Here is a 143257-nt window from a genome sequence, read left to right as displayed (position 1 = left end):
CTCCTCTACTGAAAAAGAGACAAAGCAAACTCAGGAGCGGTGTTCTTAAGTAGATTTAGTTATGACTCAATATCTTCAGTGCAGACTCTTTTGCATGTCTGATTTTTTTTTTTTTTTTGTTTAGTGTGATGGAGAAAAGACACACAGATCCGTTCTGTGATCAGAGCTGATGTATTTGATGTACTGTCCACTGCAGAACTGAGGTTCATCAGATGAGCAGATGAAATGAGAGCCGTTTTACTGCGATATGGGCCAGTCAAAAGAACAAGCGCCAGGACAAAATGAAGGAGTAGACATGTGCAGCTCCAGTACTAACCTGAGTTATACAGGCTGCTGCTGTAGTGTTTGAACAACAGAACTTGTCAGCGGCTAAAACTCATGCCGATACCTATCTGGAGACATGCAAAATCATCTTCCCCTGCTGACAGCAGCTTCCAGTCCAGCTCTTTGCTCTTGTTTAATAAAAGAAATGTGGTCAAGGTTTGATAATCTACTACAGCTGCATCCAAGCTATTCACTCCACCAGCAGCCAGCGTATTCACCAGCTCACAGTTCAACTCCAACCCACCTGTTACCATTGTAAAATCATACCTAGCTGTTTTCTGCCCTTTTTTGCCACTTCTATCCCATTTTGCTGTTTTTTTCCTTTTTATGCCACTGTTTTACTAATAAACACATTTTTTGCCACTTCTTGCTCATCTTTGCCCATGTTTTGTCACTTCTCACTCGTAACTTTTGTGCCACTGTTTTTCCATTTTACCCCAATTTTTGCCATTTTCTCCCATTTTTGTTTCTTGTTTTTTGGCAATCCTTGTTCCTTTGAATCTATTTATGATGGTTTTAACCCATTTTTGCCACTTTTTACTCATCTTTGCCATTTCTTTAATTCCTGTTTCAACCTATTATTGCAGCTTTTAGGCCATTTTGCCCCATTTATATCCAGTTTAACCTGTTCTTTGCCACTTTTCACAAATATGTAATTATTTTTGATTAAAGTTGTCTCAGTTTTTTCTGCTTTATTATCTGGCACCCTGATGTTTGTGTAGATCATGGCTTAACTTTAAGTCTGACATTATTTTCAAAATGGTTTAGTTCAATGTGCCCCTCCACAATATTAACAATTCCAATAAAAAGGCAATTCTGTTTGATGAAAAGGAGTTTACACTTTGAAAAGGCTCTACTGTACTTCAGAATTTCTAAATACAATTCTTTTTTTGTTTATTTTAATAACAGTAGTTATTATTAAGCTTAAAAATAAAATAGATATCAAAGCTTAACTTTACAATGGACCATAATTTCCCTGACCTTCATGGGCCCCCAGCTTGGCCAACATTCCTCCTGGATATGTTGATATTATTAAAAATCATTTTCTCTCTGAATCTATTAAAGTTTCTTTTTATAACATCCTCTAAATTTGTTCTTGAAAGTTCTTTATTATGACAGTTTTAAAACTTGAACACTTATTAAAAATGACTAAAAATAATGATTACTAATGTAATTATTAGATTATTCTGTCCCAGTGTGTAACATTTACCTGACAAACATTTTTTCTCCTTTTCTGCTCTTCACCACATTTTCCACTTCATATTGATGCTTTCCTTCATGGATATCATGGACGATGAGCACGCCTCCTCTAACCAGAGAGTCCTTATATTTAAAAAGAAATAAATCATATTTATTAATTCAAAATCAAGTTAAAACCACCCTCTTATCATTTAAAATCAGTGTATTTCATTGCCCACCTTGCTTTCCATGCTGCCAGCCGTGTCTGCTGCTGTAGAAGACGACGCAGGTGGAAGTGGTACTCTTTTAAAGCTTTCAGCTTCTGCTTTGCACCGGCAAAAGAGGAAGCAGGGATGAGGGGTCACTTAGCACAGTGAAGAGGAACTGATGTCAGGAGAGGAAGTGAACGGTGATTTGTAAGCGTACGACAGAAAAGGACACAGAGGATGATTTTATTTGAAAACAGAACAACTGTAAGAGGACAAGAGGTGTCCTTTACTTCTGATCATGTACTGTTTTTTATTCTACATTTATTTTTCATTGACAAGATCTGGAAAAGAACAGATTCTGGCTTTCCAAGCATCTCTGCAGAATAAAATACAATTCAAAACTCATTATCTTCACCTAACAAGCTTTTAATACCTCTTTATGTTCAAACAGCACTTCTGAATTATGTTGTTCTAGTGTTGCTTCTTTATTTCACTGTTCAGCCCTGTGGTAAGCTTCATACTTTATTGTGACTTATTAAACAGCCACTAGAAGACCATTTGACCTGTGAACGTCCTATACTACAGCTCAAACGCTGACCCTGTCAGAGGATAAACCTTTTTTTATGCCTGGATGCTGACTTCCTCTATCTTTGCCAGTTTACGGTCAAAATATTTTCATAAAGACTCAAATTCCAAAGCAGACAGAACAGGGAAATGAGAACCATTTGTTTTATGTCACGCTAAACACAGGAACTAACTCTGACTTCCTCTGCGACACTGAATTACTCTATAGTGAATAGTAAACATTACAAACTTATACCATCAATGGTTCTACAAATAAGAGGAACAAACAGCTCTTCACGCATGCATCATTTGCTTTGTTTTTAAATTTAGATCATTATTTTTAGGTTGGCTGGCCTGCCTTCAGGCGGCACCTGTCCATGGTTTAAAAATGTTGAACACTGTTAAACTTTTTAATTCAGGCAGCGGGACAGCAAAGTGATGAGAACTGTCACTTTATTAGTCATGTGTGCTCTTCCATGTGTATATCTCCCCATTGGTTCTTTAAATATGAGTATCTATCAAAACTTGATCACACACAGATCCAGGAAAGGCTGCAAAAAAATTATCCTGCACTGCAGGTTCCTCAGAGAACAGTGGCCTCCATAATTCTCAAATAGAAGTAGTTTGGAACAACTAGGACTCTTTCAAGAACAATCAAGGGAGGAGGGCCGTAGTAAATGAGATGACCAAGAATCTGATAGACTGAGCTCCAGAGATCCTGCGTGGAGACGGGCCAAAATTCCAGCAGGACAACCATCAGTGCAGCCCATCACCAGTCTGGGCTTTATGGCAGAGTGGATCGATGAAAGCCTCTCCTCACTGCAAAACACATGAAAGCCTGCTCGGAGTTTGCAAAAAAGCACCTGCAAGACTCCCAGACAGTGAGAAACAAGATTCTCTGTCTGCTGCTTTCTTGATCACAGAGAGAGCTACTGCATGACAACAGGCAACACAGACAGCTGATGGGGGCCAAAGGCCAGTCAGGCCAGAATGTGCAACCTTTGCAATGACAGTAGAAAAACCCCTGAGGGGGTCCCCATGTGATAGCGCTCTCTTTGCATGGTGAGGCATCGTGTGCATAAGTCCTGTGAAAGTTTATGAATGAAAGAAATCAAAGGGACAGGAAGAGGACTGGCCCGTCTAGGAGTGAAAAAAGGAAAAAAGCTGAAAGGAGGAGCAATATACAAATCAAGACAGTGGTAAATGGAACAGATAATGAAAATGAAATAAAACAGAACATGACTTAAAGCCCAGCCTTGCTATAGATGCTTCTATGAATGTGAATTTTTTTTAACTTACTGGTTCCAGGTTCAGCACTGCTCACTGGTGGAAAAGAAGGAGGTGTCCAAAGAGAGCTTCTTGGGTAGAAAATATGGACGAAATTGTTTATTTTGAGGCTTTTGTGCCTTTGTTAAAGAGGAGGACGGTGGACAGAGTTGGAAACAGGGATTAGAGAGTAGGGAATGACATGTAGGAAAGGAACCACAGGACAGACCTGAACCTGGGCTGCCCTCTAACAGAGCAGAACCTCGCCATGAGACCCTCTGTGCCCCGTCTGCCCTGAAAGTTACATAGCAAATCTTTATAAAAGGCAAAAAACTTCATTGTAAAAATTAAATTTGTGCTAGTATTTTTAACAATAATGAATTTCACAAAGCCTTGTTCTTAGAGACTGGAGAGTCCAGTCTTTACACTAACCTGACTGTCTACTGGCTTTCCATAGCTTTATACGAACAAGACAGAAGCATGAATTAGCTTTTTATCCTTATTAGGGCTTAAATCCCAAGATTTTTTCAAATGCTTTGAAAAATAGCACAAAAAAGATGCTCAAAATAAAATAAAGTTGGCATGAATGTGGATAAGAGCATACCTGATGTTGAAACAGTTTAACCGTTTACATGCTGGGATGAGTTGTGCTGCTAAAATGACACACTCACATGCACTGTTGCTATTTCCAGCTTTCCCTGTTGAGCCGGTGAGGTCCTGCTAAATTTGTTGAGCCTGGGTGGATTGGGTTACATGAGAGGCTTGCGTACGCCACTGTCCCAGGTCTAACAACACACTACAGAGCTGAGACAGCGACCACGTTAAACTGTCTCTGAAGTAGACACAGATGGCCTGATCCTGACTGAAGGTACTGTGGCGTACTGCATGATGTTTTTCTGAAGATAGTTTCCTTTATCAGCTGGATTTAAAAACTAATGTAGCAGTGTGTTGTATTTCACTGCATTTAAAGTTTGTCTCAGCATTGGAACAGTTTTCACAAGGACTGAAGTTGTTAAAATGCATGAAAACAAACTCAGGACTCAAACAGTGTAACTAAATGTTTAAACTAAAATGACAAGAATGGTTGTATTTGTATATCATGGCGTATTTTATTGTATCTTCAGTTCTAGTTGTATTTTTTACAGTATGGCTATTAAAAAAGACTACTGTAATACAGTTTTATTGAACATAAACATTTTTCGATGTCTTTCTCCTTTATTCCTCTTCTGCATCAACACCTTTGCACTGCAGTAGGTCTTCTTTGGGAATAGTGCTTTCAGACAGACACGATTCTGGTTTTGGTCCTCTTCTGGAGTCTCAGAAGCTTTGTCATGCTTTCTTCATCCTTGGTGATGATGATGTTTTTCAATCACTGACTGAGGTTTAATCTCAGGATCTTATTGGAAGATCCAAGTTTCATCGCATGTTAATCGCTCCTTCTAAAAAAATGTCGGCTTCCTTTAATTTGTCCCAAAATGTCTCCACATATCTGCTTGTGTTTTTCCTTTTGATCAGGAGTCAGAAATTTTGGAACAACTTTGGCACACTTTTGTCATTTTCAAACTTTCATGCAAAATTTGTTTTTATCCTCATAAGCACAGTCTCATTATTTAACAGCCATACCTTTCATGTCTGTTTGCTGTTATTGTGTGTGTTTCAGATGGTGATACTCGATGTGTTAATCATAGGAGCCGGCCCTCATGCTTTGACCCTGGCTACTTTACTATCAAACCCCAACCATGGTCTAAACTCAGACCCTGGTCCTGATCTCTGGCCCTGCTGCTCAGACTCTCTGAGGCCTCAGATAAACCCAGAAACATCCAACAACAAACGCAGCAGCACCAGGAAGAAGAGGAGACACCCTACTGGTACACTACACTCGGCTTTATTTAACAAATGATACAATCATCATAATTCAAACCTGATAATGAAAAACAAATGCTGTAACATTACAGGCTGTACTGCTGATTACTAACCTCTGTTGCCTTTGTAAAATGTTGAGTTATAAAAGACAGAACTTCTGAAATGAATGGTACACCTCAAAAAAATGAGGGTTAATCGAAAGGGCCAAGATGGCCTTTATGTGGCTCAACAGTGTTTAGAAGGGCAGCAAAACCGTGGTCAGTTGTTCAGCTGTATTTTTAACCTGTATAATAACCACTCTTATCAAAGCAACAAAACATGAGTATCATTTATTTATGCTGTAGTACAATATAACCTTTGTCAAAATCTAAACCCCTTTTATTCAAACAGAATTACTTTTTAATTATGTTAACAATGTGGATGGACGCACTGAACTATTAGGAAAGTATTGTCAGCTAGGCCATAATGTGCACAAATGTCAGGATGCCAGGAAAAAAAAAAACAGAAGAAACTCGTACATATTTTTTGACATAAGATAATAAATGAATTTAGGGTGAAAAGTGACAAGAAAGGCTTGAAATTGTTAACAAAAGGCATAAAAGTTTGAAAAATAATTTTAAAAAGTAGCAAAAAAGACATAAATGGGCAAAATGGATGAGAAGCGACAAAGATTTTTACAAAAAGTAGCAAAAATGTGCAAAAAAACCCAGCAAAAAGGGGTTAAATGCAGCAAAAAGTGCCAAAAAGCTCCAGTTGGCAACAAGGTAAAAAAAAATGTGTTGCAGAAACGGGCAAATAGTGGCTAAGAAAGAGACCCAAATGGGTGAAAAAGGGCAAAAATTGGATAAATGTGACAAAAACTGGCAAAAAGCAGCAAAAACTGGCAAAAATAGACAAAAGTGGCAAAACTAGGCAAACATTGGCAAAGTGTGGCTAAAGACATCGAAAAATGGCCAAAAAAAAAAGGAAAAAATGTTAATGTGGGCAAAAAGTGGTTGGAAATAATGGCAGAAATGAGTGAAATAGGGCAGAAATGGGAGGAAATGGCAAAAATTGGAAATAAACATAAAAAATTATTTAAAAGTGGCAAGAAGATTTGGAAATCATGGACAGAAGTGGAGATTTATGGCCCTCATAGAAGACAAAAATGAATAGCTGGGTGTCTGTAATTCTGATCTTGATTACAGACAAACATTTGGGCTTTCTGGCCTCATATGGTGACTTGGCTTTTTAAAATTTTAGCTAACCTTTGCAAGCCTTGTCTTTTCACCCAAAATTTCCCCTATGAGGGGTTTTACAGAAGTCTTCTGATCAGAGTGAATAAGAGGTTTCACTTCTTTTGTTCTTGGATTTGAAAAGCTGAGTCTTTAGATGTGTGATGTGAATGTGACATTTTAAAATGAGACATTTACTTCCTGTGCAGCCTCATGATTCAGTTTATACCCTGCTTATGATCGGTGTCAACAGGCCCTACGCTGGAGGAGCGACTAGCAAAGACAAACATATCAGAGAGGGTTGCGTCCCCCCCGCTGAATCTCCTTGTGGTGGATTCCTACGGCGAGTGGACGACTCTGTGGCAGAGCCAGTTCACAGCTCTGAACATCCCTCACCTGCGCTCACATACGCTGGTGCACACGGACCCTCACAGTAAGGTACAAACACTAACTGGTTTCCCTTAAGTCAAACAAGGAAGTGACTTCAATAAACACCATAGTGTCTGTTTTCCTGCAGAAGGCGCTGCAGGAGTTTGCTCTAAAATCTGACCGATCGTCTGAGCTTCACAGTCTGCCGGATCAACTTTACATTCTGGATGAAAATGCTTTTTTCAACGACATGAGGCTCGGGAAGAAGGAGAAGAGACGTCTGAACATCACCTCAACATTGAAGAAAAGTTTATCCTTCAGTCTGCCAGGAACCAGACTGAGTGTGGATTTCTTTAAGGATCAGGTCGGATGCACAGCATGTGTTTGTAAGTGCTTGGCATGGTTTGTTTAATGTAACACTAATCCTCACAAGCACTAGCTGACATTTCTGTAAAAATAAAACTGAAAGCTGTGCAAAAGAGTGGCGCACTTCATCTCAGTGCTGATTTTATTTTACCCATGTAAAGGCCAGACCAGACCACTTTAATCCACCCAGATTGAATGTGAGGTAAATAAGAGGGAAAGTGTGATCTGCAGTGCACTCTGAGTAGTCAGGGTTTGGCCCCATGCAATCTGACAGGGCGTCCGCCCACCTCCATTACCTTTTACATTTTTTTAAATTTAGGAGTCTTTTCATTAAGAATTTAACCCCATAAGGTGTGTGTACAATACAGCAAACCAAGTTTTCATTTTTGTGGATAATTTTTACATATTCTGAGAAAATATTCTTTAAAGTGGCAAAGCCTTCCAACCTTCTGCATCAGGTTCCCAAAATGTAGCTTGCGTCCGTCAGAAGCAAAGGGCAGCAATTTTAAAACAGCTCTTCTCTTTCAATAAGCGGTATTCATGCATGAAAATAAGCACAACACTCCGTAGGATTTCTGCTCAGATAGATTCAGTACATCCAAGAGCAAGAACAACACAAGCAAAGATCTAGACAAGTGGAAATGACATCAGGAAAGTGCCACAAAGTGCTTCAAGTCCAGTTGGACGGAGGTGCTGCCATGCAGCGTTAAAGGCAAAGCACGTGATGTATGCAAGTTTTTTTTTTTAATAAATTGTGTGCACAAACATCAAGATGACAGAAAATTGAGCTGAAGAAACTAAGACAACTTTTATAGAACTGAATAACTGTGAAAAGTGACAAAAAATTGTTGAAAAGTGGCAAAAAGCTGTGGCAAAATTGGGCAAAAAGTGGACTAACAATGGTAAGTTAAAGGTGGTTAAAATGGTCAAAAAGCAGCATAAATGGGTAAAGATGGGCACGATAGGGAAAAAGAAAAACAAGAAAAATTGGTTAAAAGTGGCGAAGAGACGTGGCAAAAATTGGGCCACAGTTGGCAAAAAGTGGCCAACAAGGCAGATTTGGCCTAAAGCAGCAATCAGAATAATCCCCCATGCTGTCTTTTTACCGTCATACATAGCACTTACAGATATTCTTCTTAATGTAATACCTCTGGGTTTTCCTGTAACAGAATCAGTCTAACACTGACTCCTGGTTGAGATACGGGTATCAAGAAAAAGATAAGTTTAAAAGGGGGTGTTGGGTGACTGGTGGTCCAGCTGCCACACAGAAAAACGTTCGAGATTGGCTAACACTTTATTTGTTGTGATTTGTTTGGAATTATTTAACATTTATGATAAAATATGGACTAATGCAAGCATTAATCTTGCATGAATGCCTTAACTAGAGCTGAGAAGCTGAGTTGGTGAATCTACAGGTGGAGAGATACAACTTAGACCAAGTGTTGGTGAAGGGAACAGTGGAGCGAATCACTCCTGTGACTGAAGACAAGGCAGAGGCTGAAGAGGAGAATAAATGGATAAAAGTGCAGGAGACAGAGGCTGAGGCTGAGACAGTAACTCAAAGGACGAGAGACGGGACAAAGAAGAGGGTGAAATATTTCCAAGTCCAACTTCAGGAAGGAACTGTCTTAAAAGCTCGTAGAGTTGTCTTGGCCACAGGTCCTACCCGAGCCCAGATGGCAAACATCCCCTCATGGGTGTCAAACATCGGAGAGAGCTACCCAGAGGAAAGATTACAACACACAGTCAACCTCATGCACCACCTTGCTACCTCTCAGCAGAAATGTGAAGATTCAGACTGCCAGACACAGAAAGACGCTTTTCCCACTCCAGGTGAGTCAGATTTATTCTGTTTCATCATTATGATAGGAAATCTCTGCAGGGATGTGATGGCATAAACTGTAGACATACGTAGCTACCTTTGCACCAGTGTTTTGGGTGGCAATTTTCCAGAACTCGTTCATCCGCTTTGGAATATAGAACACTACTATTGTTACAATCAAATGTGTCTACTTTTGTTTTTTAACAGATTTTGAAAATATCTGATAAAGATTTCACCTCTTTGAGATTCTTCAGCAACTTTTTGACACCCTATTCCCACTGTCGCTATTGTCTTGCCACTGTATGTCGCTGTTTCTAGAGCTGTGCGTCGTGTGTGAGGCGGGGCAGAGAGTAATGGTAGTTGGAGGAGGTCTGACCAGCGCTCATGTCGTCTCGCTTGCTCTGCAGCAGGGTGCCAGCCATGTGACATGGGTCATGAGGAAACACCTGCAGGTTGAGTGACAGCATGATGCAGACTAAAGATTTATCATGTCATACTAGCAACGAAAACACCAACTGACAATGTTTCCATCACAGCTGAAGCAGTTTGATGTGGGTGATGTGGAGAATCTGGTGGGTCGTTACTCTCATGTGGAGCATGGCATCAAGATGGACGGTCAGGCCTACCTGCGACAGTTCTACAATGAACGGAGTCTACACAAACGGCTGGCTATGATCCGCCAGGCAAGAAAAGGAGGAGCCGTCACCCCAGAGGCCTACATTCAACTACAGCCGTTCATCCTGAGCGGACAGGTGGATGTGAAGACATACTGTCAGGTAAAAGTACATCATCACAGGCAGGGACGGTTTGAGTAAGACCAAGACCAACATGAGACCCCTCCCTTCATACGTCGGTCCAGGTAGATGAAGCCAGCTGGTGCTACAGGAGTCAGGCCTGGAGTCTCTCCCTCAGCAACGGGGGACACTGGACTGGAGACATGATCTGGCTCGCCACCGGCTGCAAACTTGATGTCAAACAGGACCCTCTGCTTTCAAAAGTGATGTGGGATTTCCCTATTCAGGTGGGTAGAAAAACAAAGCATTTTGGGCTGTTTAACAGAATGGAACTGCGAAGAGGAACATATTTAGAAACAGTTCTTCTTTACTTGAAGGATGTGAGATAAGAGCCTACATTAATTTGTCCATACTATCCAAATGTTCTCTTTTTTAATGCTATAACCTCAACAAGGCAGTAGATGACAATAGATTAATGGAACACCTCTTTATTGTTTATCGATAAAGGTGATTGATGGTTGGCCGTGCATATCAGAGAGCCTGCAGTGGGCAGAGGATTGTCCACTTTACCTAATGGGGCAATACACCGCTCTGCAGGTAAAAGAAAAAGTCTGAATGTAAATTTTACAATTATTTAATAAACTATGCATCCCTTACCCATTTCCTCTCATACAGGTTGGACCTCATGCTGTAAACCTGGCAGGAGGACAGGCTGCCAGCATGAGGATAGCAAAGGACATCATGCATTATCATCAGCAGCAAAAGGATTCAGATGTTTCTGCGTTGGACAGGGAGAAATCAAAAACTGAGGAATATATTCAACAAATGCAAGGCCTACTGTGGCTTTAAGTTCAACGTGGAGTCTAAAAATAAAATGCATGTAAGCAGTCATTTTTTTTGTTTTGTTTATGGGAGCATTAAAAAATGATGACTAGAGATCTGTTTTTAAAGCTTTCCTTCTTTGTGATACTATCAATAGGCCTATTTAAATAATGTTTTTAAAACAGCTAGTAGGTCTAAAAAAAATGGATAAAGGATTAAAAATTTGACATTATAAAAGGCACATGAAAAAAATAAAAGCCTTGGCATAGATAAAAAATCTCCCCCCATCATCAACTTTGGTTTATAACATCATAAAAATGTTTATCAAGAAGTTTTCCTTTACTTATCTTATCTTATCTTATCCAGGATTTAAAAAAGGATTTATTAGTGATTCATAATGACAGGCCAAAGTGCTTTAGAAAACCATGCTCACTGTGATACTGGCTTCACTAAAGGACTGAAGAGGTAGTCTATGAAAAAGTAAGAAGGTAAAAGATAGTCTTTTCATACAGCGTCCTATCTTTAGCCACGCCCCCCTCTGCCCACTTCCGCATTAGTAACCACAGGCTACCTGATGAAGAGCAGACGTCAACAATATTAACAATAAAGTGGCGGTTACCCTGATTTAAGACTGAAAACGGTCAGACCCGAATCGGGATCTGCTGTGTTTTATTACCAGGTAGGTGGGGCGATTTGTCATGTAATGTGACGGTGGCGGTATCGTTTAAACTGGTGGCAGCGCTGTTGGTGTCAGGTGTAACAGGTTATTCCAGGTGAATAACTCACTACCTTCACATTTAGTCGTACACAACGAAGATATTTTAAGATTTCCTTCATATGTAGACACCGTGAACTGAAGACAGCAGTATCTCGGTGACAAGTAGAGTTAGTACACCATGAGATACGCTACCGCTCCACTTAAATTCAACGGTGTTACCGTTCAAAGAGTGACCGTGTTATCTGGCGACAGTCAGCCGCCGCACGCCCCAAGCCATACAACAGATGATGTAAACGGACAAAACAAGACTACTTACGAGGGCCTCTTTTTGTATTCATCATTTTGTTGTCATTATTTAGATTAAAATAATCTCATTTAAAATTTTTTGGTGAAAAAGTCTCACGAAGACTTCAAATAAGCGACAACAGAGTCCCCCAGCTCAAAGTCGCCAGGGTAACGAGTTAAACCGCTACACGGGGATAAGCGAAGAGGCTGCTTCAGTATGGTGCTCAAGGTCTATTTTTTCACGGTTAAACGTCTGTTTAAGGACATAAATGTTATTTCAACACCTTCAGAAGAGTCTCTGGAATAAAGCCAATTTACAGCATGTGAGGATCCAAACCGTCAGCAGCACAGAGATCAGCTGATCCGCGCAGCTGACCGGTTCCCTCTTATTTCACTTCCTTGGCATCTAACCTGCAGCCAGCCCGCAGTTCGGGTTAGTAGTTTGAAAAACTGGTGAAAACTGGTGGCTGTGGTGCGTCATTTCCTGTTATTTTGTACGTTACATTTTTTTAAATGCTGGAATATCCCTCGTGTCCAAAGAAATGTGAGTCATTTTACTGATTTCACAGCCAACATGAAAGCATCAACCATAATAGTGCTTCAAAACATCATTTAGCCCTGATAGCTACATTATTTATATAGCTAAAAAATAGAGGGTCATGATACAGTGTCAGTATTTGAAGATTTGCTTTTGCAGCATACAGGGGTGCATCTCAGACATCTGTTCTGATGTTAATGATTACAGCTTACACCTCACAAAAGTACACTATCTCATAATATTAGAATATCACAAAGCATCAGTCTAGAAAAGGGATTTATAATACAGAAATGATGACCTGGAACATTCTGCTCATTTATGCACTCAGTAATTGGCTGGAGCTCCTTTCGCAAAACTCCCAATCAGGGCCAATCAGTCTGTGGCACTGCTGGGGTGTTATGAAGCCCAGGTTGCTCTGATAGCAGCCTTCAGCTCATCTGTATTGTTGAGTCTGGTGTCTCTCATCTTCCTCTATACATTTCCTCAGAGATTTTCTACAGGGTTCATGTCAGAAAAGTTGGCTGGCCAATCAAACACAGTGATACCAGGGCCAGTAAACCAGTTTCTGGTAGTTTTGGCTTCATTGTGGGCAGGTGCCAAGTCCTGCTGGAAAAGGAAATCAGTATCTCCATGAAAACATCTTGAAATATTTCACTTTGAATAAGATGTAGCCTATCTAGAATATGTGGAAATTTCACTTTCTGATGTAGGGAAAATGAACTTTTACTTGATATTCTATTTTTTCTAGATGCACCTGTATATAATAAATTGAAAACAATAGGTAAACAAAGGGGTTCAACCTGTGGTCTACATAGAGCAATGGTAGGCTGCCTAGAGACCACTGTCATCCCCATTATATTATTTTTTGTGTATCATGCACTTAAAGAGAAAATAAAGTAAAAAGTTGCATCTATTTCCTGTTTTAAGGCATTTCTATGCAGTCTATGAATTTTGCTTGATTTCCTTAAGTCTATAAAGAAACACGTGCATACTAAAAATGGTTTTGTTTCCTCAGTGTAGACTGTTTTACTGTGCACAGTTTTTTATTTTCACTTAATCAGTGGTTAAAGGCATTTACATTTTTATGTTGCTATAGTAACAGGTGAAAACTTCAGCATGACAAACGTGAGGAGAGTAGAAAAAACAGTTTTGAGTGTGGAGCAGTCAGAGGGAGTCGGCGCTCGCGTTCGCAGGAGTATTGGGAGAAAGGAAGTAAGTTCCCCAAAATGTTACTATGGTTCAACTGTTTTAATTTTAAAAAACTGTGACATGCACGTTTCATTTGCAGCTCAGAAACCTGGATCCTTTCCTGATGTTGGATGAGTTCAGGGTGAGCAAGCCAGCAGGTTTCCCAGACCACCCTCACAGAGGATTTGAGACGGTCAGTGTTTTAAGAATTATTATGAAGTAGGGATGCACGATATTGGATTTTTGCTGACACCTGATATGCTGATACCTTCTTATCCGCAGGAATTTTATTATCTGCCGATACTGATATTGTGCTGATAATTTCATGCATCCCTATTATTAATGTCAGGAGGAGAAAATCTCACATTTTTAAAGTCTGTGGCCTCTTTAGAAGTATTTTAAATTACCAGAATAATTACTCTAACCCACCAAACAATGTGGACACTCTTGCATTGTTGTTTTTTATCCCTTCCCTTGATCTAAACAGATACACCCCCTTTTGCAAAATAACCCCACATAATCTATCTCAAGTAACCTACATTTTACCAAAGGTACATAACGTTCACTCTGCTTTAAAATGATCAGTAACAAGTTACAGGAAACGTCTCATTCACATTAGACTATAAAAAATATACAAATCAATTAAATGGCCATAATTACAAATTCTATTAATGTCAGCTGAAACAATGATAAAAAACACCTTTCTTTTCAGGATTCTTTTGAAAATAGTCTTTTACAGCCAATAGTTTAACATCAAAATGGTCCAAACCAGCTGCAGGCTTTTCAGAGGTCATCTCAGGGTCAAAAGGTAGAGTTTAGCTGTAACGGCAAAAGCTTTGCATAACAATGAAAGGATAGAAAACTTCTGTAAAGCTGCTTTCCCACCTTAGCTGATAAAGCTATTTGCACATGGACTCCTTAAATACACACAGAGACTCACTGCACTTGCTGATGAAAGGCCAAATATCCAAATACGTTTTGAACTTGTCAGACTTCATAAATGAAGCAAAACAGATGCACAAGGCTGACTGGAGGAGTGAAATCCCCTCTATGATCACTAGAGGGCGATGATAGGACAGAATGCTGACAGCAGGAGTCACACATGTTAATAAAGGTTCATGTGTTCTTCAAAAACCTGCCAAAAACCAGAGATATCAGAGACATGGTGTCTGATGTCCTTGCATAAGCTCAGGGTCAGCACTAAGAACTTTGTTTTTAGAGTCTAAATGCTGACAACTCACAGAAAGTCCCTGTTTTGAAAGAGAGGAACTGGCTGATCCTCTGCTGTGTTTTTGTAAGACAATCTTTGGTTTGTGGTTTTTATTCTTCTAGGAAGTTGAAATGAATAAATAATGTCTCAACCACAGAAAAACTTCTTTCTCGGCTGTTGTTGCTGATGATTTTACATGTTGGCTGCTTCAGTTTGGTGTTTACAGATGGTTTTAAACAAACAACAAACCTCCTCTAGTACATGTGCAGATGTCCTTTTCTTATTCAACTCCCATAACCCCCCCCCCATGCAATTTACATATCAGAACCCATGCCTCACCCTGCATTTTCATGTTTGCTTTTTGTTATTTTTTTGTCATCTGTTTTATGTTGTAAAAGTGTTGAAAATGAGTTACTGCCTACTTAACATGAATGATATATTTGTCGAATGATCTGTTTCCCAACTAAATATTAAACATTTGCACTGTTCTTTCCCCATATTCGTTAGCCTGTCGAAAAACCCTCTGGTCTTTTATTTACCATAAATCAGTGTTACTTAGCCCTACTCAACTGAGGAGCCAAATAGTGGAAAAAGTATCTTTCTAAAAGCCATAATTCAACCAGGGTGGTGGAGGTTGTCCAATAAGTACTGAGTAAAATAAATTAATCAGAGCATGTGGGGAGCTTGGTATTACCTTTTCCTTTTGTCATTTTTATTTTATCCAAAGTGAATTACGGTAATTATTTGAGTTTTCTCCCTATTTCAATTCTGTCAGATGTTTGTTTTGTTCATTTTACCTAAAATGCATTATTCTTAGTTAGTTTCATTCTGCTTATGTGTTAAAATACCAGCTAATCTATATGCAATACTGAGTTATTTAAAAAGAATGTTTAATATTTTGGTTAATATTAAAGATAAAGTTGAAAAATCTTGAAATTCAGAGATAAGATACTTCAGATGGGTACAAAATAGAATAAGTGAAAATAAAACACAGATTCTGACAGCCCATGCTAAATATTCAGAATAACAGCAGTGTGTTTAATTAAGGGCAAAATTGATATGTTCACTTCAGCGCCACGTGATCAAGTTTCCTCTCTGAATGAAGGAAACCGTACGAAAACAACCACATCCTTTTCATGTGTACTGGTGCCAAACATGGTTGAAAAGAGCAGCTGGATGTCTCAGACTGATTTAAGTCCTGGTTATGGCTTAGCAATAGCAATGTCAAAGTAATATTTACCAACTTTATTCATCTCTGGAAAGTTCATGCGCCATAAAAACTGCAGCACACCTTCATCAAAATTCACACACTTTTTTGTGGCGCTGTAACAAAGCATCACACAGCCCACCTGCACACTGCACCGCCAACTACAGCTGAAAAAACAGCAATTAAACTGTGATTTCTTAGAGAATGATTCTAACAGCAGGGTGTGATTAAATCTTTACAAAGGTAGATTGAAGGCATTGGAGGATGATGTATCAGGTTGTAGATGTTTTGACTGATGACTTTCTGATCTGTGACTCACATTTGGTATGTCTGTGATTTTTATTGCTTTGTTTTTTTGTGTCTGTGCCTTTGTTAAATGTGCTGCTTCCTGTCTTGGCCAGGACACTCTGTAAATGAGATTTTTAATCTCAGTGAGGTTTTCCTGGTTAAGTAAAGTCAAATAAATAAATCATCACATCCAAATACATTTCCTTTCAGGCATGTTTCAACAAAGTCAGGTTGTTTTCCAGCTCTGTCACTTACTTTTAACAAATCGTAGTACATGGAACACTTTCAACTCGTTTGTGTTGTCAATCCCAGCTCTGACATCAGCAGAAATTCCCAGATGATGACCCTGCATAACATTTTGTGATTTGATAGAAAATCTATACATATTAATGAACTTTTCATGGCACCAGTTTCAAACCAGTACACCCAAGATGTTTACTGAGGGATAGCAAGGACAACTGGAGCATTGGTGTGGCGTGCAAATTGAGACCGACAACCAGGCAGACAGACATGCTGCCAATTATAGTAGAAAGATAAAGATTAGATACCTTTCAGTGTGCCTGACAGTGCCTGACAAATCACAACAATTAAATAAAAATCTGTTCCTCCACATAACTGCTAGTTGAGACTTCAGCTTTCAAAAATCTTGACTTTAAACTATTGCAGAAAACAAAAGTGCAATGTCAAGTTTGAAACCTGTTTTGTCCCTTTTCTCCAGCATCAGCAATATTTATCTTGCATGTTCTCTCTTGCACACATCTACGGGAACTATGCAGACAAAAAATAAAGGTTGACCATTAAATTTGAATTTTAAAGCCTATTTTATAAGTGTGGGAAACAAACTGATTGATGTGGCTTGAAATGGATCATTTCTGAGATCAAAATGTCCATTTTTTAGAGTTTTCTTGGGGAATTATTTCTCTGAGTAAGACTTAAAAGAGCCACAAGTCGTCACAAAAGAGCCACATGTGGCTTAAGAGCTACCCATTGAGTGTTACTGTCTGGAATACAAGTCGTAACAAATACCTCACACTTTTAGATTAATGCTGCATTTTTAATTCACTGGAGGCTGTATGTTGTATGTGCTTGTGCATCAATGTTTTTGCATACGCAGTAACACACTGACACCACAGTGGTGAATGAAGGTTATGAATGATTTGGCAGTTTGGAGCCGAACTTAAAAAACACGGATATTGTCCTTAGATTGCTAGACATTCTTCTGAGTGTATTTTATTTGGCAGATGCAGCTTAAATATCCTGGTGTGGGTGGACGGTACTAGGTTGCACTCCCAGCATGCCTTTCAGCAGGTGTGTTTGCTCACACTCACATGACTTTAGAAATCCCACAGCTGCGGAGACAGATCACAGGCAGCTCACTGCAGGGCCTCCAGCCTTCCTCCCTCAGACAGATGTTCACCTCTGAACAATTGACCCCACGCTCAGCCTCGTCTTCCTGTCCAGTCTGACCACTGGGGCAGTGAAAACCAGCGCACACGTGCTTGTAGTTTAGAGTGTCCGAGTAGCACTTGTTCCAAAGCTGGTTGCCTGATTTAACAGGAAATTTGACTTAATTAAAACACGACATCGTCATTCATTTAATGGAAAACTGTTAAAACAAAGCCAAGAATTTAAAATTTGATGTTTTGACTGCTAACTTTCTTTGAATTATTACAAGTCACAGATAAAAGTGAAGTTTTGTCATGTATAGTTGTTAATGATGTCTCTCCTCAATCAGGTCACTTACGTCTTGGAGGGAATCACAGCTCATGAAGACTTCTGTGGCCATTCAGGTCGCCTAAAACCCGGAGATCTGCAAGTATGCTTTGTTTCTTACAGTGCACAGTTTACTTTTTTAATGTTCAGACCTTTGGGAATTTCCCTAAAGCTACATGCAGCAATTTAGCACAAAATGCCAACAGAGATTAACAAGTAGTCTAAGTAAAAGCTACTTTTAAAAAACCAAATTGACCATTTAGCAAGGGTTATGTGCTGAGGTACTTACCTTTGGACAGAGTTAGGCTAGACCTTGAATCTGTGTGTCATTCGTTCAGTTCATATTTGATTGATGATTAAATAAATAAACAAAAATGAGCTGTTTTTCAAGTAAGCTGCTGTCTGGAGTTAGGCACATAAACTATATGGACAAAAGTATTTGGCTTCCTGACCATTAAACCAACAGGGACTGTGATGACACTGTATTCAAAGACATCTACTTTAATATGGAGTTAGCCTCTGTTTTGCAGCTCTTCTTGGAAGGCTTTCCACACATTTTGGTGTGTTTCTGTGGAAATTTGTGCCCATTCATTCTGTAGAGCATTTATGAGGTCAGGCACTGATGTTGGATGAGAAGGCCTAGCTCGCAGTCTCTGTTCCAGTTCATCCCAAAAGTGCTCAATAGGGTTGAGGTCAGGGCCAGACAAGTTCTTCCATATCAAACTCATCATCACCATGTCTTCATAGTCCTTGCTTTGTGCACTGGGCCTCAGTCAGGTTGGCACAGAAAAGAGCCTTCCCCAAACTGTTGCCACAAAGTTGGAAGCATAGCATTGTCCGAAATGTCTAGAAGCACTGGCCTTCACTGGAGAAAATGGGCGTTACCCAAACCCTGAAAAGCAGCCCCACACCATTATCCTCCACCAAACTTCACTGTTGGCACACTGCAGTCAGGCAGATAATGCTCTCCCAGCATCTGCCATCAACTGGACTTTTTTAACCATCCCGGACTTCAGACTGATGAGATATTGGTATAAAACTCTTTCAGCATATAGAGTTTTAAGATACTGTTTTGCTGGGTTCAAGTGACACCGAGACAAACCACTCCAGGACATAGTCTAGACCCTGACGTGCCAGAGCATTGTGGTCAGTGAGTGTGGTTGCCCATCTCGGTGTCAGAACTGGAAAGACAGATGTCAGGGTTTGAGTTTGTTTTTGTCACAAATACTTTTATTAACCTGCCTGTCACTGTGGCTAGTTTGTTGGTCAAATTCATCCCACACTGAACAAAAAAGTATTTGGCTAGTTGCTAATTTCTACCCCTGATATTGTCAGTGAGCTAAACAGCAGGCCTTATGGTGGTAGAGAGCTCAGTCCTTTGATAATGTTGCAGTCTTACGTGTTTGAGAGCCACATATGTCACTGAGCCCCACCTTTAGCTCTGTTTAAAAGCAGCCGTAGACCTGAAAGTAATGAAGACTTTCTAATGGCATGAATCCATAATTCAGTCCAACATAGTTCTCAGTCTTTTAACAAGTTTACAGCAATTTTATTCCAACATATTTGGTATATCTCCAGCCTTCATAGACATAGCACAATATTCTGTTATTGGATTATTAGCAATGAAACTAGTATAAACTGAAAGTGTCAACCAGATTCTTTCATTGTAATTTTTTCAGATATTAGACATTCTTTTCTTAACAGCACAGTTTCTATCTTTCAGCCTAATCCTCTAATAAACCAAACAGTAGGCTATAAACACGCCATTATCTAGAATGAGAAACATTCAGACCTTTTGTTATTAACACAAAACAAATTACCGAGCAGAAATACTGGAGCCTATTGGCCTACAAATCCCCACAAACTCATTACGTATGCATTATAATGCTGTGCACGCACACTAATTGGGTGTAACGCCCTGTGGTTTTTTCCTCTCTTTTTTTAAAGTAGTAAACTTACACTCACACTCACAAACACAGTGTGCTGACTCAGCCTCCACCAGCAGCTGAGGTTCAGTCAGTTTAGCTGAATCTGCTCTTAACCACCATGTGCACTCTCCGCAGGCTCCGATGTCATGTTGGTCCGGTGGGAAAAGCTCAAGCACGGTCTCAGATTAAAGCGAGGTTTCATTATTAAAGGAAGCAGGGAAGATGCTAGCACATTGTTGAAAGAAAGTATTTATGCACAATTTATAACTTTAATGGTTACCTAAAAAGACCCTTCTAGAGGCATGAATATTTGAGGTGCACAATGTTATCAGCGTTGTATTTGCATTGGCACATAGGAACATTTCTGACATTATTTACAGCCGATTAATCAGACACATTGGCGTAATGAATGTTTTAGGGGTGCGCCGATCGATCGGCCAAGATCGGTATCGGCCTTGATTTCCTTAATTTTGGGAGATCGGTGATCGGCTGATCCTTGTAAAATAAGATCAGTTTCATATGCCTCTACCTACTAAAATGTGAAAAATGAAAGACTAACGGAACTGATATTATTTAGTAGTTTGGACAGCAATGCTTTAAACTTTTCATTTATATTTGAGAGAACTACCTCATGTGCAGTTAAAAAAACAAGTTTGTATTGTTTCACAGGTATTGTTCAATGTTATTCAATAAAATAAGATTGGAACATTGAAGGTGTATGCTGTCAGTTAGAAAAAAATCGGTATCGGCCAAAATCGGAATCGGCAGGTCAGGCTTTTTAAAGATCAGTGATCGGTGATCGGCCAGAAACCCCTAGAATGTATAAATTAGTGCAATTCAAAGTAGAATCAACAGACGCACCTCAGCTGAAGTTTTTTCTGTATTATCATAAATTATTATCTTTCTATCCTTTTATCATTCTTATTATTTCGGTAAAAATTTCCTCTTTTGTGCACTGTGGAGCTCACTGTCTATGCCAGGCCTATTTAATTAGAGGCCCGGGGGCCACATGTGGCCCAGAACCAACACCCATGTGGCCCAGCCCATGGTCATGCCAGAGATGCACAGGGGAACCTGTTTCACAAGTTTTAATAAATTCCCACAGTTTTTCAGACCCTACATGCAACACTCTGCGTAGCCTAGCAACAGTCTACCTACAATGCACTCTGCTGCTTTGGAGTGTGGCTAGCGACGCTGACAGAAGTAGCCCCAAGATACAGAGTATAAAACATGTCCTTTTCAACTGTAGCTACAACTGTGCAAATTTAGATTTATGCACTTTAAGAAATACTTAGTTAAGATGTGACCAAAATTATTATTGCAAAATTTCATTTTATTTTTTCATTCTATTTATTTTATCTTTCTTAAAGTGAAAAAAAAACATTTCTACTACCTCACGTTATGCTCAAATACAGCTCTGTTGTTGTGTTTAATGCACTTTTTGATGTGCTTTTTTCATGCTGCCAAATTTAGAGGGGAAACTATGAATAAAAAGTGCCCATTTTTCATCAAATTGACATTACCAACTGCTTACTGGGCGCTGAGCATGTCGGGCCCAGCTGCATTTCTTGATTTTAAAATTTCGCCCAGTTGAATTTGTAATTGAATAGCTCTGGTCTATGCAATGCTGTTTGAAGCTCTCAAAGCAGTAGATAAAGCTTCATTTTACTCTGTTAAAAAACAAACATGTAATACAGAAACATTATTTATTTTTCATTAACAAATGTGTATAGTTGAAAATGATGCTGTTCATTTTTTATGGTAGAGTCAGATATTATTTGTCTTTTTTTATGCCTGTTTCAAAGTATCAAAAACTGCCACAATAGGACTAAACGGTAAATTTGAGAACTGGTAAGGTTTGGTGTTCTTAACAGTAAAAGGGTAATGTATGTACAGTGCATTCATAAAGTATTCAGACCACCTTCACTTTTCCCATTATTGTTATCTTGCAGCCTGATGCTATATCCACTTAAATTCATTTCTATTCTCATTAATCTACACTCAGTACTAACAAAGTGGAAACAGAATTTACAGTTATTTTTGCTAATATATAAAAAATGTAAACAGAAATATCACGGTTACATATACTCTTGATTGGAGTCCACCTGATTAATCTGATTGGACATTATTTGGGAAGGCCCACATCTCTAAAGTAGAAAAACTGGAAGGAACTTATGAGAGAATGAATTAAAAAATTGTTTAAAGAGGAAGAAATGGGTGAAAAGTGGCAATGATAGGTCAAAGTTGGCAAAATGGGTTAAAAATGGCAGAAAAGTGGTATGAAGAGTTTTGAGAGTTGCAAAATGGGATAAAAGTGGCAAAAATTGGATGAAAAGAGGTAAAAGGGGCAAAAAGTCACAAAAAATGACAGAAGAAGTGGTGAAAAGAGGTGAGAGAATGGTAAAATGGGTTTAAAGTGTCAGGAATGGATGAAAAGGGAAAAACATTGGTAAAATGTGGGAAAACAATAGGTGGAAAAAGGAAACATGAGTGTGAAGTGGCAAAACTTAGTTAAAAGTTGGCATGAAAAATGGGGAAAAGTGGTAAAGACCTGCAAGTTGGGTTAAAAATGGCAAAAAATGAGTGAAAATAGGAAAAGGAATGGGCAAAAGTGTTAAAGAATGGAAGAAGACAATGTTTGAAGAGGAAAAAGTGGCAGAAAAGTGGTGAAATGAGATCAAAGAGTGGCCATATTGGTTTAAAGTGGCAAAAATGGGAGAAAAGAGGACAAATTTGGCAAAAAGGGGCAAAAAATGGTTTAAAGTAGCAAAACATGGCAGAAAAATGGTAAAAACAATTCAAGAGTTGTAAAATGGGTTAAAAGTGACAAAAATTGTGAAAATATTATTAAAGGGTGAAACGTAGCAGCAATTGATTAAATGTGGGAGAAATGGCAGAAAATAAAAAGTGTTGAAAAGAGGTCAAAGACTGGCAAAATAGGACTAGAATGGTCAAAACATGGTAAAACTGGACAAAAAGAAGCCTAAATTGGCAGAAAAAAATGTGAAAATGGGTACGAAGTAGGAAACATGAGTTTGAGTGAAAAAAGGGATTAAAACTGCATTAATGGGCAGAAATGTGCAAAAATGCAGAAACTGTGGTGAAAAGCAGTGAAAAAGTGTTAGGTCTACACAATTTCAACATCAGAAATCAATAATAGCATGACACTCTTTGCTGCTAGCACCAATGCTACTGATCCGACACACACACATGCATTGATATCATCAACAAGGGAGGGCCCATTCACTGAGTTTTTCAGGGGCCCAGACAATTCTGGGGGCAGGCCAGCATGGCTGGTAAAAACAAAAGCCCTCACACCATAGTCATATCATCAAATACAAAACCAGTAAAACGACGTTATCATCCGAAGAGTTGATGATTAAAATACTAAGACTGAACACTGAAGCGTGTGATTTGTGATATAAATCTTCTTGTCTACCAGTGGATGACTGCAGGACGGGGGGTGGTCCATGCTGAGATGCCCGTGTCAGAGGAGCCAGTGGTGGGCTTACAGCTGTGGGTGAACCTGTCAAAGTGTGATAAGATGGTGGAACCAGCATACCAGGAGCTGAAGGGCTCTGAGATCCCCAAACCAAGCCAGGGAGGAATTACAGTCGCTGTGATCTCTGGAGAGGCTTTAGGAGTGAAGGTGTGTGACAGTTTGTGTCTGTCTGTGTAAAGGTGTATGCCTTTGAATTTCACATTTATGGTGTTTATATCACAACATCAGAGGATCCAGAAGCACAGTCAGAAGATGCATATAGTGTTACAATACAGTACATATGCATTATATATAATGACATATAATGGGCTAGGATCAGATATGGAATGACACAACAGGTATGATGAATGTAGTATGGTGCTGTACAATAGAATGTGGAAAGATTCGATTGGATAAGATCCTGTGTAATGTGATATAATAAGATACAGAGATGATGCAATACACTGATTGTCCCTGTTAGGAAATTTGTCAAGTGCTGAATCAGAGTCCCTTTAGATCCTTAAAAAGTCTCAAAAAGTCTGAAATTGTACTTTTGAAATGAATTGCAAACCTGCTAAAATAAGCATAAGTATAGTAATACTGTAATGTTACTGGCAGAATAGAGGCACTCAATGAGCCAGAAATCATTGAATTAGGGTGTTTATGGCCAAAATTTTTTCTGTCCTCTATGGTCCCAGTGGTTCTTAAACTTTTCACAGAGCAAATCTAAGCTAAGATTAAGCCAAAATCTTGAGGCACACCATATTCATATCCACGCAAAATCACCTCTTTAAACCATGGGACAGTATCTTTAGTTGTTGTATAGTTGTAGTGATAATGTATGGTTTAACTAAGTCTAGGATGCACCTACACTTTTGCCAAGGCACATCTTACGATGCCGTAGTTATGCTATAGCGTGAATCGGTATAAATAGTGACTGCTAGTGGAACAGTTAGCTTGGATGTAGCCATATCAACACTTTTATCAAACCTGGACCACATTTATTCATGTAAACATGAGCAAAGAGCCACACTAAATCCTTTTCGTGACGAAAAAGATGTTTTGGCTTTCGACCTGCGTTGGCATGAGTTTGCCACAGTTCCTTCAGATCCTTGAAAAGTCTTAAATTGGATTTTTGAAATCGAAGTCCTCTGAAAGTCTTGAAAAGTTTTATTTTTTGCCAGTGAGAGGTCTTACATTTTAAAGGGCACTTTTACTAAGACATGCCTTTATCCAGTCTTTGTTTTCTGGCAAAAAAACTGGGTGTTTTAAGGACTGATGTTTGAGGTCTGAACTACATTTAAAAATTGATTTCAGTATCAGCTAAAATTATTTTGTAAATATCTGCAAAAATCCACTATCATGCATCCCTATTAAATTTTGATGAAGGTCCTAGTGAGACCTTTTTTAAGTGAGAAACTGATGCTTACTTTCTACTGGCTGCTGATATCATGGTGATGGTGCATTTACCGTCTTCTTGAGAAAGCATGAAAAATAAGAGCAGTGACTAAACGTCCATGCATGATTGTGTGTTCATGCTTGTGTGTATGAGGAAGAGAGAGAGGGGGATGCCTGTTTAACCACAGCATTTTATTAGTGTGAGTGAGAAGAGCCTGTGTGAGAAAAAGGAAGCTATAAATGAGGAGCAGATTGTCCTACGTAGGGTGACTTGGCATGTGCGTGTTTCACTTTTATTTCGTTACTCTTTTGAACATGAGTAGAAGCTGACGTGCAGAATGAAGTGCAGGCTGATGGCAGCAAACAGAAACACCAAAAGTGAGGTTGAGAGTGAAGGGACATTCTTCCAAATGTGGTTTTTATTGTATGTGTGTTTTTACATTATAGAGGGTTACTGCAAGGCAGGAGACTCATTGAGCTGTGGTTTGGCATTTAGACTTCAGTTAACCAAGTTCTTAAGATTTTTTATTGGTAATACTGGCAAACATTTTAAAGAAGTCTCTATTTGCCACAGATTTGGTGCCCAGGATCTGCATCCAAAATGTAACGGATTCTCCCTTTGTCTGAGCACCACCCTTCCTCCAAGTTTCATCAAAATTAGGCCTGTATTTTTCCATAATCCTGCTGCCCAAAGGATGTAGAATAGCCCCACAACAACCTTAAAGTAATAATACAAAGCACTGTTTCTGCATGTTTTTTTATTTATCACTCTATTTGAAGAGGGACAGAGGATGAATATCAAAATTATTTCTGAAAATGTGATACACTCAGCCAGACATTACAGCATTTCATCTGCAGCCAAAAGTTTAAGCCATGAAACTACAAATGATATTTTTTAACTTTGTTCCCTGAAAAATGCAGAGATAAATAGTACTGTCAACCACATAACAGGATTATGTGAAAAGCTTTGACTGGTTTTAAACAATTTATCACAAGGAAACGTTGATGCTGATGTTCTGATGCCATAAAAGTGCAATGACGACAGACTCTGGTGCCACTCTTCTAAAATTTGCATGTATGATGTTCTGTTCTTTTTTATACATTTCTTAAAGTTTGTGCTGGTCTCCTGAGTCTGAAAATGTTTGCATATTTTACAACAGATTTTTTCTTTCCTAAAGTCCAAGGTTTACACGAGGACACCAACCTTGTACCTGGATTTCAGACTGCAGCCTGGGGCCCTGCATGTTCAGCCAGTTCCCTCAGGTAGGAGACATTTCTAAGTACACTATTGTATGTTTAATTGGATTGTATTGTTGATTGAAATTTTTTTTGAGAGGACTGTAAGGACTCAAACAGAAAAACCTCTCCTGGTTACCTTGGGCACTGATGGCTAATCAGCCTTATTCACCATTTTGTTTCGTACTTAGCCCAGAGCAAAGTGGGACCCTTTTTAATATTGTCCTCATGTGTCTGCACAAAGGATGAGCATTACTCTGTAACATAATATAAAAAGGATTAGCAATTCAACCTGAACTGCTTATTTTATTGAATGTGTATGTTTTTTTATTTATGAAAGCCAACAAAAATAACCACATATACTGAAGGATTTTTTTAGAAATATCAAAGAAAAAGCTCTCTCTTCACCTCTGAGTCCACCAGTTGTTGGCAAAAAGTAGAGCTGTGGAAATGTTTTCCTCTTTTTCAGGTCTTTAAATAATTTAAATGAGTGCTAAAAAATGTTTATCAGTTTAAAAATGCCAATAAAGCATCAAGGATCAAGTACATTTTTATTATCCCAGAGGGGCAGTTTGCCATATAAACCATTTCACAAAGCATAAGAATAAAAAAAGTTCAGGAACATCAGACAGTCTTTACAGTCGTTGCTTTGTGCGCTGTGGCACAATCATGTTGCCACAAAACTGGAAGCGTAGCATGGCCCAAAATGTTTTGGTATGCCAAAGCATTACGGAGCATATAAAGTTTTCACCACCTTCAATGTCTTGAACTCTCACTGATTTTATAAATCAATCATGGCCAATATAATTTTGCTTTTTTGACAGTAAATAAATTGCAAAAAGACCTCTTTAATGTCAAAGTGAAAACAGACAATGTAATGTCAGTTTAATTCAAGTCAGTATTTTCACACTCAAATGTTCGGCGCCTTTTAAATGTGATACAGTATGCACGCTCTACTCAAGAAAGAATCCTATGTGTAGCTCTGGACGCAGCTAAAGCGTTTGACAGGGTGGAGTTTGACTATCTTTTTGATGTGCTTGAAAGATTCGGACTTGGACCTGATTTTATTAAATGGGTGAGACTGCTTTATAGTGCCCCAGTGGCAAGAGTGTTGGTTAACGGCTGTACCTCTGACGTCTTTAAACTGGGACGAGGAACGCGGCAGGGATGACCCTGTCCCCGCTCCTATTCGCATTGGCTATCGAACCGCTTGCAGAGGCTGTAAGGTGCTCTAAAGATATCTCTGGTGTATGCCTTGCTGGAACTGTTCATAAGCTAGCCCTATATGCGGATGATGTCATCCTCTTTATGACTCAGCCTGAAATGTCTATTCCTGCCCTTGTTAAAATTATAGATGCATTTGGCAGCTTCTCTGGTTATAGAATTAATTATGACAAATCCGAGGCTTTGCCTTTTGGGGACTTCGGGGACAAAAGTACCTTGTTGAACTTTCCATTTAAGTGGTCTGACTCTGGCTTTACATACTTAGGTGTCAGGGTCTCAGCCAATTTAGGCAATCTGTTCAAAATGAATTTTCTTCCCATTATTTCTGCCATTAAAAGTGATCTTCTTAGGTGGTTTGACCTCCCTCTCTCTTGGTTTGGTAGAATCAGTTTAATTAAAATGAACATTCTCCCAAGAATCCTGTACCCAATGCAAATGCTCCCACTGAGGATCAATAAATCAGTTTTCACTGACATTGATAAAGCTATTTTGAAATTTATCTGGCATGGGAAAAAATCACGTCTCAGTCTTAAAACACTACAATTGCCAAGAGAGAGAGATGGTTTGCCAGTTCCGGACTTAACTTTTTATAATTGGTCATGCCACATGCGCATAGTGTCAGATTGGCTGAGACATTTTCTTGATTCCAAGCAGCAGTTTTTGTTACAGTTTTGCCTCAATAAAAAATTCATATCCCATGCCTATAGGAAGTTACAGTCTCTCAAGACATTAAACATCAACAAAACTAAAAGTTTATGGGAGAGGGACCATGGGATTGAGTTTGGGGAGCAGGCTTGGTCTGATGCTGTAGAGTCCGTAGGGAAAACTTTTTTGTGCAACAGGATAACAGAAAGTCAGTACAGAATCCTTCACAGATTGCAACGTACACCCCAATCCCTTAATACCTTTTACCCTGAGTTGTCTCCCCTTTGCATAAAGTGTAAGAAGGAGGTTGGTTCTTACATTCATTGTATCTGGAGCTGTCCTGAGGTATATGATTTTTGGGTAAAAGTTTCACAGGAATTAAATCTTATTTTTGGTAAGACAATACAGGTAAATTCCAGTTTGTTTCTTCTAAACATAGCAAGTGAGGAACTCTGTTTGACAAATGTCCAACATAAACTTTTGAGCAAGCTTACTGTCTTGGCAAGAAGATGTGTTTTATTTCAGTGGATTAAACCCAGACCTCCAACTATCAGTCAGTTGCATGGAGAAATTCTTAAAGTTTTGCCGATGGACCGTTTAAGTTCAAGGTTAAAGGGAAATTTGAAGTCTTTTGACAAGCTTTTGGGGCCCTTTCTTGACTATCTTCCAGACTGCATAACAGACCTAATAAAGAAGGGATGTTGTGATGTAAACCGGCACCCCTCATGTGCTCCTCAGAATCCTTGAGATTCTCTAATGTGTATCTTATTTTAATGTTAGGTTATTCTATTGTACTTTATTACCTTTCCTGCATTGTGGATTCACTGAACCACATTTGATATCCAATTACAGTGATATAGAAATGTCTGTGTGCAACCTCCTGTACTAGTACATCATGCTTGTTATAGGGATATTTTGACCATCTCGTTTTATTTTGTCTGTATTGTCTGATCCCGCTTGGTTTATACCCTGCTTATTCCAGTACTTGCTGTCATGTGTTTTTCTTTTTTCTTTTTGGTTTTCCTTTTTTCCTCTTAAATGTTCAAAAATTCAAAAAAACATGTTTAAAAAAAAAAAATTCAAGTCAGTATCTGGAAATTGCAATTTAACTCCATTCTTCTTTAAATAACTGTGTCTTGGTAGCCTCTCTAGTCTCCATCTTGCATGGTCACTCAGTTTGTGAGGACGGCTTGATCGAGGCAGATTTACACATGTGCCATATTTCTTCCAGTTCGTGATGATGGATTAACTGAACTCCAGGGCAATTCAGTGCCTTGGATTTTTTTATCAATTCCCCTGACTTACACTTTTCAATAACCTCTCCTGTTCTTGCTCTTTTTGTGCATACAAGGTAAGCCTGAGGCATGTAGAGAAGCAGCTAAAAACATCCAGAGTACAGCAGGTATCAAAGACAACAGAATAGCATTGATTAAGTCAGATGCAGAAAAAAGGAGGAGCTGGGGTGGAGGAGGGTTTCAAAAAGTTTCTTGCAGAGGGAGCAGCCAAGAATAGCAGGCTAGAGCAGCTTAAAAGGGCAGCATGAGTGTAATTAGCCAATCAAGTGCTTGAAAGAGAATCAGCTGGCTGTCAGCTGATCTCAACTATATGGCAGCGCCAGACTCCGAGGCCTGCCTGAACTAACACTGTATGCTCAATAAATGGCAGTGGGGTTCTTCCTAAAATCTACTCTTACTTCTTTCCTTTTGGACACACTGATTTTTATAAAAGCATGTCTTACATTATTCATTAAAATCTGTTAAAACTAGCCCAAGATCAGGGTCATCATTTGAAAGGAGAGACACAATCACTGAGTCATCAGCAATTTTTACACTCTGATACAGACTCTGGTATTGATTTGTCAAGAAAATGGGAAATGGGATGCACTTGTGGACCTGGGTGTCTGAAAGTACGCCAAAAGGGATAACCACTAGAATTACAAGGAATTTGTAGGTAGAGGGAATGTGTAAAATTATTATGCAAAAATGAGGCTGAATAAAATAAAATCGGAAGAATCAGTTAAGAGTCACAGTACAAAGGTTTTTGCTCCCTTGAGGTCTGTTAAAATCATGTTTAGAAATATTACAAGAACATTGACTGGGTGTGTACATTTACCTAAGTCCTGCTGCTCACAGGTTGACAGGATTTTTATTGCAGGTTTATGAGTTGGAAACTCTTTCAAAACGGTCCTCCAACTTCTTAATAACTGTTATATTTCTGTGTTTGTCAGGATGGACTGCATTCATCTATACACTGTCAGGATCCATTCATCTGGGTGAGTTTTGGTCTTCTTTATAATCTTTTGAAAGCAAGAAATGGTTTATTTCTCTGATTAATATATAAAATACTTTAACAAGGCCTGGGTCATATTTTCTGTCCCTTCAGATAAGAACTAAAAAATCCCTCAAAGACAGGGTAATACTTAATTTGACTTATATATGTGCACTCTTCTCAACCTGTGTGATCGTTTCCAGCTTCCCTCCCTTCTCTCCCTGCTGCCGTATCTACGTTACAAAAATGTGTGTGATCTCAATCCAATGCTAACTTCCCTTCTGTATTCAGCCAAGACGTCCATGTGTTTCACTTTAAAACTTGATGGATTCATATACTGTCCATAAAATAAAATCTCCTGACTGCCCCAGTTCATGTGAAATTTACCCATTATCATGGGAAAAATGACAGTGCTACTGTTCTAAAATATGACCATGTCTAAGTTTGCTTCATATCAGTAATTGTGCTGACATGTTGTAGTGACGCCCTACTGGAAAAAGTAATACTGCATTATAATAATGATGCATTTCCTGCTTATTGGGTGGCATTTTGTGATCAGGGTGTTCCCCTCGCATGGGAACAAACACTCTCAGACGGTTAACTAATTTTCAGAGGCTTTGGTGGTTGTCTTAAAACCTGTTGCTTTCAATCAGAATTCCCCTTTCATGTTCTTTTTACAAAACTTCATTATAATTTGATCACTCTCCATTGTTACATGGCAGGATCTCTCAATTCCTAGCAGATGTTTTGATGGCATGAGAAAAGGAGAGTGGCTGCTTGGATTAAAGTACTTATATTTTAAGTGCCGACTCTACATGTCGTCTGGACCAATAACAACCAGCTGGCTTTGTTCATGGGTTTCTCACTTTTACGACTGTACTTCTTCAGTACTGTAAGTGTTATTCCAGGTCAAAATGTCTCAAACATGCAGGCACCTGTTTTTTATTCAACTTACAATAGACTGATGAAAGTCTTGTGGGATCCAGAAGTGATCCATCATACAAATGTAATAATTGCGAATGATTAATTTGTCAACTTATTTGCAGAAATGAGATTAAACTACAACACTGTGTCAGAACAGTATTTGCATCATAATAATGCACGTTGTGGTTATGTAACTAATTGCAATGAGCATGAACTGGTTTATGCTGGAAAGCCTCCCAGACTCTGACTGAGTCCCAAGGTCTGATAAGTTAAGGCTCTAACTTTAGAGACTGTTTGTTCCACAACTTAACTACACTGTGGGAGCAAAATTTTGCAGAGAGGACTATGAAGACAAAATGAGGTAGACATGTGCAGCTCCAGTTATAGGTTGTCTGCAATCATGTGATCCCTAATGCCAGTTTGGGGCCAGGAAGTGGGGGACAGCTGTTAAGAATGAATTGGAACATAGGAAGAATATGATTCCTACACTTTACAAAAAAGTGATTTTTTTTTACAGTTTAACCGATTTACCTGGAGTGGAGGCGATCAGTATCACAAATACTCAGTCCTGCAGACCTCCTTGTGTCTAGCATCATCGAGCCAGATGAAGAGTCTTGTGCTGAACTAAGAGGCTAACTGAGTGCCTTTAAAATATAAAACAATCCTCTTTTTGTCACAAGCATATTTTTAATTAAAACAGTGATAGACTATCAACTGAATAAACCTTGTGGGTTGAGTAACCGAGAGATGATGAGCCGTTCATGAACAAGCCTGTGCGTCTCTTTTATGTTAGCTGCCGCAGCTAGCTCCTGTTTGAAAACCAGTGTCCAGTTCTCCAACCTTTTGTTGTTATTGAATCCACATTATAAAGCCAAACTGTTACCAAGAGCAGCGTCTTGTCCAAGTACACATCAACATGTGGCTGTAGGAACTGGGGACTTAACCTCTGACCTTCAATGTGATCTGGAACCCACAGGAGCCTCCCTAAACATGATATTTATCTCTTGCATAGCTGGACTTTAAATTATGATCAGAACAGGAAGCCTGGTCTACTGTCTGTGGTAACTACACTGGAAGATGTTAAAGCTTTCACCCCCAGAGGGGAACATGCCAGAAATTAGTTGGAGCTGAATTTATTTAAGTGTAAGATAAGCATATAAAACATATGATATAGTAACTTTCAAATTCTTTGTTTTAAGGTCCAGATGAGGAGCAGCAGAAGGTGGAGCCCCATCACACTGTGGTGTTTGGAGATGGAGACTGTGTGAAATTTGAGAATAAGGTGAGGCTGTAAGCCTTCAGAGTCTCATTATCCATGATTTTCAGGATTTTTGATGCTTTATGACTTCAGTTTTGTTTGATACACACTATTTTTGCTTTTTCTCATGTCCAATTATTCCATCTTGTGACAATATTGTTTCAGTGATTAAGTCACTTTCCTAGACTGTAGTACTTGATTTAAGGCCTTTAACATTTTTCAAACCATCTTAAATGTGAGGACCTGGATCATCTTAAGTCCTAACCCCCACTCTTGTGTCACTGAATAAATAAACACTTTGCAACCTCTCTGTGAGATGTTGCACAACATGGTCACAACCTTGAATGTTTCATTCACACACCTGTAACCTGAGTCACCTGGAGCCTTGGCGTCATGCCCACCATAAACCAAGACTCCACCCGGTGTTTGGTGTTGGAATTACACTCATAATACATAATTACAGTGTGGATAAAAAGGTCTCATGCAGAGATGAAATATAACAGTCCACTTCATGCTCACGGACAAAGATGATAATGTTGCTTTTATGCTTTTTCAGGGCACTGAAGTTTCCCATTTTGTTCTGATCGCTGGCAAACCAATCAAAGAGCCTGTTGCTCAACGTGGTAGGTGATTTTTTTGTTTCTCTAAATCTTTTACAGAATTAAGAAGTCCAAAACAAACTTAACAAGTAAAATATCTATGCAACAGCCTAGTTGGTAGGTGTAAAACATAGAAAGTAAAGGAAACAAGGTGTTTCCTTCCTGGTCCTCAGACTAACACACTGGGTTAGAGGCAAAATCAACAATTATTTACATATACTCAATAAAAGGCTTCTTACAACAATCTAAACAAGAGACCGTGGGTGCAATAGAAAAAGGCACTACTGGCTCTCAAAAAACATAATTACTCAGAAAACACAACATTACTGAAATTACAAGAGAGATTATAAAGGATACAAAAATGTCCCACTTTTACCAAGTGAACCAAAAAGCACCATTTAAGCAACACAAACTAAGTTTTTGGAGGCCAGTAACAAAAAAGTTGCTGCTATCAGGACGCCATATGAGAAACTGAAGGCTGCCATATCCACACGACAACAGAGCACTCACTCAGAGTGCACAAAACACAGCAGGGGCCCATTTCATTAAGCAGGTTTAGTGCAAACCTTGAGTCTGTTGACCCTGATATGAAATTGGATCCAAACAAGACAAACAATTGATATCACATATTATGTGAGTTGAATTGAAGCTTACCTGGTGCATGTAAGCTTCAATGAAGCACTTACTTCCATCATTTATCTTTCCAAAGTCCAAGAAGGGAAAGGGGCAGATGACCCAGTGTTAAATTCGTCGACTAAAACTATGACTAAAAATGTTCGTCGACAGCCTTTTTCTCCATGACAAAAACTCGACTATGACTAACAAAAATAGATCTTTGATGACTAAAAGTGACAAAAAATAAGTTTAGTTTTCGTCAAGATGACTAAAACTAGACAAAAATGTAATGTAGTTTTTGTCTGACATTCAAAATCCATGCTATTTCTCCACTGTGGGTTAATCTGTCAAAAAGAATGCATCTCTTGCTATTCTGTCCCTCAGCCGTAGGAAGCAGGGACCCCAGGTTTGGCAGAGTGCCTAGAACACACTACCATGATTTGGTACCAGAAATAGGCAAGAAAATTAATGCTTGGACTGAAGTAAAGACTAAAATGTGAGGACTTTTATGGACTAAAACTAGACCAAAATGTTTTGAGTTTTCATCGATTAAAACTAGACTAGAACTAAAAATGATGTAAATGATTAAAATGTGACTAAAACTAAAATGCATTTCATTTAAAGACTAAAACTAAGACTGAAATTAAAAATAGCTGCCAAAACTAACACTGAGATGACCCCACAAAGAAGACCAACTTCTGGCCTGTATGTGATGTAGCCTCCAATGTTGAGGCCAGGTATGGCTCCTGTTGTCTGCAGCCAGTCTTTTTTTTTTTTTTTTTTTTTTTTTTTAGTTTAAAAAATGCACAGAAAAAAACAGCAGGAGACAGGAATTATTGGCCTGAACGATTGTTGTCACACAACACTTGTGTATGGTCCAATTCGAAAAAGTGATCAAGTTTGTTTCAGTAGTTTTGTCATGGTTTAGCACGTTTAAACATTATCTGCCTGTGTTTCCTCAGCAGATGTCTGTCCAGCCTCACTCCTTGTTTTAGGAAATCCATCTCTTTTAGGAGATCCAGATCATTTGTCTCAGCTCAGTAGAGCTGGTTGTTTGGCTCTCAGACAGCTTTTCATTACGCTGTTAGACATTTCAGATGCTTTTTACACTAACTTACTGGCATCTCTGTTGTCAGTAAGTTTGAGTACCGTACAGGTACAGGAACGCGTGGACCTTTTGCCACAGTAAATCCTTGCATCGGGGCTCCATTGATGATGGTTTTCACAGTTGTGTTTCCTACACTGACCTCAGAATTGATTTACCTTACTCAGATTTGCTGCTCTGAAACTGACAACTCAGTGTTTCTCATCTGAGGTAGATCAAGTCAGAGCTCAGAGCTAGACTCTGAGTTTATTGAGCTTCCTTCTTGAAATGGCCCCTGCAATCAAAATACAAAACAATGCAACTACACTACAATAAAGCCATTTCTCCAACAAAAATATAAAGTACGAATTTCTTTTTTGTGTCTGCCTCTCAGGTCCATTTGTAATGAACACAGACGAGGAGATCACAGAGGCTATTAAGGACTACCACAACGGCACAAATGGCTTTGAAAGAGCCGTAAACTGGAGGTCTAAGATCAGAGATTCTCTCTGAACACCTCATGACACACTAAGATGGTGAAATGTTTGCCTTACAGATCAAGCTTTAAGCAGTTTTATTCTTATGATTCTAAACAGATAGTAAAAGTTTGAGGTTTGAATATGTAGGTATTTATTCCAAGGGTTTGGGCTGAATATGTGTTACAGGACATCTAGTACTTTCCATCATGCATTCTGACTTGTTCCATGTTTACTTGCTTTGTGGAAACTCGCCTTTTTGTTTGCAGTGTAGTGCATTAACTCCCTTTCCACTATAAGATATAGATATTAGGGAAAATGTGTTTCTGCTCTCCACGCCCCTTGTTAAGTTTAGGCTTTATTACATTTTCCCTCTGCTGTTTGTACACTGTGGCTGAGCTGTTATAAAGCTTGTGTGTAAATGCTTTCACACTGCTGAGATGAACATAAATGCACTAATTTCAGGAAGTAGAAGTTTTAAATCTGAAATGTTTTATGCACTATGCACTAGAGCCCTAAGCAGACATGCTTTACTCAAGATAGAAAGTAATTTCAAGCTCCCTCCTTGAGTACTTGACTTATTTATGTCATTATCTTGGCATAATAACTTGTTTCTTTCCACATGATAACAAGTTAATATCCTTAAATAATGGGGCAATGACTAACCTTAACCAGTTATCAAGGCAAAACAGTCATTATTAACCAGAGATAAGAAGTTAAATAAGTAAATATTCTGTATTAAAGAACAGAAATTTACTTGATGTTACAAGAAAATGGAGTAAATTAAAACTTGTACAGTGCCTGTTAAATCCACCTTGGTTGTTTTACCCTGTTATTGGTATTATGAATCAATCATGGTCAGTGATATAAAAAAAATACAAAAAAATTATTTGATGCCAAATTGAAACATGTTTCCAGTAAATACTGTCAATTGAATGAAAATATTGATGTAAAATATGTGACTGCATAAATATTCACCCCCTTTAAAGTCACCGACCTAATCCAACAGAGGTCCAGCCAATTGGTGCTAGTAGTCTCACAGTTAGTGAAATGGGGATCACCTGAGTGCAGTGAATGTGTCTCAAGTCATTGTAGTATAAAGACACCTGCGTCGGGACGGTCCAGTCACAGTTTAATCAGTATTCATCGCTACCATAACACCATAAAGACAAAGGAACACTGTAAGCAGCTCAGAGAAAAGTATATATGTATATCTCAGAAGCTGATATGGGAGAGCCTCTGCATACAACAACTGTTGTGGTTCTTCACCATTCAAACCTTTAAGGTAGAGTGGCAAAGAGAAAGCCACTACTGAAGAAAACTCAGATTAAATCTGGACTAGAGTTCCCCAAAAGTCATGGGGGAAACTTCATGGTCAAGTGGAAGAAAGTTCTTTGGTCCGATGAGACCAAAATGGTGCTTCTTGGCCATCAGACGCTATATTTGGCAGACATCAACCATCAGACATCTCCAAAAACAAACTATCCACTCTGTGAGGCACAGTGGTGGCAGCATCATGCTGTGGGGATGCTTCTCGGCAGCCAACCTTGGAAGCCTTGTAAAGATAGAGGGTGAAATGAATGCGTCAAAATATGGACAATCATATTCGGTCTGCAAGAGAACTAGTCGAAGCCCAGACCTCAATGCAATAGAAAACCCAATACATATTTTTATGTAAGTGACATAACTTTTTAGAAATCTGTTTTCACCTTGACATTCAAAAAGGTTTTTTTTCCTTTTTTGTGAAAAAAGCTAAATTATTTCGACCATGATTAATTCATAAAAAACAATGAAAGGGTAAAACATCCAAGGGGGTGAATCTTTTATACAGGCACTGTAGATGCATGTCTTTGCAGGTCTACCAAAATATGACTCTCATTAGATGCACTACTTTTTAAAATTGATTTTTATTGTTCAGTTGATTTCTACATGTATATTACACTAAAATGTTGGAGGGTAAAGTATCATTTTGTAAATTTTATGACTATTAAATATAGTTTTTATCAATCAGAAAAGGTGCTTCAGCAGTTTTTTATTTGTACACAAATATTTTGTCTGTCGTGTCCATTATGTCATCATTTTCCCAGATCCTCAGTCAAACATGCATGGATGGGCAAGTGGGTGGGATGTCAGTGGGACAGGGGTGGTGCTGGCATCTTATTTCCCCTTACACTTAACAGAGGTCTGGATCACATTTAAAACACATGTTACTGCTCTTCGCCTGCGTGCATTTTGGCAGCTCCGGAGGCTGCAGACACTGATAGGGGATTTAAGTGGCGGGGGACTCGAGCACTTGACAGACAGACATTTAAAGAGGAAGCAGGACCAGCAGGGCTGACACCAAAACAGACATACTGAGCTTTTTTAGAGTTTGCCCACATCTGAAAGGAAGAAAATTGGTGGCTTCTTTTGAACCTTTTTTTTTTTCCACAAGGATTTACAGCAGCAGCAGGATCTGGAGACCTGTGGACTCAGAGGAGAAGTCAAACTTACACATTGTGACCTGAAATTGGCAGTGAAGTGAAGGCTACTTTTCAGGGGAGAGTGGGTGAAGAAGTGTAGAGTTTAAACACAGAGGAATTTGTCCAGATATTTAATCAAGAGTTCTTGAAATATCTCAAGGGTTTTCAGTTAAAATAAACAAAAAAGATTGCAAGCTGAGAAGACACCTTAGTAAAATCTGAAGGTTTTTAAGGTGATTTTAAGCTCCTTGATATTTAACTGGACACCTCAGGCTGTGCATCAAAGCTCCTGCAGTTAAAGGTGCATGTTTTAAAGCCTCCTCCATTTGGCGTGTCTGGCTCTCTCTGACAGGTCACGTCTGGCTTTGACACACACACTCACTAAAACACACTCTCTTTAGTGCAGCTGGAAGATTAAGAGTTGGTGTTGTACATACCGGCACAGAGAGACTAAGTGTGTGTGGTCTGGAGGACTCAGCTGGTCTGAGAGAAGCAGCCAGCTCTCGAACTGCTGAGAGTTTCTCAGACAAGGCGAGTGGAGCCAAAGGATGAGGATGAAGATGAGCCGGACTCTGTGCAGACTGTCCTGCCTGGTGACTCTGGTGGTGGAGCTGAGCTGGATAGATGTTGGATACAGCATGTACGGACAGGCAGGGAGCAGGGTAAGTGGTGTGAAGCCTTTATTATGTGATATGAATAATGAGTAAGAGTATATAAAATCACTGCCTGATCAAGCTGTTTGCTACTAATTTTTTCAGCAATTTTCTGCATTATGTAACTTTTTCCTTGTTTGGACTCCTTAGTTTATCATAGATTCATCTTGTGTCTAATTGCTGCTAGTGCTGCACGCTCACATGTGCCCTTTTCATTGTAATCATTGCACTGCACGCAAAAGGAGTGGCTCATTGTTTCTGCACCAGAGAACCATTTCAGCCTAATGGTCAGTGTTTTACTAAAACTAATTTCTTCATTCATCACGTAACCTCCCCAATTTTCCCTACCTTCCTTTCCAGTTCCTGTCATCCCTTTCTCAGGCGCTATCCCCCTCTGTTTCCCATTAGTGGGTCCATCCCCTGGTACAAATTATGAAGGGGAAACCTCCCTATTTTCTGTTGTTGTTTCTTTGATTTAAGTGTAGGCAGTTACCCAGCCAGCCTGCCACACCCTCGGTTCTGCTGCAACACACTGACCACATCAGAGGGCTCACATTGTTACAGTTGTCCAGAGGAAATAAAGCAAACATTGAGCAGACAAGTGCAACGTCCCATGACCATCCTTTCTGAAACTGCATCAAGATTGAGCCTGGGAAGTCTAACGTTGAACTCCTTTCAATACATGGCTAGACAGGACCCATCCCATGGTCTTAAAAACCTTACTACAATCTATTAAAACTTTCACACTGGACTTAAATATGAGATTTATACCCTATCGATACCACAAAAGAGATTATTTTCAGTTCTGCTTCCATTTTGTTCTGGTTTATGTCATCATGGGGAACTTTGCCCCACTGTGCTAGTATGACAGGTGGTTTTGCAGTTCTCTCCCACCCTTAAATCACAGCTCTTCTCTTAATGGAGAGCTGCCAAACATCATCTGATACTTTAAACTCTGTTCCAGTATGTATGAGCATGTGTACATACAGTACATGTTTTTATGGCACAGCTACCACCCATTAAATCCAGCAGCATGTCCTCCTGCCCAGGACGTACTCTTTGGTAGCAGAACCATGAGGCTTCAGAACGAGCATTGTTGGGAAGGTACACAGGCGGGCGGCAGCAGACGCACAAATCTACTGCAGCAGCAGCTGTTGATATTTGTTGACTAATAGGTGTGACATCAGGCCAAGTGCTCCAAGTCACTCCTCAGCTTCAGACTCATCTCAGTGTCAAACATGTTAGCGGATTTAGCTCAGTAGTGCTTAATTTTACACAGCTCAGAGGATTATATTTTACTTGTCAGTTTATATTGTTCATAACACAACAGCCTGCTAGCAGCGCTATGGGCTAAAGCACTGGTTCTCAACCTGGGGGTTGGGACCCCCTTGTGGGTAACAAAACTCTAACAGGGGTTCGCCAATGCCTTCCAAAATACAATAAATATTTTTTGAATTATTTCAAATTGTAAATTTTACCCATTTGTTTAAAAAAAATAAATGCATGGAATTAGTTACATGTAAATAAAAAAAACAAGGGGATTAATGCTAAAATCAGAGTTGTGTTTTAAAAAAATCCTTAAAATGAATTTGGACAGTTGTGTTCATATATGCTTCAACCACTTTTAGGTACTGTGGGGGTCTCTGGAACCTTTATTTTGGGGGCCACTGGCTGAAAAGTTGATAAACAGAGACGTCTGAATAGACTATGGAGGTCACTGCTGCTTCATACTGCTCTCCAAAGACACAAACCCCATTGTGCACATGGCCTAAATGTATGTAAAGCTATTTGGTTGGGATTTTATTGCTGGAAAGAGAACTGATGTTCCATTTTTCCGTGCGGGTCCAGGGGAACCTTAACCTTGCAAAGCAGATAGATTAGCCAGACTCATTGTCTGTCATCAGGCAAATCCATCTTGCAAAGCTCGTATTTATAATATTTGTGCCAGACCTGAAAATGGTTTGGATCAATCATCGTCATTTGAGGAGAAGGAGATGGTGGCTAGGTGCGGGGGAAGTTGGCAGCCACTGGTGTAGCAATTAGCTCAGACATAGTTACAGTATAGCAGTTTTATCAGAACTTGGCCACATGAAATAAAGAGTCACGCTGAAAGCTTTTTCTGACAGCAAGGGTGTTTCCACTCTTCTGCCGACCTGCTTTGGTCTGAGTTTGCGAGAGTTACGAGGGTGGTGTTGCAGTGTGTCATACATTGGCTGCTGTTAGCTTTGATGTAGCCACGGCAGCAGTTTAATCAGACCTCAATCCCATTTCTTTATCAGAACAAGAACAAAGAGCCACACCGAAAGATTGCCTTGGTTGAGACGTCTTTGCACTACTCTGTAGGTTTCAGCATTCATTTTTGCTGGCAATAAGCTCCACCTTCATAAACTACAGCAGCGTTGGCCTGTATTGATCAGGCTACTACTGGAGGCCAAAACGCTTTGTCTGGGAGGTTTTCTAAATGAATGTGAAATATACTGTAAACATGCAATGGATATATGAAACAGTCTATCTCCCATGCCAGGTTAGGGGGCCTGGCTTTTCTTGATATTTTTCTGGTTTGGAATCACTGGACTAAACAGTGAAATTCTAAGTGAACCGCACATGCCAGAATACAAACATGCTGATGCTAAAGCTCAGTTATGTTCAGGCATAACAGCGCCCCTTAGTGGACATATGATGCTGGCATAGTTATGGACAGCTAATCCAGGACCCATCTTCAATCAGGACCTTGGGGATGGAACTTGTGCTTCTGCATGCTCCTGAGTTTCTTTTCTGCCTGTACACCTCTAATTTTCAGTGTTGTCTGTGCATTAAGCTAAGTGTAAGTCATTTACTTTTAAATTGTTTTAGTTTTTTTGATGCTTTCTCTATTTTCTGTTTTAGCATGCTAGCTTTTTCACATAGCTTTAGAAGTTGTTAAATATTACTGTATATGAGTGTAGTGTTTTGATCACAGTCACCATTGATATTGTACATCACAGATATTCCTTTGTATCTCCTCTATAGAAATCTCCTGTAACCAACTCTCAAAGGGAAAAGGAGGAAGTATGTACCTCTACTTTGTTCATTAGATATTCTTGAGTAGGGAACAATTTCTTTTTGAAATCAAAGAGGCTGACTGCACACAGATGCCTTCATGAAGCCCTCTGTTATTTTTTTTTTCAGATAAGGGAGGAATGGGAGAAGAAAGTCCGCTCAGCCTCCAGCCTGGATGAGCTGCTGATGCTCGCAGACTTTCCTGACTGGAAGTTGTGGAAATGTCGTCTGAGACTGCAGCAGCCAGAGACCCTCTCCTCCCTGCCTTCAGCAGGATCACACCGCTCCACACGCTACGCTGCCGAGTCTTACAGCCTGGAGATACTCAAAGGTTTAATAAAGCATGCAATATAATGTACATTTAAGTCTGTGTGTGCGTGTGTGTGTGTGAACTGGTTATGACATTTGTGTTTTATCCAATTCAGCCATTGATGAAGAGTGGCAGCGGACTCAGTGTATGCCGAGGGAAACCTGCGTAGATGTGGCCAAGGAGCTGGGAACAGACCCCTCAATGTTCTTCAAGCCCCCCTGTGTGTCTGTGTACAGGTCTGTGTGACTTTAAACTAGATCATTTATAAAGCCTTCTCTTCATCTGATTTGACCCACACACCAACAGAAACATTTCAGCAGTCTGACAAAAATTCCACTATGTTGAATGGCTCCTTATAGACACAATTTTAAAAGTTTCTATATTCAAAAGGTAAATTCCAACAAGAGTGGTCACCAACTTTTCAGCTGAACTTCCATCCATCCATTTTCTATACTGCTTATCCTGTTTGGGGTGGGGGGGTGGAGCCTATCCCAGCTGTCATTGGGCGAGAGCCATACATGCAGAGTTTCGCTATGCACGAAACCCAGTCGGGCCATGACCAAGGAAGTGTAGGCTACTCTAGGCAAACAAGCCGGACTATGGGGCTAAAGCGTGCTTGGATAGGGTAGCCTACAGATTGCTTAGTATGAGTGCATCCTAAAACGCCATCACACAAAGTATCTAAGTAGAGCAGGAGTTGATGCTTCTACTTCATCTTGATTAAGCTGTGAGTAAAACTGAACTACTAGTTAAGCAACCCACAAAGACTAGATGGTTATTTAAACAAGTCGGCTTGCTGAGGAGTTGTCTTCTCAAATACAGTCTACTTAAAATGTCAAGGCTGCCCAGAGGATTTTCTTTACAGTGTTAGGAATGTAAGCCAGGCTAGCAGTAAAATCTTGCTTGTATGCACCATTCAGTACAATTAATTTAATTAATATCACTTTACTTAACAATGTGAATGTTTACTACTGACAGGTGCAGTGGTTGCTGCAATCAAGAGGGCGTCACCTGCAGAAACACAACGGTTGAATACGTGAATAAAACTGTGAGTGTCACATCTGATCAGACTCTTTCACGTTGCAACAGCTACACTAGTTTTCACCAGTTTGTTCCTGTCTATTTTAGGTTCTAAGTGTCATTCCATACAAGTTTGTTCCAGAACCAGTGCTTATAAAAGTAGCTAATCACACAGAGTGCAGGTGCATGGAGCCCGCTATAATACGGCGTAATGCTCAACCTGGCAGCAGCAGTGGGTGAGTTAAAAAATCTTGTGCAGCTTTATTTTTCACATGAGTGTGATGTGATGTTTGATTTTATTTCTAATCCCCCTGGTTTGCTTGCAGCTGTTCTCCGATGAGCCAGCTGTCAAGCTCAGAGGACTCCAGGAGACTTTGTGCCAGTGGGTTGATTTGGGATTGTTCAACAGACAGATGCATACCCTACCCTTCCAGTGCACCAGGTGTGTGTTCATGCAAACTTATGAAGAACTGCCTTTTGATATGCGCACCAATGTATAAAACTTTATGGTCTAAAGTTTTTATGTGATTCAAACTGCCAGAGCGTTTAATGAAGGTCCTGTAGTTACAAGAATAACAGATCCAGTTTTCTGACAGGACTTTGAAGGAAGAGCGGCATGGTTTGAAGTGTAGGAGCCAGATTTTTTAAGACAAACTTGAAGTAAAAGGCAATTCTTTTTCATAAATTGTGAGTTCTCATTACTGGGAAAACTGGCTGTGCAGGGACAGAGTTTGTGATAGACGGTTAAGGAAATGTCTAAAAAAGCAGCTATATCCAGTCTTTGATCTACCTTTAGTTTCTAATTTTCTTTCAAAATAAAAGCAGGGCTGTATCCAAACAGGAGTGTAATTACTCTCAAAAAATCCAAAATGAACCACAAACACTTAAATCAAAAACAGTGGAATTTCAAAAAACAATAAACTACAGAAATCCTGAGATTGATTACAATTAAAATCTCTAACCGTTTGACTGCCCTAAAATCTGAACAAGTTAAGAAACTGCCTTGCTACATATATAAGGCTGTGTTCACATCACAGTTTTTAATACTCAAATCAGATTTATTGCTCAGACCTTATTTTTTGTTTGGCTGTTCATATTATGTTTTAAATGAAGCCTGTATGCAGCATGTCGTGTGAACAGGTCACAGCCCTGAACTGGCCTGCAAGTGTGGTAGAAAAACAATGATGTCATGGACAGAATGGTGTTTACTGTAGAGGTAAACATGGCAACAGTCGGAGTTTGAAGCTCCTCTTCAGCTGCAGTGACAGAACTATTCAGCAGCTCTAACGGCTGATGACTGGGTTTATTCCTTCAAAATATCTGACCATGACTTCTACATTGACTTGGGTCTTTGGCCTCTTTAAACTTAGCTTTAAAGCTTTTCATTTCCCTCTGGCACTGCAGCTACGTATGTCCTTCTGTGGCCACGTTTGGCTATTTCTATCTAGATTCTTTCAAAAACAGCTCATTTAGGATATCATCCCTGAAGTTTTGCTTGTATACAGTGTTCCAAATGATTATGCATATACTCTGCTGTCAATAGAGCAATCATATTGTAATCAGAATTTTATTCAACAAAATGACCACTGATGACAATGGCACTTTTTCGCCAAATGAATTGAAATGCAGTGTTCCTAATTATTATGTTAAACGGAGTTTCAAACACTCAATAGTTTGTAAAGGATTACATAAGGAAGTGTTTTTTCTCAAATCAAAGCTATTTTAAAGAAAAACATCTTTGCAGGTAGAGTTCCATTTTAAATTAGGAGCCCTTCTTTGATATCACCTTAACAACTCTCTCATTATAAACTTGTGCGTCCATGTTTAATTTCTGCATGTATTTCCTTTGAGGATGCCAGAATTGCTTCCCAGAGCTGCTGTTTTGAAATAAACTGTAGCTTCCTTTAAAGGATGCTACAAAGGTTCTCAGTAGTGTTGAGGTCAGGGGATGTTGGTGACCACACCATGACTTTTTGCTCCCTTTATGCCCATAGCAGCTAAGGCCTCAGTGCTATTCTTGCAGCATGGGATGGTGCGTTGTGTTGTTTGAAAGGTGCAGAACAAAAGACTTCCTTGTATTTTTAGTATTAATTGCTTAAATGACCCACTGTTATCTGTTTTTCAGAGTTCCCACTCAGCTCATGGATGCCTGACTGTGAGATAGATGTGGATCGCTGCGATTGTCTTCCTAGAACTGTGCCGCCTCTCCAGACGAGACCAATCCACCGCTGTCATCTGAACTCCTCCATCTGTGCCCACAGGAATCAGCGTTTTGATCCAAACTCCTGCAGGTATGGCTTTAATTTAATAGTTCGTTTAAATGTTCCTGCCTGTACAGTGCCTATTAGAAGTATTCATCCCCTTGGATGTTTTACCTTTTTATTGATTTTGAAAATCAATCATGGGCAATATAATCTGCCTTTTTTTTTCTTTTTAAATACTTCACGCAAATAAAACTCTTTAATGTCAAAGGGAAAACAGGTTGGTAACACTTTATTTGACATTATAAGTGTCATTTGCTAAATTATGACACCTTTACCACAAAGTTGACATTTTTTCGGAAGGCATAATCATGATAACTTGGCATTTTCGGTAAAGGTGTCATAATTTCGTGAATGACACTTAATGACAACATTCATGAAGCCCTATTCATGTTAATGACAGGTGTCATGTCATGATTATGACAGCATAATGTCAGTCTTATGAATAAAACTTCAAATAAAGTGTTACTCACAGATTTCTACAAAATAATGTCACTTAGGTAAATAATTTGTGATGAAAAATAAGCGATTTCATAAATTTTATCCAGAAGGTCCAGTCACAGGTTAATCAGTATTCCTGGCTACCATTACACCATAAAAGATAAAATAACACTCCAAGCAGCTCAGAGAAAAGGTTATTAAGAAGTATAAGTGGGGTGATGCATACCAAAAGCATCCAAAGCCTGGAACATCCCTGGAATTCAGTTAAATCCATCATCAAGAAATGGAAAGAATATGTCACATGTATAAATCTGCTCAGATCAGGCTGTTCTCATAAACTGAGTGATCGTGCAAGAAGGAGACTAGTGAGAGGAAACCAAGATACCTATGACTACTCTGAAGGAGTTACAAGCAAGTGAAGGTTCTTCACTAGTCAGAACTCTGTGGGAGAGTGGCAAAGAGAAATCCACTATTAAAGAAAACTCAGATTAGATTTTAACTAGAGCTCTCCAAAAGGTGTGTGGGAGACTCCATGGTTTAAGTGGAAGAAACTTCCTTGGTCTGATGAGACCACTATCCCCACAGTGAAGCACAGTGGTGGCAGCATCATGCTGTGGGGATGATTCTCGGCAGCTGGTCCTGGACAGCATGTAAAGGTAGAGGGCAAAATAAATACGGCAAAATATAGGAAAATCCTGGAGAACAACCTTATTCAGTCTGCAAGAGAACTACTGCTTGGGAGAGGATTTATTTTCCAGCAGGATGATGACCCAAAGCATACAGCAAAAGCCATGCAGAATTTGTAGCTGACAGAGCTTGAACAGCTTTGCAAGGAAGAATGGAGTAAAATTGCAGTGTCCAGATGTGCATGCCTGATTGAGAACTATCTATATAGACTAAGCGCTGTGATTGCAGCCAAGGTGCATCTACTAAATACTGAATTGAAGAGGGTGAATATAAGTTTTTTGTCAAAAAAGCTACATTAAATTGACCATGACTGATTTATAAGATAAATAAGAGGGTAAAAAAAATCCAACAATATTAAGTCTATTTATAGTCACTGTATAATAAGTTTAAATGGGAATTTTTAAACAGTTGTCAGGAGAAATTAAAAGAGATGATTTATGAACTGAATCATGGCCTTTTTAAAAACTGCGGTGTTCAGGCTCCTCTAGTGTAAATGCAGAGTAATAGTGATATATGCTTGGTCTGATTTCATGCTTTTAAAATGACCTCTTTTGTTCACAGATGCAGATATCCCAAGTAGCTGTCTACTGGAGAAAATAATTACGACAACCTGCTCACCAAGGACATTTGGATGTTTGGAGGTGGAGAAAAAAGACTCATAATTTATTTACAGTGCTATTTATACCGATCACTTAAAATAATTAAGATGATATTAACTAACATGACAATGTTAATTGATTTTAACATGTGTACTTTATGTTCCAATCTATTTGTAAAGTTTTATGATTTGTACATTTGTTCTTTGTGCACTGAATATGTAGTTTATATTAAAGATTATTTTTATATAATTTGAACTTGCTTTGAATTTATGAATTGGAAGCCTAGTGCTTGCCTCTGTGTAGCTCATACAGGGCTTGTTGCTCATAAGGTAGGTATGAATCTGGCCTTTGGCTCCATTCCCACATTCATCCCCCACTCTCTTCTCTTTTCCCAGCTCTGTCTGCTGTCCTAACAACAGTAAAGACATTTTAAGCCCCAAATTACCCTAAAGAAACCACAATTTACATCTTTTTCCTCCTTATACACTTTTGATTATGTTTTTAGCATGCTCAGGCACATGAGTCCGGTTTTATCAAGCAGCAGAAATACTAATTAAGGTTTGAAAAGCTTTATAGGAATCATGAGCAGACAGATTATGTTATCAAAGATCAGTTATTGAATGAACAATATCCTTACTGAATATCTTATTGGTAAACTTTGGCAAAAAGCCCGGTTTTTGAACAGAAATAAATCTGATTTCCTTCAAACCGTACAAAAAGTTTATTTGAGGTTATTTTTCTGTCAGTGCTGGATTATTGTGACAAGCTCGTAGTAAATGAACACATTCAGCTTGGGTGTGACGACATTCCTACTCGACATTTGAGGTAAACGAAATGTAGCTGAAGTCCTTGAATGATGACTCTGCACAAAATTTTGGCATTTTATAGAAAATCTGAGCATATTAATGATTTTTTTATGGCACCAGTTTGGAACCAGCATCATCAAGGACAACTGGAGCAAGGGTGTGGCACACAAACCAACGCAGACACACAGGCCCCCAATTATAGTAGTAAGATATCGTCTATAGCAGTGTTTTTCAACCATTTTTCTGATGAGGAATGCTTTCAAAATGTGAAAAATCACAAGTCACAACAGTCACAACAATATGACTAGGAATTTGTGCAGTAATAGAATTAGCAAGATACATTCAAAAGCAATCTCCTAAAACTGTTGAAATGTCCATATTTTCATGAAATAGCCATGTAAGCCTTAAGATGTTACTGAGTGACCGTGCAAGAAGAAGGCTGGAGAGAGAGGCCTCTTAAACACTCTGAAGGAGTTACAAACTTCAGCAGCTGAGATGGGAGACTTGGTCTGATGAGGCCACAATGGCTTTTTTGACAGGCAGACAAGACTCTATGTTTGGCAGACGCCAAACACTGCCATCACCACAAACACACCATCCCCACTGTTAAGCAGGGATGTGGCAGCATCTTGCTGTGGGGATGCTTCTTGGCAGCTGGCCCTGAGCGGCTTGTAAAGGTGAGGGTAAAACAAATATTGCAAAACATAGGAAAATCCTGAAGGAAAGTCTTATTCAGTCTGCAGGAGACCTAGATTTATTTTCCAGCAAGCCAATGACCTGAAGCATGCTCTGGAGTGGCAGAGTCAACGCCCAGACCTCAATCCAATAAAGAATTTGTGGCTCGATGTTCACGCCCCATGCCTGTGCAACTTGACAGAACTTGAGCAGTTTAACAAAGAAGAATGGGGTAAAATTTCAGTGTCCAGATGTGCAAGCCTGACGTGTAGGGTGTGAATATTTATGCAATCACTTATAATACCATACATAATTTTATTTTATCGATGTAACTTTGTAGGAATCAGTTTTTGGACTGAGATAATAGAGTTTTTTTTTTTTTTTTTCCCAAAAAAGCCAAATTATATTGACCGTGACTTATTTGAAAAATCAATAAAAGAGTAGTTGGACTGTAACTGCAGCCTGACTATGAAGCTGCTGTGATCTGATAATCCTGCTCCTCAGAACTCTTTTCAATAGAAATCTATAAAACTGACTGAACATCTTTTGAAGTTTTCTTTTGAAAGTAAGGGGATTTACTGTTGTGTGGTTTTTGTGTCTCGTCCAACTGAGAAAAATGATTCAACTGCAGAGCAAAAACTAGAGTTATTTGAGTCTTTTGCACAAAACACTTGTTGGTCCAAGCATCCATCCCCTTTTCTAACAAATCACTGTTTTTGGAAGTCCCATCCAAAACTAAAATCATCTGTCAGGACTGTGTTTTAATGAATTACACCACTACACTTCAATCCTGAGGGCTTGTGGGTTAAGATGGTAAAACATGCCCTTAGAAAACACTGTTGAGAATAACCTGCAGCCTGCAAGAACCTAAAGAGGGAAGAAACAGCAAAACATTGAAACTGAGAGCTAACCAAGAAAAATAACTTCAAAACAAACAAAAAAACTGCCCTGTATGACCGCAAGTTTTTCGATTTTCCTTTACTTCTTTGCAAAGAAGAACATGATATTTGTATTGTGCTCAGTGCACAGAGGCATCCATGTGGGCTCAAGGCTATCTACGGTGCATGTCCTTATGAACAGTGAAAGGTACAAATGTTATGCTTATTTATTAATGTTTACACACTTGAACTGTACAAGAAGCTGTTTTTTTGTGCACTGTTATATGTCAACATCTAGTCAGGGACATCCTTGACGTTACTGCCTTTCTATACATCTGTATCCTCCTCTTCACTGTGTGCACATGTGAGGGCATCACATTTTGGACTTCTTAGAGCAGTGAAAATTTCAGCTAAATAAAGTGTTTGAGGTAATTGTCAAGAATGTTCATCAAAGTTTAGGACATTTGCTTGAAGGTTGGGATAAACTGCAACGAAATCTTCAGGAATTTTCCTGGAAATTTTGAGGAATTTGTCTGGATTTGTTGGGATTTGCTTGAAAACTTTTTGAGTATTTCTAAAAACATTTTTGTTTTAACCCATAACCCTGTTTTTTGTTGTTGTTTTTTTGGCACAATCATGGGAATTTGGGAAGTTTGAAATTTTGGGAAATTGATTTGATATTTTAGGTGGAATTTGCTTTTTTAAAAATTGTATTGATAGTTGGGACATTTCTGAGCACGGGGAGATTAGGATTTTTTTCTGGGGTGGGGTGGGGCTTTGAAGTTTTTAAATTTTTCATTGAAATTTCAAGGATTTTTTTATGGCAAATTCCTGTCAGTTTCATGGAATTTTGTAAGAATCTATGATAAAGTTTCACTGTGGGAATTCTGTTCATAGTAAGCCTTGACAAGTCCTTGTGGTCCATTATCAAAATATCAATCAAAATTACTCCACCACCCCTCTCTCAGAGGCTGACACCATTTTTGACTGACTGACAACACCTGACAACTGACCAAGTGGCCGACCATCCCCACTGTGAAGCACCGTGGTGGCAGCATCATGATGTTGGGATGCTTCTCAGTAGCTGGCCCAGAAAGACATGAAACTCAAAAACAGATGTTTCAGAATAGTGGTTTCAAACTTTTTTTCTTTTTGAACCTAGGGATTCCCTTCTCGAAATTCTAACAAACTAGGCACACATACACTCTTCTTGCCAAATGTATAAACTGTCTATTTTTAGAGTGTATTAAGGCCACTCTATAAACACATTTGAGAGGATTTGTTAATTTTTGAGAAAAACTTTACTTTCTTAAGCGTAAAAAGACAGATATTTTAGAGAAAAAAATCTTTCTTTAAAAGTAAAATTTACATGAACCAAACCTTAGAATTTTTTGATTATAGAGTCCAAAGAACCTGAGTGTGAAATACAATTATACCAGATGAAGCTGTTTTACTTGGACGGGTCAAAGCAAGTCGAATAATTCCTCCTACTGGGACTGAGAAATAAGAAACTACTTATGATTTTAACTCAGAATCATTATTTTATCATTAACATTTGGACTTGAAAGAAGAATCTCTGTAAACTGGGGCTATCCAACCATGTTTAGTTTGGTGTCTTATAAATTTATGACTTTTAAACTTGACAGTTTTGCATTTAAAATGTCAAAATTAATGACTTTATAAAATCTGAAATTTAGAATTTCTCGTAAATGTACAACTTTTTAAACAAAGAAATTCAGAGTTAGGTTTCTTGTAAACATAAAAATTTTGAATCAATTTTTTTTCCTCAAAAATTAAAGGAACCTCCTTATTTAAAAAAACAAAAACTTCTAGGGTTAACCTAATATGCAAATGCACATTATGTTTCTAATTCTTTTTTTTTTTTTTTTTAAATGTATGCAAATCTAATTTTGACAGCGTCAGAGCAGACAGGGCCCTGAACTCCTATTGAGATTCCTGGCACCCCCTCTGGGGGTGCCTGGGCCCCAGGTTGGGAATCGCTGCTCTGAAACCTACCGCGCTGTACTTTTTGCAGAAACAGGACCTTCAGGTGATTTTCAGACATCTTTTCAGGTAAAAACTTGTTCCTGTTCAAAGAGAAGGCTGAGCTTTTAAACTTCTCAGGTCTGAGTAATCCCAGAAAAATGTGAGAAATTTAAAATGCATTCAAAACAAAAGCTCGGGTCTCAGGAGGAAATGTATCTCATAAGAGCTTAAAGTGGAGTTTTATGTTAAGCTTTTCTTTCAATTTTCTCTCTCTCTCTCTCTCTCTCTCTCTCGCTCTCTTTCTCTCTCTCTCTCTCTCTCTCTCTCTCTCTCTCTCTCTCTCTCTTTCTCTCTCTCTCTCTCACTCTCTCTCTCTCTCTCTAGGAAGCTCAGAGAAAGAATAGCATGTCTTAAATAAACAGATCAGTAATCATGGTTATTTGCTGCTGTTGCTAGGTTAAGTATTGATATCCAGTGTGATAAATCTAAATTTTCCCCATGACTGTGCTCCTGTTCAATAATATGAAAACAGTAAAGGTCAGTGTATTTTTACCTCCTTCTAATGGCATCGGATTGATTTTTTTTCTTCCACAAAATAGCAAAATACATTTTTTTGTGATGTCATCATGTTTCAGAAGCACCAAGGATTGCAATGATTGAGGTGTTTGTTCCTAAAAGCTCTCCTGGGAGAGTTTTACATTAAATTATATAATTCTTTGCTTGTTTTATAACAGCATCACAGTAAGAAATATGAGCAGATGGACTATAGTCATCTGGTTATGCATACTTCTGTCCTGTGTCAAAAAAAAAAAAAAACCTGATTGTTTTATTTCAACAAGATTTAAGTCATTATTTGAAAATTACATTTTCAACTTACATGATGGCCTAAAATGATGTGGTTCAATGTTACAAGGAGTTTTGTCTCACCCTAGTGGTACTATCTATGCATTCATTTTTTTGAATGTTAATTTGGTTTGAAAAATCTTTTGAAATTATCATTAAAAATATTAATTTCTTTAAGTCTTAAGAATGCTCCAAACATATGAATTCAAAAGTCTAATTTATAAGCGCTAATAGCATGACTGTATGTCAAAGTCACAGTAAAACAAGCACATACAGGCTTCAGCCACCTACTATTTTTAGTGATCTTTTGAGTAGACTATGTATGCTTGAAAATGATCCACACAGGTTTTTTGAATGCATTAATGTAAGTTTAAGTTTATTATATTTTTCTGATCAGCAGTTATATTTATTTCCTAACTTGTTTGTCCCACTTCACTGTGTTGCAGTTATCCTTCCTTATCCATTCCTCCATGACACCTGCTCTGCTCTCTCCTTCTGTGTCTCTTCGCTCACATTTCAACACCTGTGGATGTGTTTTTGTGAGGACATGAGCTATTAAGCCTAAGAAAATGTTTCTTCTTCTTTAAAAATCAAAAAGCAGAGAAGAGAGGGTTCAACAGCAAATGCACAGGAAGTGTTGTTATCTGTGTAAGGTCTGTGTGCTTAGTCTGCAATGAGTGCATACTGGTGTACAGGGAATACAACTTTAGAGGGCATTTTGAGATGCTCATGCTACCTTTGACGCCACATAGCTCTGATTTTAGGGGCAGACCTCATGTTGAGAGCAGACATGACACCCTTTTTGGCTGACCGCTGAGGGCAGCCCTACAGATGACTCTGTCCGTGTCTGAGTAAGTAAGTAATTAAGCATCTGACTGAGTGACCCTAATTTACAAGCCACACAATGCAGAGTTGCGTTTGCTGTCGGTAATGGCTACCTCCACTGTGTTAACTAGAGCCATACATGCAGAGTTGTGCTATGGGCGGGGTTTATTTGTGCTGAAAGCCCTCTAATGGCTGCCCCTACTGCTCTAAATACTCAGATATAGCTTTAGCATGGCCTCTGTATAACCAGAACTGGACCACATTTATGCATGACAAAGAATAAAACAACCCTATAAGCTTTTCACATCGAAAAAGATGTTTCACTCTTCTGCTGACCTGCTTTGGCATGACTGGACATTTCTTTATGAAAGCAAGCGAAGACAGCAACACAAAAAGCTTTCTGTGACAGAAAGGTTTTTTTTTCTCTTCTGCCAATCTGCTACAGCATGAGTGAGTAATACTTAAAGTGGGAAAGGGTTACTTGTTTTGTGAATGCTTGTATACTGTGCTAGCAGGCCGGTTAGCTTAGCCTTAGCCAGACCAGCTCAGCATTTCTTCATTACAGTTAGCGCTGAGACCAACACGGAGAGCTTTCTGCAACAGAAAATGATGTTGTCGCTCTTCTGCCGCCCTGCTTTGGCATGACTATGTGATAGTTACAGGGAAAGCGTTAATTATTGTAAACAGCTAGTTGTTGTGTCCCAGCTAATGACTGCACTAGCAGGCCTGTCCTTAGTGGGGACTGAGCCGCAGCGGTGCTTTTGTCTGAACCAGACAACGTGTCTGAATCAAACAAGCACAGTGACTCTTATTTGCCACTTCTAAACCCTTTGGACTGCTTTTCACCCTATTTGCAAATTTAAATTAATTTTTACTGCTCTGTTGCACTTTCAAGCAACTTTTTGCTGCTTTTTTTCCACACTTTTACCAATTTTTTTAATCTTTCTGCCCATTTGTGCCAATTTTCACCCTCTTTTTTGTTTTTACCGCTTTTGACTCATGTTTGAAGCTTTTCATCTATCTTTGCCACCTCTTTCTTACTATTGTTTGTGACCTTCTGCCCATTTCTACCTACTCTTATCCATTTTTGCAACTTTTTGAATTGGTTTACCTTTTTAAATCAATTTCTGACTCTTTTTCCCATTTTTGACACCTTTTTGCCCCTTTTCTTCTACTTTATTTTCTGGCATCCTGATGTTTATGCACATCATGGCTAAGCTCTGCCCATCCACATTGCTAACATAACCAATAAAAAGGTAATTGTGTTTTAAGAAAAGGGATTTACATTTAAAAAAAAAAAAGGCTTTATTGTACAACAGCATAAAAAGTTAGATTCATTTTTGTTGCTTTGATAAGAGTGGGTTTTATTCAGATATTTAAAAAAAAAAAAGGTTATTACATTTAAACTTTACAATGGACCACGGTTTTGCTGACCGTCATGGGCCCCTAAAACTCCACTAATTTATGAGTAAATATGGCCAAAATTTACAGTCGATATATAATATATGATATGATATTCACAGCAAAAATATCGGAATTAAATATCAGCATAAATTTTGATATTTGATATTCACCTTTTTAAGCAAATTTCTGTGGATACCAATATGGCCAAAATTATCACACATTCCAAATATTTTTGAAAGTTTCAGTGGAAGTTTTAGGGAAAATTTGCTTTGGAAGCTTTTTTCATTTTCATGGGAATTTGGGATATGTATTTATAATTTTTGGGAATTTGATATGAATTATGGTGGGACGATTGGTTTTAAATCATTTATTATGGAACTTAATGTGTACTTTCTGGGGAAACTGATTGTTAATTTTTGTCCTTTGAAATGTTCAAGAATTGTCATGGAAATGTGGGGGTATTTGGATGTTTGGTGAATTTTCAGTCATTTTCATGGAAATCTGGTAACTGATTTTAGGAGAAATTTGCTTTAAAGGGTTTGGGGACTTGGTTTGAATTTTTTTAGGAATTTATATGGAACTTTTGGGGTTTTTTTTCAATGAACTTTTGTTTTTTTTTTTCAATGAAATGTTTGGCTACATTTATCTGATGCTTTAAAAATGTTTGCTAATATTCACAGAAATTTTAGGTAATCTCTTTAAAATGAAAGGGAATCTGTGTGGATTTTGGAAAGGAATATTATTACTTCAGAACTTTATGTGTAAATTTTGTTGATGCTTGGTCTTAACAAGTTGTTGTGGTCCATCTTTACATGATGGGCCACAATTCCTCCATGCCTCTCTTAATGATTGGCACCATTTTTTATTGACTTGAAGACCCCCAACAACTGGCCGACACCCAGCCAAAACGTATGCTATAGAACCAATCCAGTGCTATATTTTCTGCTGAAACGGGACCTCCAGGCTGTGTGGACATTGCTTTGGTAGAAACTAATTCCTGTTCTAAGACGGAGCTGAGCTTTCAGGCTTCCTACTAATAAGCAGAAGAAACAAAAACAAAACAAAATAGTTTTACATTGGAATTAACTTGATTGTGTTCTCTTTGTCCCCAAGGTGACAGACAGTAAAAGTATTACTGACCAGATGTTGCAGATGTGGCACATGCAGGTGAGTATTTCAGGAGCTGAGATTTCATCAGAGTTTTAAATGATTGGCCAAAATTTTCTCTTGGCCTTGTTGTTTCTGTTTTTATAACCTGTAACAACCTCTAACTCCTTACCCCAACACTTGGCCCTACACCCGTTTTTCAAACATATGCTACGTTTCTTAACAAAAGACATTTGTATAAACAACTTAATAACTGCTTTATCATGGTTTTAATCAAGCGGAGGAGGGGCGTCCCAGACCCCAGGTTTGGAACCAATGTCCTTGTTAATGAAGAGGGACATTAGCAGAATAAGAAAAGTGACTTCTGTTACAGCCAATATTAACACTCATGCATTTCAACCAGTTTAAGATTTTAAGTTATTTTGATTTTTAAAGAGACCCTCTAAAATCTGGAACATAAATGTTTAATGAAGAGAACCAGTGTTGGCTCAAAGCAAATCTGCATTTATTTGGCAGATCACAATTACAACATCTGAGTTATAAAACAGTCCTGATTTAACTTGACTGCAACACAAGACACATAATAGAGAGCGACAGAAAGGAGGATGTCAAGAGCACACTCACATTTCCTGATGTACCTCTTTGTGTCACTCTGTATTATTTGTCTTATGTTGTCTGTTTGATTCGCTGCTCTTTTATAACTCTGATGTTTTTACTGTGATTTGCCAAGATCACAGTTGTGTGACATGATGCAATAGGCACAACTGAGTTTAGAAATGTCAGACCACATCTAGGACACATTTGTCAAAGCCTGAAGGATATGTTGATGATGACAATGTTGTGAGTAGTGTCACTCTTTACATGCTGCTGTGTTGTTAAATCTGACTGATTGATGAATTTATTTTGGATTTTTTAGGAGGATCACTCACCTAACATTATATTACATTTTTTCTTGAGCATTTAAAAGCAGGGGGCTTTCACTTAGTTTGGGAAAATATCTGAACTTCATAATAAAAATGGACTAATACTCTACTAATCAGATGACCATCAATGCCATTAATTTTTTTTTTTTTAATTGAGTATTTTGAAGAAATATATGTATATATGGACACGTTAAATAAAAATGCATTAAAACAATCTTAAACAACCCCAATTCTAAAAAAGTTAAGGCACTGTGTAAAAAGTAAATAAAGCAGAATGCAATGACCAGTAAATCTCATACTCTCATAAGCGAGTGCTGGTCCAGGGCAGAGCAGAGGAAGAGACCGGAACTCTTGCAGCTAAAACAGCCCACTAATTTAGGAGGTGAGTCATGTGATTTGATTAAGATTCATGTCAGGTGTGAATCATTGCATGCAAGATCATCGACAGAAATAATTTGCAGGCTTCGTTTCATATTAAAAGTTGGTGCTGACACATTTGACCATTTTATGATAATATCAGCTTATTTTGAATTTGATGGCAGCAACACATTTCAAAAAGTAGCGACGGGGCAACGAAAGACTTGAAAAGTAAGTGGTATGAATTAAAAATGGCTGGAGAAGCATTTTGCTACTTATTAGGTTTATTGGCTACAGGTCAGTAACATGACTGGGCATAAAAGAGAGAGGCAGAGTCTTTTAGAAGTAAAGATGGGCAGAGGTTCACAATCTGTAAAAAATCTTTGTGGGACAATTTCAGAAAATGGTTCCTCTGTGTAAATCTGCAAAGACTTTGAATACCCCACCATCTACAGTACATAATATCATCAAAGAGAATCTGGATAAGTCTCTGTGTGAAAGAGACAAGGCTGAATGCCAGTATTGGATGCTCATGATCTTTGGGCCCTGAAACACCACTGCATTAAAAACAGGCATGATTCTGTCCTGAAAATCACTGCGCAGACTCAGAAACACCTCCAGAAATCATTTTCTGTCCACACAGTTGGCTGTGGCATCAACAAATACAAGTTAAAGCTGTAAAATACAAAGAAGCCACATGTGGACGCAATCCAGAAATAACCACTGTCACCTCTGGACCAACGCTTATTTAAAATGGACTGAGGGACAATGGGAAACTGTTCTTTTCTTTCCAGAAATCATTGATGCTGTTTCATGTGGACTAAAGAGAGAGGGACTGGCCCCTTGTTATCAGTACAAAGTTCAAAAGCCTGCATCTCTGATGGCACAGTGTTGCATTAGCGCCTATGGAGTGGGCAGCTTACACATCTGGAAAGGCACTATCAATGCCGAAAAGTATATCCAGATATCTCTTTCAGGGAAGGCCTTGAATACTCCAGCAAGACGATGCTAAATCACATAATGCATCCATCACTACAGCATGGCTTCGCAGTAGAAGAGTCTGGGTGCTGAACTGGCCTGCCTGCAGTGCAGACCTTTCAAAGAAAACATTTGGTACGTCAAAAACCCAGGACTTTTGAGCAGCTAGAATCCTATAACAGACAAGATTGGGACAACATTTCTCTCCAGCACTTTACTTCACAGACATTAACAGACTGCCCATATGTTTCTGAGATGTGTTGCTGCCATCAAATTCAAAATGAACTAATATTTTAAGAAACAGTAAAATGTCTCAGTTTTAACATTGACATGTTGTTTATGTTGTGAGTAAAATATGGGTTTATGAGCTTTGCAGGCCATTGCATCCTTTTATAATTGACATTTTACACAGCATCACAACTTTTTTGGAATTGAGGTTGTAGACACAGTAAAAAGAATTAAATATGTTTCACAAGTTTCTTCTTTCTAGCCACCATGTTTGTGCAGGAATGAGCAGTCAAAGGTTCAGTTTCTAGTCTGGTAAATACTCCACTGTCTTCAAGCCAGAACTAGACTTAGCCTCAGGAAAGAGGTGATTCTATAGTATCTCTGACATTTGAAAAAGCAAGCTTATTTTACAAGATTTGTGATGAACTCCTTTTGGTATCTTAGCCAACCATCTGTACCCTAAAAGCCATGAAAGAGAGCACATGTTTGCTGGAGTGATCAATACACCTTTAACAGGATTTCTGTACAAGTTTATAAGGTTCTCACACTGATAAAAAAATACATCTAGGTTTTATTTTTATAGTTCAGTGACTGAAAATGACAATAATTTTCCCTGTTTGTGTTCCAGATTTTCCACAGAGTGAGTCTGACCATGAAGAGTATGTTAAGTAGATGCTTGAGGCTGTACAGGACAGAAATCTGGCAAGACAAATGCAACACAATAAAACTAAACACCATCCAGACTAAATTATACTCCCACTCCTCTGGATGATCCCCACCAACACCAGACTGAGACATTGTGAGGTGATACCGTGACTGTAAATCTGCCATGTATGAGTGCAGAATAATCATGTCACATAAGGAGCAGAGCAGAAATTATCTGGTGTACAAACAGTCACTAGAACTCCGACTCTTTACATCAGGCGTTTTTGAACTACGTCTCATGCGTAGCCCAAACATTCATGAAGCTTCCCTTTCACAATACAGATGAAATAATCTGGTGCACTTTGTTTTCATATCCTTTTATATTGGTTTCATGGTATGCTCTTCTACTGGAGACAGGATTCATTAGTATAGGCTGTTATGGGCTATGGGGCCTTTCAAGATCTATGGTTTGCATGAAAATAATGTTTAAAATTACTAACAAGGGGATAGTAATGAGTAAAAACCTTTGGGGGAGACCCCAAGCCCCAACAACAAGATCCAAGCCCCACAAAAGCCCTAACATGTCTCTATATTAAGCAAAGTATGGTGAAGTAGATCCTTATAGACATACTGAAACAAAGTGGATAGATTACAGTGTGGTAAAAGTGGCATGCAGTGAATAAAAATAAATGACTTATGGCAGTAAGATGGGTATTTAACCAATAGAGATGCATAAATCAGACATGTTTAAATATGATGATGTGGTGAGTTTGCTCTTCTTAGATCTGAAGAGAAGGCATAGCTCAGATTTGAGTTTGTCCTCTAGTTCTCTGCTTTTGCTACCAGAAATCAAAATATGCTTGTTTGTTCGGGTGTTGTTTAGCTAAATGAGGAATGACCTCATCTTGAGCTTTGCCTGCATCCTCCTTATGACTAAAACACCATTTATTCAGCTTTATATGTTAATAAATGTGACTGTATTATTTCCTTGAAATACACCGAAAAAAAACCTGCATTAGACAGCACATTCTTTTATTTATTCAGAAATATCCTTTTTTAAAAATGCATTTACATTCACTTTTCATTTTCAGCATATTCAACACAGCTTAATGGACATTCTGTAATCAGAGGACAGCCTACATTTAAAACACTTAACATTCACAGCAATCACATAAAAATGATACACATAAAGAAACAGGATAGAGGTTCAAAATTATACATCAATATTTACAAGATTTCCCACAAAAAATACCTAATACAACACACCAAATAACAGTGATTCATTTTCAAGCCTTTAGCAGCAAAAGCAAATTATGTTCATTATGGTAACAAAAGCAGGGTCAAGGGATTTTATTTTTTCAGAATTTTACAACATTAACACTCAGCTTGAACCTTGATGTTCCATTGATATGATTGTTTAATGGGGTGATTTTATTTCTCTGGCTTTTCAAAGACTGGCTTTATGGAAACAATCTTTCCATTCATTTAAATACAGTAAATGTACTGGGTCATAGTGCAACAGAGCAAAACACCGCCTGTTTATCTCTTGGCTCCACATATTGATTATAGGCTTCATTTTTACCCTCAGGCGGGCTAAATACAGCTTTCAGCCTTAGGATTCCAATTTTTCTCAAAGTTTCTTAATTTTTAGGTCTCCTCCGAATTAATCATCAATTTGAACCCACACAAAAATGCAAACTTGACAGCAAAATGTATCCTATCGACAGGTATGGTTTGGTGTATAGTGCCTATAAAAAGTATTCAACCTCCTGGATGTTTTACCATTTTATTGATTTAATAAGAAAAAATACAAACAGCTCTAATGTCAAATTGAAAACAGGTTTCTACAAATTAATGTCAATTAAGCAAAAATATGTAATTTAAAATAAGTGATTGCATAAATATTCACTCCATTTAAAGTGACTGACTCTAATTCATCAGAAGTCCAGCCAATTGATTCCAGTAATCTCACAATTAGTGAAATGAGGATCACCTGATTGCTGTGAATGTGCCTCAAGTGATCGCGGTATAAAGACACCTGTGTCTGGAAGGTCCAGGTTTATCAGTATTCCTGGCTGCTGATACTAGATTATTGAAAAGAATAGAGGGAATATGGCACGTGTAAATCTGCCTAGATCAGGTTGTCCTCACAAACTGAGTGACCCTGCAAGAAGAAAGAGGCCACCAAGACACCTCTGACTACTCTGAGGGAGTTACAAGCTTCAGCAGCTGATATGGGGGAGACTCTGCATACAACAGCTGTTTCCCAGGTTCTTCACCAGTCAAAGCTTTATGGGAGAGTGGCAAAGAGAAAGCTACTGTTGAAGAAAACTCATATCTCAAACCTTGGCTAGAGTTCACATCACCACAAAAACACCATCCCTGCTATGAAGCACAGTGGTAGCAGCATCGTGCTGTGGGGATGCTTCTTGGCAGCGTTCCCTGGAAGGCAAAATACAGAAAAATCCTAGAGGACAATATTTTTCAGTCTGCAAAAGAACTACGACTCTGGAGAAGATTTATTTTTTAACAAGACATTGACCCGAAGCATACAGCTAAAGCTACACAGAAATGGTCGTCAAAGTTCAGCCCTCAATCCAATAGAGAATTTGTCGCTTGACCTGAAAGGGCTGCTCATGTCTGATTCCCATGCAACCTGACAGAGTTAGAGCAGTTTTGCAGGGAAAAATTGAGTAAAATTGCAGTGTCCAAATGTGCAAACCTGACTGAAACCTATCAACTCAGACTCAGTGCTGGGATTGCAGCCAAAGGTGCGTCTACTAAATACTAACCTGAAGGGGGTGAATATTTATGCTGTCACTTTATTTACTCTAATATTTATATTCAATCAACATTATGTTGTAGAATATATATTCACTTTGACATTAAAGAGTTAAACAGCCATTTATATTGACCATGACTGATTTATAAAATCAGTTGAAAGGTAGAATATTCAAAGGGGTGAATACCTTTAATAAGCACCATATATTGCAGATTTTTAAGATTAAAGATTCTGTCTTGGTAGCCTTGCTTATTTGAGCCACTAAACTTGACATATTTGCAGTTTTGAAAAGTGTTTTATGAAAATATTGGACTAATAATATGGCATGAACCATAGTCCATAATTGTTCTTGCTTTTCTTCACAGAGAAACTGGCTGCAGTGAGAAGACCATATTTGAGGTACTATACTGTCTTCATGTTCATTGGACACTGGCTCAACTATCAAAGATGTCTGCAAGCAAGTGGTGAGTTCACTGACCCCCAGAAGCTTTCATTGCTATATTTAACTTAAATCAAACAAGCTGACAACACAAATAGAATAGCATTTTATGGACAAAAACTGTCATAATTAAGATATCAGCCCTGGTCACAGACTGCATACCATTTAAATATTAGTTTCCTCACCCTAACTACTCTCCAGCTATAGAGTTTTATCAAGCACCTCTGTACGGGCTCTTTTTACTCCAAAACATCCAGATGGCAGCTGCTATTACACTTTATCTGTGGCTTTAAAACAAGCCACCGACTAATGTCTGACATCATGGTGGCTTTGTCTCACTCTGTAAAAACAAAATCATTTAGCAGGTTCAAAGGGTGTCAAATGAGATTGTGTTATTTTGTATTTTGGGTTAACTGGCTCAACCATTTTTTCCTAGAAAATTTAATCAAAATCATTGTTAGAGGAAAATGAGTGACACTTTTAATTAGCTTGTGTCGATAAGGACCTTTACTTAAAGGGGTCTGATTGTTAAAGAAAACAAGGAAACCTACAGAGCATAAGCATGGGGACATCAGGAACATGTAAAAAAAGCTGACTGATGCTATCAAAAACATAACTCACTGCAACAGTATTTGCTCAAGCAGTGGTGGAGTAGCCCATAGCCGTCTTCAGATACCACTAGATGATTTTAAGCCCAGTTTTGGGCCAAATTTAACCCCCTCCCCAACGATCATGGAGCCATGGTCCAATTTGGGGCTTGTCACAGCTATTTGTCTAGATAGTCCCCTTGGTATGTTCGATTATTTTCTTTACTCCGGATCAAGTCAAAGCCTCTCTTTTTTAAGTTTTAAATTGTTTGGCTTTTATGATTCCAGACTGGGCTGCCTCAAATGGAATACCTGCAGTAGCAAATGAGACCCATCGACTGAAAAGCATCACAAACAAGATGTTGCATATTTCTACAGCCACCAAACACAGTAGCTTACATAAACAAAGCTATTCCTAAAACCAAGCGAAATAATAAAAATGGAGTGCAGCTTGTGGAATAAAGGCAACAACACAAGTGTCTTCATAATGTCTCATGCAAGATATACCACAGTAGGGCCAACAGCTTAACATTGATCATCCACTGTGTTTGTTTCTATTTACTGAAGTCACATTTAATCATAAGAGTTTCTGTGAAATCTTGTGTCTGTGGAATCATGACTGTGAAACTATCTGCAGGTCTCACAGTCTGGTACAATTGTCTAGTGCAGGGGTGTCCAAACTGGCCCATGGTCCATTTAAGTTTGCCTGCAGCGACATCCAAAATAAAAAAATCGAATCGTCCCCTCGTTAGAACATGAATCTTGTGCTTGACTGTATTGTACTTCTTAGTTTTGATTCTAGGCGGTGCTGCTGTTTATTCTGTAAACAAACATTTTGACATGAAGATGGTAACACACTTTTTCATGAATTACGCTAAAGGGCAATATAAATGGTAAACACATCCACAACTAGAATAATGATCTCTTGATGCATGATGCCTGGATGAATAAAGACAACAGGATTACTGTAACAAACTGCAGCATGAATTGTTTGCTCCTGTGATTGCACCATCTAAAGATCGGATTTACAAATTCATTGTGAAATCATCTTCAAGCACCAATACTCCTGTAAAGTTTGGCAGCTTTATACAGTTTGACTGAATGTGGGGATGAGCCATCAGCATCTACCCTCAGCAGGGGTGGATCGAGGACTGACCAGCACCCTCTGAAGTCTAACTGGCCACCACAAAATCCTTTATAGTGATTAGCTATTTGCCTTGTCAACCTTTAATGGGAAGCTAAGATGTAGGCTATTTTTTTTATTCTATGACTAAACATGTCTTGACCTACACTGAATTAGTTTCACTAACTTTAATACACTTAGAGATGAGGCATGTCAAAGTGGCCCAGGTGTCCGTATATTTTCAGTATTTAGCCCTCCATCAAATAAGTCTGGACACCCCTGGTCTTGTGTGTGCATTCAGAGGATTAGAATGTAGAAAATCAGTTGAAACTGTCCTTTATGTGTGTTGTCTCCAACATTTTTCAAATGAGTGAAGACTTGAAGGTTGTCTTGTGTATAACTAACCTTGAAAAGCAGATAGATTTGCCACTCCATGTCTGTCATCAGGCAAATCTTGCAAAGCATCAATCTACAACGTTTGTGCCGAAACGGAAATGTTTCTGACCACTCAGCAGCATTTAAGGAGAACAAGGCGATAGCTATGGGCAGGGTTTGTGAGTCAATAACATACCGCCTACAGTGTAGCATTTAGCTTGGTTGTAGCTACAGTATAGCAGCAGTTTTATCAGAACTGGCCCACATGCCTTTATGAAAGAAAGAGCAAATAACAGCTGTGAAATCTTTGTCATGATGAAAAAGGTGTTGCCACTCTTCTGTTGGCCTACAGCTCTCTATGGAGTTTACTGCTTGGTATCAGTGCACCTCGGTAATGGCTATGTCACATGTTTTGTTGCTCTGATTGGCCCGTAAAGATGCAGACAGATCGTTCATCCAATCACCCTCTGAGTGTTTTTTTCAAAGGCTCTGCCCTTTCCCAAATGCCATCTATGGAAGGTTTACCTGATGGATGTGTGAAACAAATCCATCTGGCATGACAGGTTAGAGTACTGGAGCTTGCTCCAACTTTCTGAGTCGAAATTCCAAGTGCAGGGTGCATTTTTGATGAAGTCAGTTCAGAGTTCAGATATTAGATGGAATGCACCATCATATCCGCCTGCACTAGCTCCAGCTGCCCCGGGACAAGTTTCTTCTCTGTTTGCTCTGATAAATCCTGTAAAATGCTCCCAAACTTTTTAAAAATTCCCATTAGTTAAAGATATTAATGCAGTGTAGAAATCAGTGTCGATATCTGCAGAATTGAAGTCAATGACCGAACTTAAAGAGCTAAAGACGATTATATTAGATGTGTTCATTAACCTCAGTAAATTAGATGACTGCATCCTATATGTCATAATGTGATAAAAAGCCACATCAAAAAAGAAAATTCAGTTTCTTGCGAGAAACTCCAATAAAAACAGTTGTTAATATGAGGAATGTTTTTCTATTTGAGGGATATAAAATAGATGTAACAGACTGAATCATAACTTTTTAACTCAAGCACTACTCTGTTTAGATGACTTCTGTTGCAAATATTCATTTTTTTCTTTCCCCCAAACAATAGAAAAGTATTGATAGTTGTATCGATAAGGACTCAGATTGTTAAAGAGTATCAATAAGGGTATCAATGTCAATAAAAACGTATGTTCTTTATCCCTGTTCATGACAGAAAAGATGTTTTCGCTCTTCTCTTGGCCTGCTACCACATGATTTTGCATTGATTTCATTATACTAGAAATCACTGTGTACAATAGCCGCTACCACTGTAGGGATGAGCTTGGATGTAGCTGTTGAAAAGCAGCAGTTTAAACAGACATCAGCCGCATTTCTTTATAAAAACAAGCTCCACTTTTCATGAGCTACGACCGCGCAAGCCTGTACAGCTCAGGGTTAGTACTGGAGCTGAGCATGTCTGCTAACTCATTTTGTCTTTTTGCTCTGATTGGTCTGTCATGAATGCAAAGGACGGATCATTCGTCCAATCACCTTCCTTTCCTTCCTAAATGCTTTGTATGGGAGGTTTCCCAGATAATTTTGAAATATATATTTATGCAGTGGATATATGAAACAGTATATCTGGTGTGTCAGGATTGAACAGATAATGTGGTCTTCATCTGCATCTACCTGAATACCATCAATGAACTGAGGCATGAGTTACTGCTTGAGTAACTCGTGTCTTAGTTGAAGTGTCTGTAAATTTGCTACCAGCATCATCTTATAATTGGACAGTTCAGTGGTTGTTTTGGTGAGAACAGAGCATCTGCTAAGTTGTCAGAGGTCTGGATCCTGCACCAAACTTACAAGAAAAGTGTGGAAAGTGCAGACACTCAAACACACTCATGCTTTTTCTCGCTCTCACACAAACAATCACACTTCTCTTACACACAGTCCTCCTGATCTTCCTCCCATTTGCCGTTCACCGCGCTCAGACTCACCATGGAGTGATTTGTGCTGCGGACAGACGTCACACGGGCGCTATAATGAGCCGGACTCTGCAGGCCGCGTTTAAAGATCTTGTGACAACAACAACACAGCTGCTTGTTGAACTGCTTCTGGAAGCTTTTGCTCAGCAGGTAAAGTGCAAACGGGTTGATGCAGGAGTTGGTGAAAGCCAGGATGCGAGCTACCACGCTGCACACAAAGTGAACCAGGGAGGTGTCAACCTGAGAGAAAGCAATGGGGGGAAAAAAAATGGTATAAATGAAGAGAAACTGAATGTGCAAAGATTAAAGTTATCAAATTGATAGACTGAATGAAAGCACTTTGAACAAACACTAACAAATTGATATTTTTTGCTGTAATAATCATCCTGATGCTTTATCTTCTTTGAAAGCCTTCCGTTTCATGCGCCACACAAAACTATGCAGTATGTTTCACTGAGCAATTACAGACTCTTTTTGCAGAAAGCTTCCTCATTTATTTAATCAGACTCTGCAGACCATCGTTTAATTAATCTTGACCTCATCCTATTATCTGTGCAACCTCAAGTGTTTGAAAAAAATCATCTAATGATTATATTTCTGCCCATATTTCCCTCATTAAAGTCCCCTGTTGGCCAGCAAGCATTTATATAAACAGCACTAATTCCATTCAGAGTATAGAAGAGCGTGTTTAGTTACCTGAGAGTAGTGGTAGGAGCGGTACAAGTAGATGACATGACTAGGAAGCCAGCATATTGCAAAGAGACCCACAAACACCAGAACTGTCTTGGCCAAGCGCTTTCTTGATTCAACCTGTTGGTTGAAGAAAAAAGACCTTGTGATTTATATTTGTGTTTATGGTGTAAGAAGTAATCAAAGCATGGTTCTTTATAAGCATCCTACTTCATAGAAAACAACCAAAACAAATGGGAAATTTATGCAGATTCTGGTCTTTAAGTGTTGTGATTCAAAGCCTTTGGAATTTTAGCTTTATATTTAACAAAATAAATTACACTTTTATTATTATTACATCAATAACTACATTTTAAAAGTATGACTTTATGTCAATGAAGATGAAAAATCTTTTAACAAAACAATGCTTTATCACTCAACATGTCTATTTTTGACTCGCTCTTACCCTTATTACCCTTGTAAAGGGACCATGTACAACAATAAACATAAATGTTGCCATTTGATGCATTGTACCAGAGTTAGCTTAAAGCTAATTTACATCTGCAGTCCCTCAGACTGATTGTTGCTCAGAATGATTGTTGCATATTAAGTAGTTAAAAAGAGGGGTTGGATTCAGAAGAAGCATATTTCAAAGACCTGTTAGCTAAAATTGTTTATTTATGTTTATTTGTAAGGCACAGATACAATATACAGTGCCTATAAAACATATAGGCCTCCTCACATGTTTTACCCTTTTATTGGTTTTATAAATCAGTCATGGTCAATGCAATTTTTCTTTTCTCTGGAAACTTTTTAAATCAGAATTAGTGATAATAACACTTTGGGAGTTAAAATCAACTCCCATCTGTTTAACCCTGAAATTTCAACTCTCCAATTCTTGCTGTGTGGCAAAGAGAAAGTCACTGTTGAAAACTCCAGATGAAATCTGGACTAGAATTATAGGACTGGACTAGGCATGTAGGAGATATTAGTTGATATTAGTTTTTCATTCTGGATGTCATTATCACAATATGACAAATTATTACTGCACACCACATATTTTTCCTTTGTTGTTCAGGCCTAACATTAGAATAGGTTCAAAGCCCAAAATAATTAAATGATGAATTAAAGATTCAAGTCTTAATTGCCAATTTTTCAATCTATAGAAACTCACTGCTTTTAATTGGAATAACTGTTTGCACTTGTTTAAATGAAGCAGACTGTGTATTTCTTGCAAATCCCTTTTTTACCAATATTTGTTCAGCCCTATTACAGCAACAACAGAGCATTATAAGCACAGAAAACAGACAAATAAAGCCATTAAAATATCCAAACCTAGGAAAAACATCCCGACATTTAAGTTAAGAAAATAAAAAGTAGAATCAAATAAAGTGTAAAATAGCGTTGAGATGTACTCATTAAGTCAACTTAGAATATTGAAGTCTGAATATTTTTTAAAATCCATAAAAAAGGATGTAAATATGACAAAATTAAATGTCTCCAAGTAAAGCAGAAAATAAAAATACTTTAAAACTAGGATTTTTAACAGTTAGAGCTGAAGACACTAGATGTTTCTAAACACTGTGTGCATGAGAAAGGTCGAATTTTGATCGACATCTTCTTGGCTTTTCAAATCATTAGAGTAACAGATAATGGACGCAGTAGCCTGTGTATCCGAGGCCTGTGTTTCAGAATCAGACGTCGTAGCAGAGGCTGAGTTATCTGAATGGTTCTCATTTCAATAGGTCAGTGAAAGACAAGTTTAATGAAATTCTTCTCTATCCATGTGATTCCTGAGTAGCAAAGACCTGCTGTCTGCAGAAATACAACAAGTCACATACACACCCCATGTTATAAGACTGTTAGTTGAAATAAACATGCATCCTTGTTAAAGAAAGGGATTTTTGCTGCAATGGTTGATGCTTTAAGGATACAAACTGTACAAGTGGTTTATATTTTTCAGAACTTGTCTGCTGTGGTTTTAAAAATGATACAAGCCAGACCGGGAATCAGAAATGCTATCAAAAACTTTAAGGGAAATCTGCCAAATTTTATTCAATCTGGCTTGTACCATTTTTATATACCTATACTATATGGACAAAAGTATTCAACCACCTGACTATTACACAAACAGGGACTGTAATAACATTGGATTTCAATACATGCACTTTAATATGGAGTTGGACCCCACTGTGCAGATAACAACCAAAACTCTTCTTGGCTTCCCACAAGATTTTGTAGGATTTTGTGTGATTTTTTTCCCATTCATTCTGTAGAGCATTTATGATGTTGGACAAGCAGGCCTGGCTCACAATCTCTGTTCCAGTTCACCCTAAAGGTGCTCAATGGGGTTGAGGTCAGGTCCTCTGTGCAGTCCAGTCAAGTTCTTCCACAGTGAACTCATCAAACCATGTCTTTATAGTCCTTGGTTTATGCACAGGGTCAGAGTCATGTTGAAATAGAAGAGTCCTCCCCAAACTGTTGCCACCACATTGGAAGCATAGCATGGTTCAAAATATTTTGGTATGCTGATGCATTAAGATTGCCCTTCACTGGAGATAAGGGGCCTAGCCTAAACCCCGCAAAACAGCCCCATACCATCATCCCCCCTCCACCAAACTTCACAGTTCTTTTCTAATTTCTTCTCATTCTACCTCAGTAAGGCTTTGTTATTTGCTGTTTGGGCACTTACCTGTTGCCTTGCATGCACATTACCCTCCACAGGCAGGTTAGAGGCGCTCCTCATCAGGCTGTGGGCGATAAAGGTGTAGTACACTGATATGACCAGAAGAGGAATAATGTAGAAAATCAGGAAAGAGGCCATGGAGTGGATCTTAGGGTGCAGATCACCAGCATGAGGGTAAGGGGCGCAAGTGACAAAACTCTCATTGGTGGAGGTAAGGTTGAAGGTGTGGAGGTCAGAGAAGACAGCCTCTGGGATAGCCAGGACCAGGGAGAAGAGCCAGATGAGTGCTGCCTGCAGGACAATGCTGGTTGTGGTTCTTGATGTTTGGATGTCCAAAGGCTTAACAATGGCCCTGTACCTGGAGATAGATAGATATAGATTAACAGAGTACACAACTAATGGGAGAAATCCACTCTCTACCCTTTTCAGACTCTGCTATAAAAAGTCGTCCCAATCCAACACAAGTGGATAACACTTAAACCTGCTGTTATGGGTTTTCTTTGCCACTTCAGTTATTGGTGTACACATCCAGCAGATATGCAGCATTATTTATGTGCTATTTCTTGGCACCCAAGTTTACCCGATTTTTTTGCCTCCACATCGGTGAATGCTTTGGCCAGGAGCATTATGTTTTTGTGTTCTAAGTCCATATGTCTATCTGTCCTGGCCATTGTTGTGAACACAGTATCTCAAAAGTACGTTGAGGGATTTCCTTCAAACTGCAAAATGTCAAGTCTGCCTCAAGGATGGTCTGATCAGTTTTGAGGTCAAAGGTCAAGATCACTGGGGTCCATGGTCGTTCCTTGTGAACGTGATACCAGTAATGCTTAGAGGAATTTTCTCCAAAATTTGCACAAAGGTTGTCTTTGCCCCTAGGGTGAATAGGTTAGATTTTAGAGGTCAGAGGTCAAGGTCATTAAGCCTAATTTTTGTCTTTTGCTTGTGAATGCAAGAAACCTTGGAGGGATTTTCTTTTGACTTTGCAGAAATGTCAAATCCAACTCAAGCATGAACTGATTAGATTATGGAGGCCACTGGTCAAGGTCATGACCTTAAATCTTGTGCACACAGTAATTCAAGACTGCATTGAGGGATATTTGTCAAATTTTGCACAAACTAAGGCCAAACGATTACAAATTTTAATGGTTAATCATCTCAAAATTTCTGTGGTTAATTGCAATTAAGCTCCCTTTTTTGTTGCATTTTGAAATTCCACTATTTTTCATTAAAAACTATTTTTATTTAATTTTGATTATTTGGATAATCTTAAATTAAGAGCAAATTACTTCCTGTTTGTATACAAACATGCATTTATTTAAAATGAAAATAAGGAGCCTCAGGCTGATCAAAGATTATGGCTTGAACTTAACCATGGAAAAGGAACATGTTATTGATTTTGAAGGAAATAAAGGACAAGGAAATTTTTAATTTTTTTATAACTTAAGGTGTAAATGATTTTAACTTGTATGCTGAGCTCTCTGTGAGTTTTTTAAAATTGATATAAGACATTTATGCTGCCAGTGTCCTTACTTTCACCACTGCAGCTGCAGTGGTGCAGAAGTAGGTCACCTGTTTTTTCAGAATGTTCGTTCACATTCAGTTTTATCAATCTTATTTCTATGTTGCCAGAGTTCTTCGATTGCTTCACTTGTATGTGTTGAAAGCAGGAGTTATTTATTCTAAAAATAAACCATTTGAATAGTGTAGTTGAGACAGAACTGGATGTTCTGCTCAGTTAAATTTCTTACCTTCAAAGACATGAAATGTTTGTAAGTGTTGCAGCTCAGTAGTCATGAATGGGCAGGCAAACTACTCTGAGCAATCATAAAAACAGAAATTATAGGTGATTACATGAACCTCCAAGCTAAACATTAGTGTTCACATCCAAGTAGATTCCATATTTTGAACACTTTTTTAAATGGCAAAAGAAAATGCAAGCTTATGGACTTGAGCTTGTACAGCACTTTTCTACTCATCTAACAAATCAACACTGCAGGTCACACCTACCCTTTCACACCCATTCAATCACACATTCATTCACTGATGACTGAGGTTGCTATGGAGAATTTGCCATCAGTACTGGCTAATCCCATTTGTACGCTTCCATATCCATACTGGGTAGAGCATACTGGGGTCAAGTGTCTTGCCCAAGGACACATCAACATGTAACTGCAGGAGCTGGGGATCGAACAACCTTCTGACTGTGAGACGACGACTCTACCTACTTAGTCACAGTTGCCCCATGTCATCATTGTTTCAAAAACTACCAATTGTTATTTTTTTATTCCAAATTAGCATTGTTTCCAGTCTTTTTTCAAAGCACATAAAAAACTGGTAGATGGAAGCCCTAGCTGTGTGTTTGTGAAGAATAGAAATTGTACTTCCCTCAATAACAAAACAGGTTGACTGATTATTCTCCAGCAATATTGTAGTTTGATCCAACCATAAGTGAGAAATACTTTGATTCAAAAATGCGTCTAGCGTTACTTTGACAAACTACCTAGAAATTTTCAGCACTGTGTGATGCACACAAAGGAAATTTCCTCTATGAGTTTCATGCTTAAGCTCAGATTTTATTGGCTGTCTTCAGATTCCATCCACAGAATCTGGTCCACTTTAATGATCAATTTGATGGACAACGACAATTGATAGAATTCAAATTATGATGCCTAGCATTAGGGCCTCGATTGGTCATCAGTTGAGGACCACCCATCCTGGATGTTTTGCTCCTTCAACCCCGATACATCTCCCAGACGCAGTGTGGTTGCAGGAACCTCTCCTTGCCCCCTTGCTGATGCCCTAGGTGTTAGCTATGTGCTCCCTGGAAAGCCAAAGCATGCTGCTTGGTTAGCCCAGGGAGCATCTTTTCAGCAGAGACTTCTCTGCCAAGTAAAACTTTACATTTTGCAATAAATAGGTAATCAATTACTTCATGTGCATGGTTTTGCATAATGTAGATGCCTGTACACAGAAAGCAACCCTTCTTCAAGTACCAGCTCATAAGGACAGACAATGAAGGGCTATAAAGAGGTATAGACATGCACAGTATTTCAGAGCCTGGGTTGAAAATGTACTCTCTAGGTGAGTTATTTTTAAACCATGCAAAGAAACCCCACAACTTTTAAAGTGCAGAATAGATTAAATAATTTAAAATGATAAAATCTGTTCCCCATTGTTTAATTCTTGGCCCACTACTATTAACTTTTAACTACTGCAACCACTACTATCACTTTTATGTGATCTTGCAAAACTGATGGATTGGCCTGATTCCATGTCTGGTGTCAGATGAATTCTTCTTGCAAAGCTTCAAGCTGAAATGCTTGTTCCTTGTCAGAAAATGGCCGGACTAATCAGCTTCATTAGAAAGAGGCAGAGGCTACGGCATGGTTCAGTTGTACTGCAGAACAGTCGACAATGACTGTGAGGAGATTACCTTGGATGCAGCCATAGCAGCTTTTTTTCAAAACTGGACACAAAGAATTCCACTGAAAACTTTTGTAGGTGGAAAAGATGTTTTGGCTCTTCTCCCAGCTGGATTTGGCAAGAGTTTGATTTACCACCTGGCTCCACTGATAGCAACAACAACTACCTGCCAAGCTCGGGTTATGGCGTTTTCTCCTTTGGGTGGCATTTGACAACTATGTCATATGATCAGTCACCCTCTGAAATTTGTTTGAAAGGTTCTGCCTTCCCAAGCACTGTGTGGAGATGGATATGAAGTACATCCCATGCCATGGATTGAAGCTGCCTGACTCAGAGGGGTTGTTTAGTCCTAACTGCCACGAAATATTCAGAAATCGAGTGTATAGCATTTGTTCAGGCAGGCCACGAAGTCAAGCACTGCCATATTTGGGATCAGTTGATCTCACACAGGCCCTCATCAGCTAAAGGCCAGCTGATATGCTCGAAGCACCCTATTGGCTAATCACACTCGGGCTGCCTTATTTAGACTGCTCTTGTCTGCAAGCTGCTCTCACAACCAACCTCCACCCCAGCTCCTCCTTCATTCTGTTTCTGACTAAATCCATGTCATTCTGCTGTCACTGATGCCAGCTCTGCTCTGGGTTTTGCTGCATCTCTCCCTGCCTTAGGCTTTCCTCATCGGCATAGGCAGAGCAGGAACATGTGCTGTTCTGCTTACTAATTTCCATGTAGGTTCATGGAAGGGCAGGGGGATCCCAGGTCAGCCACACCAATAAACATAAATTACAGCATAATTGCTAATTAATAACTGCTAATAAAGAAATATTCATAGCTGCAAATCACCAGTTTCATGAAAAAATAGGTCCTGACTGAACTACAGTTAACAGAACTACACCCTCTTTAAGTTGCAGCTTGGTGTCACATAAATGAAGCTGCTCTGATTCTCCCAAAAGGAAATTTTCACAAAGACACATTACTTCTTAACATAATTCCTCTATTTTAGAGCAAAAGAATAAAAGTAAAAGAATAATAGTAAACCAAGCCATGCAGAATTTGAGGCATATGTCACATGTTTCTCTGTCACCCTCCTCAGTATGCTGCCAGCTTGAGATGCAAACTAAAGACTGTATTGACAGGATTAACAAGTATTTTCTGATGCAGGAACACTTGCCAGCTCTCACCTCTGATGCGGCTCTCACCTCTCATGCATCAACACCTTGAGCCTTGCAATAAAGATTGACCAGCAGGTACAAAGAAGCCTTCCAATATAATAGAAGTTCAACTTCCAAGCCTGATAGTGCACTTCTCCTTCCCCTTATTTTTTGCAGTGAAGCTAGTTGTAACTGAGCAATTAGTTGCCCCATCAAAGTTAATAACTTGTGAAAAACCTTTTCTAAAAGAGGAAGTGTATACTCTTCTTCAAGCCTGAAAGGCAGAGAGAGCCAATTTTGCCATGCTTTCCGCTTTTTTCCTACTTTAGTACTCAACCCATTAATGCTGCAAGGTTATTTTTTGTGTAAATAAGAGCAGAGATATGTCCAGATTGTAGGATATCTGAAAATCTGACACTTGAATGTATCGTCGCCCATAAAAATTTAAGATCATGGGAGATGATAGTTAAAGGATTTTCTCTCACTTAATATAAAATCTCCATGGTTGTCAGTCAAATGGTGTGAGGTTTACTACAGTGGTGGAACAAGTAGTTAGTCATCTATAACCTTGGGGCTCTGAGAAGAAATAAAAAAAAAAAAACACCCACCCTGACATGCTGCCATTTCTTCACCTTGAAATCTGAATCCTTGAATTAGAATTGGGAGTTGTTCTTCAGGGGGACATGTTGACAATAACAAACCAACACTTTTTTATGCCAAGCTTGACTCTTCAAGTAAGACAAGTGAACCGCTCAAAGCTATGATTAATAAACATAAACCAGAGCTAGCAGCTGGCTAACAAGGAATGAAAACAAGAGGGAGAAGCTAGCTGCTGCCAAAGGTTACTAAAGTATAGCGGGAAAGGCGGTTCATGTGTTCAGAAGAGGGGTTGATGGCCCTCGCTTGTGGGTTAAATGAGAAAAGGATGCTGTCCAGGTTGAACTGAAGGGCTCTTCTTCCTTACAAGACGTGCCACTGAATAGAAGGAGCATCTTCTACAAAGACCCATAGCCTAAAGGTGGTTGACTGAGAGTCACAGAGGATATCTTCTTCCAGTGGACATCAACCAGATTAACTCACTGAGTTGACATGAGCGGAAAGGGGAGGGAGGGGATCTTACTGGACTACTTACAAGCAGAATGGTCACCAACCATTTTCAACTGAAAATCCCCTACAATGTCAACAGAGAAATCTAGATTTACAGATAAGGACAAACATTATTAGCCCTGTATGAAAATTACATTTTAAAGGTCCCATATTTCACCCCTTTAAGACAAGTTTATATTGGTCTCAGAGGTCCCCAAAACATGCCTGTGAAGTTTGTTGCAAAAAACACACTGCAGTACTGGATTTTTGCATGTCTAAAACCCCTCTGTTTCAAACCTGTTAACCCTCTCAAGAAATGGGTGTGGCTTAATGGATGCGACTCTCCTGGAGGGTGGAACTTTCTTCCGAGCGGGGAGGGCCAACCGAACCTGTGGGCGGTGCTAACTCCCCACATGACATCATGAGGGGAAAATCTAAGAACAGCTTGTTTCAGCACACAATCTCTGAATGGTGCAGAGGTGGGAGGTGTTCTGATTCTTGGGGGGAAATGTGGACGGGCCAGGGGTACATATTTCTGTTAGAAAAGCCTGAAAAAGTATATTTTGCATGGTGGTAAAGTGCCTGACCTGATTTTCACATTTGCACTAATTAAATGTATTTGGTGTTCTCAAATAATGTTAGAAAGCTCTCTGTGGTAAAATTCCTCACCTCACATGCATGGCTCAACAAATGAATGTAATCTTAAATAATCATATCTATGTAAATCCACCAATATCTTGCATATTTTATTTTTTTATGTCTAGTCGGCATAATTTCACCTTTTGCACAAACTAGAACCATACTATCAATGTTGTGGACTTGTATAAACTAAAAAAAACAACAACAAGAGCTCCTATTTCATAATACTTTTATTAAGTTTTATTTTGTTTTTATACTTAAAGAGGCTATATGTGACTTTCAGAGAAAAATCAGTGTAGTGACACCACCGGCCATTAGGCAAACTACAACAGTATTGTGCCGTTTGCCCACGACGGTGCTCCTTGCGCATGAATGAGCCTCCGGTTTATCAGCTGATAGACACGCAGAACAAGGTGATTAATTGGCACCATGTACGAAGTGAAGTAACAAAATAAAGCTAAATGAGTAACATGACGTTAGTGTTGTTTGGATAGCATCTTCATAAGCAAGCTAACGTAACTTAGCACACATCTTATAGAACATAAAACACTACATTATATTTCATGGTCCGAAGTCATGCCTACCTTTTTAACAGAAACACGACCATCTCTGGATCGGTATTTATCCCAAGCACAGAGCAAAGCTCCCTCCATTTCTCAGATGCTCCACTTATATTTACCCTCGATTTCCCCCGCCAGTCAAGCTCTCGTTTAGCTTGACGGGCTTTAGCAGATAAAACTATCTTGGTTTTGTTATGTTTACGCTGAGTTTGTGTGGATGTTTAGGTTACGCTAGCCAGTCGTTTACTTGCAGAGGCAGCCTTCTCCATTGCCATTTCTTTCCATTCTACACACCGTAGCCAGGTATAAACAGAGCAGGGGGGTGGGTGTACTACGTAGCACCCAACGCCACATCCGTTGAGATTTTCGCGGAAAATTCAGCCTCAGTTTTTTACAGATAAATGACTCAACAGGCTTAAGGAAGAAATAAAGAGCCTCGTTCTTCACATCGGGATAAAGTGCGTACCAATATATACTCAAAAATGGGAAGTGTGAAGCAAACTTATGGCCCCTTTAATGGTCAATTCCTGTACATTGAGAGCAAAGCTGACTGAAGTCAAATTCCTTGTTGCATAAGAATATTTGGCCCATAAAGCTGATTCTGATTTTGATTCTTATCATGTGTACACATATTTGAGTCACTGTCATGTATAACACCGTCTGCTGGGGGGTTGGAAACTGACACCCTCTCCAGGCCAGTGGCATGCTCCCACTGGTGGAGAACTACTCTAATACCACTTTCCCACTAAAATTAGTGTGTAAAAGCAGGTTTTTTAAATGTGAGTAAACCTGCTAACAATCGGCAAGTGACTCCTTTCCCATTGCCAGCAGACCCGGGTCTGATCACCAGCAGTAGAGCTGCATGGTTGTTGTTTTTTTTCCTTTGGTGCGTCAAGCTGATGTCATCACGTTGGTTTTTGTGTAATAACAAACAAAAAAGAGGATCGATGTGATCATTTCCAAGAGGCAAATAAATAAATATATGAAAGGTTAATAGATTATATCATTTGAAAAGGATCTCTCTTTCCAGCTGCGCATGGACAGGATGCATGGTGCTTTATGGGATAATCTACGAAATTTTAACAGGCTGAATGAGCTAAATCTGTCCTTAGGAAAAAACAAATTCTCAGCGGATATGTTCATTATGACATGGGCATTTTTGTGTTTTTATGTGCCGTTAAACTGCGCTGCCGTGCTGCGAAACTTCTGCCTTTAAACTCCTGCCTCCTCCAGCACATCAGGCTTAAATGCGCAGCAGACAGAATAAAGGTTCTGTGCAATAACAACAACAACAACAAAAAGGATCTATGAGATCACAACAGGCAAGTAATATAAAAAAAAATAAAAGGTTAATAGATTATATCGTTTGAAAGGGCTTTCTTTCCAGCTGCGCATGGACAGGACGCACTGCGCTTTGTAAGATAGGCAGGAGAAATTAAAGGCTGTCTGCGCTAAATCTGTCCGAGGAAAAAAAAAAAATTTTCTCAGCAGATATTTTCATTATAGCAAGACTGATCTAGCAAAGCATTTTGGTATTCATATGAGCCGTGAAATTACACAGCTGCACGATGTTGATGCCAAGGAGGACTAACCACTCTCATGCACCCGCATGTGAAATAAAGACGTGATCATGACGACAACAAAACACAGAAACAGTGAATGTGCAGTACTTCCCCTCTTTAAGAGACAGATTTATTGTGCTCTAACTTAGATAAATCTCTTTAAAGTGAGTGACTGTGAGAGTCCTTGCCACACTTACTCAACATTTTAGCTATGTTGTTGTATATAGTTGTGTCTCGCACAGTCCCGGCGACCTGGTGCCGAATCTCCTCTTCTCCACAGATGAATAGAAGCTCTCTGATCTCGCTGTCTTGCTGGTGCTGTGCCATCTTGCAAATATAAATCTCACGCGCTGAGTCCAAAAACCAACAATGCTCGTCCCAGCTGCTGGTGTGTTTTTGTTGCCCCAAGTTACGGGCGTGATATTATGACGTAGGCACATTATGCCATAGTCATACCGTGTTCACCCGGGTGTGACGTTCCCACTGGAGCTGATCGGAGGCGAGCCGATAAAAACCTGTGTCCATTGCAGGGTCAGTCGACGTGGGTCTGAATGCCGATTAGAGCCTTTCCCACTGCCGCCAGGAGCTGATTGTTAGCGTGTTAAAACGGGTTTTTCTGGCAGTGGGAAAGGGATATACAAGAACTGCTGCTTTGTAGTTTCTGTTTGTTTGGCTCCTTGATGAAAGCCTGAATGTGTCAAAGTGTGAGTTTAAGGTCTACATGGCTGTGCTGTAAAAATTAAGGCTTTTTAATTGTTTGAAGAGTGTCCCTTTAAGTTTTGAACCTTGTTAATTAAATGAGCAAAAGAATCCCATTTAAAAGAGAACCTCAAACATGCACTCCTTTTAGTATTTTTAATTCATTTTTCAAGTAATATAATAACTTTTTGAGTAATATAATTTAATTTTGCCCACATTTAGTGTAGTATGTAAGGGATAAAAGAGAACAAAATTAAATGCTTAGTTGTAGGATTTCATTTTTAATTTTGTTGTCATTGAAGGTTATGTTCATATGTTGGTACAAACCTGAGAATTTCTGCAAGTAATTAATTAATTAAAACCCTTTTATTTGAAACGATAAAAGTCTAAATGACTTTGAACAACTTACAGTAGCTGAATATGAAACAAAGCTCATGGACAGTTGAAGCATTGTTTTAAATACAATCCCAGGATAAGACTGGAGCAATAAATGCAAAAATGAAACTGTTTCAACAGTTGATCTCGTCATAGTTAAAACTAAAGAGGTGAAGGAAAACATGTCAGATCTAATACACATCTAGTGTTAAAGATGAACTCAAAATGTCTTGAAGATCTACCAGTAGATAGATGTCTACAGGCTGCTGGCACTTGCAGAAATTAATTTATCAAAATAAAAACTGTATTTACTCTTTGCCATTAACTATTGTGTGTACCAGTTAGATTAAAAACAACGTTATTAATCCTTCCAGGGGGCATTTGCGTTGATCATCCTGTACATAACAGACGTGAATAAAACCAAGAAGAATAAAGTTAGATATGACAGTGAAAAAAGTGATCTTAACCAAATGAATACCATGCTCTCCCTGTCAGGGGTGACCCTCTTTTCTCTCTCGAATCACTACTTTTGTAGGCTGTCTTTAAAAAAAAAAAAAAAAAAACAACAACAACAACTTTAATGTCACATTTAGCACAGTGCCTTTCTATATTGATCGGAGCAAACATTTGGGCACTTTTCTTAAATGATTCCAGCCCCACTCTTTTCTGGGTGAGACATCCACCACTAACCACTCACAGACAGCATTTGGGAAAGGGCAGAGCCTTTGAAAGAAAAACTTGGAGGGTGATTGGATGAACGTTCTGTCTGTCACATCTGTTTGGGCCAATCAGAGCAACAAAACACGTGAAGGAGCCACTAACAAGCTGCGCCTGCGCCCCTACTGAAGGAGTAAACTCCATAAAGAACTGCATAACATGAACCATGGTGACTGTAGACTTGTCAGAACATGACTGATCTGGATCACCGTCTGGATCCAGGGATTTTTTTAAAGGATTCTGCACTTAGTAGATAGGGCTTATGGCGGAGGTCTGTGCTCTCCGAGTGCTTTTCCAAGATTTTGCCACCATTTTTTTTCCAGACACCTAGTCGCGACCCACTAAAAACTGCTCCGCAACCCACTTTTAGGTCCCGACCCACCAGCTTAGAACCACTGCACCAGATGATACTTTACTGAGTTCTTTCAATTTGAAGGACAAACTGGGATGCACTTTATCACATTTTGTCCACTCTTGCAGCACACTAAAGGGTACTTGATCACATTCTGTCCCCTTTTTGGGCAAATTCATCAGCCCCCCACCACCACCACTGAGTCCACTAGTGGTCTGACCTAATCATCTTCAGTATGCATAGAGAAGTGTCTACACAAAGCTGATATCAATCGCAGTACCCTTAACAAATACAAATTCCTTTAAATGCCTTGTATTACAGGTCCATAGAAATTGTGGCTTTCATTCTGAAGGAGTTATACTGTTTGTGCCAATCTTTTTTGATACTTTTTATTAGTTCAAGATTTGTAAAATATACTAATACAGACAGAGGAAGCAGGTGAAAGTCAAAAATTATTATATGAGAACAGTTTTTTTTCTTTTTTTAACAATAACAGACAGTGGACTTGAACAATAAATTGCTTTAAAACAGTTTGAACATGAAAATCAACACAGGAACAAAGTATTCCTCTGGATTAAAGTGAAAAATTATCCTCGGGTAACATTAAATTTCACTCAGAAACACCCAGTCATTTATAAAGGAAACATGTTTGATTTTTCTTTAAGGGATTTGTGTACAGCATGGATAATGGAGGCAGACTAATCTGTTTTTTCTCATGGTTTCCAAGAGATTGTTGCCGTTCTTATTCTGAAAATCATAATCCGGATTCATTTTCACCTTCACATAAACATTACAGACCCTGAAGGAGCCTCTTCGCTGCTCCACGCGACCTGCAGATGATTCAAACCTTTTCAAATCATGCGTTTCATCCGGATTGGCAGGGATTTTTTATCTCCTCTCGTGCAGGCAAAAGTCACATTATTGTGATTTGACAGAGGCAGCTCTGATCATTTTTCACAGAAATGTATTAAAGATGGATTCAGAAGCAACAGGTTGTGTTTATGGTTTTATACGTGTCAGCTTTAAATGGCAGCACAAAGCTCTGTGCTGCGTAAAGCAGCCCTGATCACTATTTGCTTTCCATCATGATAAAGAGAAAGTTTTAACTTCGTCTATAGCATGTAACTCATCCTATAATCACTAAAAATATAAGCTGGTACTCCGTCTTTACTATAAATACCATCAAGTCGATGGAAGAGCATGAATGATGCTGAGTATAGGGTGAATAAAAATAGAAGAAGAAAATCCCTGTCCTACCTGTCAGCAGAGAGGGCAGTGAGCGTGAACACTGACACCCCAACAGAAGTGAGCTGAATGAAGGGGATGACTTTACAGCCCACCCTCCCGAACAGCCACTCTTCTGACAGGTAGCGGCTGGCGTCCACCGGAGCGCAGGTCACCAGCAGTAAAACGTCCCCCAGAGCCAGACTGGACATGAACAGATTTGGCACATTGCGGATGGATTTGGCCGAACAAAACGTCCTGATGAGTGTAATGTTACCAATAAGTCCGAATACGCTGATCACACCGTAAATTGCAGCGATGGCAACGCCGGTGAACCACATCATCCCTGCCGAGCTTTGGAGAGCAGTGACGCAGCGCGACGCGTTTGGGCACAGATGCTCCATCTCCTCCACGGTCAAAGAAAGCATCCACTCAGCATGGCTGTTCGTTTTCACCACATATAACAGGGGAAATAGGTTTCTCAGAGGTGTAGAGTGGTGACAATTTAATTTCCAACGTTAGGGATTGTTTTTTTCTGGCAGAGAGAAGGGGTCATAGGGACCCTGAGTGAGCTTAATAAAAAAACAGAAAACACAGATAATAATTTCTTTTATTGGATGATTTCACACAAGCAGGAAAAGACCCTGACTTTAGTTTTTAAAAGCTGGTTCAAGACAACTGGTGTAAAATAAGGAAATACAGGCAGAATGAGAGACACAAATTATAAAACAATTAAAAAAAACTGTTCTGTGTTCTCAGGGAACAATGGCGCCAAAGAGCAGTTTTGTTTTTATGATAATTCTTGGATTTCAAAGTTCAGTAGCCTACTAGGTGTGATTTGAAAGAAACAATGGCAAATATGCCAATATCCAGGGGTGATATATGAATTAAAACTCAGCTGCTCAAGACAGGTTGACATGTGTGCTACTGTTCATTAGCCACAGCCTCCAAAACACTACAGTCACTGAACAGGTTATATTTTCATAGCACAGCATATCATTCATTAACCTGACACCCCCCCCCAAAAAAACAAAAAAAAAACTAGAATGGCCATCTGAGGCGGCAGACCCATGTCGAAGCAGCGCCACCGAGGAAGTCACACTCCCATTGATTACTATGGTGTTCAAAATTCGACGTCCGAGAAAAACCGAACGGGTTCATGGATCATCACCAAAATGTCATTGATTCTTCTCTGCCACCATCCCAATATTCCCTGAAAGTTTGGTGAAGATCCGACTTTCCGTTGTCAAGTTATCTTGTACACATACAAACAAACAAAGAAAGATAGAAAGATACAGAATCCTTTACATAACCCCCTGCCGATTTCATGAGTGTGGGTAAAAACCTTCAATACTAAGCGCTTTGGAAAGGGCAGAGGATTTGAAAAAAACTCAGAGTGTGATTGAATGAACATTCTGTCACATTTTTACGGGCCAATCAGAGCAACAACACACGTGACGTAGCCGTGACAGAGGTGCGCGTGCGCAGCTACCGAGGAATAACACAAACCATGGTGACTGTAGACATGTCAGTGCACGACTTTTGTTGTTTTTGAAAAGAAAACTACTCACTGCTGTTCTTTGTTCTTCTTTTAATGAAGAAATGTCATAAAGTTCTGATAAAGCTGGTGCTTTAGCAGCTTCCATGCTAATCTCTTCCGCCATAATTGCACCGGCCTCTTGTTGCTGCTTGCTTATGTCACGACTCCGCCACGCCTGAAAGTACCGCCCCTCATCACTGATTGGTCCTGTCACCTTCTAGCCAGGCCCAAGCGGTTCAGATGGGAGCTTTCAAGATGGATTTGCCCAGGGTTGCCAGGTCCACGGTTTTCCCATGGAATTGGGCTACTTTCAACGTACTGCCGCAGGTAGATTTCTTTGTCCACGGGTTGAGCAGCCCCATTTTTTTTTATCTTGTGTATGAGTATTTAATTGATGTAGCAGAACAAACTACTCCATTTACACTCAAGTACAACTAAAACAAAGAGCAGAGTGGCAGGAAAACATGGAACATGGCACACAGACATACACACCACACACAGAGAAGCACAAAGTCCAATCAAGCAATATATGCAGAGTGGCAGAGGTTTAACTGCATTATTTTGAATTTCAGCACTGGGCTTGGTTTTGGGCTAGTTTTTATCGGCCATTGGGCTGGTTTTAAGACACAGACTTGGAAACCCTGGATTCGCCAGTGAGAAACAAGGAAACAGGTGTATCCATCTGCTCTGAAAGGTTAATCAGTCATTAAATTAACAACAATAAAACTAAGCAATGTGAGTCTTACACCATTAAATATATTTCTAGCATTTTGCAAGTCATAATCATCATTAGCATGTTACAGTAATACTAGAATATTATTCTATGTTGAGCTATTTAGGGAAATAGAATTTTACTAATTATTTAGGCATACTTTTATGCTAATAACATGCACAAATACATTATTTAGCAAAGCAGGACTGTTACAAAGTAATGCTACACTGTGACAGATAACATTAGCCTACTCTTAAGTAACTTATCTGCATCCTATCACTTACATCAGCCATCCCCAAATTGCACTGCGGGCCAAGTCCAGCCCACCAGCAGGTGTCACCTGACCCGCAAGACATTTGGGAAAAAAGAAGGAAATTTAAAAAAATATATATTCATTTTCAATATTTACTTACTTAGGTGTTTAAAATACAAATTTTCACTAATTTATCGTGATATTTCTATAATATAGCAAGGAAAGGATGTAATATGATGCAATGAATGACTTAAATATGGTACACTGAAGTCTTTTTAGAGCAGAGAGGAACATCTTAAAAGGCGCACAACAGCACCTCAGCACTGCAAACAGGCTTTTTAAAAAGAGTCTGATACAGGCTGCATGATTTTTAAGACTGAGGGAAGGGGATTTTTTTTTGTCTCATTTTGTTTTTCTTTATTTAAGATGAAGAATTTAACCACCGTGCACAGCTGCACAGACTCTCATGGAGTCCAGCCCTGCCCGCACCTCTGAGAGCATCATCCATGCTAATGTCTTCCGCCATAATTGTGCCGGCCTCTTCTCACTGCTTGCATATGTTACGACTCTGCCATGTCCAAAAATACTGTCCCTCGACACTGATTGGTCCTGTCACTTTCTAACTGGGCTCAAACGGTTCAGATGGGAGCTTTGCAAGATGGATTTCCCAGTAAGAAACACGGAAACGGGCGAATCCATCTGAATTGCAAGGTTAAGGTTTCCCAGGTCAATGTGAAATATATCCATAAAACAGATATCTGAAACAGTCTATCTGCCCTGTGTGGTTGTTGCTAATTTCCATCTTGGCAGTACTTGCTAAGTGAACTGGGCCTTGGACCAGCAACCCTCTGGTTTCCAGTCCAAGACCACAAAAGGCTGAAACCTTACTGAAGCTGAATTACTTTAAATTGCTTTGTCCTGTTAGTTTTGACATTTTAAATCCTTCCTTGTAAAAATGTATCGACAAAAGACAGTTATTCCTCAAGAAGTTAAGATCTTTAGATACAGGAGTAATAAAGAGATTTGATTTCTTTCCCTCGTTTGTTACCAAACAAATCCCTAGTCAGTGAATGGACCAGCTGAGTCTATCTGAGCACAAATGAAATGAACAAGATCATCACCATCATGCTTCGTCTGCATCTTTTTTATTTTCCCTGCTGTTCATCTGAAAAGCTTTTTTATATCCAGGTTTATGTGCTATTTTTGTGATAAGCTACAAGACCCTTTACCCTTTTACAGTCTGTGCTTTATTCCCTGAGTTTGTATGAATTTAAGCTGCCATTAGAAATGACTCTGATAAATATAGATATGTTTTCATTAGAAAATAAATGTATTTTCAACAGACTGCCTCCTGGAAAATTAATGCAGGGTAAAATTAAGACTTTCCATGTTATACTGTGCTCTGACTGTACTTGGCTGGTGAACTGCTATTATCTAAATTACAACATCTATATCTAGAGTATATCTCTGTGTCTACCTTCATCTATTTACCTCTATATATCTATATTTGATAGACAGACAGACAGAGGAAGATCTGCCATACATGAAGACTGATTGAAGACATGGCTGATAGCAGAAAAACATACCCAAAGCTAGAAGGCTGGGCTGAAGGATAGCAGAGACACGAGTCACGGCCACACAAGAACAGGCCCTGAGCACAAGATCAATAGAGGCAGGGTCCTTCCACATCAGACAGGACCCCAGGTGCAGGTTGTGGACTGAGACAGTCCAGCATAAGAGAGCACTGTGTAAGATGCTAGCAGGCAAGGCATACATGGAATACCACAGTACATAGAAACATCTGTGCCGAGTATGGGCCGGAGATCCAGCTGGAAGACAAGGTGGCCAGATACACTGAGGAGGAGGAAGGCACTGGTGATAGATGTAGCAACATCAAGAAGACAAGAAGCTTGAGGAATTCTAAGGGGTGAAAAACAGCTAGAGATGATGTGGGACGTGAAGGCAACTGTTGTAAGCTCCAAACTGGAAGAGTGGCTCCAAAAGATTCTGGGAGCAGCATCTGAGATCTCTGCCCAGTAGAATACAGTCCTACAAACGGCAAAGACTGCACAAGAACCCCCTTACACAGCAAAATCAAAAGTGAAAGTTTTAGCATTAGAATTGAAAGAGTAAAGAGTCATTTAACTGTTGTGAGTTGTAACCAAGTGAGTTATTGCTCAACAAGAGTAAGTGTTAATCTATTACTTTCTCCAATTAACTCCACATTGTTGATTTCCCTTCATAACGAGTGTTAATGTCTCACCCAGATGTCTGATTTACAGCTATTCTTTCACTTGTTTCACCTGGAGAAGTGTTACTATTTTATGCTATGAGCTTTTTTACTTAACACTAGCTTTGTTGAAATGTCAACACTTTATAAAGGGTTATTTCAACATTTTATTATTGGTTGCCGTTTAAACTCTAGCGGAGTGTTAATTTTAACTGATGATGTTAAATTTGCAATTTCAAATTTCAATGCACCTGATTTCATTCACCAGGGTTGGAGATTAACTTTCTTAACCTACCTGCCACTGTGGCTGATGGATTCAATGTTGTTGTTTTTTTTTTTTTACCAGCCAAGCAGCATAATTTAATAATAAATTTAGTGCACACTGCAACTAAACTTCAACTGAGAGGCAAGATAATCAAGTTATTGTTGAGCATACATTCTGCTGCTGCTTCTGTTTGCTTCTGCACACACCAAAGCACTGTGTAAAACTTGTTTTTAAAAGTGCTATATAAATAAAGTTATTATTTTAGATGAGTTATTAAAATCATAAAGGTTACGCTGGAAAGTGGGAGTGTTATTCCAGACACCTGTTTTTGGAGGATCCATCAATGGTTAATCAGTATTCCTGGCTACTAGTACACCATAAAGACACAAGGAACTCAAAGAAAAGGTTATTGAAAAGTGTAAGTTTAGAGATTGATTAAAAAAAATCCAAAACACTCAACATCCCCTGAAGTTCAGTTAAATCCATCATCAAGAAATGGAAGCAATATGGCACGTGTAACTCTGCCCAGAGGCCGTCCTCACAAACTGAGGTACCGCACAAGAAGGAAACTAGTGAGAGAAACCACAAAGACACCTATGACTACTCTGAAGGAGTTACAAGCTCCAGCAGCTGAGATGGGAGAGACTCTGCATACAACAACTGCTGCCCGGGTTCTTCACTAGTCAACGCTTTAATGGAGAGTGGCAAAGAAACAAACATTGTTGAAGAAAACTCTTGACTAGAGTTCACCCAAAGACATGTGGGAGACTCTGTGGTAAAGTGGAAGAAGGTTCTTTGGTCTGATAAGACCAAAATGGTGCTTTTCAGCAATCAGACAAAATGCAATTTTTGGAGGACACCAAACTCTGCACATCACCACAACTACACCATCCCGACTGTGAGGCATGGTGGTGGAAGCATCATGCTGTGGGGATGCTTCTCGGCAGCTGGCTCTAGAAGGTTTGTAAATGTCATTCTGTTTTGTTACTTTTATTTACCTGCCACGGAGGCTAGTCGGTTGAGCAAATTCACCTGACACTGCACAGAAATACCTGCATTTGTCTGGTGGCAGGTTGTAATTTCCCACCCTGTCACTCACTGAGTATTTAAAGAAGAACAGAAGGCTTGCATATTGTTTCTGTGAGCATCTCTGAGCCAAAAATGATCAAAAGAGAGTCTTATATGTGCTTTTAAAAGAAAAGCCTGATTCGACATTTGTGTTGAAAAAACTCACCTTGTTTGTAAAAATGCTTTTATTCTGATATTCTCCTGGCTAGGCTCTATACAATAATTCAAGTCACTTTTAGGGAGATTACAGTAAAATTTTTGAAGAAAGAAAGGGCTGTGACAGCAGCGAGACAAATTAGAAGCACAGCACACACGTGCCTGGAATGAAGGCCTGGAAAATGGCACGATATTATAAAGGCACTGTAGCTTCCCACTGAGCCTGAGCTTCCCACTCAGGCCAGAAGAAATAGGACCCCTTAACACCAATATGGTAAGAGAATTTATAGACCACATTTTGAAGTCATGCAAAATTGTGGTTAAAACTTACTTCTAGTGGCATCAAAGAAGGCTATAACAAATAAATGGTGTAAGGAGGACCCCCCCTAATCAGAGAAACTGGCTGGACATTGTGGAAGAAATATACGATATGGAGAAATTTACACACACTTTGCAGCTGCAACAAGATTCAAGCACCCGGAAGCTGGAAAAATGGACCAACTTTTAATCTGTTCACAGAACATGAAAAGAATGGACAACTTTAATCCAGGCAAAATGGACTACTCTTTTCTGACCCCAGGCTTTGTTTGTATGTTTCTATTTTTTGCCTTTGTTGTTATTGAAATAAAACAAATAAAATATAAGTTAAAAAAAAAAACTTAACCAGTTTTCTCCCATCTAGCCTAGAGCAGTTGAGCTGCATTAATGAGTGAGTCAAGTCAGGCTATGATGTGGTGACTAATCCAGTATACCTGATTTTCTTCATTATCCCCAGGAGGTTCCAACTGAAAGTGACGTCCCTTAGACTTCTCAAAATAATTGAACTTCACAGGTAGCAGGGATAAAAATGGCTTATAGGCTTTCAGCCGGCACTTGAGAAGCAAACTGATCCATGAAAGACCTCTTGCAGGTGATGCAATGATATGTGTCTTCACAAACACCACAAATACAAACACAGAAGCAGCAATCCCAGGCAAACCAGCAGGGAATGAAATGAGAAAGAACACCTTAAAACCCTGTTTATCTCTGCTTTGTAAAGCGCCCAAAGGGAAATTCTATGGGATAGAAAACCCACAATATCTTAGGGTTCAGATTGAACATGTGGAGATAAGACAGGGCTGTCAGACGTACAAGAGATGAAATAGGATGGTTATAGGATTATGATGGAGCAAAAGGTTCAGACTCATGACATGCTCACAATGACTTACCTGCTCATGGCTGGAAACAAGGGGATCTGGCATTGTGGAGAGAGAAAAGAAGAGAATCATTATCGAAAGGAAAAGGTTAGAAAATGTTACATAAATGCCAAGGAAAAGTTGTGAAGCTTGCTCAGTGATCAGAGGCTAATTTCACACAGCGGAAATGTTCAGTTCCAACAATTACCTTCCATTGCAGGTTGCTGGTGGTGATGTGGCGCAGTTAAATGCCACAGGGGCACTGTTGTGGACACTTCAGCACAATCCACGAATTCAACAGAGAAGATAAATATGCGAATGAATAGAGGTGGGTGATGGTAGAAATCCTTTAGCTTGAGATGCCAGATAGACTGTTCTATGTACACTATATTGCCAAAAGTATTCGCTCACCCACCTTGACTCTCATATGAACTTAAGTGACATCCCATTCTTAATCCATAGGGTTTAATACAATGTCGGTCCACCCTTTACAGCTATAACAGCTTAAACTCTTCTGGGAAGGCTTTCCACAAGGTTTAGGAGTGTGTTTATGGGAATATTTGACCATTCTTCCAGAAGACAAGCACATTTGTGAGGGCACACACTGATGTTGGAAGAGAAGACCTGGCTCTCAGTCTCCGCTCTAATTCATCCCAAAGGTGTTCTATCATGTTGAGGTCAGGACTCTGTGCAGGCCAGTCAAGAACTGCTGCTTTATCTGCTGTGGAAAGTCCATAACTGACGGACACATGTTTGTGTTTGTGTTTAACTCTCACCATACACTGGAACACAAATTGGGTGTCATCAGAACTCTTCAGCACAGGGATAAGAAGATACCGACGAGGTTGGAGGGCAAGAAGAAGGAACACCAACACCTCAGGGGAGCCCTGAAAACATGCGGGTACCCCAGGTGGGCCTTCGTCAAGTCTTCCAAGAAACTGGTGACCAACAGGGAAGAAGAGAACAACAAGCGACATAGCATTGTTCCATACTTGTCTGGAGTATCAGAGAAATTCAGGAGGATCTTCCAGAAACAGAACATCCCGGTACACTTCAAACCCACTAACACACTGCAACAGAAGCTAGTTCACCCTAAGGACAAAACCCCCCAGACACAAACAGAGCAATGTGGTATACGCCGTGAAATGCACTGAAGAATGCAGGGATTCTGACATCAGGGAAACAAAACAACCACTACATAAACGCATGGCCCAACACAGGAGAGCCAACTCTGGCCAGGACTCAGCTGTTCACCTACATCTGAAGGATACATGACATTCCTTTGAGGACAGCAATGTTGGGATACTGGCCAGTGAAGACCGCTGGTTTGAAAGAGGTGTCAAGGAGGCCATCTTTGTTCAACTGGAGAAACCATCCTTGAACAGAGGCGGCGGACTGAGACACTTCTTATCCCCCACCTACAATTCGGCTTTGGATTCTTTTCGAAAACAGTCATAACAACGCTTTCATGCTGGATCACAAGCACCAACATCACGCAAACATGGCAGACCTGAGGAAACCCAGGAGGACACCACCCCAGGTGAAACCAGGTCAACCCAAGGTGAAATGGACCTGGCAACCCTGAGAGTGAGGCTTGAACCAGACTCTGAAATCAGCTAGAGGTCAATGAAATTATTCTAAGGTTTTCCTGTTCAGCAGTTTAACAGGTCTAAAGAAGATGTGCAGTAAATAAGTTCATGAAAGCCACGCTGTTTCTCTTTCAGCCATGTTTGCGTGGGCGCCACCAGATTATAGCCAAATAGACTGTCCTAAATTGACATTGAATCAGTCTGACAGGAGGAAATTGCTTCTCTTGTTCCAACAACACACTTCAGTTTTTAGCTGCACCACCCACACAAACTTACACAGAAAAATGCTAAGTAAACAGGTAAAGAATACCTGTATGACAGGAGCCTCTGATTGGCTGAGAGAACTGTTAGTCATCCAGAGGCGGTGGCCGCACCCATTAATTGCATCATTTCGAGGACGCTGACAGGTTTCAATGCAAATATGCACCGAGTGACTCCACATCTTCGTTTAATTTCAGACAAGACAGCATCACAGAGAAGAGCCGCATCCAGAGTCTGAGAAAACAAACGAGGAAATGGAGGGGAGGATTTCTAGCTTGGCTCTGCTGTTTCTGGGTGAGTATTTCTGTGAGAAATAAGGCTTCTTCATTTTGCGTCCTGCTTAGCTGCCACACCTGTTCACAAATTGTTCATAAAGTCCAAAATTACAGAGTAACATTTTTGTATGTGATAAGAAAACATTAGGCTACATTTCACTTCAAATAATGTATGAAACGTGATTTAGAAAAAAAAACAACAACAATTTATCTTTAAAAATAACAAAGTCGTCTGAACTGTGATGAGTTTCATCTTAATGTTGATTTATTGAGAAGCATTAAAAGTTTAAAACCAGTGTGTGCCTGTGGTTAGGAGGATGGGGCAAGGCTGCTCATAAAGGGGAGAGCTTTCTGGGACCCAGAAACCTCTTAATAATAGTTTGTGAAAGGTTTCAACAACTGGCAAAAAAAAATGAGTTAAATAGGATCCAGTGTGGGATTAAAGTGACAAAAATAGGCAGAAAATGGTGATAATTAGCAAAAGGTCAACAATAGGCAAGAGTTGCAACAAGGGTTATAAATGCAAGAAATACCAAGAAAGTGAGCAAAATGGTCAGTTTTAGTACTGTAATAGACGGTGGCCCAGAAAGCCAACAGGATTAATTTTCAAAAGTTTCACAAAACACAAATACATCTCAAAAAAAAAGAAAAAAAAAAAAAAGAAAAATTGGCAAAACAAAGAAATATTGAAATAAAATGTATTTGTGTTTTGTGAAATATTTTTGTGTTTTGTTAAATTTATTTTGCACTTTTAAAATATTAATCCTGTTGGCCTCCAGGGCCACCATAGTTACAGGGTAAAAAAAAACTACTAAAAACTATTAGAAGTGGCAAAAATGGTTCAAGAAAGGCAAAAAGTAGTGGGAAAAAATGGGTGTAGTGGTGAAACTTGGAAAATAAATAAATGAAAGGTAATAGTTGGTGAAAGGTGTCAAAAAAAATGCCAAAAAAGACGAAAATATGATATATAGTGGGGAAAAAGGTGACTAAATTGGGCAGAAAATGGTAAAAAAAAAAAGTTTCAAAAGTGGTAATAATTGGCGAAAGGTGGCAACAGTAGGTTATAAAAGAAACAAGTGGAAAAAAAGGAGACAAAAATGGGTGGCTAAAGTAATGTATATGGGCTAAAAAAGCTGCAAAAAGATTAAACGTGGCAAAAATGGGTCAAGAAAGACAAAGAATTGTTCAAAAAAGTGGGTGAAAAATTGTAAAAAAGTATTGTTGAAAGCTTTCCAAAGGAGGCAAAAAGTGGCAAAAACCCAGGTTATTAAGGCAAAAAAGGGGACAAAAGTGGACGGCTATAGACAGTTACCATTTGTCATATAGTGAACTTTTAGCCAAGACACTAGCACCAATGCTACTGATCTGGGGAGGGCCCATTCTCTGGGTTTTTTAAGGGCCTAGAATTCCATGGGCAGGCCTGGGATGGGTTAATATGATATTTGTACTCATCTCATGTTCTGCTGCTGATTCATTGATGGTAAACACCCAGTAACTGTGATGACATCAGATTGTTTTGGTAACTATGTCTACTTGAGCTCAGTTTACTTATTTTTATATATGACAGGACATGGTGGACAAATTCTAAGAGTTAACTTGGTCTTTTTTCCAAACTTTCAGTTTTGTCTGGTGTTGGTGCCCTCCAGGTGAACATCCCACAAGAGACCTATAAGCATGCCAGGGGTGACAACATCACATTACCCTGCAACTTCACTACTTCGGCCGATATAAAAAGATTGGTCATCATCTCATGGTCTGTGAAGGAAGATCAAGCTGGTGCTAAACAGGTCAGACTGTTGCTCTGTGTTTGAATACTGTATGAGCATGATTCTGTCAGATCATAACTCACTAAATAATTATTCATCAACACGAATGATAAGATGTCAGGAGAAGTTCTCCATTCTTTTTTAAAATGCTCCTCTAATGCTGTTGTTGTCCCACAGACCCCGATTCTCACACACTTCTACCCACTGAAGATAACTGACATCAAACAAAAATATGAAGGTCGAGTGTCTGTTGACGTGGATGTTGCAAAGGGAAAAGCTGACCTGAAACTGAACAGGATCACACTGGAGGACAACAAGATGTTTGAGTGCCGTGTCCTGATCCCAGGGGATGATAAGGGCGTGTCGGCCGACACAGCTTGTCTGATTGTTCTGGATAACACTGACTCTCTGTTAAAGGAAAATTCTGAAATGTTCATGTGTGGACAAAAATGAAAGGATGTCATGATGTTTCTGGTTAAATATTTAGTGAAATTTACTGAACTGAATATTTAGATGTCCTTTAAGATGCTAGCTGGTAGTGTGTATTATGTTTCCTGCAGTGGATGCAAAAGTGAAACGCCACATCCTTGGGAAGGAGATCATCAAAGTAATACTTCCTCTTATCCAATCAGTGGCATCCCTGTGTTACAACAAATCTTCAATTCATGTATCGTGGCTTTGTGTCCTCTGGAGACAATTTGTTTTTAGCTGATTGATTGTCAATGTCATCTCTTTTTCTTGATTAGAGTTCCATAATAACTTTATTTTTATAACACCTGTAAATGTATATATTTACTAAGAATTTTACCAGACAAGGCAAAGCAAACTCAATGAATGATCAGCAATCAGGCCAATCAGGCAAGGCAAGAGCTTAGCAACATGTTTAAGCACCATTAGCCCCCCCAGACCCTCTCCATGCTCCTGCTTGTATCAGCCCCACCTTGACTACCAGTCCCTGTGCCTCCTCATCCTCTGATTGTCTGTGTACTTAGTCAGAGTATGTCTTTCTTCATGCTGCCAGTTCGTAGTCGTTTCTCATTGTGGAACCTCGTTTTGGTATCTTCTCATGTTTGATTCCATGTCTCTGTTTTCTGATTGTTTTTTTTTTTATTATTTCATGCTCTCTGTTTGGATTTATTTGCTGCCTTATTTCCTTTTCTTTTCTTTTCTTTTTTTTTTTTTGGCTTAGTCCATTTCTAACTTTTACTTCTACCCCTTATTTTCCAGCACCCCCCTGCCCCTCAAATCAGAGTCACAACAGGCAATGAAAGATTGAATCATGATATGAAATGGTTGTTATATTTTTCATATCTTTTGTATGAAGAAACTGCCTAAATTTGTGCACTCTTAAGGCTTGAGCAGCCATTTTTCTGATAAAACATTCCATGAGATTTCCTCAGTTTAGAGGATGTCTCTGGAAATCTCTGTTTAAGGGGGCATGTACCCCTGCCCTCCATTCTAACAAGAACTGGGATATCCAGCCCCGAGGCACAAATGTTAGGAATAGGGGTAGAGGTAGGTTTGTATTTGGACTAAGTCTTTGTGCATGGACTTTATTGCCTTTCTGCCTGCCATCTGAGTCTTTCCTTAAGGCCAATTGTTTGTTAACTGGTCTCTTGGAGTGAAATGTTATGTAATGCAAAGACAGAATCGTGTTCAGCCTTTACAGTAAATATATATTTTCTCATTTGACTTGTCTGGCCCCGCCCCAGTTTCAAAACAACAACTCACATTGCAATGTAATTTGCAATATGAGTGAAAATAAATAAATAAATAAATAAATAAATAAAAATCTCATTTGCACATTTCAAAATCATTTGGCTAGTTGTGATGATGATTGCCTCCATTAATGCAAGTAAAGAAAATTAGTCAATCTACTAATGTGATTGAAGCAGATGAATAAAAATATGTCATTCATAAAGATTCCTGCTTTATCTGATTTCATCCTAACATATAGTCCAGGCCTACAGAGAAGAACAGTTTATGATGAATCTATCTAATACTGTGTTGGTTATATTAGAGATGATTTATTGCTTGTGTTTGCTGAAAAATACTGAGGAACTTAAATAAAAGGGTGTTAAATCCCAATTGCTATGCTGGGGTTTAAGTGCATTATTCTTCTGACTTTAATCTGAAAATGTTTACTTTGATCTTAAAATTCAGACTTCAATTTCAGTCCGTCCGTCCTTTTCATCAATCTATAATCTCATAATTCTGACTTCTACTTAAAATTAGAAAACAATGAGCACCCCACTTTTTTTCTTTTATATTATAACATTTTAAATACATGTTAGATTTTATTGGTGTTACTTTCATTTAAAAAGACAGGCACTGTTGCTCTAACAAATAATGTTTGTCAAATTTGATGCCTTTTTCTGTTTCCTACCGGGATGAATCCACCAGCGATATATTTCTGATCATAATTATTATTTTTTTGTCGTTTTTCTGTTTCCATCGTGCAAAAACAGGAAGCGCTTCATATAATTTCCGGTTTCATACACTGAGCGGCGCTATAACACAACACAATAGAGGGTGAGGCTTGACCCAGACTCTGAAACCAGCTTGAGGTCCATGAAGTCATTCAAAGGTATTTTATTCAGCAGTTTAACAGGTCTAAAGAGGATGTGCATTAAATAAGTTCATGAAATCCACGCTGTTTCTCTTTCAGCCATGTTTGCGTGGGTGCCCCCAGGTTATAGCCGAATAGGCTGTCCTGAGTTGTCGAACCAGTCTGACAGGAGGAAATTGCTTCTCTTGTTCCAACAACACTTCAGTTTTTAGCTGCACCACCCACACAAACTCACACACTCTGGCTTTGTTGATCATATAACACTCCTTGCGTGTTTCCCTCTCCAACAGTATTAACAAAGAACAAATTCTTTTTAAAACTATGTTGTGTTGATGTCGAACACTAAAGCTAAAACATACTGTGACAGTGTCTGGTAGTAAGCTCTTGAATTAGAGTGAAATGATCCAACAAACTGGACAGATTATCAGGAGTATCCCTGAAGTCTGAGGTAAACGGGATCAGAGGACAAGCCGAAACACGCCGAGCAGGCAGGTAAAGCATACCTGTATGACAGGAGCTTCTGATTGGCTGAGACGACTGTCAGTCATCCAGAGGCGGTGGCCGCACCCATTAAGCGCATCGTTTTGAGGACGTTGACAGGTTTCGATGCAAATACGCACCGGGCGACTCCGGATCTTTGTTTAATTTCAGACAAAACAACATTACAGAGAAGAGCCAGGGAAGGGCTGTCTAAGAAAACAAACGAGAGGAAATGGAGGGGAGGATTTCTAGCTTGTCTCTGCTGTTTCTGGGTGAGTATTTTTGTGAGAAATAAGGCTTCTTCATTTTGCGTCCTGCTTAGCTGCCACACCTGTTTGTGTGCCTTCAGGTATTCAGACACTGAGCAGGGCCGCGGCCTGTGTATGGCTGTCTGTCTCTCTGCCTTGTTTTTTAGTCAATATTTTCTCTTAAGAATGATACAGGCGGACCAAACTTAAACGTAGGTACCAGGAGACCCATGCAAACCAACGTAATTAAATATTCATGGTATTTATTTCGGCCTTTCTACTTTGACATCGGTGTACAGGAGTGGTGCTAACAAGGCCATGAATGAGACTTCTCCAAATGTTTGAGCGCTGTAGAAAATGATTTTCTGTCTCCACTGATCGGACTACAACGTTTTGAGCATCCTTTGCTTGCTTTGTTCACAAATTCTTCACAAAGTCCAAAAATACGGAGTAACAGTTTTGCAGATGATAAGAAAGCATTACTTTTCACGCCAAATAATGTATGAAACGTGATTTAGAAACAAGAACAGCAATTTATCTTTAAAAATAACAAAGTCGTTCAAACTGTGATCCGTTTCCTCTTAATGTTGACTTATTTTTTGAGTGAGAAGCATTAAAAGTTTAAAACCAGTGTGTGCCTGTGATTAGGAGGATGGGGCAAAGCCGCTCATAGGGGGGAGTAAAGGGGAGAGGTTTCTGGGACCCAGAAACCTCTCCCATGGAGGTGAGGAAAACCGTGGCCCATTTTAAATTTTTATCTGTGATAATCGGTGATAACCATAGCTTGAATAATTGCAAATCATGTAAGAAAATGAAATGTATTTATTTGTTGTCTAGTAGGATAGAGCCTTTTTCAAATGTAACCTCCTTTTCTGGAAACAGAACTGTCTTTTTTTTGCTAATGTTTATACTGTGGATGGGCACATTGACTAAACCATTTGGAAAGTTATGTCAGACTTCATGGCTTAGCCAGGATAGCAGAGAATAAAGTGGAAAGAACTGAAATAGCTTTAACAAAAACGTTTTGATATAACCTAACTGCCAAAAGAGGAAAAAGGGAGTAAATTGGCAAAATAAGGTAAAAGAGGCAAAAACTGGCAGAAAAAAAGTGGTCATAAAGTGGCAAAAATGAGGTAAGAAATTCAAAAGGGATAAAAAATAAAGATGGGCAGAAAATGGGGAAAAACTGTTAAAAGTGGCAATAACTGTTGAAAGGTCAACAATAGGCAAGAGTGGCAAGAAAAAGGGTTATAAAGGTGAAAAACAGCAAAAAAGTGACAAAAATTGTAAGTTAAACTACGGTTAATGGCTTTAAAAAACACAAAAAAGGGTTAAATGTGGCAAAATGGGTTAAGAAAGGCAAAAAATTGTGGGAAAAATGGGCATGAAGTGGTGGAAACTATAAAATAGGTGGGCTAAATAAATAAATGAAAGGTAGCTAATAGTTTGTGAAAGGTTTCATAAACTGGCAAAAAATAAGTTAAATAGGATCCAGCGTGGGATAAAAGTAACAAAAATAGGCAGAAAATGGTGATAATTAGCAATAATTGGCAAAAGGTCAACAATAGGCAAGAGTTGCAATAACGGTGAAAAATAGCAAGAAAGTGACAAAAATAGTTTGTTTTAGTACTGTTATATACGGTGGCCCTGAAGGCCAACAGGATTTATGTTTCAAAAGGGCAAAATAAATTTCACGAAACACAAAATATTAAAATGAAATGTATTTGTGTTTTGTGGAATATTTCTTTTTTGTGAGATTTATTTTGCACTTTTGAAATACTAATCCTGGTTAAAAAAAAAAAAACCCTACAAAAAAGATTAGAAGTGGCAAAATGGTTTAAGAAAGGCAAAAATTAGTGGGAAAAAATGGGCGTAATGGTAAAACTTGTAATATAAATAAATAAATGAAAGGTGTCAAAAAATCCCAAAAATGGCATACAGAGAGGAAAAAAGTGTCTAAATTGGGCAGAAAATGGAAAAAAAAAGTTAAAAAGTGGTAAAAATTGGCAAAAGATGGAGAGAGTAAGTTATAAGAGACAAGTGGAAAAAAGGAGACAAAATGGGTGGCTAAAGTAATGTCAAGGGGCTAAAATTGTACCTTTGCATTTATTTCTTGTGTTCTTTTATCTCTTTGTAAAGCACACTGTGACCTTGCTGTTTTTGAAAGGTGCTATATAAAAAACATTATTATTATATTATTAAAAAGTAGCAACAAGAGATTAAACGTGGCAAAAATGGGTCAAGAAAGACAAAGATTTGTTTAAAAAAGTGGGTAAAAAATGGTAAAAAAAAAACTGTGAAAGGGTAGCAATAATTGGTGAAACCTGTCCAAAGAGAGCAAGGCCTGGCAAACAAAACCCCAGGTTATTAGAGCAATAAAGGGGACAAAGTGGACGGCTATAGACAGTTACAATTTGTCAAATAGTGAACTTTTAGCTAAGACACTAGCACTAATGCTACTGATCCAACACACATGCACTGATGACATTAATAAATCACAACCTGGGAGGGCCCATTCTCTGAGTTTTTCAGAGGTCTAGAACTCCATGAGCAGGCTTGGGATGGGTTAATATGATATTTGTACTGATCTCATGTTCTGCTGCTGATTCATTGATGGTAAACACCCAGTAACTGTGATGTCGTCAGATTGTCCTGGTAACTATGTCTACTTGAGCTCAGTTTACTGATTTTTGTATATGACAGGACATGGTGGACAAATTCTAAGAATTAACTTGGTCTTTTTTCCAAACTTTTAGTTTTGTCTGGTGTTGGCGCCCTCCAGGTGAACATCCCACAAGAGACCTATGAGCATGCCAGGGGTGACAACATCACATTACCCTGCACCTTCACAACTTTGTCCAATAAAAAAGCTGTCATCATTTCATGGTCTGTGGAGGGAGTTCAAGCTGGTGCTAAAGAGGTCAGACTGCTGCTCTGTGTTTGAATACTGTATGAGCATGATTCTGTCAGATCATAACTCATTGAATAATTATTCATTAACATGAATGGTAAGATATCAGGAGAAGTTAGCCTCCTTTTTTTAAATGCTCCCCTAATGCTGTTGTTGTCCCACAGACCCTGATTCTCACACACTACTACCCGTCTAAGGTTACTGACATCAAACAAAAATATGAAGGTCGAGTGTCTGTTGACGTGGATGTTGCAAAGGGAAAAGCTGACCTGAAACTGAACAGGATCACACTGGAGGACAACAAGGATTTTGAGTGCCGTGTCCAGATCCCAGGGGATGATGAGGGCAAGCCGGCCGACACAGCTCGTCTGATTGTCCTGGGTAACACTGAATCTCTGTTAAAGGAAAATTCTGAAGTGTTCATGAGTAGACAAAAAAAAAAAAAAAATGAAAGGATGTCATAATGTGTCTGGTTAGTGAAATTTACTGAACTGAATATTTAGATGTCCTTTAAGATGTTAGCTTGTAGTGTGTATCATTTACTGCAGTGGATGCAAAAGTGAAATGCCACATCTTGGGGAAGTAGATCATCAAAGTAATACCTCCTCTTATCCAATTGGTTGCATCCCAGTGTTACAACAAGTCTTCAATTCATGTACCGTGGTTTTGTGTCCTTGAGAGACACTTTGTTTTTAGCTGATTCATTGTCAATACCATCTCTTTTTCTTGATTAGAGTTCCATAATAACTTATATATATAAAACCTGTAAATGTATAATTTACAAAGAATTTTACCAGACAAAGCAAAGGCAGGAACACATGAATGATAAGCAATCAGGCCAATCAGGCAAGGCAAGAGCAAAATGTTAACACATGAGTTTAGCAGGAATGTACACAAATAAAAGTAATGCAAGGGTAAACTCAATAGGCAGTTAAAGTACTAAACAATTAGAGAAATAAAGGAAAAGACAATATTATAAGAACATGAAAACATCAGAGAAAATAAAGGAAAGATAAAAACAGATGAAAAGATGGTCTAAAAACTGAAGCAATGAGCGACATTAAGAAAGGAACTGGGAACAGATGAACAAATTAAAAGCAGAAAGAATCATAACTAAAACATACTTTAGAAATGCATTTAAATGTGTGGCATCAACTAAAAGCAAGTCTGCAAAGGTAAGATTTAAGAAGTGATTCTGGAGTCATCCCTGATTTTGCAGGCCAGATCTCAGGTACGAAGTCAGGGAACCCTGCCAAAACTTCTACAGGGGTGTGTAAAAAGACAGAAGAGGGGGATGCAGAAAGACAGAGGAAGAAGATGCAGAAAGACAGAAGAGGGAGATGCAAAAAGACAGAAGAGGGAGATACAGAAAGACAAAAGAGGGAAATGCAAACAGACAGAAGAGGGAGTTGCAGAAAGACAGAAGCGGAACATGCAGAAAGACAGAAGAGGGAGATGCAGACAGACAGAAGAGGGAGATGCATAGACAGGAAGAAGATGCATAAAGACAGAAGAGGGAGATAGAGAAAGACAGAAGAGGGAAAAGCAGACAGAAGAGGAAGATGCAGACAGACAGACGAGGGGGATGCAGACAGACAGAAGAGGAAGATGCAGAGGGACAAAAGAGGGAGATGCATCCAGAAGAGGGAGTTGCAGACAGACAGAAGAGGGAGATGCAGACTGACAGAGGAGGAGGATGCAGACAGAAGAGGGAGATGCAGGCAGGCAGAGAGAAGAGGGAGATGCAGACAGACAAAAGAGGGAAATGCAAACAGACAGAAGAGGGAGTTGCAGAAAGACAGAAGAGGGAGATGCATAGACAGGAAGAAGATGCATAAAGACAGAAGAGGGAGACAGAGAAAGACAGAAGAGGAAGATGCAGACAGACAGAAGAGGGAGATGCAGACAGACAGAAGAGGGAGATGCATAGACAGGAAGAAGATGCATAAAGACAGAAGAGGGAGATAGAGAAAGACAGAAGAGGAAGATGCAGACAGACAGACGAGGGGGATGCAGACAGACAGAAGAGGAAGATGCAGAGGGACAAAAGAGGGAGATGCAGAAAGACAGAAGAGGGAGATGCATCCAGAAGAGGGAGTTGCAGACAGACAGAAGAGGGAGATGCAGACTGACAGAGGAGGAGGATGCAGACAGAAGAGGGAGATGCAGACAGACAGACGAGGGAGATGCAGAACGACAGAAGAGGGAGATGCAGACAGACAAAAGAGGGAGATGCATACAGAAGAGGGAGTTGCAGACAGACAGAAGAGGAAGATGCAGACAGACAAAGGAAGTAGATGCAGAAAGACAGAAGCAGGAGATGCAGACAGACAGAAGCGGGAGATGCAGACAGACAGAAGAGGGCGATGCAGACAGAGGAAGTAGATGCAGACAGACAGAAGAAGGAGATGCAGGCAGGCAGACAGAAGAGGGAGATGCAGACAGACAGAAGAGGGAGATGCAGAAAGACAGAAGAGGGAGTTGCAGACAGACAGAAGTGGGAGATGCAGAGGGACAGAAGAGGAAGATGAAGAAAGACAGAAGAGGGAAATGCAGAGCGACAGAAGATGCAGAACGACAGAAGAGGGAGATGCAGGCAGACAGACAGAAGAAGGAGATACAGAAAGACAAAAGAGGGAAATGCAAACAGACAGAAGAGGGAGTTGCAGAAAGACAGAAGAGGAACATGCAGAAAGACAGAAGAGGGAGATGCAGACAGACAGAAGAGGGAGATGCATAGACAGGAAGAAGATGCATAAAGACAGAAGAGGGAGATAGAGAAAGACAGAAGAGGGAAAAGCAGACAGAAGAGGAAGATGCAGACAGACAGACGAGGGGGATGCAGACAGACAGAAGAGGAAGATGCAGAGGGACAAAAGAGGGAGATGCAGAAAGACAGAAGAGGGAGATGCATCCAGAAGAGGGAGTTGCAGACAGACAGAAGAGGGAGATGCAGACTGACAGAGGAGGAGGATGCAGACAGAAGAGGGAGATGCAGACAGACAGACGAGGGAGATGCAGACCGACAGAAGAGGAGATGCAGACAGACAAAAGAGGAGATGCATACAGAAGAGGGAGTTGCAGACAGACAGAAGAGGAAGATGCAGACAGACAAAGGAAGAAGATGCAGAAAGACAGAAGCAGGAGATGCAGACAGACAGAAGCGGGAGATGCAGACAGACAGAAGAGGGCGATGCAGACAGAGGAAGTAGATGCAGACAGACAGAAGAAGGAGATGCAGGCAGGCAGACAGAAGAGGGAGATGCAGACAGACAGAAGAGGGAGATGCAGAAAGACAGAAGAGGGAGTTGCAGACAGACAGAAGTGGGAGATGCAGAGGGACAGAAGAGGAAGATGAAGAAAGACAGAAGAGGGAAATGCAGAGCGACAGAAGATGCAGAACGACAGAAGAGGGAGATGCAGGCAGACAGACAGAAGAGGGAGATGCAGACAGACAGAAGAGGGAGTTGCAGACAGACAGAAGAGGGAGATGCAGAGGGACAGAAGAGGAAGACGAAGAAAGACAGAAGAGGGAAATGCAGAGCGACAGAAGATGCAGAACGACAGAAGAGGGAGATGCAGGCAGACAGACAGAAGAAGGAGATACAGAAAGACAAAAGAGGGAAATGCAAACAGACAGAAGAGGGAGTTGCAGAAAGACAGAAGAGGAACATGCAGAAAGACAGAAGAGGGAGATGCAGACAGACAGAAGAGGGAGATGCATAGACAGGAAGAAGATGCATAAAGACAGAAGAGGGAGATAGAGAAAGACAGAAGAGGGAAAAGCAGACAGAAGAGGAAGATGCAGACAGACAGACGAGGGGGATGCAGACAGACAGAAGAGGAAGATGCAGAGGGACAAAAGAGGGAGATGCAGAAAGACAGAAGAGGGAGATGCATCCAGAAGAGGGAGTTGCAGACAGACAGAAGAGGGAGATGCAGACTGACAGAGGAGGAGGATGCAGACAGAAGAGGGAGATGCAGACAGACAGACGAGGGAGATGCAGAACGACAGAAGAGGGAGATGCAGACAGACAAAAGAGGGAGATGCATACAGAAGAGGGAGTTGCAGACAGACAGAAGAGGAAGATGCAGACAGACAAAGGAAGAAGATGCAGAAAGACAGAAGCAGGAGATGCAGACAGACAGAAGCGGGAGATGCAGACAGACAGAAGAGGGCGATGCAGACAGAGGAAGTAGATGCAGACAGACAGAAGAAGGAGATGCAGGCAGGCAGACAGAAGAGGGAGATGCAGACAGACAGAAGAGGGAGATGCAGAAAGACAGAAGAGGGAGATGCAGACAGACAGACGTGGGAGATGCAGACGGACAGAAGAGGAAGATGAAGAAAGACAGAAGAGGGAAATGCAGAGCGACAGAAGATGCAGAACGACAGAAGAGGAGATGCAGGCAGACAGACAGAAGAGGAGATGCAGACAGACAGAAGAGGAGTTGCAGACAGACAGAAGAGGAGATGCAGAGACAGAAGAGGAACATGCAGAAAGACAGAAGAGGAAATGCAGAGCAACAGAAGATGCAGAAGACAGAAGAGGAGATGCAGGCAGACAGACAGAAGAGGGAGATGCAGACAGACAGAAGAGGAGTTGCAGACAGACAGAGGAAGAGGGCGATGCAGACAGAGGAAGTAGATGCAGACAGACAGAAGAAGGAGATGCAGGCAGGCAGACAGAAGAGGGAGATGCAGACAGACAGAAGAGGGAGATGCAGAAAGACAGAAGAGGGAGTTGCAGACAGACAGAAGTGGGAGATGCAGAGGGACAGAAGAGGAAGATGAAGAAAGACAGAAGAGGGAAATGCAGAGCGACAGAAGATGCAGAACGACAGAAGAGGGAGATGCAGGCAGACAGACAGAAGAGGGAGATGCAGACAGACAGAAGAGGGAGTTGCAGACAGACAGAAGAGGGAGATGCAGAGGGACAGAAGAGGAAGACGAAGAAAGACAGAAGAGGGAAATGCAGAGCAACAGAAGATGCAGAACGACAGAAGAGGGAGATGCAGGCAGACAGACAGAAGAGGGAGATGCAGACAGACAGAAGAGGGAGTTGCAGACAGACAGAAGAGGGAGATGCAGAGGGACAGAAGAGGAAGACGAAGAAAGACAGAAGAGGGAAATGCAGAGCGACAGAAGATGCAGAACGACAGAAGAGGGAGATGCAAGGGGACAGTCAATGCAGAAAGACAGAAGAGGAAGACAGACAGAAGAGGGTGAAAGACAGAAGAAGATGCAGAAAGACAGAAGAGGGAGGTGCAGACAAAAGAGGGAGATGCATACAGAAGAGGGAGTTGCAGACAGACAGAAGAGGGAGATGCAGAAAGACAGAAGAGGGAGATGCAGACAGACAGAAGAGGGAGTTGCAGACAGACAGAAGCGGGAGATGCAGAACGACAGAAGAGGAAGATATTAAGACAGAAGAGGGAGATGCAGACAGTCAGAAGATGCAGTAGGACAGTAGAGGGTGAAAGACAGAAGAAGAAAAGCAGACAGAAGAGGCAAGATGCAGACAGACAGAAGATGCAGACAGAAGAGGGAAGATGCAGAAGGACAGAAGATGCAGAAAGACAGAAGAGGAGATGCAGACAGTCCAGAAGAAGATGCAGACAGACAGAAGAGAGAGATGCAAAAGACACAGAGGAGGATGCAGACAGAAGCGAGAGATGGTGAGAGACAGACGAGGAAGATGAAGACAGAAGAGGGAGATGCAGACAGACAAAAGAGGGAGATGCATACAGAAGAGGGAGTTGCAGACAGACAGAAGAGGAAGATGCAGACAGACAAAGGAAGAAGATGCAGAAAGACAGAAGCAGGAGATGCAGACAGACAGAAGCGGGAGATGCAGACAGACAGAAGAGGGCGATGCAGACAGAGGAAGTAGATGCAGACAGACAGAAGAAGGAGATGCAGGCAGGCAGACAGAAGAGGGAGATGCAGACAGACAGAAGAGGGAGATGCAGAAAGACAGAAGAGGGAGTTGCAGACAGACAGAAGTGGGAGATGCAGAGGGACAGAAGAGGAAGATGAAGAAAGACAGAAGAGGGAAATGCAGAGCGACAGAAGATGCAGAACGACAGAAGAGGGAGATGCAGGCAGACAGACAGAAGAGGGAGATGCAGACAGACAGAAGAGGGAGTTGCAGACAGACAGAAGAGGGAGATGCAGAGGGACAGAAGAGGAAGACGAAGAAAGACAGAAGAGGGAAATGCAGAGCAACAGAAGATGCAGAACGACAGAAGAGGGAGATGCAGGCAGACAGACAGAAGAGGGAGATGCAGACAGACAGAAGAGGGAGTTGCAGACAGACAGAAGAGGGCGATGCAGACAGAGGAAGTAGATGCAGACAGACAGAAGAAGGAGATGCAGGCAGGCAGACAGAAGAGGGAGATGCAGACAGACAGAAGAGGGAGATGCAGAAAGACAGAAGAGGGAGTTGCAGACAGACAGAAGTGGGAGATGCAGAGGGACAGAAGAGGAAGATGAAGAAAGACAGAAGAGGGAAATGCAGAGCGACAGAAGATGCAGAACGACAGAAGAGGGAGATGCAGGCAGACAGACAGAAGAGGGAGATGCAGACAGACAGAAGAGGGAGTTGCAGACAGACAGAAGAGGGAGATGCAGAGGGACAGAAGAGGAAGACGAAGAAAGACAGAAGAGGGAAATGCAGAGCAACAGAAGATGCAGAACGACAGAAGAGGGAGATGCAGGCAGACAGACAGAAGAGGGAGATGCAGACAGACAGAAGAGGGAGTTGCAGACAGACAGAAGAGGGAGATGCAGAGGGACAGAAGAGGAAGACGAAGAAAGACAGAAGAGGGAAATGCAGAGCGACAGAAGATGCAGAACGACAGAAGAGGGAGATGCAAGGGGACAGTCAATGCAGAAAGACAGAAGAGGAAGACAGACAGAAGAGGGTGAAAGACAGAAGAAGATGCAGAAAGACAGAAGAGGGAGGTGCAGACAAAAGAGGGAGATGCATACAGAAGAGGGAGTTGCAGACAGACAGAAGAGGGAGATGCAGAAAGACAGAAGAGGGAGATGCAGACAGACAGAAGAGGGAGTTGCAGACAGACAGAAGCGGGAGATGCAGAACGACAGAAGAGGAAGATATTAAGACAGAAGAGGGAGATGCAGACAGACAGAAGATGCAGAACGACAGAAGAGGGTGAAAGACAGAAGAAGAAGACGCAGACAGAAGAGGCAGATGCAGACAGACAGAAGATGCAGACAGAAGAGGGAGATACAGAAGGACAGAAGATGCAGAAAGACAGAAGAGGGAGATGCAGACAGTCAGAAGAAGATGCAGAAAGACAGAAGTGAGAGATACAAAAGACAGAAGAGGGAGATGCAAAAGACAGAAGCGAGAGATGGTGAGAGACAGACGAGGAAGATGAAGACAGAAGAGGGAGAAAGACAACAGATGGGATGCAGAAAGAAGGGAAGGATGCAGAAAAAGAGAAGATGCTGAAAGAAGAGGAAGCTGCAGGGAAAAAGAGAAGAGGAAAAAGGCACTGAATGTGAAGCGGAAAATGCAGAAATAAGGGGGAGATGCTTAGCAACAGCAATCAGTTAGATAAATCCAAAGATTTAAGTGGCTTATGATAAAAGCATCTGCTAAATGACATTTAAAATCCTTATTTTAAAGTTTAATCCTTGACCCACATTTGCATCCTGACCCACCAGTTGGGAACCTCTGCACTGATATTGGTTAACTTCACTAGATTAGTGAGTTTTGCACTTTTAAAGACAAATAATGGTGTAATTCAACATTTGTTTTTTTCTAGTTGCTCCCTCCATTCCCATCTGTAAGATCGAGGGAAAGGCAGAGTATGGCCAGAACATCAACCTGACGTGTTTTTCTGAGGAGGGCTCCCCACCGCCCACCTACAAGTGGGAGAGTCGAGACGTCAAGAACACGCCTCGCCTTTTTGCCCCCAGAACCACCGACAGTAAGTTTAACTTATGCAATTCCTGATAGGACTATTGTTCCTTATAACCCCGGCCAATTTTACACAAAGAGCAGCTCCATAATGGGGGAAATCACTCGGTAGACAAGTTGGAAGTATCTGTTCTGCAGCCAATGAAGGGTTAATTTTCACACGTTTGATGTGTAAAGTTAAACAGCAGGGTGGCGTGTACTGTTCAGTAATCACAGGACTTCAACTTAAAACACGGGTTGTGTTTTTAGGGTCAACGCAGTTCACTGCCGAGGATGAATTCCATCATTTAACTCAGTGGTTCCCAACCTTTATGTCTCAGGGCCCCCCTACTCTTATCTAAGAAAAGTCAAGCATCCCCCAGGACCCACTTGTAAGAATTAAACATTAGTTTCAAACATTTTCTTTGAAAGACTCCCAACATAATAGCCTAAATATACTTGTTCTTGACAAAGATTTATTTAAGCTTATAGATTATCCATTATTATGACAGTCTCTTCTTGAAAAACAATAATGAAGAGGAACTGTTTATTTTAAAGAAAAGACTTTTTGGAGTAATTATCAGGTTTAAATAGTCATTCATTCATGGGAAAACAACTATATTTTTTTACTTTAAAGTTGCAAATGTACAAGAAACAAACTTTGAATTTTTCGGTTTGGTTTCTGGTAAATTTTTTGACATAATACGGTTATAACTTATGTTTTTTAAAAACTTGAAATGTTTGAGTTTTTACTGTCAATTTTAAGACTTTTTAAACTTGGAAATTTCCAGTTTTTCTTGTGCATTTCTGACTTTATAAACTCTGAAATTTTGAATGTGCTTTCTTGTAATTATATGACTATATAATCTCAAAGTTTTCTTTTCCTAAAATTTTGACTTTTTTGCTCATAAATTAACAAATTCTTCTCCCTTTTAAATTCTTAGGTTGGCCCTGATATGCTGTCATACACAATATTTCTAAATATTATTTTTAAAAAATACATCTAATTTTGATGAAGTAAGAGCAGACAGGGTCCTAGGTCCTCGGTCCCCCTGAGATTTTTTGGCGACTCTCCTGGGGAACCACTCATTTAAGTGAATTTATAGGCTCTTTAAAGACCAGTCAAACAAATGTGAATCTCATTAGAAGCAATCTAGTATAACAACTTATAATCAATTGTCAATGTTTGATGATTAAAAGCTCTTAAATACTTACATTTTATTAAAGAATGTAATTAAATCATGTACTTACTCATGTACAGGACATTTACAGTCCTTCTCAATGTTGTCTTGTGGAGTAAACACCTATAGTAGGCTGTCTATATCATAGGCTAAGTGTTTAAGAGAAACACGTTTATCATTTTCTTTTTTTAAAAAAGCACAGCACATAGTAGCCAGCTTAAATTTTAAAAGTTACAGGCCAAACCAAAACTATGTGAAATAAAATTGTAATCCTGGTGTTGAGCCTGCTGCCATCTCACTCACCTAACAACTGATTCAGAGAAAAGCAGAAGAAATTACTTGTTGGACATTTTATTTTGTGAGACTTGCACCAAATTAAGGTGTTCAAACTAAAGATAAAAACATTTGCATCAGCAGTCAGCCAAATTGTTTTTAAATACTGGTGTTGGCCCACATTTTTACAATCAGTGCACCTCTGGTTGTGCATCTTGACACACTGGTAAGGCCACTTTTTGCCCGATCACTGTAATGGAGTTCTGCATACAACATTTGATTGACATTTGATTTACTGATGCACAATGATAAGGACTCTTGTACACCAGAAGCATCAAAGCATTGTAAAATCAACATCTCCTAAAAAAAATCGTTGATAACAAGCACTCAAAAGTCTTCAAGCCTCCTGTATTTTTTCATACTGAATGCTGTGATTTATTATTGTTACTTTCTTTTTATTTTTCAGAGAATGGCATCTTGTCTCTGTTCAATATCTCCAAAGACACATCAGGCTTCTACATTTGCACCTCCAGTAACAAGATCCGTGCTAAGACCTGCAACGTCACCCTCGCAGTCATGCCACGTGAGAGACATCTTCTAATCCTGTTGATCATGATATTTTATAAGGAAAGGTTGCCAAGACAAATAAACCTGGGCAATAGTTTATTTCAAAGTGCATCCTTCTCTTTGCAGCTTCCATGAACATTGGCTCCACTGCATTAATCATTGGTTTAGTTGTCCTGGGGTTGATCATCCTTATCGTCGTCATCTATTGCTGCTGCTGCAGGAAGAAGAAGGAGAAGGAAGAGTATGCCATGGGGTAAATATTTTGTCCCTTATAGACACATGAAAACACTCTCACTCTCTAATGGAAAATATGTGTTATGTCTCTGATTCTATGTTGTAAATGAAAGGGTATAGCAAGCCTTTATTGTCAGACACTTTACAATTTAGCAAAATGTCTTCATACATTAATGTAACATAGCAAAAACAGGCATTCAGGATGTATAATGAACAAGCTACAATGTATATTGCACTGTAAGAAAAATGTACATTACAAAAGGATGAAAATGATATAACTGCAGCAAATTAAAGTTGTTAGAGTCCTGCTCAAAGCCACAAGGTCCAAACATAACTCACAAAATATCAGACATATCTGTAAAAAGCAGAATTGATAATGACAGGTGTGAGACTTATTTTAAGAAAGGGAGATTCTGAAATCGTCTCAAATACTCACAGGAAAAACAAACATAGTAAATTCTTTCCCAGGAATCCAAAAAGTGTATTAGCAGCAAGGCTGTCCTGCTGGGGTAAAAAGGGAAAGCTCCCTGCGATATTGCAAGATCATCGTGTCAACCCTTCAAATAGGGACACTTAAAATTTTTTTGCAAGCCTCCATGTTAGAATGCATGGTGCAATTTGATTTTTCATCAGTGCAAGGCCACTCAGGGGAGATAAAAGGGAGAGCTTTCTGTGGTCCTGCCAAGCGACAAAATCATGATCCATTGTTAAAGTTGATCTTGATAACTATATTCTATCTTCAACCTGAAAAATAACCAGGCTTATCAGAGCAACAAAAACAATTTTATTAATCAATGCTGCAGAACAGTATAGCCTTTTTCAAGATGTAAATCCCTTTTCTTAAAACAGAATTACTTTTTGGGTAATGATAACAATGTGGATGAGCACATTGAATTAAAGCATTTGGAAAGTAATGTCAAACATCAGGATGCCAGAAAAAATAGTTGTAAGTAAATTCAGACAACTTAAGTGAAAAAAATAACTAAATTGATGAAAAAAGACGCAAAAATATTGGATGAAAAGTGACGGAAATGGGTTTAAGTGGTAAAAAAACATAGCAGAACTGGGTTTAAAGTGCCAAAAATAGTTTAAATGTTGAATAAAGGTGGCAATGAGAGGTTAAAAGAGGCTAAAGGTGGCAAACTTGTGACTTAAATAGCAAAAAAAGTGGTGAGGAGGGGGTAATAGTGGTGAAAAAGTGGCAGAAATTAGTTTAAAGTGGCCAAGTTTGGCAAAAAGAATTGAAAGGGGCACAAATGGCAAAAATGCTTTAAAGTACAAGTGGCAAATAGTGTTAAAAGTGTAAAAAAATGGTGAAAATTTGCGGAAAAATTGGCAGCTGAAGCTGCTGACATGGGATAACAGTGTCAAGAAAGTGGAGAAAATGGGTTAAAGGTGGCAAAAAGTGGCAGATGCAAAACAGGTTAAAAATGCCAAATTTGCAAAAATGGGTTACATGTGGTTAAAAGTGGAAAAAAACCTGCAGACATGAGTTAAGAGTGTCAAGAAAAGGGAGAAAAATGCTTTGGTGGCAAAATGTGTTAAAATTGGCAAAACACAGAGAATGTGGGTTATTAGTGGCAAAAAAAGTGGTGAAAAGGAGTTAAACAATGGAACAGTTTCAATCATGCTTTTTCAGGGGCCCAGTCAATTCTGTAGGCAGGTCTGATCAGTTTCATGAAATAACACCAGCAAACAGCATACAAAAGATGTCATTGTTATACTGGCCTGCAAAAATATGCATAAACACACAAAGCTGTGTCTTTAGCTTTAAAAAATTTAAACTAGATTCCACCTGCATACTGTTCATATTTAAGATTCTTTGAAAAGATGCCCTCCTGAACTACCAGTTTAAATTGGTTTCATTTACTGACTTATAGTATATTCATGAAAATACATTTAAAAATGTAAGTGTTCCAGGTATGGTGTATTGATAGTGGGAGGGTCCCACATTTTTTTTTAAAATAAATGTTAAAAACAAAAAGAAACACTCCAAACACAACACAACTGAGCTCAACCATGTTCTAGGTCAGCAGTTGAAAGTCAGGGTCAGAAAAAAATGAAAAGCTTCATATCAAAAATCCTGTTTGTATTTGTTCACTTTCCAGAGTTCGGGAGGGTGAGTACACCGACAAAGAACCGACTAGAAATGGAGAGAGTCGCCATGCTGATGGTCAAGAGGACCCAGGAGATCATGAAGAGACCAGAGCTAGGAGCCCAGACCGCTACGAAGAACGAAGTGAGCGCAACTATGACAGTCGCAGGGATTATGACGATCGCCGCAGTGATTATGATGACCGCCGCACTGACTACAATGACCACCGCTCTGACTACGATGACCGCCGCTCTGACTACGATGACCGTCGCTCTGACTACAAAGACCGCCGTACTGACTACGACGACCGCCGCTCTGACTACGATGATCGCCGAAGTGACTACTCTGACCGCCGTGACAAGTACAGTGACCGCCATGAGCGCTATGACGATCGCCGCTATGATGACGACCGCTATGATGAACCCTATGATGACCGTCGACGTGATGGACCACCTACACCACCCAATAACAAACCAAGGAGGGACTACGACGACTGAGGCCCACCAGCTGAATCTCCACTTGCTTCTTCTTAATCATCTTCAGTGTCCATTTTCACACAGCGACCATTTTCATTCAAAGTCTCTTCCACTTAAAAATGCTTAAAAGGGACATATGCAAAAATCACTTTTCAGGCTATTTTAACAAAAATGTGTGCCCCTGGCCTGTCCACAATCCCCTCAAGTACCAGAAAAATCCATTCCATCCCCCGGTCTTTCTCCACCTTTCAGAAAATGTGTGCTAAAACAAGCTGTTCTCAGATTTTCGCTCATAATGTCATGTGGGGAAAACCATGTGGATGAATGCGTCACATCCATTAAGCCACATCCATTTCCTGAGAGGGGCAGAGTCAGAAAGCTCAATAACATTTAAAGCCACAGAAACAGCTTGTTCTAAGCAGGGCTGAAACAGATGGTTTTATAGATGTGCAAAAATCCAACACTGGAGTGTTTTTCAGCAACAAACTTCACAGCCATGTTTTGGGGACCTGTGAGACCAATATAAACTTGTCTCAAAAGGGTAAACTATGTCCCCTTTAAATGCTGCTTCCCCAACTGAGAAGTCAATTTACCATGAAAATTCAATGGGACAGGGGCCCTTATTAAAAGATAAAACTACAAATCTGATCACACTTTAGCTGATACTTGCTCACGTCAGCAATCGTACACTTAAGTTACTGTAACTGTAGAACTACTCGCTCGGAAATCATGCCTTTACTGATTCATAGTGTGAAACACTATGGTCATGTCAGCTAGAAAGTTACTAATTGCTAACAGTTGTTGGTGGACGTCCATTAATTAGTCATAACTCATTATTTAAACTTAAAATACAGCATAGCGTCTTCTCCATTTAATCTTTTCATTTGCTCATCAATCAGCAAACTTTTACATTTAATGACTGGTATTATATTCTGAATTTATGGGATTTACAACCTGATGTATAGCAGTTTCACATAACTTTGTTTTAGCTTACCACCCTAAGAGTGAGTTCAGAGGAAAGGTCATTGTGTGAGCATGGTACATTAACTTTTTTTGGTTTCAGTCAACTGCCTCAAACAAAAGGTACAACATGGCTGGCTCAAACATTTTTATCTTCTAAACGGACGTTGTTGTGACTAATTGGCTTAAAAACTACAATTTAATTTTGTTCTTGCCTGTTTTTTTTTTTTTTTTTTTTTTTTTTACTTTTAGGGCTTTATAAATTTGTGAGTCAAGGTTTTTGCCAGAGAAGTAGTCAAGGATGTAAAGAGAACCCAAAGGTCCTTCTGATCCTATTTAAACAGGAATTGGATGAGTGGATTAGTGAACTGTTACAAACCAGCTGGCTAATATAAACACTGCTTATGGCAGAAACTAACTAAATCCAATCATACAAAAATACGAGTTAGGGAAAAGCGTTTCAAAAATCCCCCAGATTAAAACTACAGAGGTCTTTAAAGATCGGTGTCATCCAAAGCTTAGTGTTTTACGGGTTTAAAACGAGTATGTTTGTGTTGTTACATTGGAATGAAAGCCCTGTGTCTGTAAATATTGATTTAACATTATCTCTGCTTCTGGGTTTAGATGGCGGTAGTTTGTTTCACGCTAAAGGTCTTCAGCTTTTTCTCATTCTTTAAACTGTATTGAATTATTTTGTTAATATTAGGGTAGACAGATTATCGGCCTGACCAATTATTGAAGCTGATATTTGGCATTTTGCCGATTATCGTATCGGATTTTTTTTTTTTTTTTTTGCCAGTAATTGATAAAGTTACTCAATCAAAAATGTGCTACTTTGGTTCCACTGCAAAGTGTATCACATGAGGACTAGCCAATCAGCGATTAATCCTGGGTGCCACTGACACGGTTAGTGAATGGCATTACTTCCTGTTTTCCTGCTTCTACTGTGCTGTTTCTCATGCTGATAGAGGTAGGGCTAAATTCTTCTTTTTTTTTGTTTGAGCATGCAATTTTACCTTTGTTGTAAATGCATAGCGGTTCCATATATCTGTCATCGGTCCCATGAACAACTAGTAATTGATATCGGACCTGAAAAACCAATATTGGTCGACCCCTAGTTTATGACAACATTCTGTTTCATGTATAGAAACAAACTGTGCACAGTGATCTGTTTAATCCACTTTACATATTTGATTCATATTAAATCTGAGAGCTACAACTCCCCCTGATTATTAGGATTTATAACTTCACCTCAGATCTCTCAGGGTTGACCTATAGAAATTAAGATTGTTATTTTTATTAATGCTAATTATTGTCAAAATATCCTGTTGCCTTGCCGCCTTCATATTTTTTTATGTTGAATTATTGTATAGAGAAAATGATGTTGGAATGCAGATATCAATGTACATATGACTTTTTATCATCTTTTACCCACTTTACATTTGAGTTAGTAAAAATAATGTGATGGAGAAACCTTTTAAGATGTTTTTATTACAAGAAATTTCCTGTAAAATAAAATCAAATGAAATAAAATTAAACTTAATTCGACTTTTACTCAAATAATTGAATTCTACTGATTACAGAAATGTAAAAGTGTATTGCATTTTAGCAGGCATCTTTAGGCACCGAAACGTACATTGCATGTTTTGGTAAACAAAGTTATTACAGTTAACTAAAACTAGCAAAATAACTTAAACTAAAATGTAAACATCATTTGACTTTTTAAATAATATTTTAAGTATTTATTTTGTTTTTAATGATATCCATCATGTGTCTCAGACTAACCCCCCTTTTCCCTCCATCTGCGCCACCATCCATTGTTTCTGGAAAAGCTTGATGCCCCCCACCCCTGCTGTGGGAAGTTACACAATTCATTAACTAATACCGGATATGGAGATACTGGCTTCAAAATAAAATCAATAAACCCATCAACAGTGAAATAGATAAAGGAGATCGCATCAATGATGCAAATCCCTTGATCTCTGTATTGACAGATATTTCTAACAGCCTCATTTTATTTGTTGGAACAATGAATACTGAGTGAACAGAATTATAATGAAATCGCTACAACCTGCGGATTGGCTTAATGTCTTATATCAAAAAGTCTTTCTAACGTTGTGTTTGCATGGAGATTTAACATCATATTGTGGAATATGGAAGTCATGAATTGTTTAATTTTTCATAAATCGACATGGAGAGCAGCTAACGTTTGTTTGTTGACCCAGTAAAATAAATTATTATTCAGCCTAAATTAATATAAAAACCTTAGTTAAAGTTTCGTCGGCCCGTCATGCTTCAGCATAAGAAAGTATTTCATTTGGACATCTGTAACAAAATTAAGGCCTTTCCTTTTTCAGTTTAAGAAAACATTACGTGATATCTATCAGTCAGAAATTTTAATTTTCCTATGACCCCGACACGAGGCGAATGATTGCTGATAAAGCGCTATTTCATTAAATTAAATCACTAAATTAAATATTCAACAACTTTTTTCTATCAATTGAAAGGAAAGAATGCCATACCAAAGCAAAAATGTTTGCCTGCTGTCTTTTAACATTTTTTTGAAAGATTATCAATGAAGATTTTATTTTCAAAGCCCGAACCGGATGTTGTCACACTTATTTTGAAACGCTTGACAGCACTTCCACTACCCGAGCTGTCCCGTCCCGTTATTCGGCAGTCAGTTAACTGTCTGCTGGAGCCTGGAACTCCGTCCAGGGATGAGACGTAAGGGGGAAGAAGACGACGTTTATCTTAGAAGTTTGTTAAAGTTCACGAACAGGATTTGGAATATGTTTATTTTGTCCAAGTGGTGGATTTTTGTCGTTTTTCTGACAGGTAAGAGATGGTGAGCAGAGAAAAGATGGAAACTCTTGTGTCAAGTGTCCCAACAGGTTGTTCAGCGTAAATCTCGATAACCGTTAATGGCATACGTTTCAATATTTTAGCTAACCTGCTTTGTTTTGTTATTAATTCATCATATACAGACGGTTTAGAGCCATATTTTATCCAAATTTAACATTTAACTTGGAGTAGAGTGAAACGGTCGTGGTCTTATTTGTGTTAAGAGTTATGATAAAGCTTCGTTGTGAGTTTTGTGGATAACTAAATGCAAGCAGTGCTACTCTCGACTGTTCCGAGGTCGTGTGAATAATCCTACCAAAAGCTTTGTGAATCTGTGGATTAACGGGTTCTACTTTATGAGATCAGACTAGAGCCCTTTGTGAAATCTCAGCCTGTTTCTCTGTTGTTTCTGTGACAGAATATCTGTGATTATTATTATCATTTTAAAACTGATTAGATATATAGTACATTAACCAGGGGTGGAAAGTAACTTGTTACATTTACTGAAATTACTATAATTGAGTAGATTTTGGGGTACTTGTACCTTTTTGAGTACATTTTAAAATCAGTACTTCTACTTAAGTACGTTTTCACCAGAGTATCTGTACTAACATGGGTACAGTACTCTTATATTTTCCACCTCTGTTGACTACACAGCAGCACATAAAGAAAGAATGATTCCACATCACATCCAAGCTGCTGTACAGCAAAAAAATTGAGTGCTGATATTTCAGTGTCACACATTTCAAAGTTGATTGTAGTTAGTGTTGGAGTTACTTGACAGTGTTATCTACCATCATTAGTTCAGCTCTGTAAAGAATCAAGTTTGGGGGGATGTGTGGGTGGACTTCCCCATCAAGCACCGGGGCAGTTTTTAAAATGGGGTTTGTATGTGTTTAGTTGTGTTTCGATTTTTTCTTTTTTTAACAGCGATCCTTGCTTGTTTTGTTTATTTCTGGTGGATTGTTGTTTTTGATGTGAGACACATTTACATCATTAGTGAAATTATTCACCGAGTTCCTGCCTGTGACTTTTAGTGTTCCTAAAGGATGAGTAGTATTCCTCGTAGTTTGCATCTTGCTATGAAGTTGACCGTCTGCTTCATTCTCGCCAAAGGAGGCCCACCTAGATTTTCAAGAGTTACTGCAGCTCTGTCATACTGTAACACTTTCAAAAGTGAACTTTAACTATATGTAGTGTGGACCGATGTGGGCACTTTCCGAGTGTTAAATGTAACTCTAAATTAGTGGAAACTATCAGTTTTGCTGTTTATTTAACTTTAGTAGAGGTGTGACTTTACCTAAACAACTTGGTTGAAGATCTATTCTCTTGTTGTTCTTGCCAATAAGGAAGATTAAATTTTACTGTACAAACCCAGATAGCTTCTCAGTACTCAGTACCTAAAGTAAACTTTAAATTAGATATTTTTTATGTACTTGAGTGATAATAGACCTATACTTTTACTTAAGTCCATTTTAACCAGATTAAATGCACTTTTACTTGAGTACAAGAAGGATATTGAGCATTGGAAACAACTGTTTATCTATGAAATTAGTGTAAAAGATCATTAGTTTACCTGAAAATAAAGATTATAACATCAATAAAGTTTCAGTACTTAAGCATTCATCAGTGGTTCTCAACCATTTTTATTCTAATAATCATTTCCCCCAAATTTTAAAACATAAATAGGAACCCTTCAGATTTTCACATTCTGTATTAAGGACTACTTGGAGGCACAACATATAATATGTATTTTCTGCTTTCTGTTAAATTCCTCATGTATGTGCTGTTCACTCAGAAACAGTGTCTTTTTACTTCATAGCCATTATTGTCTTGATAATGTCAGTGAAATGAAGACAGAAACATGTTACTACTACTGTAACAGTCTCAGCCAGGCTACTCTCTCCAGTATTACAACAGTATCTGTCTTTTACCTCCTCCTCTTCCTCCCAAATTCTTTTCCTCCTCTAGTGGTGGCTTCCTCAGAAAACTAATAAAGCCTGGATTGCACCACAGTCTGTGATCCCAGGAAGACCAACCTCCAGGCTTTTTTTTTTTTTTTTTTTTTTTTTGTCCCGGCTCCTAGAAGTCAGAGTAATGTTCGCCCTGAGGAATTTGTGTTTTAGTCAGCTTGATTCCTTCTGGTCAGAATTTAAACAATATGTGCCTTTTTCCACCCTAGATAACGTACCACCCAAGGCAGCTTTTTAAGAAAAAAAAAAAGCAGCACCAGATATTGCAGAAACCAGTCAATCCAGCCAAAAGAGCATTATTCAGTACAGATTAAAATAATTCAAAACTATGGTGCATTTTAATGAAATGTTTTACTTTACTGACATTCACTCTGTCTGAGTATGTGTCTGTCTCTTTTTTTGAGACCCAGATCATTTGGCTCAGCTCAGTAGAGATGGTTGTTTGGCTCCAAAATGGCTCTTCATTTGTAACAGTTTGGCTTTTTAAATGTGGATTAACAACAAAGAACGGAGGAAAGAGGAAGAGTACTCAAACAGGAACAAGCTACAGCGGCTCACATTGACACAAAGAACCATTTTGTAGAACAGGCTCATTCATGAACAGCGCGTCATTACTCATCAAGGTTTATTCGGTTGATAATCTACCGCTGTTTCAATCAAAAGCGTGCTTGTTGTGACAAAAAAGAGTAATTTTCTATTTGTAAAAGGGACCCAGCTAGTCTCTGAGCTCAGTACAAGACTCTTCTAGACTCGTGTCTCTTTTCATCTGGATAGACAAGGCTAGACACTAGAAGGTCTGCAGGACTGAGTTATTTGTGATATTGTTTACCTCCACACCAGGTAAACAGGCTAAACTATGGGAACAAAAAAATCACTTTTTTAGAAAGTGTGGGGATCGTGTTCAATGTATGTGGAAATTTTCTGATGATAATTGCAGCGCACAGGTCACCCAAGGTGGGTCTACTTTGGACCACTTGATTGTGAACAACCTATGGGCCAAAAGTCATATTGTGATATTTTTAAGCTGAATGGCAAAATATGATGTAGATGTCAATATTCTTTTAGATATTTCACATATTGCCTAAATATCTGTTTAAGACAAGGTGTGGGATTTATTTGCAATTTTTTACAAATTGAAATTGCATTGATACAAACAGAACAAGTGCTCCTAAATAAATTGAAAAACATGAAATGATAGTTTAAAATTTAGACTAAACATTCCAAATTGATAATCTGACAGTCATCAGGCATGTTACTGTGGTTCTTGATGTAAAAAATATGTTAACTGAGCATTAGGCCTGACTTTTTTTCCCCAAATCAACATAAACTACACCAATATAAACAAAGTTGTTCTACGCCGTATCTCATCTGTAAATATATCACTTTCTTTGATATGCCAGTTGAGTTATTTCTTTTCTAGGAAGTTCTCAGAATCTAGAGAAAGATATTTTTTAGTCTATTTCTTAGTAACAAAAAGAAGCCCAAACTCTTCCAATAAGTCTGGTCTGAATTAAGGAAAACACCCTCCTCTCATCCCTGGAGTCATCTGTTCACTGGTCCAGTTCAGTCCCACCTCCCACTAAAACACACACACATACAGCAGCAGATGTTTCTTGGTGTTTGTATATGTGTGTGGGTGTGTTTTCCTCACATGGTCACCTCTTCGCTAGCGTTGCTGTTGAACCACTGAGCTTGAGCTCCTTGTCATCATGTGACCCAGAGTCCTGCAGCCTCAGAGCCTCCAACACAGCTGCAGGTCAGCTCAGCTCACAGTCAGATCTCAGCGAGCAGAGGGAACTTGAACAGTCTCAGCACTGATTTGTTTTCACTGATGTTTCCTAACTGAACAATAATTCATTTTGGCTAACTGGAAAAGTATTTTAGTTCACATTCCTGCTGTACTGACCCGCTTTTGCAATAATGAGGTAATTTCACTGAAATTCATGAACATAGTTCAGTTTCTGCTTTGCAGTGAAAAGTGATTTGTTTGATATTTTAAAGTAAGCAAACAGGTGCAGCTGTCTCTTTAAAACTCAGACCAACATCTGAATCACAGCGTGTCTGTCTGCTGCAGTAATCCTTAGATCCCACTCATTACACATTCCCTGTTATTACCTAAACCTACTTTGGTTGTCAAGTCTGTGACGTGTTTGTCTAAGGTTTTTCTCTGGCACTGTGGTTTATGGCTGTAACATATCATTAATGTCAGGATCTACATCTTACAGTATTAAACAATTGCAGGAAAAAGAATCGCCCAACAACAGTTATACCATGGTCAGCAAAACCAGTTTTTGGTTGTTTTGGCGTCACTGTGGGCAGGTGCCAGGTCCTGCTGGAAAAGGAAATCAGTATCTCCATAAAGCTTCTCAGCAGATGGAGGCCTAAAGTACTCTAAAATCTGGTAGATGGCTGACAGTGTTGACTTTGGTCTTAAACATGAAGCACACTTCATCCCTCTGCTGCTGAATCGTTTATTTTTTTAACTAGCATTATGATTTGATGTGTTAAATTGCAAAGGAAATTTTCAACTTATTTTACACTTTATACTCTTAAAATTTAATTAATTAATTAATTGTTTGCTCTGTAATAAAAATGTCCTGACAAACTGGAACATTGTTCCCCAGCAACAAGGTGCGATGTTGGAATAATTTCCTGTACTGAAGGCATGAAAGGATTTAAAAGTACCTCAAAGGCCTCCATTAGCTTTTGTCACCACCACTTCTGCTGTTTTGACTGTTGACTGGCCAATCTACTGTTTCTTACTTCCTGTTGTTCTAAGAACACCGGTATGCACCCTCTGATCTCCCATTCATCTCTCCCACCTGTTTAAGATCTCCTGGTCCAAGCAGAGACTTTTACTGTTTTCAATCCCCAAATAATGCCTCATTAATCTCTGAAAATGACCTTAACCACTGACTGGAACTGCAGCATTTCCTTGCTCTAGAAACACAGGGAATGTAATGATCATCCTGAATTGGCTGTTTCCTAACCTTTTCCTAATTTCACACTCCACTGATCCTGCATTATGTCCTCTTCCTCCCTCAGGTGTCCTCCCTCCTGGTTGTTCAGGCGTTCATGTGTTTGTCAGAGACGAGAAGCGCTATGCTGTGCTTTTTCAGTCAGTGGTTCTTCCGTGTCACTACAACAGCGTGTCCACACAGACTCCCGTGGTGCAGTGGGTCTACAAGTCATACTGTCGAGACCGTACACGGGAATCATTCAGTTTCCCAGACAGCCTGGGTGGAGGTCTGGGAGGAGGCGGGCTGACGAGTGGAACTGGAGGAGCTGTTAACGGGTACGAGACCACAATGACGGCGAGCTACCTGGACTGTGCTGACAGCAGCCGGACAGTCCGAACAGTGGCGTCTATCTCTGGGTCGTCCATCACGCTGTCAGAGTATTACAAGAACAGAGACATCTCCATTATCAACAGTAAGAGTTCCCTGTCTCTACTGCACCTTTTGGTCTGCTGCTCTGATATGCATGATGAAAATCTTAGAAAGAAAAGTAAAACATCCACAGACAAACAAGCAAAAAACATTTCAGTTTTTGGGACATTCAATGTGCTTGATGCATACAAGAAAAAGTTTTATCCACATTGATCCATCATATTAATGTTAGTCTGCTGATGACATCACAACCTTCATAAAAGCCATAGAGCTGTGCTAGGGCCTACCTTATGTGTAGATTCTCAATAAAAAGACCCCAAAGGAATTCTGCACAGATGCATAGCAGAGAGGAGAGACAGGCGAGGCTTTACTGAAAGTTTAAGAGCTCTCAGAACAATCAGGTTATATAGCTCAAGATATTCTACAGCTTGGAACAAGAAGAGAACCGGAGGAGCATTAACGGGTATGAGTTAGGGGAAAGGGAAGATGAGAATAAAACTTGGCATCAGTGTGGCCAGAAATCACTTATCAATCTGTTTATGTTATGTAAAAAAAGTAGAAACTGTCCAGAATATTGTGGCCAACATAAATATAGCCAGCATGATGGATTATACCAGATTATCTTAAAAAATATCCAATAACAGAAGTACATACTTATCTTTACACAACTTTCCCCTGGGATTGGGTATCTGTTGTTGTACCATCCTACCTACATACTGTACATAGAGATGCTTCAAAACCACTTTTCCTTCAAAAATTCAAATTCTTAGCCTGAGCTTTAGCTTGAAAATCAGATGTTGCAATTTCAGATCTGGTCCAAGAGAGATAAATTAGCAGCTGTATTTGAAACCCACAGGCATGGGAAATGATCAGTCATTCACATGCACAATTAAGTTGAGCTGCTGTTTAAGCTCAAGTAGGGCATTTACCAGACAGTTGTCACTGTCCCTTTATACATGCTCTTAGGTAGAATCAGTTTTTTGAGGGGAGCATTTCCTTTTCCACTACACCAAGTGGCAATATGCCCCCTGGGCTAGTTTTAATTCAACCTTTCTCTTGTTTTGCTAACAAGATAGCTAGCAGCAAACCGGGTTTTGTTCTATAGAACATGGACAACTGTATGGCTCCATACATTTCATACATACTCTACAAAAAATACGATGCATGTTATTTTACTCAGACTAACATGCTTTCATGATTTAAAAAAATCCAGTTAAAGTTGAGCTAATACAATGATTCGACTTTTTCTAATTGCATGTAAATGTAGAGTACATGGTTGGGATATGTTGCTGTCATTTGCTGCATGACCTGGTTCAGGTAAAACCTTTGTTAAACATGAAAGAAGCCAAAAAGAAAATGATTTTTTTGTGACTGCCATAAAATGATTATCAATTAGCTTTCTCAAATTTCTATTTCACCTGCCAGTTTTTTTTATTGAAAACAGTATAAACAGATATACCTAGGAGTGAATTAAAAATCTGTACCTATACATTTATTTTGTCTGAGGCTATGTGACGATGCAGTGGTTAGCGCTGTAGCCTTAAAGCAGGTTCCTGTTTTGAAACCCAAGTCAGACAGGAGCCTTTCTGTATGTTTGCATGTGTTTTACTCGTTCTCTCCAAGTACTCTGACTTCCTTCCACAGTCCATGCACTTGCTTTTTAGGTTTAAGTAGTCACTCCAAATCTAAATGTCAGCTGTGTTACTGACTGGTTACCTGTCCAGTGTTTACCCTGCATCTCACCCAACAGCTTGGATCAGCTTCATCTCCCTGCAACCCTATCAGTGCTATATTGGTAATATGGTTTTATCTTAACTCTGTCAGTGGTAGCCACTCTAGCCACAATGGTAGCCACTCTATCAATAATGGTCCAGATTTAGGTGTCAGCATTGAAGACCAGTTTCCACAGGAGCTTATAGGTGTCATCCAAAGCAACTTATACCAATTTGGGCTGATTACCATGCTAGTAAAAGCTGTTGTATAACAATATTGTACTATTTTCCCACCAAAATTACTACAGGAAATGAAGCTGAAACTTTATTCCTGTATTCAATTCTACATTTCCTTACAGTCTTTACTATAATGTCATTTAAGGATCACCTTAGGGACACTACTGTGCATAGCTGTGTAGATCTGTGTGTGCTTGTAGAGGAAAGAGAGGTAGCCTTGTTTGCAGGCCTCAGATTTATGGTGCTCTAACTCAGGCCAAAGAATCGAGCTTCTCTTCACCAACGAGGAACACGGACAAAAGAAATGGCTTTCACGCTGTCCTCTCATTCATCCTGACCCCTAACTCCTTCCCTCAGATGTACTTCAATGTCCCATTTTTATTTATGACTCTCTAGATCTCTTCACATCCCACCATCCACACACTCATTTCTCTCAGTGTAAGGCTTCACTGTCACTTCCTTTTTATCTTTCTCAAACAGGTCAGTGCAGCAAAGGAACAAAAAAGTGAAAGCTTTAACTATGTTGCCTGTAGAGACGCCCAGTCATCCATACCCATGTAATCCTATTCATAGGTCAGAGGGAGGCTGGAGTCTGTCCCAGCATGCACTGGGCAGGGGGTGTACAGTAAATCACATGGCTAACATGGATTAAACCCCCACTTTTCCCCATCTTTAAAGAGCTGGCAGCCATCTGACTTCTGTGATCAGTCTAGGGAGTGCAAGTTGAGAATTATTTATATAAATCAAAGAACATTTGAAAATATGTTTGAGTTACCTATAAATGAATTAATAAAGGAAAGACAAGCTAGAGTAGTGCTGTTTGGCCAGCCTGTCTCCTCTCCCTTTCCTCAGCTAACAGGAAAAGGAAGTGAATTATACAAACCATTTCCTGTCTGCTGTCTGACCAACCTTACAATGGAGTCAGTGGTCAAGTATTGTTGAATTCTCTTGCAAGCCATATTTAGCTTTAAGCTTTCGCAGCCATGGAAAGCCATTACGTCAGGAACTTGCTTCCAAAATTAGAGAACAATAAAGAAACACAAGTAATATAAGTTTTTGTGGTTGAAAGTACTGAAACAGTTTTAAGTGTCAGGCTATTTTATTCTCTACCAACTGAAATTAGATAAGACTGAACCTAAAAGACATGCCCTGCCAGTAAGAGTGGACATATCCCAGTAACAGAAGAAATGTTGATAAGCTCTGTACTTAAGAAGATTTAGTTTCTCACTTTAACTTGTTCAACCTTTATTGCTCATTCAGAGGCAGACCTTCGAATAGGAGAGGTCCAGTGGGGAGACAGTGGAGTTTACATCTGTAAAGTGGTGATCTCAGATGACTTAGAGGGACAGAATGAAGCCTCTGTGGAGCTGCTGGTTCTTGGTGAGTTGACTTAATTTTCCCATTATGCCTTTCAAAGGGTTGCACTATTTGGAGAAAGCTTCGATGAGCCATGACAGACTCAAAAATGCAGATTTTTGTTATATATTTTCTATTTTGGGACTTTTAATTAATTGATATTACAGTATCTTATAAATGGACCTCTGGCATTTTATTTTAATCGCAATAACTCACAAAATAAGCAGCAGATTTAGACTTTATTACAGCTGCTGTAGAGTAATAAGGCCTCAGTAGACCAGCCCACTATCACCATCAACACAATCAAGGCTCATTAATGATCTGATTTACAACAAGCAGTGGCACTTCCTGGGCAGTATGGGCCACTCCCCAAACAACTTTGTTTACTCATACTGTAATGAGATAACAATAAGAAGGATTTTTTAATTAACCTTTTTTGTGGGTAAAATATTTACTGTGTTTAAGAATACGACATTAGCACACATTAATTCAATTATATTCTTTATTATACCTTTATTTATTGTACCTTTATTTGTAAAGGACATTAATGCCGTTTAAGGTTGTGTCTTTGCATCTGTGTGTGTGTTTGACTGTCAATATGTGTTTAGCCTCTGCATATCCCATAATGTCAAAGTATGTGTAATGTGTTGTATCTTTACATTGTCAGTGTATTTGATTGCATTCAGTCACAAATGTTACCATAACAACAGCAGAGAGGCGAGGTAGCGCTTGGTGCTCTAACTCACTCAGAGGGTGAACTTTTGTTTGGCTGGCACTCAGAGACTAATGTGTGTGCAAAAAGACACACACACACACACACACACACCTACACACACCCACACACACACACACACACACACACACCCACACACCCACCCACACACACACTAAGAAGTACACACTAATACACACTGAGGTACAGGACACTGAGTTTTTATAGTTCACAAAGCCTAAAGTACATTCTGAATGTGCTTAAATACAGAGTACAGCTTCTCTAAGGTAGTATCATACAGATAGTGATAGATACTGTACAGATAGGATTACGTCATGCTGAATAAGCTGGCCTCTGCAACCTTCAACCCAACACAGGAGGAATCCTCCACAGTGCCAGCATGTTGTATTTCCTGGGTCGGGTGTAGCTAATATGGCATGTGGGGCTCTTGTAGGGTTTCCATAACAACAGTTGGGGCCACTATGAATGGCTCTAGGGGTCTTTTGTCTTTTCACAGCAGAGAAGGCAGAAAAGGTTTAATGATGTGGAGGGTGACACCATGTGAGACACTCGACTGACTTGGACCACTGATTTTTTTGAAGTGGCTACAAAAAAGAGAGCCCAACTCTGCTTCACTCTGTTTTTATTTGGAGCATAGTATCCACTTATACTATTCAGTAGTGATATTTACTCTAAATATAAACATGCACAATACTGATAGTAATCTTTTATATCATTTTTTTTACATTACCACATGATTAACATATATTAACTTAGCACAAAAGTAATGAACCCTCTGTGTGGTACCCTCTTGTTCTCAACCTAAAGTCCCTACAGACCGAACTACTGCTGTCCCAGGTATTAAGCACAATAATGGACTCTAAAGGAGTCAGCAAGTCTCATAGCAAACCTCTAAAAATAACATAAAAAGTGAAAAACAATATTTGTTTGCCTGGACATATTTTTCTCAGTTGTTTGGAACACTTATAACCTTGCAAAGCAGATGGATACGCCTGTTTCTGTGTTTCTCACTGGCGAATCCATATTGCAAAGCTCCCATCTGAACAGTTTAGGCCCAGTTATAAAGTGACAGGACCAATCAGTGTCAAGGGGCAGTACTTTCGGGTGCGGCGGAGTTGTGACATAAGCAAGCAGCAACAAGAGGCCGGTGCAATTATGGCAGAAGACATTAGCGTGGATGCTGCTAAAGAGTAAGTTTTATCAAAACATGATGACATTTCTTCATTAAAAGAAGAACAAAGAGCAGCAGTGAGTTGTTTTCCTTTTTTAAAAATGACAAAAGTTGTATACTGCCATGTCTACAGTCGCCATGGTTCGTGTTATGCAGTTCTCTATAGAGTTTACTCCTCCGTAGCAGCTACGTCACATTTTGTTGCTCTGATTGGCCCGTAAAGATGTGACAAAATATCATCCAATCACTCTCCCAGTTTTTTTCAAAGGCTCTGCCCTTTCCCAAAGGCCGTCTATGGAAGGCTTTCCAGATGGATGTGTGAAACAAAACCATCTCATATGTCAGATTAGAACATGTATGGAAGTAGAAAAAAACAACATATGTTATTGGATCTGCATGTGTGCTACATCTGTGACTATAAGAGGAATGTATTTTGCAGTGAACGCACAATCCTTAAATATTTGAAAGGAAATCCGTTAGAATCACCAGCCTTCAGGCAGATTCATAAACAGCTGGGAACGCTACAAGAGTGCTTCCCTCACCTGCTTCAACAGGTTACAGGAGGCATAACAGACACAAAAAAGAAAAATTATTAGGGCCTTGTCTCTACAAATTCACTAGGAACATGTTTAAACATATGTGATTATTCAGCTCCTTCTCCATGAAACTTTTTTGTTTTTTTGACCAGCAAAAGAACAAATGTAGTCCTGCAGAAAGGTATCCGGTGCAGCGAGGTACGTGCAGTCTGAGTTAGGCAGAGCTTGTCCAGCTCTCTCTCTGTTTCTTCAGTCTTTCTTATACTCAGCACTGCTCCCCCTTTCTGTGATTAATTACTCTCTCAGCAGTGAAACACCAGCATCTGCTCACATCACACTCACCTACTGGCTGCATCACCATACACACACACAAACAAGACACATTTGTGCACTTTGTTGTACCAATATCTGACTGATCGCCTCTAATCTTGTGTTAATGCTTCATTCTGACATCTGTTCGCCTTGTGTGGGGCCAATTAAGGGTGTGGGGGGGGTAGACATAACGAAGGATACCATGCACGACAACTGAAAGGTGGTGAGCGATTTTAAAGACTTTGGAGATTTCTGTTTGTCCCGTGTTTTTCTGAGATGCATTTTTATGTAGATAAGCAGAAGTGTTTAACCCTTTAAAGCCTATTGTATCATATTTCAAACATACTTTTATGAGACGTCTATCTAATCAATGGGATCATAGATTACTTAAAACGCTTTTGAATACAATCAGATAAATAATAAAAAAATTTCCTTCCAGTGGATTATGAGTTTACAAAAATGTCTGATGTATCAGATGTGATACAAAAAAAGTGAAATTTTATGGCTTTTTTTTCTTTTTTTGTATTTGGTAGAAGATTAAAAAACATTTCACTTCCAAAAAATGGGAATTTTCTGGCTAATATTTGAGTTATCAGGCTTTAAGGGGTTAATGTCAAAGAACAAAATGACAAGGTTTGAATTTTACTGAATCAGCATAAGACTAATGTTTATAAAATAAAGTAGAAAGCCAAAGCATCAGCCATTATATTAAGTAACGTACTATACTTTGCCACTTATTACAGTGCCTATAAAAAATATTTATTCCCTTGGATATTTTATCCTTATTAATCATTGATTGATTTATTATTGATTTTATAGATCAATCATGGTCAATATGATTTGGCTTTTTTGACAAAATATGAATTACTAAAAACCTATTTATGCAAAGTGAGAACAGACGAAGTAATGCCAAAAATATGCAATGTGAAATAAGTGACTGCATAAATATTCGCGCCCTTCAATTAGTATTTTTTAGATGCACCTTTGGCTGCAATCACAGCTCTGAGTCTATGTAGATAGGTCTCAGTCAGGCTTGCATATCTTGACACTGTAATTTAACTCCATTCTTCTTTGCACAACTGCTCAGGCTCTGTCAGGTTGCATGGGAATCAGGTGAGAACAGCCCTTTTTCAAGTCCAGTCACAAATTCTCTATTGGATTGAGGTCTGGGTTTTGACTCAACCACTCCAGAACATTCACTTTGTTGTCTTTAAACCATTTCTGTGCAGCTTTCGCTGTATGCTTCAGGTCATTGTCTTGCTGGAAAAGAAATCTTCTCCCAAGTCATAGTGCTCTTGCAGACTGAATAACATTGCTCTCTAGGATTTTCCTATATTTTTCCGTATTCATTTTGCCCTCTACCGTTGCAAGCCCCACAGGGCTTCCCTCACTAGCCTCCTTCTTGCACGATCAATCAGTTTGCGAGGATGGCCTGATCTAGGATTTACACATTTGTCATATTCCATTCATTTCTTGATGATGGATTTAACTGAACTCTGGTGGATGTTCAGTGTGATGAGATTTTTTTGTATCCATCCCTTGACTTATACTTTTCAATAACCTTTACTCTGAGATGCTGGGATCATTTTTTTGTCTTCATTGTGTAATGGTAGCCAGGAATACTGCCTAACCGGTGACCGGACCTTCCAGACACAGCTGTCTTTATACTGCACTCACTTGAGACACATTCAGTGCATTAAGTTGATACCCATTTTACCGACTGTGAGACTAAAAGCTGGACCTCTGTTGAATTAGGTCAGAAGGGGGTGATATTTATACAGTCACTTATTTTACATTATATATTTTTATTTGATTGACATTACTTTGTAGAAATCAGTTTTTACTTTGAAATTTGAGCTTGAGTTGTTTTGTCTGTTTTTTTTTATCAAAAAAGCCAAATTATATTGACCATGATTGATTTGTAAAATCATTTAAAGGGTGAAAATTCCAAGAGGGTGAATACTTTTTAGAGACACTGTAAATGTAAATCAGCAAAGGTACAAAAGATGATTTAATTTGGGTTTTAATGTTTTATGGTTGTGAAAAATAATGAAAATTCAAGTCTTATTTCTAAGTGATACACTCTGCCCAAGAGTGATATCTTTATACAGAGATGCATAAGACATGTGGTCTGAGCCCCGTCCAGACAACAGAGAAACAAAGAAGAATGGTTCTGAGAACAAAGTGTATCTCTGCAGTCCGTTTGCTGGCTCAGGGCATGAGGAATGTTCTGATTCTGTGATTTTTTTACAGCTCTGCACTTAACATAACTCACAGCTCCTCATGTTATCTTCATGAGGATGATTCATGTTCCAGTCTGTCTTCTTTCCAGAAAAACACCTATTCAACTATTAATATATGAAATCAGACCATCAATCTTCTCATCAAGTGCTCTGATAAAGTGACTTCCTGGAACATGACAAGAATGTCTTCTGATGCATGCAGCTCTTGACCTGTCTGCTCTCTTTATCTTCTTATATCTGCCTTATTTCTCAGTGTCTTGCTCTGTTTTTGTCTTTTCTCACTCTTTATGCATGCATGCTGCTGCAGCAATAGCTCAACTCAATCATTTATATCAACACCATCCCCTCCCTTCTCCTCTGCTCTCCTCCTTTGCTCTGTCTCTCTCCAGGTTTTTCTTGGGTGCCTGAAGATCTCCTGCCAGACTTTGATTTGAAGATTATGCCAGGTAGGGGCATAATGTACTCTTCCCCCTCACCTGGTTCCTCCATTCATGCTAACCTTACTAACTACTCTAACCATGTTAGAACCTTTAGACTGGTAGCCACAGGGGGTTAATCTTGGGGAGTTTTTCTAACAATTTAAGAAATTTAAGGTAACATTTACATATTAAACTTAACTGCCGAAAGGAAGCCAAACATTCAGACTTTTTCCACCATGTTTAATGTGTGCTAATGGCTAGTAGCTGTGGCTTTAATACCATCTAAACTTTCCTCCTCTGGTATAAGTAAACAATGCTGAATACACTTTGCCAGTGTTGTCTTCAGAGCTGGTTACTACCCAAAAGACTGATCCACACCCGTTAGATAATAAACTAGCCATCAGCCCCACTAAGCTGAGCTGCCTGTACTGGAAAACAGCTATTATAGTCATTATAGTTATTTATGGCTGTGGTTGGCATGTTATCCTTCGTCATTTGGACACAAAAAGCAGTGATTAAGAAGAAGGGAGTTTTGTTTACGTCAAGTCAAATTCCTGTAATACTTATTTTAATTATCAAGGTTTGTGGGAAAATGATGGCTGAATCTTGTTGAGGGAGTAGCAGCCAAAGTGACACAGGATAATTCACTCAGGGTTAGGGTTAGTGCAAGCTTATCTTTGCTGTTGGTGACTCTTCCAGTACTCATCAAGGAGGTTGCAAGTGAGATCACATTACAAGCTCATTTGTTGCCACAATCAAACGTCGGTATCTTACAGACCAACATAATCTGTCCATTTCCTTCTTTTAGCAAAATCAGACTTCCTGTGTGTGTAATAGTTTGTGTATGTGTGTTTCAGGACAGACAGTGTTGTCCTTGGTTTTACATTGTTCAAGATTTCCTTATCTGCCCTCTCCCTCCATTTCCTTTGCTTTGTCCCTGTAGACAGATACATGGAGATTATCTGTTCCACGTGCTGTATTACTCACTACTTCACTTGAATTCTTCAACACTATGAGTAAAAATATACAGTATTTTTGACACAATTTATATTTTCACCAATATTTTATCCATTCTGATCCTGTCAGAGTTACTTTTTCTTCAGGCTCTATATCTATATACAGCTACATCTCAAAAAATGGAGTATCAGGAAAAAATTTGTTTTATTTAATTAAAGAAGTGAAACTTCAGTATATTCAAGATTCATCTCATACAAAGTGAAATCTTTCATAACCTTGTTTTAATGTAGATGTTTACAACTCACAGCTCACAAAAATAAAAAAATCCATTATCTCTAAATATTGAAGTTTCCGACAGAGAACCATGGCCTTGGACTTGGAAGTGCTGCCCTTCATTCTGACTGCCTCGTGCTCTGAGCCACCGTGCTGGAGGTCCCCAGCACAAGAAGCCAACAGAACCACATCATCTGCGAAAAGCAGAGATAAAATTCTGAGGTCACCTGAACGAAAACCGTCCTCCCACCTGTCCAACTTTGTGCCTAGGATGCTCTCACAGCTCTCACAGCTCTCACTTTGGTTATACCTGATTTCCCCACAGCGGCCCTGGGACCCCATATTACTTCAGTAACCCCCTAATTTACATGAGCCTTCTCCAAGTCCACAAGCCTGTGTAGACTGGGTGTGCAAACTCCCATGCTCCCTCAAGAAGCCCTGCAAAAGTAAAGAGCTGGTCCACCTCCCACAGCCAGAAGAAAATCTGCATTGCTCCAGTCTGCCACTCCACAGGTACTGTCACAGTCTTCCACCTGACACTGAAGAGGCAGGTCAACCACGACTGCCCTACAATGCCCGGGGTCTCCGGCATCTCATGGCAAATCCCATCTACGCCTGTCGCCTTGCAGGAGGGGGAAGCAGGGCTTGGCTCAGATTATGGTTAGCAGGAGTGGAGGACTGCTGACTGTGACTGGGGATTTCTTTGGGAGGTGGAAAAAGGTGGAAGGAGCACTTTGAGGAACTCCTGAACCCATCTAACATGTCCTCCGAGGAGAGGACAGAGTCTGAAGATCCGGGATCACTTGAAGATGTCAGTTGTTGAGTTTTGCATGCTGAGCAGAAGGCTTGGTCTCAACTTAGCCTGGAAATGCCTAGTGGGGCACGTTAGGGGAAGCATTACAGGGTCAAGCTTGGGTGATTGATCTCACAACCTATGGCAGACCCCTTTAGAAGACATTTCCTGTTACTAACTTAGAAATATTTGGGGCAATGTAAGAACTCAAAAATATATATATGAGCAGTTATTTTTTAAATTGGTACAGAAATTTCAGTGCAAAAAATCATTCAGATTGTAGCTTTAAACCAACTAACATTAATTTGTGAAAAATGTGATCCAGAATTTTTAGCTTTTAGAAAAATCTTACTGTTGTCTGGTTATGAGTTATTTACTATACTGGTCACATTGTCTGACTTTCAGGGACTGTAGAGATGGAGGGTTGATGCATTTTTGGCTCCAGTGCCTTGAGATGAAGTATTGTATATTGTTCAAAAGTTGTTCAGTTTATGCTTTTAAGGCCATTTTTGAGTTAAACATGACTGAAGAGTGACTTTATCAACCCTTCCCTTGTTAAAATGTGATAGTAATTATATTCACCCCATTTTTCTTCCTACAGAGTGGGTGTTTGTGGCGGCAGTGGCACTAGGCAGTGTCTTATTCTTGCTGCTGGTTGGGGTCTGTTGGTGTCAGTGCTGTCCCCACTCCTGCTGCTGTTACGTCAGCTGCTGGTGCTGCCCTGACACATGCTGCTGCCCTCGACACTGTGAGTATAAACACATACACACAGAGATACAAGCATTCAGAAAACGGACAGTCTTTTGGTGTGCTGGAGAATGACAGGTCTAAATCAGATCATGTTTGCCTTTACAGTATATGAGGCAGGCAAGGGAATAAAGACGGGCACCTCCACCCCTCAGTCACCTGCATACCCTCCATACTTTGTCACTGGTGTTCCCACAATGGTTCCCATCGCCCCTCCATCCCTGGTGGACAAGATGTCTTCTGTAACCCCTTCTGACAGCACCCTACTCACAGCAGGTCAGGTTTTACTCCTTTGTGTCAAGTAAATCTTTATTTTTAGATGAAATGAGCTGATACTGATGTCTTGTTTTTTTATTATGCTGCTCTTTTAAGTCAGCCTCAGTTTATTCTGAATGTAGAAAAACTGAGTAGCTGCACTTATTTGGCCTAGAATAATCTAGGAGAGCATTGACATTTAAATAGCGCATATTATCAGGAATTTGGATATTTCTGAGTACCATTGTTCTGGGTAAAGCTGTTTTAATGTGATTGCCTATTTCAGCTATTTTTGTTATAAAATAATATTAAGACAGTCAAATACAAACAAGCCAAATCACCAGTTTATCCTTAGTGAACACACAAACAGAAGTTCTCTGTGCTGATAAGTCAGATGTGTATCTGCAGTGCCAATGCATGCTGTAGGGGTTCCCTATCGCGTGCCTACACCACAGGATCAGGACTCTCTCAGGGTGCTGCAGTATGTAGAGAAACAATTGGCTCACTTCAACCCTGCCAGGTCCATCAGCCACCAATGTAAGCTTTAAAAACCCGCCCTGTGGATTTGTTCTCAGTAAATCACTCAAAGTGCTGTTTGGATTTTCTAGAGCATGTTGCAATCAGTTAGCAATGCCTGCTGCATGATCTTTGGCTTCCTTGCTTTCTTTCTGGCATTTTACTCACTTGATCTCATCTTGGCCAGCCTCTCTGCTCAAAGGTCTGCATGCATTCTTACCTGAAAGCATGCTTCTACAACTTTTTCTCCAATGACTTCTTGCACTTCTGGCTGTCTTTTTCTGCAGTATCTTTCTGATATTTAATGCTCCCAAATCTTGTTCCTTTCTGAACAGATATTACCTTTTTAATTGTTTTCTTGTTTAATTTTGTTTTTTCCTTCACCCGTCCAGCCTGTAACATGTCTGAGCTGAGCTCTCTTCACGAGGGAGAAACTGGCTTCCGCCAAACCTTCCGAAATGTCCAGAAGAAAGCTCTCCCCGCCATCCCTGACCACGACCCTGAGCCTGAACCCCAACACTTCCGTGACGATCGCAATCCAGAGCCGCAGCGTTACCGGGGAGACCCCCCTTCACCCCGACGATATCTTGATGACCCTGACGCTGAGCCCAGACGCTGCCAGGAGGAGCCACTTCCTCCACGCCGGTACAGTGACGACCCTCCATCCTCCTCACAGTTGCAAAGAGTTGGACGAAGTCAACGGCAGAGGACTCACAGCGATGATGAGAACCACAAGAGGTACAGAGACTTATCATTGTGTGTTTATGTGCTCTGAGGTGACAATGGTAGTGTTGATACAGCTAAACATCTAGTAGCTTATGGGGCTTTTCCACTGTGAATTTTAGCCACACCAAGCCAAACCAAGCCGTGTTGATTTACTTTTCCACCACCAGTTTGGCCACGCCAAGCTATGCTGAGCTGCGTTGAGCGTGGTTCTGCTCTAAAGCAGGGCCAAAGCAAGCCAGCCCGCCTCCAAGCGCACCACGCTGACGTCAAAGCTGTTTGCAGGGTGCGATTTGCGGAAGAGGATATCCCCCCTTCTGATGATAAATTTCAGCCCACGGGGAGATATGTTTTATCCTGCCTCTGCTCAGACTGACCAAAACTCTGTAACAGTGGTCACCTAATCTCAGCATTCACTGTGTGACTGAAACGTTTATGACACATGACCCAAACCTGAGATTTATGTGTTCATACTATGGTCTGATAGTTACGCATGGCCTGAGCTCTCACACTGACGAGTGAATTCAGGAAGGACCAGGCGCAGATCCATGATTTTTTTCCTGTACCTACCTGTTCATTTTTGCTCCCTAAAGAGAAGACCCATAAATCAACCATCGGAAGACTGTTCTTCAACTTCTATGCAGGAAAATTTTCTCTTTTTGATGATAAGCTTGAATTATTTTTTTATTGATCATGGTGAGAGAGAGAGAATAGCGTCGTCAGTGCTGTCAGTCTGCAGTTTGATTTTTGTTTTAAAATGATGTAAAGACAATCAGATCAGACAGTGTAGAGATCAGGCTGTGGATGACATCGATGAGGGCTCAAAACGGCATGTCATCAGCTCTACAGTTAGCAAACAGTTAGCTCAGTCATGTTGGAGAAACAAATCCCATGCTGCGCTGGGCTGCTGTGCTGAGTTGAACCAAGTCAAGCCAAGCCGCTCTGTGTAATGGAGAAGCCCTATTAGTTAACAGATGTCTTTTCCTATCTTCAAGTCTATTCAGAAGCTTTGTTAATCTTAAAATGTTAAGAAAGACTGCTTCTATGGAATCTGGTGCCAGAGTAGAGCTTTTAGTATTTTATAGCCTTGGTTCCAATTTTGATTGGACTTTGGTTGGAATTATTTTGCATGAAGTCTTTGTTCTGGATATAAAGCTTACCAAAACCCTACATAACCAAGGAATTATCATTCTGTGAGGGATATCAAGCTTAACGAATGAACTTTCTCCACCTGGGTTTCTTTAAAATATGTTTCCAACACATGAATTTCAGCCAGTCAGCTCACAGGAGAAAGCAGCTGTTAACCATTTGATTTAGTGCTGCCATCCCTCTGCTTCCTGTTTTATTTTTTTAGGTGGAATCCTCGATCAGAACACCTGCACAGAAAGACGTACCGCACTGAAGGACGAACTGGCTCACTGGATGAGCTGGAGGAGTTTGCTGCTTCATACAAGCAAAGAGGAGGGAGAGGACAAGAGAAAAGAGAAGAAGAAAGAGACAGATATGAAATGGAGCTTCTGGAGTTTAGTCGGTATCCTTCCTACCGGGACTGTCCTGCTCAGCATTATCACAGTGATGACAATGAGCTTGAAGACATCAGTGACCGTGAAGATACAAGACGAGGAAAGAAAAACAGACGTAATATAAGCCCACTGTCTTCACCCAAAAGGAGGAGGGGTACCTGGGACAGCGAGCGTCCTGTCCCACCTCCTCCAAATGTCAATCCTCCATCAAGTTCCTCACAGGAGAAGGACTATGACAGCACGTTCCTGAACAAGCTGCTAGAGCGCAAGGCCAAGCTGCGAGGGGCTGGCCAGGGGAACAGTGCAGCCCGGGGTGAGGAGGATTCAGACACGCCCTCAAAGGGAAGCTCCAAAAAGAGCAGCGGTGCATCTAGCCAGCAGTATAGTCGCTCTCCCAGTAACAGACCTGAGGTAGAATCACTGCCACCTTATACAGAGACAGAGCGATACAGAACTGACAGGCCATCTCCACGGCCGCCCCCCGCAAACACTCACTCCTCTCCTGTTCCTGTGCACTCCCTGCCTGGTCGAAGAGAGGAACCTAGAGAGAAGGGCCGCAAAGTGGTAAGTCACATTTAACATCATAGTGTGTGATCAGTGATGCTAATGTAAATGTAAATGTTAATTTACTTTATTCATATAGCCCTTTACAACAACCCAAGGGTGACCAAAGTCCTTTCAACAAATCAAATATCAAAGGTGTAGAATCTTTTTTCATTTGATGAAATAAGAATGTCAACATTAGGCCAATGACTAAGTATTCAACACTCTTTAAACGACTCAAACAGAGTCCACAGAGAGCAACATTCCCCTAGAGTCATTTGAGTAAATCAGGAACTAAACCAGCCCTTGAACAAAATAATATTAGTCAGACGTTGTACTAAAAGGTAAAAGTCTTGTTATCCTGTCATCAGTGGCAGAAATTTTTAAACTATTTGCTCAAGGTTGAGGGGCTAAACATTGCGCTTTGGTTGTTTATAGACATAGCAATAATTTGCCATGTCTTGTGCTGTTTAATTACATTAAATAAAAACGTAGCACAAAAAGTAAGGAAATTTGTGTTTGGAAGATTATTTCTTTGTTGTAACAATGCTTCTTGGGAATAAATCTTATACTGCTGAAAGCCTGTTTGTTTCTCTTTTAAATGGTGCCACATTTGTAAGGAACATGCATTTGTGGGATGAGCAGCAGAGCTGAGGATTGAGGTTGTGGCCCATGAAAATTTTGCCAAATCTTCTCTGCAAATGCCAAACAGCTTTTTCTGCCATTGACTCTTGTTTGGTGGGTTGGATGATTGAAATCTGAATAAACAAGACATGATGACAATTTAACAATTTATGCATTTTACAAACAGGAGCCTCAGTAGCATGTGGAAGAACCATACATAGCCACAACAGCCTGGTGCCTCCTCCTCATGCTGGTCACCAGCCTGACCACACACTGCTGTGGGATGGCATCCCCTTCTTCAACCAGCATTTGTCACAAGTCAGCCAATGTGGTTGTGTCAGTCACTCTGGCACAAACAGCATGCCCAAGCTGATCCTGCAAGTGTCCAGTTGAGTTGAGGTTGAGGTCAGGACTGGTGGCAGGCCATTCCATCCTCTCCACTCCCAAATTCTGGAGGTAGTCTCTGATAAACCCCGCTCTGTGAGGGTGAGCTTTGTCACTTTGGAGGATAGAGATTGGTCCTAGACTGTGGAGGTGTAGAATTGCCACTGGTTGCAGAATCTCTTCTTGATGTCTCTCTGCATTGAGATTGCCTCCAATGATGGCAAGCCTTGTTTTACCAGTGAGGGAGATGCTGCCCCTCACCATAACACGACCCACCAAAAGATGTCACTCTATCAGTGCAGCAATCAGCATAGCCTTCTCCATGTCTTTCCCACACTTTGACCCTATGATCCAACTGCTGTAGGCAGAATCTGGACCCACCACTTGTTCAGGTTCCAGTGCACGTGTTGCCAACCAGCGCTTTGCCTGATGGCAAAAATCCTGGAGACCAGAGTGTGGCTGCGTGCAGTCTGTTCCGGATTGTGTCGGCAGAGATCTGTTGGCCATATTATCCTGAAACTGCAGATCTGTAGAAGACAGCCTACAGTACTTAAGTGCTGACAGGGTGATGAAATGCTCTTCTTGGGGTGTCGTCTTCTTGGGATGCCCACTTTGCGGCTGGTCTTTAACACCTCACGTTATATGGAACTTGGCCTTCAGTTTGGAGATGGTACAAGGGCTCACTCCAAATGATGCCAAAACCGGATTTTGCAGAACACCAGCTTGAAGTCAACTTATCTAGATCGGTCAAATGTAGCATGCTGATCAATCCAAACATCTACTGGTCGGTGTAGCAGGATGCATGATTGGCACCTGATTGTCAGCACCTGTAGGTACCAGAAGCCCTAAAAAGGACTCAATAGCAACAGCAGAATAAACTGGCAGAAAAATTAGGAAAGTTCATCATGGGGGCAACCCACATACTTAGCTCTGCTGCTCAGCCCACAAATGCATGTTCCTTACAAATGTGGCTCCATTTAAAAGTGAAATAAACAGGCTTTCCAGTGGTATAAGATTTATTTCCAAGAAGCATTGTCACGACAAAGAAACAATCTACCAAACACAAATTTCCTTGCTCTTTGTGCTACTTTTAGTTTTTCTTTCAATCACGTTTTACATCCGATATGGTCTTATAACAGTGAATAGAAAATTTATTGTGTAACTGATCTTTTTCTTTGTTTTTCAAATATTGTGTTAATAGAATGTACCATTTTTCCAAAACAGCTCTGTGCATCATCTTCATATTTCTTTTAATCCAGTGAAGCTCAAATTCCAACACAAAAGACACTTTGAATTCCTGAGTGTGTTTTTTGGGTTCTTGAACCCTTTTTTGCCAAGAAAAATGCAATCCTCCAAGCGCAATGGGGGTTTTTTGAATCTGGATTAAAAATTAAATAATCCTCTTTTCAAGATAGTGCAAAAGAATTTGATTTGTGGTTCCTAAATATGTTTTGTCCCCAAAAATCAAAACTAAGCAAATAGGTGAAATGTTATCATTTGTGTCAGTTACTAAGAAAAAGGCCCATGTAATATTGTGCAGCAAGCACATGTTGCTCTTTGCATTGCAGTGAAGTTTCTCAACCTTTGCCAGTCTTTGACCTCATTTTCAGAGCCAAAAATGTCTATGAGTTCTGCACTTAGAGATTAAAGTGATCATGTGAATTGGATTATGGCACACTGGAACGGAGCTCCAGACTTCAGAACTGAAAACATGATGTATGTCAGACCTGGTACTATTAAAATGGGAGTAGGTCAGTCTCACAGAATCAAAGCTCAGAGGTTGAAAAACTGTGACTGACCATATAAAAGGTTTGTAGGCCTGCAATAAGTGTTGTTGTTGTACCTTTGACAGGTCAGGTTCAGAAGCTACCACAGTGAAAGCTAGGTAGACTCCTCTGTTCTGTATCCATCTACCCTCTGTAACATTCATAACTGGTTTTCTCCCCCTGACAAACCTGGGCCAAAAAGGTTTCAACATAAAGACTAAAATTTTACGGGACCAGCTCAGAGGAGCTGCAACCAAACCTTCAAGAGATTGGAAAAAGAAGTTAAAATGCATTTGTCCCAGGTTCTGCTTCACCATCACAATAACCCTGTTTGGCTAATGAGCACTATTAATATTTGGTCTAATTTCCCTGAAAAAATACAAGTTCAGACCTCATTTTATCATTTGTTTGTGGTTGTTTTGGTCACATAGACTTTCTTATCCTTACCAGAGCACTCTTCTCAGCCGGGACTCCCTCATCGTCTGATTGGCTGACACCGTCAAAGACTGAGAATGTGAAGCAGACCCTATTGGAACTGAAAGCTGCTTGCTGAAAGATAGAAACAAGTTTGGATTTTAAAAGCTGAAAGAAGAAATAAACACTTTGTGGATACTTTTACTTTGGAGACTGTTACTGGAGTTCCTGCCTGTGACGCCACTGAGTGATGAAGTCATCAGTGTGCAGTTTCTGTCACTGACTGCCTCATGTATTTCTCAGCTGGGCTAACACTGAACTAATGCTGTCCGGGTCTATGACCTGGACTGTCCCTCCCAGCAGGACGCTGTCCGTCTCCCTCCTCGTCTCTTTAGAAAAAGGCTCTGAAGCGGACGGGCGCGTTTTACGCTTCTGGCACAATGAGAGCATTATTTCCATTTGATGAGATTCAGTATGTGCATTAAACAGCTCAGCTGTTGAAAAAAAGGTGAATGACAGCACCATTATTGTAAAGGACAGATTGTAGCTCAAGTTGTGTGACACAATGTGTCATTCAGTAACACGTTTAGCAACTAAAGCAAGTAACTCAGACGGCTTTGGCAAGGAGATTTAAATGTTAACCTAAGCTGGAAGTAGAAGCCAAGATTAACAAATGTTGATATCTACAAAAAGAGTGGGCGGAATAATGTGAGCATGAAAAAGGACAGTAACCTTTAAATCAGTATTGAGCTTTATGTTTTTATTTACAACAAATCAAGTGACTGTTGATAATGTGATGCTTGTGGTTCTATCAGCCAGCGCAGCTTAATGCAAGATTTGACCCCTACATTTTCAGTGCAATCCATTTAGAAACCAGTATGAGTTTAACTCTTTTCCGTCTCTTTTTTCCCCAAAACAAATTATTTGTGAATGCTGTTCGTAAATTCTGAACCTCCTGAGACCTGAGTGTTTTTAGTTTCTCCCACTTATTTTGGATCAGTGGGACGTAATCAGACTAACACCTAAGCCGTGTCTTTGAGCATGAAGTATTTTTCACTAAAAAAGGATGTCTGCATGTGAGGATTATAGACTCATCATACTTTACTACATACAAAAAATAGTGTTCCTTTACTTGAATGAAGTATTTCTTTCCAATGATGGACCACAAGAACTTGTTAAGGCCAAGTATGAACTAAATTTTCACTAAATCCCCAAAATTCCTTAAAATTTCCAAGACATTATCAAAAATATCTGTGAATATTTTTTAAATCCCTTAAAATAACCACAACATTTCCTCAAATATTCCCCAAACATAGACCTTCTTAAAAAAATAAAGATTTAAATACAAATTGTCACAAAAAATTCAATGAAAATTTTCAAGCAAATGTTCAAAATTTCAAAGCAGTTCCATCCAAAAAAAACCCCATCAAAGTACCCAAAATGTATAAATACATTTACTTACATTTTGATGAATTTTTTAAAATTCCTAACAAATTTCCCCAAATATCCTAATAATTTCTTTAAAAATTTAGGAAAATTTCCCTACCCAAATTTCCAATCTTATTTCCCCAAAAAAGTATGAAAAATTCCTCAAATATCCATGAAATTACCTGCAACTTTCTACATAAATAAACATGTAAACATAACACAAGATATGTTTACATGTTTACTTAAAAATCCAAAACACTATTGCTATTATTAAGTTAATTGAACATAAAATATATATATATATATATTTTTTTTTTTTGTTTATTTATTTATTTATTTTTTCTCAGAAAGCAGTACGTAATCATTCTAAGTGTTTTTTTCATTGTTCCCAGAATGCCTCTTGGCATCAGACATTATTGCACCATGAGTGAAGTTACTGACTCAGTGAGAGAAGTCCCGCCTATAGGGAGCAACTTTAATGTGCAGTGGATGCTATACTGAACACGATGAAGGCGGCCTTCTGGTTCAGTGTGCATTCTTCCCCATTTTTTCACTTGTAGTCCCTTAAATTGGACTGCCTTGGGTGGAATTAATGTTTAAGATTAAAGAAGGTGGTAAAAAATAAGGGAAAATTGCAGTGGATGAAGGCCACGTAGCTTCAACACGTTGTTTTGGTTGGATTTAAAATAATTTTGAAGAGTAGGAAAGTTCCACAGTGTGGTTTAACTTACAAAAGTCAGGTTAACCCAACTAAATGTATGAGTAATGATAAATAAAAAAAAATCTGTTTTAACTACTGGGAAACTCTTAGATATAAGTTTCAGCAAAAAATTTTAGCAGTTTTAACCGGTCAAGTTTTACAGTGTATGTACTTGCAGGGTCTCAGGAGGTTAAGGTGGGCACAAAGTCAGGTGATAATCTGCTAATTTGTTTAAAGCGTTCTTTTTTATCCAAGTGTAGAGAAAAAGAAATTGAGTGGGGTACTTATGCAACATCGATCAGCTCTAAAAGAAAAATGATCAGCCATAAAATGCTCTTATTTTCAGTACAGTACTGTATATTAAATGAAGTGAAACAAACAACTAAAGAGGAAATTACGGATGTGAACACACTTCAGCAGAGAAATTGAATTGGGTTGTGCAAAATTATTTTCAAATTCAAGACATGTTCAGTGAACGTGTGGCTAAAGAAGCTTGAGTTTCACTCATTACCGTTGCAGACTGCCTCTGACCCAGTGTGACCCACATTTGCTGCAGCTTCTGCGATGGCTATGACCTTATTGTTGAAGCAATAACATTGTTCTGTCTTTATGATGCTTGCCAGTGTTATTTAACAGGTACTAAATCCTGATGGAGTTTTGTATATATGTCATTTGTTTTGTAACTCTCTGAAATTTTAACCCTCCACTTGCTTTAAAAAGTTTTGTACTACAGTTTTAAATGTAATAATGTGATCTATTTATGTACATCATGTGATGTAATTGTTGCCATTTGTAAATGATGTTTGCCTGAGCTTTTCAGGGTTAATTTGTACAGAAAATTAAGTGTCTATGATTTATGTGTAATTCAGCTCTTTTACATGTCTCCTATCCCCCTGCTCACCTACTGCTTTTTGTTATCACATGCCACTCATACACACATTAACACACACTTAAGTTTTATAAATTAATCAGTCATATTTCAATTTTACTCTAACATGACACCATGCAGTAAGATCATCATTCCTGCCTCTATGTCGGCTTTAAAAGTCAAATGTCATGCAGTTTTCTTCCATGTATTTGCTGCCGTCTGGTACTGACAACATGTGTTTCTCTTGTGTGTGTGCATGTTTCAGAGAGAGAGAGAGAGAGAGAGAGATGACTCTTTGCTGTAAAGGAGACAATGTGTAATAGAGGATGACTCATGTCTTTGTTTATTGTTGCAGTCACAGACTGCCTGTCTTTGCCACACAGCTGCGTCAAAACTCACACATCAGCTCTGCTGGCACAACCCCAGACATTTCTGCACTGCTGCGGTTTTGTCATTCACATAAACATTTTGTTGCAAGACTTGAGTCCTTGAAGTATCTGTTTATTGAAAATGGTCTAATCCAGTTTGGAGTAACACAAACATAAAGACATCAATCTTCTTAACAGACAAGCTTTGGCAGAAAAAAATAAAAAATAATGCTCAAGAATCAACAGCCTACAGAAAGTAAGGGCTCAAAACCACATAAATGTATTTAAATTTAAATGGAACATCTCATAATTAGGTTTTGCAGGTGAAATTTTGAAATTTAAATTTTTGGTTTCCTTGACCAACCCTAAACAGAAGTTTAATCCTTTAATTGTGAAAGTTTCAGCATGTATTTTCACTCTGACAGAGACAGCATCTCAGATGGGGACCCTCTAAGATGCCTGCTCTCCAGCCAGAACCCGCTCAAGAAAACAGCCTAAATTGTTTGTTATCACAGCAGAATGGAGAAACATACATATTAAAGTATGTCTGCTCAGGGCTTTCTTTAACAGTGAGCTTTTTGACACTTTTTTCCCAGGCACACATTCATGACCCTCTGAAAGCAGCTCTGTGACCCACTTTCAGGTCAAGTCCCACCTGTTGAGAACCACTGACTCAGTGGAGAGCACTTTTAATGTTCTAAAATGCAATATAAAAATCCTTGGAATTCAGTTTTTAAAAAGGCACAAAGTGTGCCATAAATGTACCTTTCTTTACTGTATGGTAAGATTTGCACACATACAGACATGATTGCATTTTACTAAATGGTATCACTCATTTTACCCACGATAAGATATGAATCATTCATCTTCTACTGTGATAAGCAAACAGCCTTTTAAGTGGAATTCTTTCACAGCACTTACAGGAAGAGTCATTTTTGGGGGTCTTGGTGCATGTGTCATCATACAGTATCTGTGTTAGTGTGAGAGACAGGTTGTTTGTATGTCTGAGTTCATGTTTGTGATGGGAGGATCGGCTGAGACACTGACCGCTCACAGCTGAACAGTATGTCAGGAATGCTGTTGAGCTACTCCCTCCAGAGTTTTACTGAAGCATCAGCAGGAAAACATGACATCACTGTGCAGCAGAGAGTGAAAAGTCTTTTTGTGGGTGTTTTTTAAAGTGTGCTCCTCTTCCTGCTTGTGGGAGGTGATTACTTCAGAAAATGGCTTGACAGGTGCTTCGCTGTACCATCAGCGTGCCAAAATGTAGAGACATTTAGTTCTGAAGAGGCAGATGAGTTCTGAGTTAAAGAATTAATATCTTGTGATGTCAGTCATTTGATTTTGAAGAAAAGCAAAAAAAAGCAAAACAAGAAACAGTATCAAAAGGAAAGAGCTCTGATTATTTTTTTAATTTATTTTTTACAAAAATGGAGTTGTGTCAACAACGTTGAAATATGCGGTTAGAAATCATAAACATTCATCTGAGGTAATATGTTATTGTTTCATTGTAAACCTAGCCATGCAGATGGTAAAGGCTGCACAAGTCTTATTTCTTATTTTTTAGTCACAGTGTTTAATTCATTTTTATCATTAATATATGGCTACCAGCAGGTAAAAGTACACAGGAATTATAATCCTGGTACACGTGCTAATGTG

The 143257-nt window shown here is 39.4% G+C and overlaps 8 protein-coding genes across 17 annotated transcripts in view; 6 read left to right on the top strand and 2 right to left on the bottom strand.

The window, feature by feature from the left end:
- Window positions 1–1875, bottom strand: part of LOC121521237 — a 13928-nt gene extending 12053 nt beyond the window's left edge. For 4 of the 5 annotated variants that reach the window (XM_041805270.1, XM_041805183.1, XM_041805094.1 and 1 more), the window contains exons 1-3: window positions 1743–1875; window positions 1535–1647; window positions 1–8 (exon numbers count right to left, since the gene is read on the bottom strand). The exon at window positions 1–8 is cut by the window's left edge and continues 89 nt beyond it. In XM_041805270.1, the coding sequence (XP_041661204.1) occupies window positions 1–8; window positions 1535–1647; window positions 1743–1754 (133 nt within the window). In that variant the 5' untranslated portion in view covers window positions 1755–1875. The remainder of the gene's footprint in view (window positions 9–1534; window positions 1648–1742) is intronic. The other variant, XM_041805347.1, reaches the window with a different exon arrangement.
- Window positions 1876–4303: 2428 nt separating this feature from the next.
- Window positions 4304–10808, top strand: zgc:113276 (uncharacterized protein LOC553748 homolog). The gene is made up of 10 exons (XM_041790112.1): window positions 4304–4410; window positions 5203–5410; window positions 6873–7057; window positions 7137–7352; window positions 8770–9187; window positions 9495–9628; window positions 9713–9952; window positions 10036–10197; window positions 10418–10507; window positions 10586–10808. The coding sequence occupies exons 2-10, from the start codon at window positions 5203–5205 to the stop codon at window positions 10757–10759; spliced, it is 1827 nt and encodes a 608-aa protein (XP_041646046.1). The 5' UTR covers window positions 4304–4410; the 3' UTR covers window positions 10760–10808.
- Window positions 10809–11274: 466 nt separating this feature from the next.
- Window positions 11275–37058, top strand: pir (pirin). 2 transcript variants are annotated; one of them, XM_041794261.1, is made up of 10 exons: window positions 11275–11411; window positions 13370–13485; window positions 13562–13654; window positions 17902–17982; window positions 23250–23456; window positions 25865–25949; window positions 30019–30063; window positions 32183–32265; window positions 32798–32864; window positions 34934–37058. In XM_041794261.1, exons 2-10 carry the CDS (start codon window positions 13390–13392, stop codon window positions 35050–35052), a joined length of 876 nt encoding a protein of 291 aa, XP_041650195.1. In that variant the 5' UTR covers window positions 11275–11411; window positions 13370–13389; the 3' UTR covers window positions 35053–37058. The 2 variants fall into 2 exon arrangements, with proteins under 2 accessions (XP_041650195.1, XP_041650259.1); XM_041794325.1 differs by lacking the exon at window positions 13370–13485 and having other exon boundaries at window positions 11299–11411.
- A 188-nt stretch (window positions 37059–37246) lies between these two features.
- vegfd (vascular endothelial growth factor D) lies at window positions 37247–46689 on the top strand. 2 transcript variants are annotated; one of them, XM_041790530.1, is made up of 9 exons: window positions 37247–38139; window positions 41140–41178; window positions 41299–41500; window positions 41595–41715; window positions 42458–42527; window positions 42608–42735; window positions 42826–42941; window positions 44625–44790; window positions 46450–46689. In XM_041790530.1, the coding sequence occupies exons 1-9, from the start codon at window positions 38026–38028 to the stop codon at window positions 46466–46468; spliced, it is 975 nt and encodes a 324-aa protein (XP_041646464.1). In that variant the 5' UTR covers window positions 37247–38025; the 3' UTR covers window positions 46469–46689. The 2 variants fall into 2 exon arrangements, with proteins under 2 accessions (XP_041646464.1, XP_041646472.1); XM_041790538.1 differs by lacking the exon at window positions 37247–38139 and adding an exon at window positions 40849–40954.
- An 18699-nt stretch (window positions 46690–65388) lies between these two features.
- On the bottom strand, window positions 65389–80980 carry grpr (gastrin-releasing peptide receptor). Its single transcript, XM_041792825.1, has 4 exons — window positions 80610–80980; window positions 68795–69146; window positions 66130–66243; window positions 65389–65673 (listed from the first exon to the last, which is right to left on the bottom strand). Exons 1-4 carry the CDS (start codon window positions 80978–80980, stop codon window positions 65389–65391), a joined length of 1122 nt encoding a protein of 373 aa, XP_041648759.1.
- Window positions 80981–90064: 9084 nt separating this feature from the next.
- On the top strand, window positions 90065–92319 carry LOC121504780 (cell surface A33 antigen-like). Its single transcript, XM_041779876.1, has 3 exons — window positions 90065–90119; window positions 91721–91887; window positions 92044–92319. The coding sequence occupies exons 1-3, from the start codon at window positions 90080–90082 to the stop codon at window positions 92317–92319; spliced, it is 483 nt and encodes a 160-aa protein (XP_041635810.1). The 5' UTR covers window positions 90065–90079.
- Window positions 92320–94393: 2074 nt separating this feature from the next.
- On the top strand, window positions 94394–111232 carry LOC121512131 (cell surface A33 antigen-like). 2 transcript variants are annotated; one of them, XM_041791227.1, is made up of 8 exons: window positions 94394–94453; window positions 95087–95187; window positions 97920–98083; window positions 98239–98455; window positions 105872–106036; window positions 107926–108042; window positions 108153–108279; window positions 110369–111232. In XM_041791227.1, exons 2-8 carry the CDS (start codon window positions 95148–95150, stop codon window positions 110850–110852), a joined length of 1314 nt encoding a protein of 437 aa, XP_041647161.1. In that variant the 5' UTR covers window positions 94394–94453; window positions 95087–95147; the 3' UTR covers window positions 110853–111232. The 2 variants fall into 2 exon arrangements, with proteins under 2 accessions (XP_041647161.1, XP_041647153.1); XM_041791219.1 differs by lacking the exon at window positions 94394–94453 and having other exon boundaries at window positions 95034–95187.
- Window positions 111233–114487: 3255 nt separating this feature from the next.
- Window positions 114488–139654, top strand: LOC121510271 (immunoglobulin-like domain-containing receptor 2). Of its 3 annotated transcripts, XM_041788246.1 has the most exons (10): window positions 114488–114629; window positions 119654–120040; window positions 123207–123326; window positions 128687–128743; window positions 131341–131487; window positions 131595–131762; window positions 132150–132278; window positions 132650–132995; window positions 134335–135067; window positions 138271–139654. In XM_041788246.1, the coding sequence occupies exons 1-10, from the start codon at window positions 114512–114514 to the stop codon at window positions 138304–138306; spliced, it is 2241 nt and encodes a 746-aa protein (XP_041644180.1). In that variant the 5' UTR covers window positions 114488–114511; the 3' UTR covers window positions 138307–139654. The 3 variants fall into 3 exon arrangements, with proteins under 3 accessions (XP_041644180.1, XP_041644188.1, XP_041644195.1); XM_041788254.1 differs by lacking the exon at window positions 128687–128743; XM_041788261.1 differs by lacking the exon at window positions 132150–132278.
- Window positions 139655–143257: the final 3603 nt, after the last annotated feature.

Source organism: Cheilinus undulatus, linkage group 1, assembly GCF_018320785.1.
Source record: "Cheilinus undulatus linkage group 1, ASM1832078v1, whole genome shotgun sequence".
Taxonomy (NCBI): Eukaryota; Metazoa; Chordata; class Actinopteri; order Labriformes; family Labridae; genus Cheilinus; species Cheilinus undulatus.
This window is presented reverse-complemented; position numbering and strand designations above follow the sequence as displayed.

Bases quoted from the DNA above. Each gene is read 5' to 3' on its own strand.
- LOC121510271 (XM_041788246.1), top strand. From the start codon at position 114,512: ATGAGACGTAAGGGGGAAGAAGACGACGTTTATCTTAGAAGTTTGTTA. The intron at 120,041-123,206 runs GTAAGAGTTCCC...TTGCTCATTCAG, and splicing joins AGACATCTCCATTATCAACA to AGGCAGACCTTCGAATAGGA. The intron at 123,327-128,686 runs GTGAGTTGACTT...GTCTCTCTCCAG, and splicing joins TGTGGAGCTGCTGGTTCTTG to GTTTTTCTTGGGTGCCTGAA.
- zgc:113276 (XM_041790112.1), top strand. From the start codon at position 5,203: ATGGTGATACTCGATGTGTTAATCATAGGAGCCGGCCCTCATGCTTTG. The intron at 7,353-8,769 runs GTCGGATGCACA...GTGAATCTACAG, and splicing joins TGGATTTCTTTAAGGATCAG to GTGGAGAGATACAACTTAGA. The intron at 10,508-10,585 runs GTAAAAGAAAAA...CCTCTCATACAG, and splicing joins GGCAATACACCGCTCTGCAG to GTTGGACCTCATGCTGTAAA.
- LOC121504780 (XM_041779876.1), top strand. From the start codon at position 90,080: ATGGAGGGGAGGATTTCTAGCTTGGCTCTGCTGTTTCTGG. The intron at 90,120-91,720 runs GTGAGTATTTCT...CCAAACTTTCAG, and splicing joins CTTGGCTCTGCTGTTTCTGG to TTTTGTCTGGTGTTGGTGCC. The intron at 91,888-92,043 runs GTCAGACTGTTG...GTTGTCCCACAG, and splicing joins ATCAAGCTGGTGCTAAACAG to ACCCCGATTCTCACACACTT.
- grpr (XM_041792825.1), bottom strand. From the start codon at position 80,980: ATGGAGCATCTGTGCCCAAACGCGTCGCGCTGCGTCACTGCTCTCCAA. The intron at 69,147-80,609 runs GTAGGACAGGGA...ATCTATCTCCAG, and splicing joins ACTGCCCTCTCTGCTGACAG to GTACAGGGCCATTGTTAAGC. The intron at 66,244-68,794 runs GTAAGTGCCCAA...TTCAACCAACAG, and splicing joins ATGTGCATGCAAGGCAACAG to GTTGAATCAAGAAAGCGCTT.
- pir (XM_041794261.1), top strand. From the start codon at position 13,390: ATGACAAACGTGAGGAGAGTAGAAAAAACAGTTTTGAGTGTGGAGCAG. The intron at 23,457-25,864 runs GTGTGTGACAGT...TCTTTCCTAAAG, and splicing joins GAGAGGCTTTAGGAGTGAAG to TCCAAGGTTTACACGAGGAC. The intron at 32,266-32,797 runs GTGAGGCTGTAA...ATGCTTTTTCAG, and splicing joins GTGTGAAATTTGAGAATAAG to GGCACTGAAGTTTCCCATTT.
- vegfd (XM_041790530.1), top strand. From the start codon at position 38,026: ATGAGGATGAAGATGAGCCGGACTCTGTGCAGACTGTCCTGCCTGGTG. The intron at 42,528-42,607 runs GTGAGTGTCACA...TGTCTATTTTAG, and splicing joins TTGAATACGTGAATAAAACT to GTTCTAAGTGTCATTCCATA. The intron at 42,942-44,624 runs GTGTGTGTTCAT...TCTGTTTTTCAG, and splicing joins CTACCCTTCCAGTGCACCAG to AGTTCCCACTCAGCTCATGG.
- LOC121512131 (XM_041791227.1), top strand. From the start codon at position 95,148: ATGGAGGGGAGGATTTCTAGCTTGTCTCTGCTGTTTCTGG. The intron at 95,188-97,919 runs GTGAGTATTTTT...CCAAACTTTTAG, and splicing joins CTTGTCTCTGCTGTTTCTGG to TTTTGTCTGGTGTTGGCGCC. The intron at 108,043-108,152 runs GTGAGAGACATC...TTCTCTTTGCAG, and splicing joins CACCCTCGCAGTCATGCCAC to CTTCCATGAACATTGGCTCC.